This window comes from Corvus kubaryi, unplaced genomic scaffold (assembly GCF_017639235.1).
Source record: "Corvus kubaryi isolate FWS band 111438036 unplaced genomic scaffold, C.kubaryi_AGA036_p1.0 37394, whole genome shotgun sequence".
Lineage (NCBI taxonomy): Eukaryota > Metazoa > Chordata > Aves > Passeriformes > Corvidae > Corvus > Corvus kubaryi.
The window spans coordinates 2,649,380-2,793,558 of NW_024581133.1; the positions used below are offsets into that span (position 1 = coordinate 2,649,380).

The following is a 144,179-nucleotide window of genomic DNA, read 5'->3' on the forward strand; positions in this document are numbered from 1 at the left end:
AAGAGATTTTTGAGTGAAAGAGCAACTTCCAAGAGGCTTTAGGAATTCAGCTTGCTTCCATTTTTTCATTAAATTATGAAACACTCCAAGGCCTTTCTATTCTCTGAGGCTATTTGAGGCTTAGAAAAAGGAAGGAGCTAAGATTCTGGTTCTAATTATTACAGTAATTTTGAATGAACAACTATCAGGTAATGAGGACCTGGTAATACTTTAATACATTCCCCGATTTTGAAGATGGAAGCAGAAAAGGACTGGTGCAGTAGCTGGAACTCACATCTTTCTCAGATCTACTTTTCTTAGTGCAAATACCTAAAATTACTTATTGTTTCTTTCCTGAAAGTGTCAGCATATAATACCAGATTTTCCACACTTCTATATTTCTTTCATAGTAATGGAAAGTCTGCTTTTTTTCTCCCTGTCTGCTTGAATGCCAAAAGATAGTTTATAGTTCTTAATCCTTCATTAATAATTATTGCCACTAATACAGCAATCTGATTGCTTTTAGAAGATCACCATCAGATGAAGAATTTATTACAGATATGCCGTCTTAGAAAGCATCCAAGTTGAACATAAATTTAATTATACTTGATTATATTATTTTGAGGGTCTGACACTTTAGTTCATACACAATTATTTTTTGGATACAGACTCAACATCTGAGCAAAGATACAATGTACTTCTGTAGGTATACACACACACACACATATATATATATACACACTGGTTCCCATGCCTGAATCTAGTATGAAGTGTCAAAATATGGATTGTACTTGTCTTCAGTGCCAAAGTAAAGGAAAAGCATTGTAATGACGTTAATCAGCAAAGATTTACATCCTTGCAAATAACAGTATCTCTGGCAGTGACAATTAGCAGCTTCATTAGTGCAGTCATGCAGTTACTGCTGCTTCTAAGTGGAGGGGAAAGTTAGAACTGCAGTACTCCCTAGGATGAACAATAAACCACAGATCTCATCTTGCTTTTGATCACCTGAAATGCAGGAAGCTGGTTTTGATTAATAGAAATTACTGTCTTGAATGAGGGTTATGAATAGAATATCATTTCAGCTTTACTTCTTATCTCTAGTACTGCCCACTAAACTCTACCATCAATTTATAGATTAGAACATCCAAATTCCCAAAACCTTTTTGTCTAAAATTGCAGCAAAATCAGAGAAAGAAAGAACAGAAGAAAGAATTGTTAACTTCTTTCTTTTAAAATAAATGATGATTGGGAAAGCATGATGCTATCCCAGTCTCTGAATACACTGGATACTGTTGCCCAGAGGCACCAGAAATCCATCTCCATTTAAAAAGCAGCCTCATTGCCACACACACAGATGTATTCTCAGAATAGCAAGAAGCTGGAACAGGTGCAGGGGGACAGGGAATTGCATGTCTACACTGGCATGTGGCAGAGGATCGGGCCAGAGTCCAGCTCTTTGACATCAGGCACTCTCCTACAATTGGAAACTTTATCTCCAAATAGTTAATTTACACATTTATCTGTTTGCAATTAAAAATAGTAATTAAAAAAAAAAGGACCAAGTTAAACTCCTAAACTGACTCATTTCTTCAAGAAGATGCCAGAAAAATTTAATCTATCAAGGAATACAACTGAATCCATATCAGCCCTAATTCCTTTGTCACTCTAGTGAATGGAGTAGAACAACCATAAAAAATGAAATAGGAAAGCTGCATCAAACAGCCTTTCAAGGGTGAGGAAATGCAAAAGTAACATTTTAACTTAGGTTACAAAAGATTTCCCTTATTATGAAATATGGGCTAAACATACAACGAATTCCGAATGAACATGAATTTCCTTGGACTGAGTGTGAAAACAATACATTGATTTTAGAAAGTCGTTCTGTGAAAGTGTTTAATTTTAAAACAAATCTGGCCCATTCCAAGAGTAGTAAATCAAAAGAGATTGATTTCTAACAGCTGTTACTGTTTGAAAAGTTAATATCTAGGAATTTTGTATTTGTTTAAAAAGGCATCTGTTTCTAGAACGTGTAAAGTTTTGATAAAGCAGAGATAATTTATCTGCTTTCATTTTGTACGATAAAGCTGCTCTTAATATTCTTATCTTATAATATTGGATGTTAAATAGAGTGACTTTATCATGCCATCGGTTTTTAAACAAAATCATTGAAGTCAGGTGGGTTTTCTGTTTCAGAATACAGGAATTATGTGATCCACTGTCATCTTACTTGTAGTGAGAATGTGGAAGAAAACCAATGAAATAGAAAAGGCTGTATTATTATGCCACTTATTTGTAAATAGATTGCCCATTGAGGAAATGAGAAATTTTGCTATACAAACTATACCTAGACTTATATTTCACTCTATCTACTTGGAGAAAGTGAGTTCACACCAAATACTTCTTTTAGTATTTCTTCTACTTACAATGCAACTTATTTAGCAAAATTCCAAATTGGCACCACGCACACAGAACAAACAATTTCAGGAAGCCAAACACTTCTCGAGCCAAAGGAAAAATTGAAGTGTCTTCCAAAACTAAGACAGTAGCATCTTTCAAAATAAAAGGTGAAGCTAACAATTTTTATGGAGGAGAAAGGGAGCGGAAGTATTCTGAAAAAATCTGGCAAAAAGAACATCTGCTCTGACATTGAAGTCAAGGAGAAAATTATGAAAAAATATATGCTTGAGCTGCCACAAGCTGAGCAATATATTGGGGATGAGGCAGGACATAAAAGTAGTTCTCAAAAGTCACAGAGGTTCCACAACTTCATAATTTTCTGAGCCTTTATCCCATTCTAGGAATGTGGTTTTTTTAAAAATATATATACATGTACATAGGAAACTGAACAAATATGTTCTTTTGTAAATAGTACCAAAAAAAAAAAAGGAAAAACATGATGACAAGAGGGGAAAACCAGAAAGCAAAATGCACACTCAAGATACAGCCCAAGCAGTGGATGTCATTCTGAAAGCTCCTGCAGCGAGGCCACCTGCACTTAACTCCAAGATCTATGGCTACATCACCTCATAGCCATGGAAAATGTACATCTCCCTTTTGCACCTCACTTTTCCCAGCTATGGTATCAAGTTACAAGAACTTTCTCTGCTATTTCTTCAGAATGCCTGCTGCTTGCATATGCCTCTTGGTATGCAGTCAGTAAACTCTTTTCTGAATAAAACCATCAAATTTCAGAAATCACTCATTTACATATAGGAAGTTTTGTTTCCTTTTCATTATTTACACAGTTATCCCCCAAGTATCCTGAAAGCATCTATGTAGAACTTAAATTGTGATACATTTGAGAAATATATTAGAGGAGGCACTTAAAGTTAGACCACAAGAAATTAAACCAAGGATCTGGAAAGACAAATTTGGTTTGTAGTCAGGGTATAATTTCAACATCACAAACAATGCACAACATCTATGACTTGAAGAGCAACACAGATTGGAAACTTTTTTCAGTATCCACAGCTTGAAATTGGCTACTAGGGAAATCCAAATGTGTTATGGGACAGTACAGTGATTCTCCACCCCCTCCTTCAGTAGAAACAAAAAAGTTTTTTGACTCATGAAAGTCCTTTCAAAATGAAACATTCTAAAGATGAGAAAGTTTTTTAAAATGCAGATTAAATTCTGAAATTATATAGTGTCAAAACAGGAAAAAAGTAAAACAAATAATAAAATCCAGTTCACGAAAGCAACCAGGAATGTAGCATCTGTTAAATGAGACAAAAGAATATCACTTGATTATCTTCTGGAAATTCTCTATTGTAAATGGATAGCTGAAAATATAACATTTCATCCGTTTAACCAACTTCATGTTTCCAAGATGCTAGAATAAAATGATTGGAGAGATTCCCTCTGCCAGCATAAGGCTGTGATACTATATATACCCTGCACTTATTCCTGGTTTATTTAAAAATGCAAACCAAAAACTCAGTGATGAGAGATATTGAAGCTCCCCTGCTTTAGTGTGTAGTCATTGGATATCCCTGACCTGATATTCTGACCTTGAGCACAGATTATTTACAGAAGTTCAGACACAGTTTCAAAAGCTTATCTCCTCTGAAATTATTTTAGAACTGTGAGAAAAATGGCTGGTTTTATTCCACAGAATAAAACTGTTGAAGTGTTAAGATATTAATCAGTTGTCTTTAGACAGGAAAGTAAGCAGATAAATTAAGAGCAGAGTTTCTTAGAGAACTAAAGAAACTTGCTGAGGTTAACTTGTATACCTTCTCCATACTCTTACCAAGAATACAGACCTTGAGGAGGATTCCACTAATGGTGACTGGAGTTATTCTCCAAAATGTAACCATTCTTATCTAAAAACTGATTTTGTAAAAGTTTTTTGGGTTTTTTGGGGGGCTTTAGCTCTTCCTAACACCAGGTTAGAGAAGAAAGAAGGTCACAAATATCAACTATCACTTGTAAGTTTAGTCTCTAAAATAATTAATGTATAACTCTGTCATCCTGTCAAGAATGCCACTCCTTACTTGATCATACCAGTATTAAGTTTGACCTCCCAATTTAAGGTATGCTACAATCTACTTCATTGAGAAACGTCGCTGAAGAGTCAAGGGAGAAGCAGGTGTATATCAAAGAGACAGCTCCAATAAATATTTTGATTGCTGAATGAAAGTTTTAGATAGAATGCTCTGTTATCAGAGTTTTCTCAAAAAATAGGAGTATGTTCTCCCCACCCCTCAAAGTTATTTTTAAAGGACAGCCTCTTCAGTTTATTCTGCTATCGTGTGGAACTCTAGTCTGGAGATGGCATCAGAATGACACACTTTAAAGGAAGTGGCAATGCAATTACAAATGTGACTGAGAGGTCCACACTTCAACAAAGACCTTGTCAGCAAAAGTATTGGGGGCGGCTGCTTTGCTGGACCATTCATGCGGGAATTGCAGAGATATAAAGTTTTACTTTTACATAATTGCTAAATATGCATTAGGTAGAGAAACAGTAGAAGTCTCTCCTCTTTGTTGCTGGCTTAAACCAAGACAAGGGATATATTTAGAAACAAGTCCTACCATTTGAAGGCTGTTTGGCAACCTATCTCAGTTTATCTGCTAGCATGCAGCTTTGTAATAAAATAACCACTGTCACTTTCTGGCAGTCTTACCATGTATGCTGAGTATTGAGTCAACTAACAAAGTGAAGAAAAACAAGAGCAACACCTCCAACTCTGTCACCTCTAGAAGCAAAACTGTGTCAAATAAAAGGCAGAAGTAGTTTACATCTAAACCAGCACAGGGGCTGTTTTACCCAACCTCTTTGTCAAGTGATTGTTTCAGTTTGCACAACTGTCAGTTTTGCACTTTCTGTAAGTACTGAAATGCTCAGACACTTCAGGAATTGCTGACAGTTCGAGGGGCTCACCTACGTGGATGTCAGATATTCTCTGTTACGAGAACCCAGGGTGAGTTTAATCTACAAAGAGATCACTTGGCCGACATCATTAACACACTTCTACAAACAGTGGATAAAACAGTTTTAAATTACCAGAAGTTGCATCATTACGGATTATTATTTTAGCATTGTTAGCCTTCTATAATATGATGTTGCTCCCACTGGAATACTGATTAAAATAGAAACCAGATGTGCTTTTCATGACCAGATTGAAAAAGATAAACAACCAGAAAATCAATTCAAATAAAAAGGATGCCCTGGGGGTGTTTCTCGAAACCGAAGAGGGAGAGTGTATGTATCTTTTAGAAGGGTGGGGTAGGAACTGAAAAACACTCAAACCCGGAAATCTCCTCTTTCACAAAAAAAATCCCTAAGAAACATGAAGCAACCTAGTTCTTTAGACACCTATTTTGATTATACTCCAATGCACCATTATCTTAAAACTGGGTGTACCGGCCAACACTAAAACACAGGAAAATCTCTACTTTCAGTTTTGCTCATAAACCCACAAGAAAGAAAGCTCACAGGAAAAAGACTAATTTACATTTAGAACTCGGTGTTTTACAGGAATACCACTTTGGTTTACTGGACTGTAAGATAATTTTTTTGGAACCTTCATACCAATCTTCAACTCCAGAGAGGCACTAAATGGAAATCTTTGTGCCGGTCCTGACGGGAGCTCTTTTTCTGCTAAATGCAGGCCAGTATCTGCAATCTTGAAGATTAAGTATGGCTTAATGGCACTGTTTTGCAGAGTAGACCATCTGTTTCTTTACATGGAACAGAAAAGAACAAAATTTCTAGTCACAAAGAACAGGGATCACAAACCACAAAGGAAAATACAGGACCACATCCTCAACAGCTTCTACTGCAGATATGAGTGTGGTCCTAATGAAGCCATATTTTTTTCCCTTGCACTTTTACATCTATGCCAGGAACCAGAGACCAGTGAAGAGGTTGCAAGTCTCCTTGGGCAAGCATGGAGAAGAAGGGATTTCTTAATTAGGTGGATAAAATACTTTCAAAAATAGATTAGAAAAAAAAAAGTTGCTCTCGTATATATACCCTATTTTCAAAAGGGCTATAAGACAGACTGGGTTAGCCCTGTTCAGCACCAACTCTAATGAGCACTGTCCCAGTTGTGCCAGGTCATTTTGCTGCAGATGAGTGTCACTGACAATGGGAAAAGCACAAGCCACACAATCAGGCCTGCAAAACTTGAAATAGCACACCATATAAAAGCAGAAGAGATGAGTTATTTCTAAGTTATCTCTTCTAGCTATCACCAACTTATTTTTTGGATGAACAAAGCTTTGTCACCATGTGGTACAGTAATCATTCCATCCCTAGAAGTCCTTCACTGCAGGTTACCAAAGCCAAAACACACACTTAGAAATGAAAGATTTCATGCACTACAGCCTAATACATATTTGATTTGCCAAATGATGTTATTTCTCTCAGATATGTGTTGAAAAAGCATCAGAGTGAAGAAGAGGGGATTTCTATGAGAAATTCCTTGATCTCTTCCTTTATCTCCTTAAAGTGACTTCCAAGGTTCCCCTATTTCCTAGCTCCCATTTCTTCTGAGATACAAGACAGAACAGAAGAAAGTAATGAGGTCCTAATGTATGCAGTATCTCTCTACTTCTTCCTAAGAGTTCACCAAATTTTTTCCATTATTTCTTCTCTTCCACAGTTTATAATGCTCCTAATTTTCCTCTTGCCATAGCTAGTTCTCCATTCTCTTCCACATGCCAGCACCTTCTTGTACATTAACAGCCCCTTGGGATGCTTCAGGAAACCCATCCCTGCCTTCATGTAGCAGTTTATGGAGCTTGTGTACTCAGACAAATACCCACCTGAGAAGCAGCACTTGTGGATGTTGAGGGACTGGTATTGGAACAAAATTCCCATTTTTGAGACATCCCCTGCTACATTTGAGATGCTGGTGCCAACTGTGTAAATCAGCAATTACAGCTGACAATTACTCCAGTATCAGAAGAAAATTCAGATCATAAAGTCAAGCATTCTGAATTTTGGAAACACCAGAATTAACACTTTTCATGAATCCTTACTTCAACTTGTGAGTGTACACATCTGATCTTCCTTTGCATTATCCCTTTTTTTTTTCCCCACATCTGTACAACTCGAGACTCCTATAAAAGATACCTTCTTTTTGCTTTTGAAGTAATGGCTATCAAAATCATGTTGGCATTGGGGATTATTGATAAACCTCACAATCCTCACAGAAGAGTCAGAATTGTAACACACCCCTTAATTTCAGGACACTTTGAGAGCCCTCTCTTTTCCTCCACAGGCTTCTCATCAAGAAAAGATATAAAAAGTGTTAGTCACCATTAGGAATAATGAGGAAGGGCACAGCAGACTAATTTGAGGAAAAAAACCTAATCTGTAATTTAAGACTATAGAACACATGTTCAACTTGATAAACCATTCACCAGAGACTTTTTAGAGACCAAGAATTCATACCAGGCACTGCCAACTTATTGTTCATGTCTAACAATGCTATGAAACAAACAAACAAAGGCATGATCTTCAGAGAGGAATTTTATTGAAATGTGGTTAACTAGCAAAAATCTGCCTGTCAAAATTCTTTAAAAAATAGCTTTTCAGTAACTTCCCTTTAATATTTTTACCTTCTTATTCTGGGGCTTTCTGTCAACTGGATAAAAACCCACAAAAACTTGTTCAGTTGATTGCTGTGTCAAGGGACTACCACACTTTGTACCTCAGCATGGTGGAGTTTAGCACAGTGACTTCAGCACTGGAGCCAATACACATACTCTGTGTGAAAAAGGTTTTCACAAAGTCCTGTCAGTAAAATTTTTCTACTCCAGAAAAGGCCTCTGTTGCAATAACCCACTGTCAAGCACGGCAGAGACAACAGAGATGCAAGAGGTACACAAACTAGACAGATGCTACAGATGCACTCAACCCAATATCCTAAAAGGCTGATAAAGGGAATTTACCACTACACTAGACAAATTCCTATCAGGGAATCAAGTTTTCCCTCCTCTTTTATAGGGGACAAAGGAATACACAGATCCTTTAGTCTCAGCTCTTTACCCCCCTCTTTCTCTCTATCACCCAAATATTCTGCATTCCAGCTTCACAGAAGAGTAACCTTTAGGTTTGTGGAGAATACTTTAGTAGTAATGGACAGTCTTTGTCAAAGGTATGAAAAACTAGCAACTGGAATTACTGTTAAAAGGGTAGAAATTATTTCAGCAACGTGATAGTTATGACAAGCAAAGTAAGGCAGGAGTAAGGAGGCAGATCAGAACAACATCAAGTCTGGTAACAATCTGCTCAATGCCTGACCCTCATCGGTTGCTCACAAAATTCAATCCATGCTGATGCCACAAGGCAGGCAAATAACCATCTAACAGAGCAACAGCTGCACTGGGAGACATTTCAGCTCTTGGAAGCACAGCTATTGCCAGATAGAAGGGATCACTCCTGCAATCTACAGAACTATACGTACAGAGGAGCAGGATGGTTCATATTGCAAATAAACAGCACTATCTGGTAACCTTCAGTCTAGGCATCTTTAAATTACAGCCAGTTTGAAATCAATAGCACCCATTCTTCCCTAACTCTCTTGAGGGAACTGTGAAAAAAAATGCAGTTTTAACACAGCCTCAATTTGCCCTTTGAATGCAAAGGTATTTTGACACTTTCTTTTCTCCCTTTTATAATTAGAAAAACTGGCTCACCAGTCCATGCCCACACCAGATGCCTCATTGATATGCTAAACTGCACTCAGATCTCCAGCACTTTACATCCTTCTTTCACACCCTTACTAGATTATGAAATGACTGTTCTGGCCTGAATTTACATAGGATTTAGTAGGATATCATGGACTTCATTATCAGTAAGTGAGGGAATGGAAAAAGTGAGGAAATGTGGTGGAGTGCACTCCGTAAGCCAATTACTAACACAGATTCCCTAGGAACTACACCCTTTTATTAGATTCCCTCAGTTTAGCAAATGCTTATCTACCATTCAAATGGCAAACAGCTGGAAAACCTTACATTTTTGTGACTAAGTGGTGTCCCTGTCACTGACAGATGGGTAATAAATAATGCAATCATTAGAGAGAATTGCTCTTACTCTGAGTCAACTGGTGAGTTTTGAACTCTACAAGGAGCACAGCATACAGGGGAATAGGGCAGTTACCCCCTACGTTATTTTGCTTTTAGAACATGTGTAACAATAGCCCATATAATTAGCTAAAAGTTGGGAAAGGTCTTACTCCAGCTGTTTCCCAAAATAAAATAATAAATATACAGTAGTAATCCAGTAGCATTTCTGCCATACACAGTCACAGGTTTTGTTATTTTGCATTTGTTCGCATTGGTTGTACCAACCTGCTTTATTGCCTGCTTTGCACAGAAAAGAGAAAGCCACTGAAAAAATGTCTAGTTAAATCTCAAGCCTTAATACACTCGTAAATAATACAGAACCATAAAGAAGGAATTTACATTAAACCTTGGGTGAAACCCTGGAGTTGCTGAAGTATATAGAGATGCCAAGAGCTTACTTTGATAAACACTGGTTTGCTTGAGTGAGTGTGTACTATGATAGAGACTCTAAGTTTTATCATTACTGCTCTTTCCCCGATTTTCCACCCTGACTGAACACATGAGATGGATAGCTAGAATCTGTGCCTGTTGAGTATTTTATTTTACAGCATTAACAATGTTTCAGTGTATGGTGTGTATATATGTGAGCCCAGGTTTTTAGAATTCAATCACAGGAGCATTTTGACACCTAAAGTATGCAACAGGGGTAGTACATATTGGATGTATCACACTTATTTAACTGGAGAAACAGCTGTAGAAGGTGGCTCTAAGCACACAGATTCCACAAATCCAGGTCTTAAAGCTGGCTCTTATTCAACCATCTGTGTACATAAAAAGATGCTACAAGTTTTTTATTTTGTAAAAAGAATATATTAAAAGTTAAGCAGAGGAAATCACTGCATGGTCAAGTATTTTGGTACGATAAAAAATTGGCTACAAGTGTATGGATCACTTCAGAAAGAGACACCTCTGAACATCATACCTGGTAAAAATTGAAATTAACCAAATGGCTCTCACTCATAAAAAATAGAATACTGGTATGAGAAAATACTATCTCCACCAAGAATGTACTATTAGAATTCTGCATCAACATCTGAGGTTATGATAAACACAGCCTGAGTGTCCTGATGTCATCACAAATAGAATCCCCTGGAGCTGAGGATTACTGAGCTGTGAATAACCAGGAGATCTAGCATAACCATATACCATGAAAATTCCATTCAGAAAGAAAGAATAAAAAAAGAATGGCAGCCAGATGAATTTATCTCCTTCAAAAGTCAGTATCATGATACTCCATTGTTTGAGTGAAAAAAGCCTGGATGGATTTACCTTTAAGCTTACTATTGATGGAGCTAAGGTATTCCCAGCCTTCGTTTTACCTAAAATAAGCTACATAAAACACCTTTGGTGTAATTAATTAAAGGAAAAGTAATTAGTTATGTAGTAGTCAAACTATTTGATACTTTGAAGGGTTTTATTTTTCCAAGTATCTACTGCATCCCATTCAAATTTTCCTGTAGATTTAAATCATCTCAATATGATCTGGATGAATAGGAGGAAACAACAAAAAAAAAAGAATTATGTTGAAGAGATCTGTCTTGAAAAATTGCTAGGAAAAAATTACTGTTGTCTTTTCAATATGATTTTAATAACCCATACCAGTTACCAAAACCAAAAAGACATTCTTATAGTCAGGGAGACAAAGGATTCATAGTTATAGTTTTTAATCTTAGCCTTACAACCTGAAAAGATAAATCCAAACTTCAGTGCAATAATCCTTGCCTCTTGTTTTTACTGCCTCATTATATGAGTTTATTTTCCATGCACATTGCAGTTTTTCTCAAATACTGCAACATTGACCAAGATCTGCTCAAACTGTAGCACTTTTCTTGTACCTTTTGCATGTAATAAAAGACAGCCTTGATCTGATCCTGATTTCTGAGATCTGGAAACTATGGATTTAACCACAAGAAGATTTAGCACCTTCACATCTATGGTATTTTTTCCCTAGGACCTTCCAATCCCATTTTAGCTATTGCTGCAGGGCATTAAAACCCAACATCTTGGGTTTAAAGCCTGATACAGATATTTTTATCCTCCTACTGTCTCAAACTCTGGAACTCCTGGAAGATATTCCAAAGCAAATTTGAAATGGTTTAAGAAACAAGGAGGAAGAGAATGGTAAGTTTCTTAGCAGGGATCTGTTTCCCTATGGGCAAACTGGACAAAATGGAGGTTTTTTAAAAGTTGCATTTATGACCCAATGCCAAAACTGGGCAGCAAATTTGCAGCAGGCCAGCCTGGAGATAAGGAAAGCATGGGTCCTATTGGTCATGTTTTCATCTAAAAGGACAAAAAGTCATTTCCTATGTAAGGAAAAAGGGAATAAACTTAATTAAGCTCTTTTTGAACTGGAGACCCACACACAATCTTTACAATCAGAAGCAAAGTGCTTGCAATTCATTTCCAGTTTCCCTTTCAGCATGTGCGCTGTAACAATGCTGTGGAAAACTGTCCTATCAACAGGAAGGAGGAACCAATGCATGCATTAAGTATTAAAGGATGGCTTACAGCATGTGCATTTTGCACATTTCCATGTGGTCCTGAAACCTTAACACATCACCAAAGAAACAGAAAACCACAAGCATTTTAGGTGGAAAATTTCAATGTATTATTAAAGATTTGCTTGGGATTGTAATGCAAAGACCTGGGCATGCACTTTGGTAAACAGATAGACACCAAGTGTCAGTCAAGCTAAATCTTCTCTAAACCTAAACCAGTTCAATTTGAGAGAGATATTAGTTGATTTAAAGAGACTGATTTAAACAGACACATTTTGGGCCATTCAGAGGCTTGGAGATACACGCAGAGAAGCCTGATGTGCACATGCACAGCGAGATGGCATCCTTCCATTAAAAAATACAGAATTGCTCTTGTTGTATAGCAAGACATAAAAATGGAAATTAAGGAAAACTGCAGCTAAAGCACGGTGGAAAGATATTATTCTGTAATTACAAAATATGACGATATGGATGTTAGCAGCAATAATTAAAGAGTAACTGCACTGTTCACTAATTAAAATTAGAGCTAGTGACTTACTAAAGCCACTTTTCATTTATTCTTAACTACGAAAGTTTACAGAGATCTGAATTGAGGCACCACTTAAAAAAACTCACTTACAACAAGTGATTTATTTTTTCAGAGCCAAGAGAAATACATGCCTGGACCATGAATAACTCCAGCTTTCTGGAACTGAAACCTCAGGTATGTATTTTTTCTCCTGTTACTAACAGTCAGAAACAATAAGCTTGCAAGGAAAAAGAAAAATTAAAACCTGTATGGATCTGAAAGTGAAGGTTGTTATTGCCCATAAAAGACCCAGAATGTTTACAAAAACATTTCTACTTGCATCCTATTTTGCTGAGTAAAACACAGATTACCTTTTATCCTTGATTGCTTGCTTTATAATACACAACAGATAAGCCCTTTGAATACCACAAATTTTTTTCATTGCTATCATTCTGGATTCAGACTGTGGAATGGGTCAGAGAACATGCTGATAATAAATCCAGCAAATGTACTGCAAAACCCACAGCTGGGATAAGTCGCTTCAGTCCCCGCTTCTTGTCAGAATGGTGGCCATGGATTGACAAGACAGAAGTCAAACTGGAAATAGCTGTAATCACAGTTTACAAGAGTTAACTAATGAAAGCCATTTCTTTGTGTATCAGCTGCAGGTATCCAGCCTTTGAAAGCCCTCAGCAGCACATCTTTCACATCAGGAAGGTGCATATACTGAGTCTCTTGCTAAAGTAGAAAAATTAGGCTGAGCTACAGAACACAGGAAACAGCCCAATATGCTGAAATAGAGGTAACATACAAGAAAAATTGATCAACTTTGGACTACATGTGAAAATGGTTAAAAAAAAGAATGGAAAGCGAGTGACAAATGGGGTTAATCCATGTGAGTGCTGACAAGGAAGCTGCTGATGTTAAGGAAGGAATTACTCATTCTGTTTGTGTATAGGAAAGGCTGAGTAGTACAAGTTTGCCTGGTGCACCTTAGTGCTCATTTTGGATCAGTCCAGTGAAACACCCTGGTTTACTTATGTCCCCCTCACCACAAGGTGGCACATACGTACTCCCTGGGATTTTTAACTGCCTCTACAGTTCACTTACTTTTTAATAAGTAACTGTTATCCCATCATAGAGGGAGGAAAGGAGTGGGGATGGGATAAAAGCATGGAATCAGAAACTGCATTATATTATCAAGTATAAAATATTAAACATAAGTAAACTATTCTCAGTAAGTGGATTGATTCCAAACTTTCCTTGCTGCTATTACTTACTAAAGGGACTGAGGTGTACTCACATCAACAGTGTGGCAGTTAAACACGATAAGCAGCTACTGAAAACTTTGCTTCAGTATGTTTTACAAATACATTCACCAGAAACTCAACAGAATTTAGAGTGAAATGGAACATGGACAGGCTGGTGCCAGAGAGGGAAATAGGTACACAAAAGCAGAAAACCAGGTGTATCCACTCTTTTTTTTTGATTCTCTAGATTTTAAGCCTGTTGCTTGGGTGCAGTATTAGGGATTTTCTTACATTGCTGCCAGTTTTCATTCTCCTTTTGTGAGTTTCCAGAACTAACTACACATGCTAAGGAAGGCTGTTCCCTAGTAGCAATATTTCCTTCAAGCTGATAAAGGTTGTGCTTGCATGTCAAACTTTGAAACATCCAAATATATGTTCTCATTTTCACCTAGTGGCTGATGAAATAAAATCTCAGTGCAGCAGTCCCTCTTTTCATATCCATGATAGAAAAATACACCTCATGATCGCTAATGGCTACAGCACACCCTTCTCCACGGTATGTAACAGACCCACATTTCCTTCAGAAAGGCACTAAACAGACTGTGAATCCACCAAAGTGCAGAAGAGATTTGAAAGCAAACTGAGATAAGCATGTGAGTACAAAACAGAGGAGGAGGAATTTTTTAAGGACAGAAAAATACTGACCTAAACCAGAGCACAGAAACACTAACTAGCATGTGAAGCAATTCTATCCATGCAGCACAAAATATACGTTTTTAGAAAGAAGATTCTTGGAGATTTAAAGCATAAACTATGTACATAGCTCCCTCTGATGACCACTGGACACGATACAATGCAAGTCTCCTTTTACTTTTGTTCGTGCATTCAACTGACAGCTGACTGGTTAAATTCTAATTGCTTCCAAGTGAGGTCAGCAAAGGTATTTATCAAAAAGGACTGAACAACAGGCTCAACACACACATGCACGCGCACGCATAAGCACATACACACCATCTCTCCAGCGGGTTGATTTATGGAAACAATTATAATTCTGGTGGAGTCTTTCTGAGCTGAGAAAGTTTGTAGCTACAGTAGAGTGTCTCATGTTGCAAAAAGGAGACAACAGAAATGGAGTACTTGGATATCCAGCTCTTATCAACAGGAACAAGTAAGTTATCTGTCCTTTACAAGATCATTCCACAGTTTCTAATAGCTAATAACTTATCTTTATCTCTAAATGTTAGATGCTAAAAAAAGAATTTAGAAAACTACTTCTACTAATAATCTGAAAAGGATAGGAATAAAAATCCAGGGCTAAAGCCATGAGGTCTGTTTTGAAACCTGAACGAGAGAAAAGTTGCATGATAGATTATGCTAATAGTAAATATACAGTTATGAAGTAATCAGGAGAATTTTATCATGTGTGAAAATGCAGTTGAAATGAATCAATAGGAGATTTTTGGAAGGACTTAAAACTGAAGACAGAACTGTGTTTACAATCAGTGTAAATGCCTGTTTATGTAAAAGTTTGTATGAGAGATCTATCAATATGCACTAGCATGTTTTAAGAAATGAGTTCAGCATGTCATATATTTACTTGTAGTACTTTTCAGTAGCACAATGTATCCTTGCACGTTTGTAACAATTGAGCATAACGACTTACACATGCACCTTTTCTCACAGATCTTTTACTTTCAGTGCAAGCAGCAAATTCAAGTAGTAAAGAAGGTCACGACAACAAAGGTTTTTATAACTTGTGTCTTTAAAGGATATTCTGACTGAAGAGATATTTAAGAAGCTCTTCTATTTCGCCATTAACTATTAAGGAATAACGATCAGAATTCTAGAAGAGGGAGCAATCTCATTTAAATGAATCTGTAACTCGTAAAGACAGAAGGCAGGTCGGTGACCTAAGAGCAACAGTCTACTTGAGATTTAATTTTCATTATGTTGTTCATGAACACCCAGAACACTGCACTATAATGCACAAATGGATACTGACATGGATCCTGCCAATTTTGCTCTACAGATCATACTTTTACATTATCTTTCTAATGGGCACTATATCTTTAGCTTGCAATGACATGACTCCAGAGCAAATGGCTACAAATGTGAACTGTTCCAGCCCTGAGCGACATACCAGAAGCTATGATTATATGGAAGGGGGGGATGTAAGAGTGAGAAGACTTTTCTGTCGAACTCAGTGGTATATGAGGATTGATAAGCGAGGCAAAGTGAAAGGGACAAGAGAAGCAAACAACAATTACAGTAAGTAATATTTTTGCTTTTCCTAAGTTTTTAGAAATTTGCACATCATTGTTTCCTATTCATTGATTTACCATAACTTCAAAAGTGTTTTGTATCGTGTACTGGCCATTGTGTAAAACAAGTTTTCCAATTAATTGTATAGCAGGACATTTGCTATTGATTTTGAAATGCGTCATTTTAAATACTACATTGTAGATCTGCTAATGTATTAGTTACAGCTGGGAACTATTAGCAAACAGAGAGCCTATTTTAACAAGTGAACTAAGGTTGTAAGTACGAAAATGTATAACCACCAACTCTGCTCATAAAATACTCCTGAAACATTAAACCACATTTATGTTGTGCACAAACTACCTAAAAGTTTGGTGTGTGTGAGTTAACAATTGAAACACAGCAATACTAGAAAGTTCAATGGAAAGAATTATGTAAACTCTCTTGCAAAATCTTTTAGATAGTTTGCCAAGCCAGGAACAAAATCTATTATAGTTTCTGCAGTTCATTATTACAATGATCATGATGCTGAAAAAATATTCTCCCCCTTTCTTCCACAACCATGACTCATCTAGAGAGAATGGACATACAATATTTTATGAAGCTGTACCAAATACAAATTCTGAACTGGAAAAAGAATTGTTGTACTAATATGTATTTTCCACACCAATACCTATATAATCTTTGATTTATACTTGAAAGGATCAATTTTTACAGTCACTAATTTTTGCCACTTTGTCTTTTGTGTTGTTACAAATGTATTGTTTATTTAGAGAAACATGACATCTGCTTGAAAAGACATTACTAACATGCAACAGGAAAATACATAGGATTATATTGCATATTTCAAAACAAAATTATAAGGAAAAGGGGCCAGAGACATGCTGGTCTAGTATTTAGAGACAAATAAAAGGACAAATATATTTCCAAGAATGCTGTTAAAAATAGTTTTAATTTGTTGTATATAATAGTGTGCTTTTATAACAGCAGCAGCCAAAGAAATCCATAAATCAAACTTCAAGAAGTGTTAGCGTGGTTCAGCCTTCAGCTGAGTGCTTGTTTTCTATCAGAAGTGCACTTTCGCGTGCTACGCGCCGGCCTCGTGGGCTTCATAATTTATTTCTTTACTTCATGACTACATTAAGTGCTTGGCAACTTGTGTGGCTAAATCTGCATTGACTAATGGTACTGTTTCTTTTAAAATTTGTTTCCATATGTCTCCTTTCTCCCTACACTATTACATAGTGAATAACTATATTCCTCTGAAAGACAACACATGGCCAGCAGCCAACTAAATTATTTGGTCCATATTCAAGAAGACTCCCTTTGAGTTTCAGGAGGGCATTGCTACAATAGAGATCCATAGGGCTAGTTTTGAAGTGAAATGTTGTTCCCACAAAAATCACTGGAAAAAATGTTACTGACTGTTGAAACTGATCCTTCTAAATTAATGCAGATAAGTGAATATTCACAGTACCCAATTTTTTTCTGTTATTATTTACAAACACATTATGAAAGCATCTAGAGCTGACTAATTATACACAGCTGCTATTTTAGTTCCATGATGCTCAAGAAAAACGTTGTTAGAAATTTAGCATTATTTCAAATTCAAGCAGAGGTTCTCAGTTCTCTGAAGGATCCCATTCTGCTTAAACACGTTAATGACACCTTTAAAGATGCTGTAGTGAGCCCATTAGAGAACACCAGATCCTCTTGTGCCAGTGATTTTTGTAGTCTCTTGCAGTTTTCTGAACACTTCATGATAATTTAGTGGTAGTAAGTAACTACCACAAATTAAAGATAGGCAAACTTGAGCCACTAAACCCTTATGTTTATATTGCAGTGGGAGGAAAAAAAAAAAAAGAATCCTTTTTCTAATAAATGCAATGAATATGAGGAGAAAAACCAAATGAAATTGTAATGGTTATCTGGTAACTGATGTGCACTGTGATGAACTGTCTTGAAATTTGGCTGAGGTATGTAGGAAGTTCCCACCATTTTAAGTCTAATGATCTAATTTATCTACTGTATCTTAGGGAATAACATCCAAATCCTTTTGTTGGACAAGTAGAATAGGCAAATATAGACAAAGAGGATGAGAAAAATGTGAACATTGAAAACCTGGATTTTCTGAGAAACTAAAAAAATTAGTATTATTATAGAAACACTTTTTGTCATAACCTTTGTTCAACAAAAGATGTGAACAGCCTTTCTGAAGATGTACTTATGGCTCTCTACTAAAATCCATAACTATAAAGAAAATAATATTATATGAGGGGGCAAAAAGCAAACAAACAGGAAAAATAATCCCCACCTGGACTAGTACACTTTCCCTAAGCAAAAATTTTAACAATAGAAGACTAAACAGGCTATTTTTATCCAGGGTCCTTGAAAAGCATAGTTTTAATAACACACCCATGAAAAGGATGTGGTTTTGTCTGTGTTCAAATGTTCTTGTTCCACAATTTCCAGTCCTGAAAGTCAGTAAAAGGTAAATCACACCTGTTTCTTAGGATGGAATGCCAGAACTGCTGCAGTCTAACCAATCAGTGGACATGAAAAGTGTTGCTCCAAGAGGTTTCTTCTCATTTTAACCTAATTTTCCACTTACATAATAAATAAAAGGAATTCTTTTCCCTTTTGAATGTGCTAACTTGTGCTACTAAAATAAGAAAAAATGTCATATTTTTACTATCATATCTCAGCTTCATAAAGGAAGCTGCCCTGTAAGTTTTGTAGGTCAAATGAACTACTTCTTTTCAGCCCGTGGGGTGTGAAACATGAATATTGTGAAGAACAATCTTCACATTGAGAAATGTCTTTAGAAGGATAACTTCATCACACCTTTGGCAAGTGCCAAAATTCACAGAGGCTCTCCTATCAGTTGGGATTATAAGAATGCCAAGATGATGAGGAATTAGGGTCTTTGTATTTCAGACTTCTCCAACTACAGAATAAAAAAATATATATACACCCACACACAATGAAAGTAACAGCACAAATAGTGAAAGTGTTACAATTCCTACGGTTTTAAGTTAACAGCCACTGTACTAAATGTGTGTGGATTCAAATTTCATGACATAACTGAATGCTGAAGCAAATCCTCACTCACCAATTGTAAATAATCTGTATTTATCATTCACTTGCTTCAAAACACATTAGAATTCAACTGCTTTGTTAAAGAAATCCATGTGTGCTGTCTCAGTGCAAGCAAATTGCCAAATCCTGTTTACAACAGTGCTGACCTTGTTAGGTACCCAAAGAATATGGTTCTGTGCACACTTCAGAAAGCAGCAGAGCCTTCTGGTGGACATAAAGGTGATAATTCAAGAGTGAACTAATCAAATCAGAGGACAGTGATCTCCACTAAGCAGGGGAAATCACTTTGCACCTGACAGCTTCGCTTTCAACCTGAAAACTAAATGGCAGAGTGAGAACTGAGAGTCACCCACTGAAAAACTAAAGCTTAGGTCACCCAGAAAAATCTGTCATTATTCATAACAAAATTTCTCTTTGACAGAAACTTACTATAACTTGCTGAAGTCTAACCCTTTTTAACAAAAAATAAATTTTGCATCTTGCTCAAGGAAAAGAATCCAAGTGGGCACACAAAACACACTTTTTGAATTCATGATTGTAAAATGTGAGATTGATGGAACAAATCTTGGAGACAAGGCAATTTGCTAACTCTCTACCTTTGATAGAAAAGTAAACCTCTCCTTAACGGTGTTCACTCCTTCCTTCATTTCAGATTGTGTTTCAGATTTTCCTTAATTTTGTTCAGAAAAAAAGGCAGCAAAAACCAGAGTTTGTTTTGACTCTATCCAAGAGGATTTATAACTATGACTGGATGATGCTTTAGGACTTTCCATGCTCTGTTGCCTTTGGAATCTCATTTTAAAGACTTCAAAGGGTCTCTTAGTTACTAGAAAAGCCTTCCCGGAACCTGAATCCTAAGATGTCTGATCCTATCATATTCCATGTGTGCTCTAAACCCAGAAAATGCCTATTTCCTCTTCTTTTCAGTGGATAAAGCCAACCAAAAAAAAAAAGTAGAGAAAGTAGTCTAGTGAGATCTTGACATAAAATGGCTGAAATCTTGATTACAATTTTATCTTGGAAAACTACTTCCATTTTGACCAAAATCCAACAAGTCATAGTTTTCAGCAATATAAAAGAACTCCAACTCAGTTTTGCTCAAATGTAAACCCTAACTGACCACAAAAAACCACTTTATATGCATCTTAGTGGTTAAATACTCCAACTTGCTTAGAAATCAGACTTCCATTAGCATTTTATATATGCTTCTTAGCATGAAAAAAATGCATGTATGCTGTGTTTCTGTATCAATTTTATTTCTGTTGCTTAAATACATATTACATAGAGAACCAAGAAGATTCAGCTTCTGAAAATCAGGTATTTCAAGGCAGGTATTGATGGACTAGATTCAGTTACGGGTTATGTGCATTCCAAACTAACAGAAAGTCTATCCCTGCAACTGCATTCATGATTTTTCAAGAGTTGTTGGTTCAACCAACACTTTGGTGTCAAGAGAAGACAAACCTTCACTAACATTAAAGTGCTTTTGTGTCACATTAGTACTCTGCTAGTTTTTTCAATTATAACAGCAAGAGGTTTAATTCAAATGGAAATACATGCATATCCTTCTCAAAACCTAGCCCACAGCACCAAGGACGACTTTCTCTGCCACAGTGATTAATCAGACCTAAATATACCAGACTCCCCTGCTGCCTCTCCAGTTCCCTGTCTGGCACTGGGGGTACATACCAGCCCTCAGGTTTCAACCAGCAGAGAGATCTATGCCTATCCCTCAGCCTGCACCTTATCACAAATCCCAGGTTTTCACCCTCACCTGCTGCTGATGATGGGTTTTAGCAAAGATGCAGATAACAGAAGCAGCTGAGTTGTACCTGTCTTACAGCTTCTATTGACTTTTTTGGTAAGTGTAGCCTTTGGGGAGGTGAGGAGAAGAAAGCAGGGCGCGAAGCCTTGAACTGTTGCAGCAAGATTCTTCAGGTCTCACGTATCAACATCCAGATCAGTGCTCAGCTGACATAGTATGACAGGGGTGCCACAAAACACAGATAAAGCTGTTTACAACTTCTGAATTTACCTCCTGAATCTTCATCACCTTGTCTATTCTTAGGCATTTACCAGCTGAAAAATATGTGTAAAGCCAGACGGTAGCAGTTGACACTCACTTTCTTCTCACTCTCATGAACAAAAATGATTGCATAAGCTCTGTGGGGGAAAACTCAAACCCCTGGGCTCAGGCCCAGGCAGCAGCTCCACAAGTTAACATACACCAACAGGGCTATGCCTGCCTGGGGGAGCTTCAAAACCGACCTAACATCAGTCTGAGAAGTGAAAAACATCTGAGTCTATAGATATTGTCCCCACTGATTCCTTCGACCTTGATACAGCCTTGTAGTTCAGCTGTGACTTGGCAGTTTTTCCTGAATCTCCCAATACTGAGATTTATCAGAAATGAGAAATAGCACATTTTTATGGAACAATCAAACAAATGTAGCAGCCAACTGCAGAAGCAGTTACAGGATACATTTAAAAAGATAAATTGCAGCCCCTTCTCCCCCACAGCTTTCCCCCCCATATTGTTTACAATTTCTGAACCTTCAAAAAATTCAGTATTGTATCATTGAGTATGTTATTGCTCCATCCTGAAGAAAATGTGCTGAAGTGGCCCTGACCTGAGACTCAAGAGACTTGAGGCTAATCCAAACTTCTAAGCAATTTGCTTACAGACTTTGGGAAAATTCTTCAAACTCTCTGTGCCTCTAAGAATTATTCACTTCTCTGTAAAGAGCTTTAAAAAGTATTAGTGAAAAAACTTCCAAACCCCAAAAGAATTGTGTGTTAATATTATAAATATTAAATAATTTGATAATAGAACATTGATTGACTAATAGAAAATTAACTAGAATACCTCAAGTCAGTAGCTAGACAGAAAAATACAGAGCTATGATGAATCTTAAAGAAGAAATTTCCATACAGGCAAATAGAATTTGGTAGAAAATTTGATTCCTTATAATCTTATTTGATTATGTCTTGCAAAACAAACCCTAAATCCAGATATTCCCCTTCACAGCTTCCAACTTTCTGTATTGTTTGAGTATGTGAAAGTGATAGTTTCAGATTTCTAGGATCCTGGAATACAGAACGGAGTCGGCTTTCCTCTCCACCTTCCTTAAAGCTTAGGGCCAAGACATCCTAAACCATATAATTATACTGTTCCACACTACAGGATCCATCAACTAGTAGTATATTTTGGAACACTTTTCTCATCAAAACAGAGTAAGTTTAGGCAAACGTAGGCTGTTACTCTTCATGGGTGGCACACTGCTTTCGTTGCATAATTGACTGTCTGTGACTATATTTGGCAACTGTATTTCAATTGTCTTGTTTGACCTTTGACATTATTTTTAACTCTGGATATGAAAGAAAGATCAAGTCAGCCTTCTGGTGTATGCAATTTAGAAACATTATTAATAAAAAGGTAATAGTGAAAATTTTTACGGCAGTAATATAATAGAGGTTAACAATCATAGCACTGAATTGTCACACTTTAAAACTTTCATAACACATGACATCATTTATACAAATGGAAAAAATTCTTTGTAACAATTGGTGTTGAAAAGTTAGAAGTGAATATTCAAGATGTGGCTCACAACTTCATAAAAACATACCAAAAAAGCAATAAAAATACCAATGCAATCAATAGGCTCTTTTGACTATTATTTAGCTTTTAAAACAAAGTACAAAACCAGGATGAAGTTATTAAAAGGTCTAGATACTCTGTTCAAAACCCTGAAATCCTCCTTCTGCATCCAGTCTTTCAAAATTAAGCCCGGTCAGGATACTGATAGATTAACTCAAATGAAAAGAGCAAACGTGACCGTTCCATGGCATTAATAACAACAGTAACTTCAACAGGGATCAACACACCCCACTCATCTCCATTGCTTCAATAATGACACTTTTTGAATACCCCCATAACCAGAGGGATTTTTTAATGAAAGTGTTTCCTAGCATTAGTACTTCCATTTTTGGTAAACTGGCTTGCTTCCTTTTAAACGTGTCAACAGACACTGGGAGGTGCTATAGACTATAAAAAGAAGGTGATCAGACTTTTCCTTGGCCATTTTGATACCTTGGAATTTCAGTATTTGTCTAACTAGATGGTAATGTATTTCAAAGCAGAAAAAATAGCCTCAACTGTTAAAAAGACACACGTTTTCCTTAATAACTTGTGCTAATTTTATATGTTTTATTATGACCTTTAAATGCCACATGGGATTTGGTATTTCAATCAAAAGTAAATGTTTACAGCAAAAAAAAAACAAAAAAGAGAGAACTTTATGATTGTTAAACACAGAAACTCTTTTAGGTGAACATACATATTTACCTAGAGCTGAAAAATATTAGAGGGAAAGAAATAACCACAATCAACATCAAATTTGGAAAAGGTTGTACGTGAATCCATGCTGCAGCCCCTGAGCTGCTCAGGTGAACTGGTGCTGTTGTTCAGGGGCTGTTTGTGTGCACAGCTGCAATGCAGTGGCACATCTGGAGTTTTATGTGCCAGGTGTGTGGAAACACTCTGCAAGAGCTTGGTGGCTTCTCATATAACACATGCACAACATCACATGGTGATGATAGGTTTGCCCTTTGAGTGGTCTACACAAACTCTAAGGGTGGCAATGTTCAGGCTCTCTAGCTAGCCACTAAGCAGATGGATTTGGGAGAAAATGCCAATCTAGTCAAGGGAAGAAGGCAGCAAACAGTGGAGTGACTCCAGTGTTTGTGAAAACAAGAGTTGTACTCCCTGACAGAAACTCTGAAGTAAACCAGAAAGGATAACTGAATCCTGGAGAATGCAGTCAGTACTAACACAATGGGAAACTGCAACTTTCACCAGCTTTCAAAAGCAACTTTAACTCCACCATGCTAATTTATTTCCTTTGGAATAGCCCAGGCAGCTTGGGGACTGCACATAATGTGCAAGATGATACACAGAAATCCAAGCAGTTTTGGAGTGCTTATTGGTGAAATTTTACAAGGATTTAGGGAATTAGATATGTAAATCCAGCACATAGTGATTCAAATAATGAGACTTGCTTGATAGAGCTGCCTAACAACAAGAGAGATTTATGCTGTGGGAAAGGCCAGCACAAGATTTCCCTCAGCAGCAGCCCTTTATGTTTGCTTGTGGGAAAACTGCACCTGAGAAGCCCTGAATTCCCACTGAATTCACATCTCAACTGAATTCCACACCCCACACTAGTGCCTGCATTAGTTCAGCACCATCTTAGCAATACCACACTAGAACACAGCACAAAAAGAAATCTCTACCACGTACTAAGCACGTCTCTGACCACATCTGAACCGCAAGAGTGACAGAACTCACACGGCACTCTGCCTGCAAACACTGCTACTAATTGAAAGGGAAATTGTATACAACTACAAGTATTTTGAAACTGACTGGTGACAAAAAGCCATTCTTCCAATTCAAGTATGCTCTATACTTCTAACCAAACTTTTTACATTTTTTACTCACCCTGGAGATTCTGGTCAGTATTTGCAACAAAGTCTGAACACCAAAACCAAATAAAAAGGGACACGATTTCCAGGGCAAGCAAGTTCTTCAGAGCACCCTAAAACACTGTGTATCAATCAGAATAAAAAGAAACAAACTTCTTTATGCCCAAATTATGATTCCAAAAAGACAATTCATCCACTAAGGAAAAAAACACTACCTACCACACCAGATAAGGGACCACATAAGAACTGTGGAGAAAGCCCCACCAGGAAACAGATGGAGAGCCTCTTCCCTGTAAGGAATCCTCCTCTCCTAACTGCTGGCCAGCTACAAGAGCCTGGCTCTGCCCTCCTTCCTCTCATCAGTATGTAATCAAGTACACAGGTGTTTTGAGTCTCTTGCTCTGTTTTGCATCCTGCCACTCCATCAGTACCCCACTGTGTTTCATTCCCTCTAAGCATCTGCTTCAGCAGCCAGGAAGGGAGTTTTCTTATCAATGCTGTAAAAGACAGTCTGGCATGTTCTCCTACCTTACTAACAGTGCAACAGCCACATAGTTGGGTGAATTTGTATTGGACTTTGTAGTTGATATTTATTAGTTCAAAGGAAATCAAATGTCACATCAATTTTGAGAGTAGCCTTAAGAGAGTCTGCTCAAATTATAAAGGAAATGGCAAAGAGTCCTAGGCCACTTATACTTATCCCTTTAAATGTCTTTTAAGTTGAGCAATGAAAATAATACAGCTATTAATAAAACCAATCTTTTAGATTATTATACACCAATTTCAATCAGAATGTTTATATGAGAAAACTGGTGCTCAGCCTCCTTTACCAAAACAAAATTACTTAGCATGCCTTCATTTCTGATTGCACCCTTATGTGGCTTGGGAAATTCTGTCTATATTACTGAAGAGACTGTCACGCAACTAAATTAAAGAAAAAAAAATTACCACATCTTTCTAGGAAACTATTACCACATATTTCACAGAAATCATGCTCTGTTGATTTTTTAGCTAAGTAATCCAGTGTTTTGAATTTGAATTCCTCTAATTTAATCATATTCTTCTAGGACACATTCTGATGAAAACTTCTGAAATGGCAGTTTCATCCAGAGGGAACACAGGAAGCAAAGCCAGTCTATACCAAAACCATAAAACTATCATTAGACAAAAAGCAGAATTTTCAAGTTATTCGTAACACATAAGGCAAACCCCTCTAATTTTGGTCGATGATGAACAGCCTAACTCTGATCTAGGCAGGTTATTCAAGAGAAACTGATGAGTTACAATGGCTCTAACATTTAAGCAGAAAATGATCTAGTGATAAAAGAGATATTTATCATAACTACCATGAGAAATTATTGGAGAATTATTCAGAACTGTTCAATATTTGAAATGGAATACACTATGTTTGTCAAAACAAGATTTTTTCTCTTAGATAACAAAATATTCCATAAACACAAGTAGGTATCTGTACACTGTCCTTTTCACATAGGAACCCAGAGCCAGTTCTCTGAAAGAGCTGACAAGCACTCAAGGGACACTTCAAGCTACCTTAAAAAAGGGCAATACTTAGGCCTAACCCCACAGGACATATACGGTGCTTAAATTTCTACATCACTTCAGGTGGTATCTACAAAAATGTGCAAGTAGCCACTGCTATGCAACTGTGTGAGACAAAAATAACAGAACCCACGTTTCCTTACTTAGTCCTAATCACTTGTAAGTGATAATCTTGTATACATAAGACATTTTTCTCCTGCTAGAGCTCCATTAAAATTATGAGTGCCCTTACGAAAATCTTTTTCCCTTTCCTGCTCTTCACATTGCTGTTCACTTTTTTCTGTCTGTGCTATAACTTTGTTTAGGGTATCCTTATTCATATATGATAAAATTGAATAAATATGAGTTTTGTGCAAATTATTTCCCCAACAGACTACCCAGATTCAAAAATCAGAACGTAGGTGATCAGCCCTTTTCAGGTGATGTAGGAAAATGAAGAGTATTTCTGTCTGTATACAGCACTGTAAATATTGAAGATTTTGGATCACAATTTATTGCCTTCTTGTTCACACTTCAGCAATTCAGTTACGGGTGTTTTCAGCTGAATTGAGCTTAGCAAGGAGAATTTTTTGTTACAGAGCTCGTTTCCCGAGTCTACTCTCCAACACCAGACCCGTCACAGTGGGATGGTTCCTTCCTTTGTTTTCCTCTTAAGAGCTATCTGGCAGCTGCACCCCAAACTAGCCTCTGTTAGTGGGTTCCTAAAAAATTATATATACACCATCTCTTGTAATCACATGTGCTGCAATCTACATCACAGGTGGTATTGTACAAAAAAGTCTGATTTGAGCCCTGTCAGACCGTGCCATATTTGTTCCATTAACATAGATTTCTACATGAAAAAAACAATTCCCTCTCTGTGTGAATGGTATTTGATTGGAATACATTCTCAACAAAAGAAAGATGTAATTAACATGAGAAAGTAATTGTCAAGAAGTACAGCATTGGCTCTTTCCAACAAAAAGTCAAAATACGGCTCTTCTATTCATACTGACTTAGGGATGAACTATGGACAACTATCACTGATAGTCTACATAGTGGCTGTTGAAAGTAAAAAATATTGCACAGCTGTGGAGGAGTTAAGTTACTGACTCGTGGAAAAGCTATCTAACCCTGTGATTCATTAGGAAAAGTTTGCTCAAGAGTTGAAAGACCCATATTAGGAAAGAGACAAATACATGCCATTTGTAAAAGTCTGGCTCTACTGAAATCAGTAAAAGTTTTGTTACTGATGCCTATCCATGGCTCAGGAGTTATTTAAAAATATGGCAAATAATAACTATTGCTTCTGCAAATCCATGTGCTTTTACTTTAAGATACCATTTCATAACATTGGTAATAAATACTAGGCATAAAGAAAAAATGAAATTCCTGCTCCACTATTAATCTCTTCCTGACTTTCAAGTCAGAATGACTTATCTATTTTACCAATATCTATGTAGGAGTAATGCTGCTATCTCTATTTATTCTACTCAAGATATGGTCTGAAAAGCGCAATACATCAGAATATACCCAATTTAGGATATTCAGCTTGAAAAATAGTTACCTATCACTTTTCAAATATATGTGCAAATTTATATTTTTATATGAAAGATATAACTGGAAGTTTATTCCAGGTTTTTCTGACCTTTATTAAAACCACAGATTCATATTTCTATACTGGCTTAAAACTGATAGCATTATTTATAGTTCATATGTATTCAATAGTAGAAATATAATCTCGTTTTGTAAGATTTTTTCCTACCATAGAACATTTGTATTTACATATGAATCAAGAATACATTGATAGTCATGGGGGAATTAAGGTGACACAAAGAGAGCAAGTTAAGAACAGCAGAATTACTTTGTTTCATTTTCTGTGGTAAAAAGCAACCATCATCTCAGTAAACTTTGGTAATGTTTCCCCAGCTCTTTCCTGCAATAGAGCTGAAGTCACAGATATTTTATGCAAAGAAATAAAAAGTTTCTTCACCACTTTAAGTGCTTGGAATAGCCATAATTGTTTCAGTCAGCGCAAAAAGCATAGCAAATCCTTTACTAAGAACAGGTTTTCTTTATACATTTGAGAATATACCACTACAAGCACAGCCAAGCCCTGTGCTCTTTTAACTGTACACTCTTCAAGGCAGTTCAAAAATTTCCTGCTAAGTTTAATGTTATGCAGTCACTATTCTTTTATGTTACAAACACTGGGAGATAATAATACCATAAGGAGTAGAAATGATCATAAATACAAGGCAGACTCAAAAAAGGCTGTCGAACTGAGTCTGCCAATCACAGAATTATGCAAGCTTAATGCAAATCCTCCACAAAATAAAAATGTAAGAGCTGCAAACCCTTTATTTGCACATGCAGCTTCTGCTACCCAGTCCAGAGTCTTATATTAAAACCCCACTAGCCATTACCTGAGTCATCTAACTTTATAAACCTATGGATGAAATCTCTACCATTTTATTCCACTTCCTTAAAATAAACATTTTATTCTTCCCTGCTTGAACAAAGCCCTTGTTTAAGCCCATTAGCTGAAATGCATGTTTCCAAATATCTACAACTTATAGACCAGCTGTTTTCCAGATTTTAAGGGGTCCATATATTCTGCTACAGGTTGCTTATGTACTACTTCTATGGAGCTCATCAAAATTTCATGACACCAATACATATAAAAGCAAACTGTAGCAGAAAAAATGGAAAAGTGGAACATTCTCAAAGGCCCTGACTGAAGCTGTTCTCTAAGGCTTGAGTGGTATGAAACCTGCCATTTGTTTCAAGATCAAGAGAAAAGTATGTCTTTACACTTATGCCAATGCACTGCGCTGTCATCTATCAAGCAGGTTGTTTGATTATTGTCAGAGATGGAAATTTGGAATTCTACCAATATAACAATATGGATGCCAGAATGGATCTGAATTTAAGTTATGAAATCCTTTAACAGACTGGTCACAGACACCTTTATTACAAACAGTCACCATACAGTGATAGAGCAGTACCCGTGTGCTTCGAGAGCTGAGAAAATGAAGCACTGCAGTTTACAGGCACAGGAGAGCTCACATCCTTCCTTAGGCAGTTCAGGGCCACAAGAAACTTTCCTTAGTTAAAAGGAAAGGTAAAGGTAAGGCAAAAGTAAAGTGAAAGGTGAAGATAAAGAAAGTGAAGTGGTTTCTATCATATTTTACATTCTTTCCTATGGTTAATTGAGAAAATACTTTATGTGGGGTTCTTGGTGATAATGCAAAAGAACAGTGGGTAAGAACGCTAAGCAACTAACTTCATAGCTGCCCTTTCTTATGCTCCCTCTATATATCTTTAGCTGATATAAACTGATAATTTAATTGAAATAAATATAACTGCACTGATTCATACTTGGGGATATAAAAAATAGAACAAAAGCAATGGGAAGCTAGATCGTGTGCAACCAATAATATCATAAAATGTGTTAAAGTTAATTAAAACATTTAAAGAAATGTCATATAATTTGGATAATCCTATGCTCTATTAACTGTTTAGTACTGATTACTTATTCCATTGCCTTTTTTACATTAGCTGTGACTGATAACTTCTGTTCATAATATAACATCAAACTATTCTGTCACAACACACTGGAACATGAGTTCTAGAGCTCTGATTTCTACTTTTAGGGTACAAGTAACTGTCACTGAAAAGCAAGGCCCCCTACTCTTATGTAATCCAGAAAAAGCAAAGCATAGAAAGGCTGTGGACTCTAGAGAATATTTACCTTACTCTAGTTGAAACAGTTTTCTCACTGACTTCCTGATATTATGCACATGGAGAAAAATAAGAGTGTGCACAGATACTTTTATCACCAGACTCAAGATGGTTAACACCTGATTTCCTCTACATCTTGGCACTCAAAACTGAAAAGAAGTCCCAATTTTCCAACTGATCTATTCAGCTGAATTTTAAAAGGCAGATTAAAAATCACACAAATGAATACAGAATAAAAGAGAAATGTGGCTGCAGCTCCTACAGTCTATTTGCTCTGGTAATAGCAACTGGTCCTGTAGCAGAGCAACAATTTTCTGCACTGGTGCTGATGCTGCTGTTTTTCTCAGTTTTGATAAAGAACTGTAAAGTGAGATAACAGCTAAAGATAACTGGATGACAGTGACACATTTATAAATACCTGGTCACATAAACAAAGAGAGAGGTTTCAAAGTGCTGCCTGTGTGTGATGGCAAGTATTCTACTGATTTCCCTAAAGTCAGGCTTCCAGTCAGGCTTAAATTTTAGACTGATAACAACAGTGTGTAATTAGAAGGAAATTAATTACTTTAGGAAAATTGTGACAAGGAATTACTTAAGCTATTCGAAAAAACAACAGTGGTAGGATAATTGACACACATTTTGATCCACATACTGAGCAAGACAGGAGAAACATCTGCTACAAAAATTCTAATTTATTTATCAGAATTGAATTAGATTATTAGATTGGTTTTGATTTTGAGGGGGTTTTAATTTTCTCCTATTAGTTTTTAACTTAGTCTTTAGTCTTATACAGATTTTGAAAGTTCAACTAAATCTAAATTATTTGCCAGCAGCAAACCAGAACAATTTGAGAGACCATACATATAAATATATGTCCAGCAGTGTTTTGAAGGCAGGAGTGAGCCAGCTGGTTTCTATCAATTCCCACTCTGCGATGCAGCGAGGGGTTAGTAAGATTTTCTTAGCAGCTTCTTGCATTTTGTACCTTGGAAGGAATTACGTAGTGCCTGCTTGTGTTCTTCTAGACACATAATTGATATATTTAGATGTCCGAGTTCAGCACAAAATAGCAGATCTGATCTGGAAATGGAACTAAAATCTACTCAGTTGGGTAGTGCTTGCCCTACATTTTACATAACTACTGAGAGTGGGAAAAGACGTCTCTCTTCAACAGGGATTGCAGTGTTTATGGCTGAGATGATCTCTTAACTATGTGAAACAAAATTTCAAACCATTTAAAATTATTTGCTTCTTTGCCATAGGCCCCATAGGATACTGTCAAGCTCTGGAATACTGCAGCCACCTTCTTTCTTATGCAACCACTTTCTGAATTTTACTTCTTTTAAATAAATTTGGTTATTAGCTACTTCTGAGACCATTTTCACTGTTAAAAATGTGTTTCACTATATATTTAAACTGGTAACACATTGCAGAATGTCATTATGATCAATCTACAGGCATTTAATATTTGCTTTTAGTAATTTGTCCCAAAAAATGTATAATTTTAAGTTATCCTGAAAGAACGCAGGAAGACTCAGTTTGTCCCCAGAATATGGCTCTACTCTTTCTCCTGTCAAACCTGTTTCAGGAACCAGAAAACCTGCCACAGAAACAGCTGGAGACAGTACAATACACAGAACAAACCAGCAATGCCTTGAGCTCAGGGAATATTTCACAGAAAAAAAGAGCAGATTCTATGCTGGATTTATTTTTGCCCCCTTTAGGTGAATTAGTCCAGCACCCATTGCCACGTTACATTTAGGCTGATGTTGTGACCACCTGCAGCCAATTCATACAGGTGATATACAGGAAATGCACCTGGAATTAGTGTTCCTCAGAACACAGTTCAGAGAATGAATCCCTTGTACATGGAAAAGGCATGTGAACATGGACTCCTTTTTTTCTCAGAAGAAAAAGTTTTCCGTAGAAATGATATGACTAATTTTATGTCAACTGTGATCACAAACTCAGGAAAGGGGGAAGGAAAACACCAGCTCTTTACTAGATGAAAACACAAAATAGCAGAGTAACAAAAATTTAAAAAAAGACAAAGTAATCTATTTAAAGACTTTTGCATTATGGAAGAATTTGAAAAACAGGAGGCTGTGGTCTTATGTGGAATTTTCCAAGTTCAGATAATCAAAATAGCTGCAAACACTGAAACTGAATTTGGGAAGTTTTGCACCTCTAGTTGGATAGATTTTATTTTGCTGTGAAAAGGTTAATAAGCAACATTTTACATTTACTTTGGTATTTTGAGGCTACATTCTTAAAGTCTGAGAAGCTTGAAAAGACCATTTATTCTAGTAAAATTGGCCAAAATATTTAAATACTAGAAACATCCTTCGTCTGAGCTGTGGGGAAAGCACTTGTACAAGTTCAGCTCTAAACTATTAAATCATTAATTTTATTACTGCTTGGAAACAATTACATTTTGTAAACAGTCATTCCACTCTTTTTTTCCATTTTTCATATCAGTAAATTATTAATGCTGTAATAAGAGAGCACTTCTTCAGACTGAGGATTAAGACTTGGATTTTACATGACAGTATTAATTCTAAAAAATAATATTCTTCATTATAACCATATGTTTAGCTTCAAGGCAATTTTTATTGGAGGGAAATGTAGTTTCCTGCAAAAATGAGAAATGACTACATGCTGTCTAAGAGGCTGATCAAGAAAATATTTATATAAAGCACAGTGGAGATCAGTGAAGTAAAGGCTTCTAATAAGTTTAATGAGACATTCCCAAGAGAATGACTGCCTGGGGCAGCATGTTATTCAGTTGTTACTACACACTGCTATTCACCAGTCACACCTCTAAATACAAAAGCTCCATAATTTTGCAATCTACTTTAGTGAAAAATGTCACACCCTTTGATTCTGAAGATCAAATCAAGAGAAATACTGGAAATACAGTGGTCTGAATTACTAGTGTTCAGAAGAGACATGCACAGAAGGTGCCAATTGAGAGTCAGAACATTCTAGACCAATTCTTACTACGCCACCATTTTCAATGAAGAATGAAGCATTTGATTTATAAAACTATCTCCTAACTCACCAAAATTAACAGATAGTTAATACAAAACTGAGGCCAAACAGGTTGTAAAATAAGGAAAAATAGTTGAAAATTTTAAGGTACTTCTCTTTAGCAATTATTAATTGCAATACGGTCATAGCAATTCTCACTACAGTAATTAGGGAGGTAAATACTGAGTGTTGTAAACTGATGAGCACTGCATTACATTTATTCACTTTGAAAAATAACTAAAGAAAAGGTATTATGGCTTTTAATATTTCCCACTGCAGAACAAATGTGTTAAGTTCAAAGTAAAAAGGAACGTGTATTTCCAAACATCAGTCTGGAAGTTCAAACCAGACTCTTCACACTATAGTATCAGCCATACAGGGTTGGAAGGGCAGATTATACATTTGATGATGCATGAGAAACTGTATAAATACTTTGAACAATGCAGACTTAAGAGTGGAACTTGGCTTACCCCTTCCTTTTCTGTCATAAAGGTAAACATCCACAAGTCCAAGTACACATTCAAAGGGCAGATCTTGTAAGTAAAATAACAGCATTTCTAAACAATCATTTTAGTTTCCTGTCATATCTTCCCTCTTATGTTTGGTTCTCATCTTGCCTTTTTTTATACTTTTTTCACAGAGTTTTCAAGTTAGCAGTTTCTTTTATAAACCTTGACATGGCTCAGATCCCATAACTAATTTATCTGTCAGCTGTTATCACCAAGACAATGGTTTATCATAAAGTTGTTCCATCTAGCAGTGCATGTATCAATCAGTTTGTATGACTGGAAAACTGGAGAAATTTATGGATAAGGTAATGCCAAATAAAGAAAATTTAAAATGAACAATAAATGAAAATCCAATGGAATACAAAAAATACTTTAATGGATTTCTGTTTAGCACTTAGTTGATTTTCTTTTTAATACAGTATGCCTACTGGTTTTGTGCCCAATGAATTGCAAAAGGGTAATTAGACATCAGCTACTTATGCTTAATCAAACATTCTGTACATGGACTAAATCTTACAAGCAAATTCTGCTGCTTGAGGATGTTGAACAATGTGCTGCATCAAGTCCTCAAGGAATACCTCTCTATCGTTAATCACGTTTCTTCAGACAACTACAATTTTTCCTGCTTGGAAATTACACACGGGACAAACCCACGAGTTCTGAGTGCTTTGAATATTTCTCCACGATATCCAGATGTCTGGCACCTCACTGAAGCAGTAGCTTCAACTGTTCTCCTGAAAATCCTTGACAGATCCATTATTTCAGTGCAGATCATTTTTACAGCCATATTAATATTTAAAGTGCTTCAGAGAGTCTACACATGCACAGCAAATGCACAAAGCCCCTAATTAAGAACTTTTTTAGCCTTCTATGCTGTAAATAACAACATATATGTGTTTATGCCATAAGAGTATCACAAGGAGATGATAAAAGAAGAAAGTGGTAGTGAATGTAGGTACCAACTTGTTTTTTGTTAACTTAATTAATTGTTCATTAAAATCATATCCACAGACAGAAAATTCCTGGGGTGGAGAAATTTCATCTCTGCTTTGAAAGCCACCATAACATATACTTGTACATTTATTTCTACTTACAAAGATTCTGAACAGGAGTTCTATGAGGTACCATCTAGGAAACTCCTTCATTCTCTTGCTAAGGAAAGTACTTAATACAAATGCAAAGTTTACTTTCTATCAGTTTTAATTTAATAATAGGGAAAGATAAAAATTAAGTCATATTACAAAATATCTTAAAATCAGTACCTTTATGTGCAGTAAATTTTTTTACCATTAGTTTTCACATTTGAGAAAGAATGAGAACACAAATTTTTTTACCTACAAATGAACTTCAAGATGCATCCGTTTAAAAATACTAAGACTCAAAATAACTTAAACCAAACAAATACTTTAAAATATAGACACTATATTTAAAAAAAGAGATAGAAAAATATTTCCTGAAACGTATTATTTTCAAAACTATCCAATAAAAGTATTCATTTCACTGATAAGACTCTTCTGGATAAACATGAGAGAGTAATACACCAGCTAATGAACGTATTTACTGTGCTGGCTCACCAAATGCACACACGTACCAATAACACCATTAAAGTTTTCGAACACTGACCATTGTGATTTGTATTTTCTTGCTTTAAGAGGCACAAACATTAACTTATTAAGTCCCAGAACAAAAGAACAAATTACATTACATATCATTAAACAGTGTCTTGTAAACAAAGACAAGATCATTTTTCTTGGCCTTGAATCATTTGCAAAGGTCATTTGAATTCATAAATATGTGCTCCAAACTCAATCAATGAGAAACACAAGTTAGTGAAATTAGAAGTTACATTTTTTTTAACTTATTTTCCATCCAAGTCTTTTCTGCCCCCTCTGTCCCTATTTAAGGTTTCACATACTTTATCTTAAGACAATTCTGCCTAGGAAAGGGTGTTTCACACATTCCCTACAAGTGCTTAACTGTCAGTGCCAGCCTCCCTACCCTAAAAATCAGCAGCAGACTGTTTTTCAACTACACTGCACAGAGAGTCACAAGAAATAAAGTGCTGTACATATGTGCTCTCCCAACATATGTACCTCGCAGAACAGAAAAGTACTGGGATGAAATTGCTGTCACCTTTCTGAAAAATGTAATGGATGTCAAAACATCTCTTTGAATGGATGTCTACAGAAACTGTGACTAACAAAGTGAGGAGCAGTGACCAGAAACTTTATGTGATAGACATTGAGGGGATACCTGCAACATATGAAATGTCTGGAAGCAGAGCCAGCTGATGAGGGACTGAACACAATGTGTACTTCACAGAATCTTCCTGAACAATCCTGGCACACTGGGGCAGTTCCCTAGCATGTGATAAGAGATCTCTCTCTGTGGTTGTGCTGCCCCTCCTCTTCCAGAAGCCCCTTGACAGGTTCTATTTGCCTGCAGGATCTGCAGGCATGAGCAGCACTTACTGGTTTCCTTACAGCTCTCAGCAGCAAGAGCTGCAATTGCTCCTTCAGCCTCTTAGCTGACAAATGATTAAAGAGAAATGCCCTGATTTTGCTAAATCACAAGGCTCTTGCTACTTTGTTATAGACAAGATACTGTTATCAAAAAGAAACTGCCTATTGAGCTATGCCTGCACAGTGATGGAAATTAATACAGTCTGGAAATGGATTGTGCGGCAATAAAAGCAAAGATTTGTTTTAACAAATACAACATCAGTGTGCTGTAAAAGCAAAAAGAAGTCTAACAAATAAAAGGAAGATGAAAATGTTGATTTGAAAATACTAATCAAATCAGAAAAAACACTTAATATCAGGTGATCAAAATCATCAAATACCACTTGTCAGGAGACAATGGTACATGACATCTCACATGACAATGCTCAATTTTATAACAATGATATAACTAAATGCCCGTTTTTCTACATTAATTTCCAGCCTGAAGTACTGTCCTGTTGTTCAGGCTACGGTTATGGAATAAGTCTAGACATAAAAGTGTCTGCTTGTAAAGTACTGAGCAACTGTCATTATAGACCAGAATGCCAGGAAACTCACCTCATTTATGACATAAATTTTCTCCAAAACCTGACACATATTTCACCCACTAAAACTGTTGTGTCAGCCTAAGGGCTTGGTTTGTTTCTTTTCTACTTACTTTCTTTTTTTTTTCCTACTGGTATCAACTATATCTGTTATTTAATTTGCACCAAGTGGTTACAAAGACTGCTGCCACCATCCATGGGCAGCCTCTCTGAAGACAAACTATAGCCCATCTCTGCTGAGTGTCTTTTACTTACACCAGACGGAATTTCAGCTCTGTAGGAAACTTCTTTCACTACAGGAATTTCAAGCTACATTTGATACACTGACCATAGAGCCATATAAAATTGTTTGGAATTTCATGCTGATTTTATAGAAAGTACAGTTGTTTTCAATTTTGGATGCCCATCTCTAGGTTGTTTTTTTTTTCTTTTCCTGGCTTTAATCTGATTTCTTTCCCAGTTACTTTGTGGTATATCTTAGTCTTCTCTTAAACCTCTTCTGAACTTTTCTGGGGATGCTTTAGATAAAGCAACTGAAGAACATGGTTTACAATTTAATTTTTAAATCAGGGATATTTAAGACCTTGTTGAGGCTTGGCCTTCTGAATTTCTCCTTATCAACATCTTATTAATTTATGCACGTCTTTAAAGTAATTTTGGTTATTGGAGTATGAAAAGAGTATTTCAGTGAAACAGTCAATGTATAAGAATTTTCTCTTTCCCATCCTAGCCTGCTGATTTTTTTTCTTTTCACGAATAGATATTGAAAGGATTAAACCCCTTACTTCAAATGGAAGCACATAAGAACAGACCTGCTCATTTAAGACAAGGAAAGACATTGATATCTCAACTGTGAATAAAGTAGAAAAACAAGTACCCCAAACCAAAATAAAGTAACTCCAACAAGTTAGTATGAACGTCAAATCTACTTCAGGAAAAAAGAAAAAACTAAAAAATAATGTAAAAATTGTAACAATAATAATATTGCTTTGGACAAAACCTTTTGGCATTTCCTTTTTTAAAGTAGTAGGATTTCTTACTACTGTAACTTCATCCAACATCAGCTTGCTCAAGGAACTCTCAATTTCTATTAGCATGACTTGTTTAAAAAAATAATTTTGAATCTTTCATTTTTTTAAATTCTGTATAAATAGAAAACTCAAACATATTTTTTTTAAAAAAACCCTCTCCTTAAGTTAATGGCCAGCACAGGCAAAAGAACAAATGGATATAAGCTGTCACTGAAGAAATGCAGATTGCAAAGTACTACAAAGTCTCTAGCCATTAAAATAAATCAAACTCTGGAACAGCCTTCGGCAGAAACACTGGGGGCAAAGAAATAACAACTCCAATTTAGTATTGGCAAAGTTTATGAAAAGAGAATTATCTGATGCAATTCCCAGGCTAGCAGAGCACTGGACTTGATGACCCAGAGATCCCTTCCACTGTTGTGTTCTTTGTTTGGCTAAATGCAGATGTTCATCTGGTTTTTAGCCTCACTGTGGTTTTTCTAAAGTGAAATTTAAATGAAAGTTAATATAATTTTTGCAAGTTTCGGTTACAAATTGCCCTTTGTAAGAACTATTTCTAGGCCTGCAGCAGAGTGGAACTTGTCAAAGAATTCTAACAGCTTTACTGAAAAGCTGGCTTAGCATTATAGGGGAGCACAGAAGTACAAATGCTCCGAGATGAATGCCCAGCAGTGCACACATCATGAGAAGAGGTAACTGATCTGCTAAAGAAAATAGGAAGAAAACAATATCCATGTATGCTAGAACTGATACATCAGTAATATCAAGGAGAAAAGCAAAACAGAACATGAAAGAAAGCAAGGGACAAGAGGATATAAAAAACTATAGGGAAGGAGAAATATAGGTATTTAATGTCTTTCTTAAAAAAAAGAACTAATGAAAAACTATTACCATGCAGCTGTGAAAAGTCAATGTCAGCTTGAAAGGGAAAAAAATGAAATGTTTTGTTAGAGAGGAAATTCAGGTGACAATCTAACACATGCCTCTCTCCCACCTCCCTCACTTGTCTCCCCCGTGCTCAGCTCTTGCAATTTGCCTCGAGTAGGCTGCCTCTGAAAGACCCCATTTTGGAGAAGGAGTCACAGTGCAGTTGCTGTGGCATAGAGTTCTAACAATGACTCAATATGGAAAGAAACAGCTCAAACTCAGATGTATAACTCTAAACTATTGCTTAAGACAACATTAATAATATTTAAGCTTGAAAACAACCCAGTGCTCCTTAATAAATTGCATAATCTCCCTGCCTTCACTTTTTTTTTAATATTAGCAAAAGAATATTTTTTATGTTGCAGGTAACTTAAATTTATCACAGAAAGTATTGCTGATATGTACCAGTGAGATGAAAATAAAGCAGTTTATAGAAAACAATGCTAAATGTTTTCTGGTTTTGAATAAATAAGTTCTCAGGACAGCCTTTAATGATTTTCAAGTACACGTATCTTTACAGCTCTGATCAGTCATAAAAGCACACAAAGGTCAAGCAAATACTTTATCTTATTTAAGACACTGTCATCTGTTTTCTATCACTTGCAAGTTCTAAGGTTTACACTCTTTCAAGGAGATGATACTGCTACACAAGACTTCAAAATAAAGGCTTTACACAGTTTCTGTGAACCTTGATGGCTAACTACATATTCCAAATGAAACCCTGATCCTGATAAATTCTAAGCTACATTGATTCTCTGAAAACAGAGAAATTACTTATACTGACATCACAACTTCAGTATATACTTAAAAATGACCCCCAGACACTTTTAAAGTGGCTGTATGCAGACACAATCACACAGGGGTTTTTTAAAGTCTAGCCCTTTCTTCACAGGAATACACACAATTTTTCTGTTTTCCAAGAATGATTGCTGCAGGTTTTCAATAAACATGGAAAGATTACAGAATATTAGTTCAGCTAAACCTTCTAGGTTGACTGGAGAACAACCAACCATTTTACAGCCCTTACTGTGTACCTTTGCAGGTATTCTAGAAATCCGAACGGTGGCAGTTGGAATAGTGGCAATCAAAGGAGTGGAAAGTGAATACTTTCTGGCAATGAACAAGTCAGGACGACTCTATGGAAAGGTATGGATGCAAACTTCTCTCATGGGTACATCCCTACAATCTTAAAGATACATATTTTGAGATGTAGCATCTGTATGGTTTTTTTATAAAACACATTCCTAACTAAGTAAAATGTATTCTGCACTTACCCCATGCATCCCATATCAGACTTTTATGTCCATTTAATAAATGTAATGATTAGGTCTTATATATTTCTTCAAAATGTGGAATACTAAGGGGGAATAGACAAAGCTAAAATACTCAATACTCAGATTTCAGAAGTCAAATTTATTTATTAAAATATTCATAATATGCAGGGTCTGTAATGCATATTCTTCTCCCATCCTTCCTAATCTAAGTATTTAAAAAGACACTTGTACTCACCCAACCTTATTTTATTATTTACTCTCAACAGAAAGTATGCAACGAGGACTGCAACTTCATAGAACTGATTGAAGAAAACCATTACAATACATATGCTTCTGCAAAATGGACACACAAAGGAAAGGAGATGTTTGTTACACTAAACCACAAAGGGGTTCCCATGAAAGGTAAAAAAACAAAGAAAGAACACAGAGCATCCCACTTTCTTCCTCTGGCAATATCCTAATTACAAATGATCTATAAAGAACTAGTTCCAGCAGGAAGATTAATTTTAAGAAGACTGTTTGACAAGATATCAAGAGAGGCTGGAATACTACTGAGAAACTGAACAAGCTGGACTTGCGCATTTATGTTTATTTTTAAGAGACTACATGAAAAAGATTTGAAAATATACACAAAACCAGATTTACTAACTAAAAGTTGTAAAAAATTCTAAAGAGTTGTACAATCATTATCTTAGTCATAACTGGGTAGTTTCTTAAATTAATTTACCCTGAAGAATAAGTCATTACTTGATTATCTGATAATATTTTATTTAAAAAACTATCTGCTTCTTAAATATGGCTGCTATAATAATAATAAGCAGATGATAATGTTGTGTAAAATATGTCAGACTTTAAGGCTGCTGGAATGAGTTGTCAGATTATCAAGTCAATAGAAAATGTGGAGGCTGAGCAGTATTTTAAATACTTCCCCCAAGAAACTGATATCCTATACATAAACTATATGATCAAAAAAATATAATCTTGTAAATGTTTATTGTTGTATTCAGATAAGAGAGTTAGTTTGGAAAAATTAAGTTTACTCTAACACAAAATGTTCCTATCTATTAATGAAACAAATACCTAATGCTGCTCTAAAAGATGTTTCAAATAGTGTATGTAAAATAAAAATAGGAATAAATAATGTACTTCATCTCACTTTTCACAAATTAACATTTTATATAACGATGAAGCAAAAATTCAGACATATTAAGGTTTTTTATGTAACATATCCTATCTTTTGTATAATTCCTGTTAGGGCATACAGCTTTCAATATTGTTTTTCCATTCTTATACATGCTTTTTTCTGTTGTTACAGCATTAAACTTTATTTTAAGTTGTATTTGAACTTTACTGTTTTAAGTTATTTAAATGTTATTTATAAAAAAAAGATACTTATTAAGCTGCATCTGTTTCATATGCTTTTAATTCTAAAGGAATAACAAAATGGTCTGGCTGAGATGCATGAATTTTTTTCTGTGACCAGACACAAAGCCTAGTACACAACCCTCCTGCCAACATACATTGGATGGCAGACAAAAATGACAGCCTGCAGCAAATCACACAATGGACATCTCAAAAGAAACAATGCAAAAATTTTAAAAATCTATGCCACATACTCTTGATAATTGCATTACTGGCATGCTCAGAGTTATGCCAGGTAAAAGAAGGTTATAGTTCCAGCAGGCACTGGAAATAATCCTCAGATGGCAGAACCTCCCCTCACAGATACAGAAATACCTGCAAGCCTGTGGGACTGGTTTGAAACTACAGCTAAAATCAGTGTGACCTGCTGAAGAAAAGACATCTTACTTTTCTAGCTACTGAAGTGTTCAACTAAGCCCTACCTGACTTAAGCATTATATCATTTCATTCTGTTCAGTTTCCCTACACATTTTCTTGGTATTGTGATAACTGCACTCAGATAAAGATCACCAAAAACTAGCTAAAGCAGCTGACATGTGATTGGGATAGAGTCAAGTTAATTAAAAATGGTCTAAAATGCTCTACATTGAATAACAAGTTTCTAGAATCAACCATTTCTTCCTACATGAAACACTTTCATTTTAAGAGCACTCAGAGAAGACGGCAACAATTTTCTTTGACAAATATTTCTTTTTTTAAAAAAACTTGCTTAACAAAAGGTGCCATTTGTAAATCAATTACGATATTAGTCAAAAATCAAAGAAGATATAAACAGATGCATGCAGAAAAGTTTGTCAGTACAGCTCTATCAGTAAACCTTCACTGTGCTTTTGCTAGTTTATTTATTTTTCACTGAACACAACAGACTGTACTATAAAATAAGCTTTTTTGCTGGTACCTCTCTGCACTGCTTTCTGTGAATATATAAACAGTGAAACAAAGTTCACACTTGTGATCAACATTAACATACTAGCACAAGTTCCTGTATCTAAACTAGGTTAGTTGAAGCTTTGAAATGAAAACGAAAATGACAAAACCTCATTAAGATTGTGCTTAAAAGCTTTACTAAAGTTTTAATTTAAATGTATGTATGCACGTTAATATATAAACATAAATGTAAAAAAATCTTAAAACCAGATGCAGACAGGCTCTTTTAAACAATCTTTAGATTATGTAATTCAAGAATATAGAAATACAGTCAAACAAATCTTGAACCCAAATTGTAATTAGCCCTTACAGCCAAATGCTTTATATAATGAATCAGTGTTACCACCATTTTCAGGTAAGCCAAGGCTGCTTTATGTTTTACAGCTGTCATAACTGAAATGTGTTCTGTGAGGGAATTGTTCCCAGAAAGACACCTGACTGCAAATGCTGCAATTCGTCAGTACCACACTCATACGTCCTTACAACTGAGCAATTTTCAGTGTATCTTTATCTTAGAAAATCTCTTCTGAAATACTGACTCAAAAAAAATCAATTTAGTGCTAAAACCAGGGAAGAAAAATCAGCAAATTTATAGTGATTATCTACAGCAGCAAACTATTAAAAGACAAGGACAATAAGAAGAATCTATTCGATTTTAACAGGAATTCAAATAGATGTCAGAAGTCTTCACAAAAGCCTCTTACATCAATTACATCACAGTCCAACACAATCCTAACACCAACGTACAATACACCATGTAGGAGGAAAACATGTTTACACATAGAGAAACAGACACACCTGCCTGGAAATGGCTCATTACTAACCTTAATAATACTAAAGGTTCAAGACAGGCCAAGCAACGGGGGTTATAAAAGCCAGCCTCAAGTGTGATTTCTTTGCTTTTCCTTCAGAGGCATTGGCTTTCACGTAGCTTTTCTCATTGTTTCCCACCGACACTACACAGCGTGTCCGGACTGGGGCTCAGAAGGGAAATACAAGCTCCTGTGGGCAAAGCAGCCACCTGCAGCAGCCAGTCACATTTCACAGACACTGCTCCATTACACAGGATCTGTAATTAGAAAGGTTTTACTTATTTACTTCTGTGTTACTGCTGATAAACACTCTGGGAGACACAAATGAGCAGATCTCATCTGAGAAACCTCAGAGAAGACTGCAGAACCTCCATTCTGGGAGGTTTTTAAGATCTGACCAGGCAAAGCCCTGTACAGCCAGTGTGGGGCCTGCTTTGAGCAGGAGATTGGACAAGAGACCTGCAGTACTCTTCCAACCTAAATGAGTCTAGGATTCCATAAGAAAGTTTTTTCTTGAAACAATCCCTTCAAACAACTACACAAAACTAGTTTTCCATGTTAGAGGGATACTTACACATTTGTCTCATAACTTGTGAGTCCTTAAAGGTATGGAAAATGGTGTAAATACATTCCATAACAGAATAAAAAGGACAATTGGACAATATCCATGACCTTTAAAATACATTATATGGTACAATACGGTCTCACTTTTAGTTCTGTTGCAAGTACTTTAAAACATGGCTCTGCATAGCATCTGTAATAATCACATTACTAAATGATTAATCAATTAATTATTAAAATACACTTGTCTGTGTTTTAAATTACTTTTTGACAAAATATGTATATTCTCTTTGAATAAGCTGAAGCAAAATGTAAGTTGACATTAAATCAATAAAGTAATGAGAACATCAGTATTTCATTGCACTCAACAACCAGTATCTGAGCAGTCTAAATACTTCATAAGCCTATGAATGCTAGCTCCTCACTACAAATTTTTCAAATACCATAATGATTTCATAACATTTAACATGTAGTAAAAGGAAGTGACAGGTTAGATGATTTTCCCCAAATTAGGAAAACAGTCATCATCAGAGATGAGATCCATACTTAGAAATAGTATTTGTTTAACTAACATTTAATAACAAAAAAAAAAAAGGAAGTACAATTTTTTACATCACTAGATGAGTTTTAGAAGGTAACAGTTATTTAAATCACCTGTTTACTTAACACAGCAGAGGTGGTGAATTTACTAGCAGAAAAAGAAGCTGAATTCTCTATGCTGATAATTTTGAAGATTAGGACGGTATTTAAAGAAGAAACTAGATTGGAAAAATATTTGAAGAGTTGCACAAGGTTTTTACATGACATTTATAATAACTTTAAAAATATTCCCACAGCAAAATTTCTAAAAACCCTTTTTAACACCATACATTGAAATTCATACAACCACAGAATTTAACTATAAATATTTGGGGGGTGCGGGGCTTAATATATTATTAAAACTACCAAGTGTTAAGTCTTGAGCTCTGTATATAACTTCACAATACCTGTCTGAGGAAAGCTAGCTTGTAAATCTCAACCATTCCAGACACTGAAATTCCATAACTGCTTACATTCCAGGCCTAAAAAAGGAGATTATCTTCAATTCTGTCTGGAAGACCAATCCTAGCTTACCAAGATTGGTTGTTTCGTTAGGAAATCTCTTTTATTTAGAGGCCTGGCACACAAAAAGATTGACCCAATACAGAAGGAAAAACAAAATTACTCACTTCAGATGAAACCACTTTCTCATGAAAATAATTATTTTACTTCAGAGCTAACCAGAAAAGCAGAGGAATTAGAATGAAGATGCATACATTTGTCACATGAGGGTTAGTGTCACATAAGTTAGCCTGGCTCACGTCTCTTTGCACCCCTCTCTTCAGGAATTTATATACATTGCTACGTTTCCCCCTAAGCCTTCTCATCTCCAGGCTAAACAGTCCCAGCTGTCCATCTTTGCTCATGGGAAACCTAATCACCCTTGTGGCACTTCACTGGACTCTCTCTCCAGTATGTCCATGTCTCCCCATGCTAAGGAGCCCAGAACTGAACACAGTACTCCAGGTGTGGAGTTCTACTCACCAGTGCTGAGTAGAACAGAAGATCACTTCCCTTTTCTTCCAGCTAATCCAGTAATATCTTTATTACCCCAGACATGTTTTTTATAATGTTATATAATCAGGATTCAGGACCAATTCCCTTTAGAATTACAACTGGCTGTCCAAACATAAACACAGTTCACTATTACCTTGGACAGCACCAGTTTTGATGGACAAGAATCCAGTCCTCAGCTAGTGACTGCTGAGTTTTCCGGGTTCATGTACTGGCCTTTGAAACCTCACTCTGCAACAGATTTCTTATATAACTTCCAGCAAGCCACTTTCAACGTCCTATTTGATAAGGCTAACAAGTCTGAGTCTGATACACACTGCTACAACATCAAACATGCACAAATGACCTGACTAATGGAATTACCTGACTAATTACACCAGGGCAGCAGAGGAGCTGTAGCTGTTTGTACTCATGCTCACAGTGACTTCTGTTGCTACACAGGACACCCCTGTGCCACAGGCAGATCAGTATCTCTGCTCAGTATCTCAGGGTGAGCCTGTTTATGTCTGCTTGAGTTGCTCTGATGTTACTGCACAGTACAGGAGAATGGGATGAGATTGTTAGAGGAAAGGGAACGTTTGAAAGCTACGGACACTCAATTGCTGTGTAAGATACATTAATAGGACAGCTAACTGGCCTATGCACCCTGTTCCTATTGATTTCACCAAAACCCAGGCACGAAAATGGATCTGGACAAGTAACTAACTTCTCAGTGGTCATGAAAGAGAAAAAGTGATTATTAAACAAAACTGTGAGCACCCTGAAAGCCTAAAGCAATAAGGTGGGAGGGGTAAGATAGTAAGGGTTCTCCCTTTTATGTTACTGTCACAGGAAAAAACAAGTCATTATATCTTGGCAAAAAACATGAAGACAACTGCTGCAGTGACTTCAAAATTGTTGTCATTAAAACAAGCTCCCTGAAGTCAGAAGTGTTAATCAACAGCTGAGGTGATTTATTGAACCTGCTTCACAAATAATCACTTTCTACTTGCCTTCATATTCTTGTTTTTATATACTAGTAAAGTACCAAGATCTAAAAAGAAATATGATTCTACTGGAATGAAACCACTGGATTTTATAAAAATCAGACAAATGTTTCCACTGGGTTTAGATTTTTGGGTTTAAAAAAACCCCCAAATGTTCCTGTGTTCAAAAACACAGATACATTTCTGTTTCTAAACACTGTACTGCAAACTGAGCAACACACAAAAAATGGATTTTGTAAACAAGAATTTCCTTTCAAGATTGTAACTTGATGAGAGTAACACAGACTTTCAATTTTAAAGAAACCACATTAATTGTACTTATAAAGAAACACCAAAGTGAAAAAGGAAAATTATTCAGGGAAGCTAACAGGCAATACATAATGACAATAAGATAGTTCGCTTTATTAAATCACAGTTATGCATAATCTATACAAAGCTCCTATAAAGCTACACCCATTTGTAGAGATGAAATCCTTCAGCTAGGTCTCAAGAGGAACTCTCTTCTTTGCTTAGACAGCCTCACACAGTTCTTTTACATCCACATTACAAGAGAAAGCTTTGTGGAAATCATGGCACATGACAGAACACTTCCCATCCTCTGACGTGTGTGCAGTACCTCATTAACTGAGGATTTCCTGAGTACAGCATGTTCCAAACCTTCTCTCCTCAACATTACCAGACACAAGAGACAACCCTCCATCTTTTCCTAAGCATTTAACCCAATTGTAGAAAAAACAGACATTGATCAGAGTGGTATCATTGAAAACAGTAGGGGCTGGGGACTGGGAACACAACCTTACAAGTCTTTGCTCAGATATTTTCCTCTGAATTATTTTGCAAAATTCAGAAAAAGCACATGAGCCCATGAAAACAAAACAAATGAGGGGGAAAAAGACAAGGATAGGAAAAGTTATGGTTATGGTTATGGTTGGTGGAGACTGACAAAAAGATTAAGAGATGCATAAAATTGTGGCTGTAGATGCTTGAAGGAAAACAGTAATTTCAGGAAGGGGGAAGAGAGAAGAAGTTGGCTACCCTGAAGGAACAAAATGATGGATAACATTCAGAAAGGGAGCAAGTTAGAAGCAACATCAGCACAAGAAGCTTGAAAAAAAGAAGTTAAAATAGTGGCCATTAGAAAGCACAGAAGGTTCATGAAAGAATAAAAATCAGTGTTGGCTCCATCGGGACAGTGAAGACAAGGGGGTAAAAGTTAGATGCTACAATGCAAGACATAATGAAAATGGGATCCAGATACCAGAGAAAGGAGTAGAAAAAAGAGTAGCTGTCATTAGTATAAAAAAAACTAACAAATCAAACCAAGATGGAGTACTAGCAGCTTCTTTAAATACTCTGTAATATTGTTTACAGCTTAATCAAATGGACGTATCAATATATTGCCAGGATACATGTTTAGAGTTGATCAAAATTCACACCTAATTTTGAATTGCTTTAACATTTTGATTTTGTGCAAAACGAACTGAAAATATTGATAGTATTTAATGTTGACAATTACGATTTTGCACTGTACCATAAGATTTATTCCAAAATCTATGGTCACATGCTTTATGTGTTTAAAATATTTACAAGACTGACTGGCTGCTGCAGAACTGGCAGATGCACCAGCGTGTATGTTAGCAGTAGCATCTTTACTGGTCTGATTTACTGTGGCAGCCTTAAAGCTTTTGAGATTCAATTTCTTCCACACACATTTTCTTGATTTTAGACCTAAAATTAAAAAATTTAATTTAGAAAAATATTTATGTGAATTTTGAAAATCACCCTATGAATACCCACAAATGAAATTAAAAGTGCTTTATTTCTTGTCTCCAATGTGCAAATTTTTATGCCACTGTCAACTTCAGGCACGGGATCCAAGCCTGTTAACTGAAATAATTACATTCATATTCTTAAAGTCAACCAGAACAGTTTTTGCTATTTCCCTTCTGCTTCTGCTTGGGTTTGCACATGGGTGAACATCCTTATTTTGTGGTTGTTCCAATTCTGGTAATTTAATATATTTGCATATGTTTTGTTGAGGTTGTGAATTATTCTCGCATCAATACTTAATTTACTTTATTCCGTGGTTTTCAGTCATCATTCCACTAGAATTCTGCACAGCTCCCACATTGCAAGTCTCATGCAGACACAGAATCTGTGCCATAGCAGTGGTCTCCTAGAGTCCTGGGATTTTTTCTGGTCTGACTAAATTTCAGTTACATCCATCCATTATCTATTTATAGTGGTTGCACATTACAGAGAATGCTGTGGGCTTATCCAGCTCTTCCAAGTTAAAGGCCCTTTAGGAGTTTGGAGCATGTATAACTTTGATGTGAGTAAACCTTCTCTAAATTAAATTTTTCAGGGTGATCTTTTTCTACATACAATTTTCTCTGTCTGTAACTAAAAAGAAAATTCTGCCCAACAAACAGTGACTGACACAGAGAAACGTTTTGAGAAAATATTTATTTTACATCTACTTCAAAAACATATTTCTATTGCATTTGTCAATCAGTTTCAACATACAAGATAATGAAATCCACATTGTCATGAAATCTAAATAAATGAGCACTGAAGATAGAAATCTGCTCTAAATCTAAGTTTTGGAATGGATATCGAATGACATATGCAATCTAAAAATCATAAACTTTTACTGTCGAAACATGCAGATATTTAATGGTAATATAATACTACTTCCAATAGAAATTTCTAGTACAGTCTGAATTGTGTGAGAATATTTATAAAAAGTGGCTCTTTTTTACAGGCAGATACATTCAATGCCACCTACAAACAGTTGCTTTTGCCATTAATGAAAACTTCCATATTTCCAATTCAAGTCAAAATTATAAAACCATCTAGAACCTTGGCCCTTCACAGAGCCTTGAATTCTGACTCTACCCCAAACTGACTTTCCCAAGGAGAAAGCTACTCTGACCTAGCAGTGCACCAACCCACCCAGGAACAGGCATCACTGCCTGAAGCAGATCACAAAGGCAGGACAGACACAGCTCGAAATCAGCTCTGTTTTTTTCAACTGTTATTTAAAATCCTGAATTCACAAGAAAAGACTGCAACTTCTCATTTGTCTTCTCCAAAGTATTTAATGCCATAGCTAATTCTCACTGAAGTGATTAAAAAACCTAGAACTTACACTTTTTATGGTTAAGTCAGTCATCATATTTACACAGTATTTGGAATTTCCATTATCCAATATATCTGAATTCATGTAATCTTAGAAAAATTGAAGGACTTAGACTGGTAGAGGTATTTCTTAGACTTAGAGGTATTTCTTTGACTTCGGAGCCAAACCATATCCATAAGACAGGATGCTGTGGACTTTTTACATGCAAAGTAAAAAAACTCACCTCTGCATTTCTACCATTTGACTCCTCAGCAATGCATCTGGGAACCTGAAAAATTTATAAATACTTATTTCATAATTAATTCTATTTCTCACAATGAAATAAAAAATATTTTCAGCTAAGACAATTCAGGCTATGAACTGTGAGTATACTTCAGGTAAGGAGCGAAGGTCTAAAACTGATACTTTGGGTGACTATAAGGTACTCTTGGAGACATAAAGAAACCAAAGTACTTTTTCAAGCTGGGTTTTTTTTACCCCCTGAAAACATACAGAAATAGGTGCAATTCCACTTCTGTATCCAAGGAAAAAAAAAAAGAAAATTGATCTTTCTTGTCTTATCCATAAAAAGAATTAAAAATATTTAATACTCCTTTGCTTTCCACATCTCACTTGTCTGAATCAGAGCTTCCTCTGCGGTAATTTGCTCAGTAACAATGTCTTAGAAAAATTAGCCAGATTTAGCTAGAACTAGAAGCTGGATTGATGATTTTATGGAGACTAAAAGCTCAAATCAGGCATACATATATATATATCTATATCTATATATATATGGATCTACATCTAAATGTGTCTCCACACAAAACTTAACACACTGTACAGTCCCCCTGCACCACTGGAAGGACTGGAAGGCTTAAACGTTATCATTTCGGGCTCATCTTTCCTTTATTAACACCACCACCTGCAGAGAACATGCTTGCATAGACTTTTGCCTGCACTTTGTTTAGGCCTAAACAAAATGTTCCTAAAACCCAGGCAGAACTGGGACTTTAGTTTATTAGGCTTTTTTAAATTATAAACTTGACACCTCACACTCACAGACTGAGAGAAAGCTGTAAACACTTATCTGGACCAATGCCTGTGGGGTGCTCTGTACAAGGGCAGGAAGATGTTCCTCTAGATATGCTGGGCCACATTGGCATGAAAACACTTTTCCAGCACGTTTCTGTGCTTCAGTGACATGTGTTTATTCCCTTCTCCAAGTCTGAGAGTGGACTGATGCTCACACAGATATTTACATATAACACTAAAGGAATCATCTTTTTGTAACTTACCCACCAAAGAGTAAAGTTCATCAAGAGAGATACAACTCAGCCATTCCTTCTGCAGTCAGTACATTGTAAAAGCAGCTATTTCTGAAAATTATACAAATGCAAAGATTAAATTGAGTAATCTGTGAACTTTATTTTGCATAAAGAATTGCAATACAAGTATAAATGCATTTTACATCTAAGAATCTCTAATTCTGGCAGCACTGCAATGCAGACTGTGATTTCCTCCTCTCTCATATACTGCATTCAGGGATGATTACATCATCTCAAAGAGCCAGAAAAACAGAAATAGACCAGGGAGGCCCATTACAGCAGACATAGAGTAATTAAAAAGACTATAACTTTTTAGTTAGAGAAGGAGATAACTCAAGAAAAAAGGGTCATTATGTTTCTAAAGAGACAAATAAAATCATGTGCAATTTAAGTTCTCGGAAAGGCCAGTAATGCCTTCCATCTGTTGAGAACAGCCTTGGAAGCACAGGAGGAAACTCTGTTCCTTGATCTAGCAAAGAATTTAAACCAGCAACTTAAATATTTGAGCAAATTGTTGAAACCAAGGGTAGTTGTTTGAACTTAATCATCAAATTGATCACTTTGCTGAAATAACTTAGTAAGCATTAAAACAGAGTAATCAGTGTGTTTTTAAGCACTCTGGTATTGCTGAAGGACAGTGACTTGTTCTTTTTAATAGCAGGGCAGCAAGAAAAATGATTTCTTTAAAAAAGTAATTCAGTGAAATGCTATTGACTGTAATGACACTATTAATACACATGTTCTTTCTGTGATGCTGTGATTTCAGGGTAAAATGGTTAAGTAAAACCAATTAGAAAATATAAACAAATCAATATTTTGTTTTGATATTATCCTAAATTAAAGTGTTTGCATTTTTATGTCAGGTTCCTCCTCTTAGATATATACCTTTCAAAGAAAAAAATTAAAATTTATAATGAAATGTTCCACATATTTTCAAAGATTTTTTTTGTTTCTTTGTTCCAGTGGGAGAAAAAGTTCTGGTTCAAAGCTCAAAGAGCAAATTTTCTGGTTTAAAGGATTTGAGTGAATCAATACTTCCAAATAATGCAAGCAGGTCAAATGGAATGTCCTGCTCCTTCCAAGAAGAATGTCATTCTCACAAATCTCTGGTAACCACATTATACTAAATTCTTCAACAAAACATAATGGCATATATAGTCAAAGATTTCTCTAGCAGTCTTACTAGTGTAAGGAAAGAGAGAAAGCTAAAATCAGAACTGATTATTCCCCCTTTCATCCTCATCAGAACCTTTTGCCTCAGTGTTCAGGAGTTTCTCTTATGTTAGAAATGCCATGGCCTGATCAAGTCTTTTAAACAAAGCTTGATTCAGTGTCATCACTCAAGCACGGTTCCAACCACAGAAAGTTGCTGTACAGCAGGCAGACACTTTCCTCCGTGGTGTAGCTTTGAGGAGAAAAAGAAAGTTAACAGCAGAGAGGCTGCTCTCTTAAAGGTTTGCCATTTCTACAAAGCTCTTTTGCAGTGCCCGAGGGTCTTGCAAATACAATCTATGCTCAAACTCAACTCTCAATATTTTCATTCATCGGGTTTTGCTCAGGACCTGACTCCTACGTGTTCACTTCTCCACACACATGGGTAGTTAAAATAATAGCCAATTGGACTCACCAAATCTCAAGACCCTAATAATCCTTCAAAAATAAAAGGAGGCTTTTGCATTTTCTGCTGACAGACATTAAGAATTGCTCTCATCCAAATGTCTTTTAAAAACTCCTAAGATAACATATATTACCAAATATTTAAACTTTAGACAACTAAAACTGACAGTGAAAGCCATCACTAGAGCAGAGAGCATATTCACTGTAGTTTCTTGCAATACACAAAATACTACTTCATATCCTTAGATGTTAAGAAACACGCTAAATATGTGAAAGAAATGTAAAGGCACTTAATCATGAAGACTGAACTTCCATTTCCTTCTCACTATCTCCACAGTACTATACTATTATTGTTCATGACCTTCTAAAATGCACACTGAAGAAAAAGTGACAAATCTGCCCCTATTCTCGTGTATTTGGTATTTTGTATACAAGTTGGAAGCTATGTGAGGGTTGCAGATTAGCCAACGTTTTTACTGAAATCGATCAACTGGAATATGCTGTGTTCAGTATAATTACAAATTCTAACTTTAGAGTTACAACTGGGCAGAAACCAAATGTGAGAAATGCTGGTTTGAAAAAAATGAATTTGTCTTTTTAGTATATTCTGAAATAAAGAACCCCAAATGAAAGTTATATGACAAACATTCCTAAAAATGTCATCTGTGGCTTTTTTAGTTTACAGTTTTAGTGTAAATAATTGTATAGAATATAAGTATACAAAGAAGTAATTCACATTTCAGAGCCTTATTTTAAGTAAAGAGGAAGCTTGGTTTTTCCCAAAAAAGTTCTGCATTAAGCATCCGAAAAAATAATTCAAATAAAATAAGATATGGTAAACTTAGCAAAACCTACTGTAATTAAGTTTGGCAAGAAAGAATTTTAGAAACCATTATAAAAGTCTTTTTTTTTGCCCAATAAACATTTTTTACATAATTAACGACTGCACATCACAACATATTATCACAGCATAAAGTGATGAAAAAATATGGATGGTGAAACGTTGCTATTTTTTCCTACTACTGCAATGTGTTACATGTTGCCAGCATGAAGAACTGATCAAAACAAAACAAGTAACAACAATGCTGGTAGGAATTCTCTGCCACTGAATGTAATACCACTGAAGTCAGTGAGGGTTTTAGGGTGTAACTGAGATCGAAGTTTGGCATAAGAACTGCCTATAATGTCAACTTTCCCCCCAAATATATCAACTAATATATCACTTTATTTCACTGAGCAGAAATATTCCCTACACCAAAATTACTCTTTTAGTTTAGCCACTTCCACCTAAAAATGCAGTTACTAAAGATTGAGCATTGGGTAAATGTTGGAGCAGCATCCTCAACCCGGCCAAGGAATGCCACAGAAGAGATCCCATGTCCCCTTTGAGGAGAGATGCAAAACAAGCAGAGAGGCATACAGCAGCACAATTCTTCCAGCCCTCGCTGTCAATAAATATGCTCTAAAGATACTACTGGGTGCGGGAAAAATAGGGGGGGGGGCGGGGGGATCTGTCTTTCCCGGAGTTCTCACGGGAGTCAAACAAAGCCGCAGCCTCACACCCCAGTGGTTTCCAGGCGGTACCGCCTCACGGAGGGGGCAGCGCTGGGCACGGGACACAGGGCAGGAAACAGCTGCCGCGGGCCCAGCTGGGAGCGGCGGGATTCTCCCCCCCTGCCCAGGTAGCTGGAAGTGGTTTCTGGCCAGGTTCTTGTGACACAAAACCCGGAACAGCCCATCCGGGCCGTGAGGCGCCCACACACACACAAACCCTCAGGCAGAGGCGGCCGGCGCGAAACCGCGCTCAGCCTCGAGCTGCTTCCGCTCCCCGCGGCGGCCGAGCCCGGCACTTTCGTTCCGGGGCCTGCGAGGGCCGCGCGGGAGCAGCGCCGGGCGGCGGGTGAGGAGCGGGTGGTGCGGGGGGGCTGCAGCCGGGTGAGGAGCGGGTGAGGAGCTCCCGCCCCACCGCGGCGGTGGCGGCAGGAGAGCGGAGGCAGCGCGGCGAGGCAGCGCCGAGGGGCCGCGCTCTGCGCGGGGCGGGCTCGGGCGGACCGCGGTAGGAAGCGGCTTTGCGCCCTCAGGGCCCTCGGTGCCGCTGCGGCGGCGGGACGGGGGCCGTTCAGACACGCCCGAGCGGCAGAACCGCGCTGTGGTTCCGCTGGCAGATGCAGCGGCGGAGGCTGTGCCCGCCGAGCGCCCTGCGCCACCTCCGCCCGCAGAAGAGAGCGCTGCGCTCCGGAGCCGGCCTGCGCTCACCTCGCTGGGCTGACAGCAGCGAGCAGCGGCAGGAGGGAGCCTAGGGCACCCCGTGAGCTTCATACATCCCCCCGAGATGTCCCGGCCGACGTTCTGAGTTGTCCCAGAATTGCAGCTGGAGTGTGGAGGGTACCCTCCACCGGCAGTGATTTACCGGGGGTTGTAGATGAGGTGCAGAAGGAGTTATTAGTTAGTCTTAAAAATATGTGTCTGAAGTGACATATGGGTCTCAGAATTTGCGTGAACTGTAGTCTGTTATTTTCTGAGTGTACTGTACTGTATATGTACTTCTGCAGCCGGGCACAGCTATTATTTTGAGGTCACAGCGTATCCCTTGTCAGTATCAATAACAAAAGTGCTTCAGGGTGTCACCGCTGAGCGCCACAGAGTGTAAGACATTACACTGAAAAGAATCAGCTTGCAGGCTGGGAATGCATGTCCAATTCCAGGGCCTCTCGCCCTCTGCTTCTTGAGGAAACTTGATAATAGCACAGGTTACTCTGAGATGTAAAGTATATTTGCTTTATCTCAGAGGAACTTGAAAGCAAATTGCACTAGAAAATTCGTATGCATATTAGATTTTGTGTTTATTTGAGTGGACTTCCCTGACCTTTCAAAAGTTAGGCCCTGGCAGAGGGGGACGTATCATGGCAGGCATGAGTATTTAATTTTACCAGAAAATAACCATTTTTTCTGGGACTGATTTTAATTTTCTGTTGGAAAGTTAGCTGAGTTTTTTGAATTCTATTACACTTGATTTTATTTAAACACTTAATTTTGGATTACACTTCAGGACTTATTGTTTGTTTGTTTTTGTTAAACATGACTTTGCTGCATCATTTCATAAGTGTGATCCTTGACGTGAAAAAGTAAACCTAAATTAGCTGAAAGTAAATACTGAGAATAACTTCTTTCATTGCAAGTGATGCAGCACAAAGTGCAAAAGGCAGTTTATAACTACTGCAGGCTGCGCAGGCTCCTGACTGGGGGCTGCTTTGACGATGAGAGAGCACCCCAAGTGATCAGTCAGAAGGGATTGTGACAGCACAGCAGCACTAATTCTGTCTGCCCTGGGGTGGGCACACGGTCATGTTTCTAACGCATTGCTCACAGACCATGGTGAAAATTCTGTGCCAGCTGCAGAGGGTGAGACGACAGCTGTCCTGAAGAAAGTCTGAAAAAAATACATCAATGTGCTAAATAAACAGAAACTTGCAGAAGTCTAGACTGGGTCACCGCTTACTCCCTGGTACATGGGGCACCAAAGCCCTCTTCTAGCTGTTATTTTTCAGCTCTGTTCTTCTTCTGGGAAATTTCTTCTATTTCACAATGTTCTATCTAAGAGGGATTTCATTCAGGTTATTTGGTTGGCCCACACACGAGTTTCAGGATGGAGATCTAAATTTGTATAATTAATTTTTCTCTTATGGATTTCTATCCTGTAGGCATAGAATTCTTTGTCAGTAGTCTTGCTAAAGTCTGATGGGATTGCTCATCCAGGTAAACACTGCTTACCAGTGTTTTCATAAACTTCTAGGCACGGATCTCAACAGCAGAGAAATAATAGACTTCTGCAGGAGTTGAGTGGGATAATGAACGTGCATCTGTATGCATTGAGAATGCAGATCTCAGGTTCTTACCAACTGTTTATCTCATGCTCTCCTGAAATCGCTTGAATCAGATGATTTTATTATTCTTTCTGTTCTTGGAAATACCTTTTTTGATGAGATTTTTTTGTTAAATGGGATAATACAGAATAATTTCCAGTAGATTAGTTCATAGTAATTGGACTTTTACTTAACAAGATATTGTCTGTTTCAGCTAACCATGTCTTTAAATTCATCTATACTTCTAAATGAAGACAATGCTCAAGGACCAAAAAGAAATACTGAGTGTTTGGAAAGCCTAGAACTGCAGACTCCATCATCATTGCAAGATAACCCATTTCAACAATTACAGTTAGCATCCCAGGAAGTATTGGAAAAGGCAAAAAAGAGCGGGAGATCAAAATGCCCCCGATGCAGTAGTTCAAGGATGTTTTATTGTTATACGTGCTTTGTTCCTGTTGAAACTGTCCCTACCAAAGAAATTCCAACTGTGAAGGTTAATATTTCTTACAGATTTTTGATAATTTACTGTGGACAGAGAATCGTCTGTCTGCAGCCATTTCTTTTCTGACTCACTATTTACAGCGATTCATCTTGAACATAGCTATAAGTATGAATAAAGTTAGATTAAATTACTGGTCTAACTTGAGGAATTACATTTACAAACACTGAAAATGTTCCAGTCCTCACATAAACATTTCTGTATCTTCTAGATGAGAATATAGGCTGAAGTCACGCAGCTTCTCATGCAACTGCCTTTTCACTTAGCTGTTGAAAGTTTCTGTATGGTGCTCTTGCACATTCTTCAGTTTCTAATAACTCTGGCCAAAACACATTATATTGTGAACAAAAAATTTGTCCATAACCGAGGGTGAATTTACATAAAATGAGCTAAAAGACATTCCTATATGTCATGGTTGTATAATTCTGATAACTACTGTTAAAATATAAATAGTGTAATGCCTTTCAGCTAAAATACTTGGGGAAACTATCAGAGAGGACTGAGACATTTTGCAAAATCAGTTAGGATCTAAGATGCATTTTGAAGACACTGGAGTTTGAAAGCATAAAAAGTAGTTTAGAAGTACTTTGGAAATTTTACCTAGTAAATTTAGGTGTATTTTCATTGAAACAACCATTTTCACAATTGGGTGAACACCTAATAGAGATAAGTATTCATATTTAGAACCATTATATTGCTCAAATTAAGACCACATCTAAGTTACCTTATTGATTCTATTTCTGGATATTTTACCACACTACTGCTGGCAGCATTCCAAAGTGCATTCATTGCTTACTTAGGTATTTACATAAATTGAATATAGAAGGTGCTTCTTCTAACTTCTCTCTACTTTAGTTCTAAACCTATCAAAAATTATCAGATGCTTTAATTACACACCCATAGGAGTTTCTCCAAAATTTTGAGTAAGTTTTTGTACAAATGTCTGTATATATGATGATAAATACTGCTTTTCTCTTTTTTTACTCTAGTTACCTTTGAAGATTGACATTATTAAACACCCAAATGAAACTGACGGCAAAAGCACTGCTGTGCATGCTAAGCTCCTGGCACCTGACGATGTGACCATTTACAAATATCCTTGCATCCCAGAATATGAGGAAAAGAGACATGAAGTAAGAGATTCTCCAGAGATAGCCAGGCTTTATGCTGGGGAGGTGCAGCTTCCTCCTGCAGTGGTACTGCACTGCTGGGAGGAAAGCACTGTTCCTTTAGTGCAGTCCATCCTGTGCTCTCTCAAAGCTTAGGTCTGCAGACACAGTGCTCTGGACTGTAACCTTTTCTCCAAAGCTGAGAAAGCCTGCAGCACACTTTAACCACCTTGAATTTCCTATGTTCACATAATGGAGAGTTGGATTCACTGCGTACCTGAAGAAGTATTTTGCCTATAAATGAAAGCATTCACCTTGCAGCAAGTTAAACAGCAGTTGAGTGTTGTGCTCATATTCAGCAGCTGCAGTATTTAAACCTCCTTAAAACTTTTAACATTCGCCATGACAGAGGAAAACAAACAAAATACAACTCTTGTCTGTCATAGCATAGAGCACAAAAATAGTAAGCTATGAACTTGGATATGTATGTTCATTTAAATGGCATGCTATTCTTTTTGGCCTTCCTGCCCCATATACTGCAATGACAAGTGACATTTGAACTTCCTTGGGGCTGACACCATTGTTTTGGCTGGGAAATCTTTTTATACATAAGTGTTAGAGTTGTTAGTGGAGGCATGGAAGTAACATTAATTAAAAATCTCTATTAAGGACCTCGATTCATTATTTTAACATGTTTTTTAACATGGATTAAACATTATATTAGATAATGGAATATTTTTAAGATATACTATTTCATCTTGTCCTGACTTAAATGTTTACAGACAGGGATAGAAAATTTCTGTTAATATAATAATTCCTGTTGTGTTATTAGATTTTGTTGACACTCAAATTCTTTGTTTTCTTCATTCAGATAGCACTTATATTTCCTGGGCCCAATTCAGTTTCAGTAAAAGATATTGCTTTCCATCTGCAAAAGTACACTAAGAAAGGTGTCTGTGCTACTGATGACGACTGTTTCAGAGAGCCACTTCTTAAACAAGCAAAAATAGAACCTGAAGAAGGAAAAAAGCCACATCAATGCATCTCAAGCAGCAGGAGTGAAGGCACTAGACTGAAGAAAATAGTATTTATTGACAGTACCTGGAATCAAACTAACAAGATAATAACTGATGAACGACTTCAAGGTAAAAAAATACAAGTTGATATTGAGATGTTATTGCTACAGAAGTGATTAAGGGACACATATCTGTAACAGACCTGAGCATGATGTAAGCTTATATGTACCCCTATATCTGAGTGTACATGAAGGATTCAGGAGCCTGTTCCAGTTCTGTAGAATACTTCCTGAGCCACAGACTCCATTACTTTTCATGTCATACAATTTGTTTTGCAAAAAGATAATACCAATATTAAGAGAGCATTTACATTTATTTGCATCACTTCTCTATTGGAGCAGATTTCCTCAATGTCAGAGAATGGGAGCTGTCATGTTAGACAGTAGAACAGTAGTTTGAATGGCCTCTGAAGGAAGCCAGGAAGATTTCCACTGCAGGTGGCTGGCTGCTTTTTCAGAGACCCGCGGGACCATTTGTGCAGACGTTGGTGGCAGACAGGCCCCAAGAAGGTAAATGAGGGATTTAGGAGCTTCAGCACAGGTTTGTCATGGCTTGGGTTCTGTTTCTTGTGCAGTTGGTACATGGATATTTCCATGATCTCACTACTCCAGACAAAAAGGGAATGGCTGCTTGCCCTCCACACCCTTCCAACTCTGAAAGCAGAAACTGGGAATTCCACAAAAATTTTTTGTCTTAGGTTCTTTACAAGAAGTTTACATTTAAGCATTCTAATTAAACCCACAAAAGACAAAACAATTTAGCAATAGCATTCCATTTCTTTTGAGATGAATAGGAGTTTGAAAATACTTTCATTAGTGCAAGAAGTCCACTTAGCTGGGTGGCACATTGTCAAGTTTATATGCTATAAATATATATATATATACACACTACTACTGCTTCACACTGGATCCTACAAGGAATTTCACAGACTTTCTTACATTGAAGCTGAATGTTGCCTTGCTGTTTAGTCAGTTTATTAAAGAATCCCACATGTTAGTATGATACATTGGCTAATTAAAATCCTGTTATAAGTATTTAGTGTAACACAAAACATACTCTATCAACTACACTGAAGTATTACTGTGAAGATTAGAGTACCTGCATGTTGCAAGTTCAATATAAAGTATTTGAAACTTATTTTAAGAGGAGGAATTCAAGTAAAGTAACCGGCAGCCAGGGGAACTGAAGATTTCCATGGAAGCCTATGCATATATTAATGAAAAAGTCTTAATTGGTGTTACTTTGGAGCTCTTAAATGGTTTCCAGTTTCCCTATGACAATGCTGATTTGGTGGAGTGCTCTCTCCTTTCTAGAAAATCTCAGTTCCAGTTGTTTTCCAATCCTCTGAGTCCCTGAGCACCTTTCAGGATTGCTGTAAGGTTTCATAGTGTCATGCAAATCAGTTTCTAGTATGGGGAGAATTTTACCCATCCACACATTGGGTGTAGCAGTGTGCACAGCCCATGCAAGCATTGCTTTCCTTAGTACTTGACATAAAGAACATAAATTGCATTAATACCCCTTTTAGAGATTGCAGTTTTCACTTCCAAGATGAATGGGGCAGAGTTTCCTTAGGCATAAACTGATGAAATTTTTATGTTGTACATAGATGAGAAATAGAGAACTGTGTTCATTTTTCAGTTCAATTGCAAATGAAGTCATCATCCAACAAAATATTCGTCATATGCTAAAGTTCAAAAAGGAGTGTTCATAATTCCAAATAAAAAGTAATTGCCATACTTATTAAGTTACAAGAAATACTGGATGAAAACATTAATGAAGCCAAGAAAATGTAAAGAAAAGCCTCGTGTTTTGTAAGCCTATATTTATATAGACAGTAAATCTAGCAAATTGTACTGCAAGAGAAAGCAAATGAGTACATGAATCTTAAAATAGGCTAAGAGAACTTGGACAAAAAACTACTTCTATATATTGGAAAAGTGCATAATATATCTTTAGAAAACAAAACTAAATCACTTAAAGACAGGAAATACATGAGAGTTGGTAATGTCTAGGATTGATTACTTCATTAAAAGTGATCCCTAGATCAGAAAGCAAACAGTTGAATCTAATGTTAATGCTGACTTTCTCACATGAGTGATGGAGCTTATTTGCAATATCACCATGGTTGTTAAAGAAACAGATTACTTTGGTATATTTTCCTGTAAGTTTGAACTGCTTTGTATTAGCCAAATGTTTTATTAGCTTATACATTAGCATTGTAAGGTTTCATATAAACGGTGCACATTCGTAAGCAAACATTGCCTTTGGCTGTGTACAGATACAGTACAGATGAAACATGCTCAGTAAACTCTAACCCTTAACCCCCTCTGGTTTTTTGGGATTTTTTAATGAAAAACTCCTAAAATCTTTTGTTTGAAAGTAACTGATCCTGCATTTATGGTAAGCTCAGTAGTGTCCATGGTCTTGCCTTCAGTGAACTTTTGTTTGTATTCAAACCACAACTACATGGGAGTTTATGCTGGAGGAATCATCCCTGAGATTTACTTCACTGCTTTTAGGGTGGAAGCACTGCTGGATTTGATGGAAGCTTTCACTTTGGTTAGGGCTAAGAATTCAAGTGTTGAAAACTCTTGAGGGCAGCAAGCTTAATACAGTTTCCTACTACTATTTTAAGTTTCATATGTGTGGGATTATTAGAGGTAATAATCGGACTGCTATTTTGAGGTTTTGTTTCTGAAATGCCAATTATAACATTTAAATTCAGGGACAGACGCTCCTGTTGTTCAGTGTTTTTTTTTAAATGCTGTAATAGAGATTTCTTCTACAGTGCAGGCTATCATACATTCCTAACTGCAAAGCAAACAACTAAGTCCCTCTTGCAATTACACTGAAAAGAATTAAACACAGTTTGTAGGTTAGAAGTATAGAATTACAAGTGCTGGGCTATAGCCCAGTTTGTACTTCTGAATTTGGACCTTACTGAAACTTCTCTGTCCATAACTTCCAAGCAATTCTTAGACCATATTGGCTTTTGTACTATTACCTGTACTAAATCATCCCATGAGACAGATGATTTGTGACAGAAAAAGATGACTTTACAGTCTGGTTCTGATTTTGTTGACAGGTGTGTACCCTGTTCTTCACGATCCAACTGTCCATCCTGTTTACAAAGTGATAACATGTTTAAAATTCATCTGAATAATAGAATAGTTACAGAGACCATAAGTAGATTAAAGATTTTCTTGTGCCATACAGACACCAAATTCTCTCTTTCATCTTAAGTGGGAATGCTTTTAGTATCTAATAAAGTTAATTACAAGATGCTGTCATACTTACTCCTGAGTAATTTCAGTGAGATTTCAGTTACTCAACAAATATAAATGAAAAGTTCCTGGCTCTTGCAAATAGTCCTCACATCAGCAACACTAACAGTCTGAGGGATTCTGTTTTACACATGAAAAGTATTAACTTTGCAAAAGATTAAATAATAATTTTATGAACATTGATGAGTCTTGGTAGGTGTGGGTTTCACTCTTGCCATGGGAAGCAGCTCTGCAATTTACTGAGGGCTGTGTGACTGTTTGAATGAAAGGATAACCTGTAATTAATTGCAAATATGAAGATTATAACCTAGGACTTACAGCAGTTCATCAAATTCCAAAGTGGTCCACAAAGGAGGATAAAATTATTACCTTGCTTTTACAGATGAAAAATGGAGGTACAGGAAGAAAAATTATTTGCATGCAGACACTGAGCAGGCTAGCAGCAAAGTCAGAAAACAAAACTAAAGTCTTGTTTGACTTTTCTGGCCACCAAACCACATTGTCTAATCTATGTCATCTTTTTTCCTTGACAGGATTACTGCAAATTGAGTTGAAAACAAGGAAAACTTGCTTTTGGCGTCATCAGAAGGGAAAGCCAGATACATACCTTTCCACAATAGAAGCAATTTATTATTTCCTTGTGGACTATCATCAGGAGATTTTGAAAGAGAGCTACAATGGACAATATGATAATCTGCTTTTTTTCTTTTCCTTTATGCATACATTGATTAAAGATGCCAAGTGTTGTGCAGGAAAAGAGTAAGGTGTCTGTCTACTGGTGCATGACATGTCTTTTTTGTAATAATAAACTGCACAAACATGACTGGGGTTTTTTTTTGGAAATAGATTGTACTCTAAATAATGGCAACAGTGTTGCCAAAAGTGAGCTGCAGATCTTGTCCCGCATGCTTGAGGTTGTAGAACTGCTCAGATGAGCAGTCTGATTAGAGTTACTTATTTGCAAACAGTTACATTTTGCTAAATGTTGCTGTACTTTCACCTACAGGGCTGATGTGCTCACTGTGATGAGCACATTTCCTGAGATGGGACTGGAGGACTTGACCCCTCTTGCCATAAGAAGTGATCTCGTTTAACTGTAAGAAGGAATTAGCATGCAGCTTTGTATTGTTGCTAATACTTATGTCAGATGTTTTCCTGGTGGTTTACACAGCAATACTGATTCCACCTTCATGGCATCAGAGGCTTACTGAAATTGGCAGATGGTGTTCAGTTGTGGGGACAAGTGGCAGCAATACAAAATGAAAGAGCACATTAATTGAATATGAATTACATACTTGCAAGATGAATGCTGGAAAATTCTTCTAGTAATAAAAAAGTGGTCTCTTTAAACACTGTTATACAGTGTATGATTTCTGTAGTACCATTCATGTACATTCACGTTATATTGGGGTTATTCTCAGCTTACTGGGTAATCTTGGACTTCTTCAAACAATTTAGTTAAGTGTTTATTACTATTATATAATATCATTATTTGGGGGAGCACTAACCTAACAAATGTCACTAGGCACCAAAAAAAAAAAAGATGATGGTTCTGACCACAACATTTCTGACAAGGCTTCCTTAAATTAGGCAGTGTGAATCTGCTCTGTTTTTCCTTTTGCACTAATGGGGCAGATTGGAACAGAGTAAGTAAGACTCTGTCTGTGCTGATGAGAGTTTTGTCAGAGGTGTAGTGCTGCTGGCAGAGTCATCACGTGTGAATGTAGTTTTGCCAAGCTATACCAGCACAGCCAGTGCTGGCAGAGGTAACAGACCTGAGCTACAACTTCACAAGCAGAGTTATATGAATACATTTTATATCATGAAAAAATGTTTCATTAGAGGTACAATACAAGATGCATAAATATTTCTGAATATTCTCAGAAATGTGTTACTTAAGACAAAATATATCTTGTTAAAGTGACAGACTGAAAAATTACAATAATTTTTAAACAAAACATCCAATTTTTGTTATCACTTGTTGCAGACTTTCTAGGAGGGCACTCACACACTCTGGTGACCATATAAATAGTGTCTTGGAAAATACTTCAAGAAAATCTTTTTACACTTACATAGCAATCCATACCAGCTGGTTTGTACTGCATTTTTAATGCTTTAGGATACTGAAATCTTAATATTGCTTCAAACACAAGATACAAATACACTCTCTTACATTGTACTTCAGATTTGGATCCTTATGTGCACAAGTGCATATAAAAATGCACTTCAGTGGGCAACAAAAACATATTTCCCCATTAGCAGAATTAAATGCTGATTATGTTACATGAGTGAACATGAAATGTGCACGAAACTATAACAGCACCACAGCAAACACAGGCTTGAAGTCAGAATGAGAAAGATAATTATTATATCTACCTATATACTGAGTTCATGTGCCAGGCAATGAGAAAAATCAGCAGTCATGTCTCAGTGCTATTGAAACAACACTGCCTACTCATTTGGTTCTTACTGCTATTGAGAGGTTATTTTGACTTTTTAAAATGATTAATGTTATTTCCTTTGGTATGAATTTTGGTAGTCTTTTGACATTTCCATCTGTTCCTGCATTTCTTAAACAAAGATTGTTGTAATGTTTTTTTTTTTTTAATCACACAAGTATAATAGCTTGAGAAGGAAACTTTCACCCACTTTAAACAAACAAAAATAAAATGAACCCACTGACCTAATGTTTTACAAGAACCAGAGAGAAAAATCTGGGGGGAGAGGGGGAGTTACTTCCAAGACACATTTCCCTGAAAACATGTTTTTTATTTAAGAAGCAGAGGTCAGATAAAAGCTTGTATAAGCTGTTCTTTGTTACTTTTGGAAAATAGTTTCATAAGGTGAAAAATTGTTTCCAAATTTAAGTTTTGTGTACCTCACTTTATTTGAGCAACGGGAATTAAGATTCTATTCCAGAAGAAAATTAGTTTTAACTCTCAGATTAAATTAATGTACAGAAAGGATTTTAAATCTGGCACATTGTGTACAGGAATTTGGTTCAGATTCTTTTTCTTCCAGTGCAACCTCAGTGAAATGCAAGAGTCATTTGCTATACCAAGGGACAGAGGCACACCTAATATCTGTAATTCGTTATGGTTTGCTGGTATTCCTCTGATAACCTTTTGTGGGGGCAGGAAGGAGGTTATTGTCACTTCTGCTGCAAATCTGTCCTGTCTGAGCTGCAGATGTAGTTGCCCATTCTCTCATATGTATAAACATATTTACATCTTCTATTTAATTTTGATGTTGGTATAAGAAGCCAAACCAAGTCATCCATCTCACCCTGAAAGCACCTCAGTACCACTGATACATTTTCCCAGCTTTGAGACTAAAGAAAAATTTTGTTCCACTAAATGAAAGCGATCAAGTGGTTAATCCTTTCAAGTGCAATTAGCAGCACTGACCTCCCTGTTCTTTAAAATGAGGGTCATGGGGAGGTAAAGGCCAGTTCTGGGCCTTTTCTTTCATATCAGAGTACCCCTTCACTATCTCTTCTCTTTCCAAAAACATCAGAGACCAAGAGGGAAAAACAGGCTTCTGCTTCCATTAGCAGTAACTTAAACAGCCATAAGTTAAAGGGGGAGGAAAAGGAAGAGCATCTCTATCTCCTCTCACAACAGAAGACATCTGGCCTCCTGTGGGGAGGCCCCAGATAACAAAGAACCTGTCAGTGCAAACCTCTGCGATGTGTGCAGAGAACCATTTTACCTGCAGTCTGGCTCATTCATTTCCTGCCACTGAAGCCATCTGCTTTTGCTTATTGTGGGTATTTTTGTTCTTTGTTTGGCCAGGAGCATGAAGTGGCTTCACTTTAGCATGCCTGTAAGTTTGGTCAGAGGGAGTATTTAATCCTTTTCTCAAAATGAATAAGAGAGGGAGCTGCTGCAAAAAACAATTCCTTTCCTGGAAGGTAGCAGAAATGTCATCCAAGCCGAGGTTGAATAAAGGGTCATGTCAGTGCATGGAGAAAAGATACATTGAGATTGAAAAGAGGTGCCAACTTGGAATCTACAGCACAACCTCCCAAAGCACTTGTAATCTTACCTGATTTAAATCCTTTGCTACTGCTTCTTGCCATTTTGAGTCCATCTGGTTTTCCACATCTTCAGGCCCAACTGCAGAGCAATATAAGGATCTGTTCTTACCTTTCCCTTGCACTGTGTTCCAGTACTTTGCCTGAATGCTTTAAAAGTCAGTCTACATAAATGATGGTTATAGCACACTTGTATAAAATGTAATGTGATACAAAAGTCCATGCTACCTATCCCTACCTTTGAAAGTGCCAAAAGAAGAAGGAGGGAGGGAAACTTCCTATTAATTTCCCATCATTTGCTATAATGCAGTTAATACACTCCCACATACCATTAACTTGTGTCTCACAGTATTCTGGGGCACAGAAGTTAGTGGTGATTGCAGCACAATTACAACAGGAAAGCTTTCCCACTAAGATCAAAATATGTGGCAGTTAAACCCCTGATCTATTGATACCAGAATATGAGGTCACCTACTAAGGTACTGAAGGATTCAACATAGTTCCTAAACTGCTATTCCTTGTCTTGAGGGACACCATTTAGTATAATTCCAATGCTGTCATTAAGACTATTAACTGGTGAAAATTAGTAATACCAACATTTAAAGGAAGTGTTTATATGAAAAATCCACCCCATTCTTCCTGTTCACTTGTTGGGAGACATAACACATAGCTGTCGTTTTATGGATTCTGAAGAGAAATGAGATGCTGTCAAATTTTGAAAGTAGTGTATCACATTAAAGTAAAACCACTCAGTGGTGTGATTTCTTCACCCCATCTGCCAGAAATAAATTCAAATATTTCTGAAGTTCCAGAGCAAGAGGTGGGAACTCGTTCCCTAATGCAAAACAGACAGCAGACTGTATTTTCACCTCATGGAAAGTGGAAATTTTTGTCTAACTTTAGCAATGCTGGTGCAGTTGCCACATGATTTTACTGCTGACTTCTCAGACCACTGGTGTTGCAATAGGATGTTTAGAAATATACCACAGAAGAGAATGTGCTACACCAACATACCCCAGACTGAGTCCTGCTCTACCTCTGATCCTGTGCACTGTGCTTCCTTTACCTGTAAAGTTAATTTCTGCCTCTGAATAAAAGTGCTTATAATATAAAGCCGGGCCCATAAGCCAGTTGAACTGGCATGAAATCTAAAAGCTTTAGTATAATTTATGAAATTATTTGCTTTGGAGATGGATATTAATGAACTGAAGAGAATCATATTCTTTTAAATTTTAAAAAGCATCCTTTTTTCTTTTCTACAGAAGAACAATACTTTGGGTTCTAGCAAAATTCTGTATTTCAAGAACATCATAATATTTCTTTCAAAAATTATTTTTGAGGTTTCAGTTTCTCGACTGAATTGTTTGCCAAATGCAGCATGAATTTCAGCTGACCTGAAACTGCATTTACTAGTGATGAGTCTGTGCAGCTGAAACATGCAGTATAGTTTTTCTGTTCACAGGTTTCCTTTGGTCAGAATCAATGCTACAGTCTCTTTCTTTTTTTTTTTTTTCCTCCATATTTACAGGAGACAAGGAAGCAACTTGATACAGCTTCAATTGTCAGAAACATCATGTCAGGCACCTCAGTCTACTTGAAGCAGTTGGATCACGTTACTTCCTCTTTTAACCTCACACGTGTCTGAGTGTGGTTACAATATTGGCATTGATCTGCATACCTGTGTTGGTTAAGAATACAAAAGTGCTTGTATTCTATTCTATCATGACTGTGTTGGCCAAAAAATAGAACATAGAAACCTTTACATCACCAAAAGCTTCCTCTTTTCCTTGAATATGGCTTACTTTATCAGGGAAACTGGTTTAAAATCAATGCCTGAAGCAGCTGCCAGGAAATTTGCCAACAAAATTATAGTGCCAGAGTCTCAAATGCAGAATGCTCTCTAAGGTAGGCATGGCTGAGCTGATTTTGCTCATTTTAAAAGGAGAATTCATTGAAAAAAGAATGGAGTAAGAAACAAACAAAAAAAAGTTCTTGAATTTTTTGAAGTCCATGAAAACTAACAAAGTAGATTAAAGCAGTCAAGGTAACATGAAATGCTTCAGCTGTTCCAACATATGGATGGTCTGATGGCAATGGCAGGATTTGTTTTTCTGGGCCTCTGCAAAGTTCTGCCCACTCTATATGGGCAGTGGTCATTTTCAGCTAAACATATGCCTAAGCATTTATCTTTGAGGCATTGATTTAGAAAAGACATTTCTTGTTTATATTTCTATATGTTGGCACTTTTCTTGTGAGAAGTTAATATACCATAACTAACACTATACTAAACCCTGTCACTGTCTTTTTAGCACCTTGTTTTGTTTTCCAGAGTTCCAGTGTTGGCATGCTACTGATAACAGAATTGGGATCTTCCTATGCTGCTGAGTTTACTGTGTCATTTGCACCACTGACCAGAGCCAAGTCTGTATCTCAGACAAAAAGGAAATATATTACAAAATGTGTTATTAGGAGAAGCCACTGCTTCAAGTTATCAAGACAACACCAAAGCACATTAATCAAGCATACAATAAATGATGACAGTTTGTTGTTTCATCTGAATGAAAAAATTAAATCCATCTGTTCCGTGTTCAAACCTAGAATCCAATCTTGGCAGTTCCATGTGCTAATGAAAACTATTAAAAAAATTTTATGCATTCTCTATGCAAGATATCATAAAAATAAATACTCCTTAGACTTGAGAGGCAGTGTTATGCAAGGCCCTGCTGAGGTCACTAAATAGAGCACATGTATGGAATCTGAGGATGACGTGCATTATGTTAGACCACATAAAGTATTTCCACACTGCTCGCTCACAGGCCAAACCTCCAATCTCTGTTCTGTTCAGATCCTCAGTTCCATGGCTCTGCATGCAAGAAGTGCTCCATTTACACCCTACCCATTGTAGCACCAGGAATTAGCATTTTAGTAATTCAAGAGATTCCACCACTTAAGATAGTGGCACACAGCTCTAGAAATTGCTTTTAATTCCTAAAACCTCTGGCCATGGTGGTCATGAATGGTATATTTCTAGAGTAACTCTATTGATAAAAATACAGGGTTTGTTTAGAGTTTTAGCACCAGCAGTATCAAGTAGATTTCCCTTATCCTCCTCATGCTTACTGAATCCTGCAAGGAGCTCTTAACAGGTTTGTGAAATACAACATCTGCATAAGCAGCATTAATCCCTGTGCCCAGTGTACTCACCCACGTGCCTAACAATTTATTTTTTAAGTTGTTCACAGTTTTTCCAGTAAAGTCAGGCTTAATGGTCTGTACATCTGTTCAGTCTCCTGGAGTCTGTATTAAAATCAGCACCACGTTAAAGCTTCCATTTCTCTTGACCTTTCTAACCACAGGGCTGGCTATGCCTTCCAGGAGCCTGGCAACCAGAGAAGGATTTTTGTCTGTACCATTTTCTATCTTCTGCAACAGCCCTCCAAGTGACTGAGGTGCATGAGCCAAAGGAATTTAGTGTACTGTTACATGGAGAACAACATCCAGGTCTAGGGCAACCACAGGTCTACTTTGAGCATAGAAGGGAATAAAAGCAGTCTAATACAGAAATGTCTGATTTCCCTGCTGTTTCCAAGTTCCTAAAATGCATGCAAATGTAATGTCAAACGTACAGCATCAGATACATCAATGCAAGCAGATTATCCTCACTGAAAGCAATGAAGCTACACCTGTCTCAGATGTTTATGAAACACAGATACATACCTTGTTTTTCCAATCTGAGTTTATAGGATAAATAATGAGTCAAATATTTTAATGCTGTCAGCTGAAAACGTTTGACAGTCTTCTAGAAGCAGTAAATTCAAGATCCCATGGTACTAAGCTTGTAAATCTTCCTTTATGAGCTATCACCTGCATAGTTGCTTAGAACAAAATCATCTAGTTTGACTCCCATCCATTAAAGCTGGGTCCAGAAATGCAAAGCAGCTCTAAGCCAGATAAAGCAGTGAAGAAGTCTTCTGTGAAGGAAATATGGTCAGTGCAAGGTGATACAAAGATCTGAAAAGGTGCTGTTGAAATTACCAGATCGCCACCTGTCAGTGACCAACAGAGTCTCTAGTTAAAGAGTTGGCAGCCTCAGAAGGAATTGAAAGGCAGAGGCAGGACAGAGCCATCTTTGCCTTCCTTCCTAGTGCTACAGCTCATATGCATCTCCAGAGAAATTGTCACAGCTGTTATAGCCTTCCTTACTTATTCAGTGTGGAATATATAAGAGAAGACTCGCCATCCTTGCAAACTTAGGACTTATACCAAAAAAAATCCAAAAGACACCATTAAGTGAGTGAAAATTAAAACCACAGATCATTAACACTAAACACTGATTTTTTTAATGCCTATGTTTTTAACAATGCAGCATTCTACTTGGAATTTGCTATTTCATTACAAGTAAAGCCTCTGACCCTTTAAAAAATAATTTCTTTAATCTTCAGGGTAAGAGTATATCAACATCTTGACTAAAAACAAATTTCTAGGACTTTGAGTGTTTTCTGTTGGATTTTTTTAATGTGACTGTACCAAATGAATTGCACTTAACATTACTTTCTACAGCAGCCTGCTTTGCTGGGGGAGGCAGTTTGGCAATTCTCCTCCTTTTTCCATATCCCTCTCCTCTCAGAGGCCCCTCATCATGATGACCCATTCATTTGGCTACGGGCTGCATGCAGCTGCCTCTGAAAGAAGCCAACTGTATTCTTGGGTCAGCTGGAGAAGTCAGCTTGATTACAGCTGTAGGGATGTACAGCACTTCCAATGCCTGTAACTTAGGGCACAGAAGACCCAGGCTTCCCCTCAGGTTTCAGCAGAGGGGCAGAACATACCAGCTACCTGCATAGCAAGTGCTCAATTGCTTCAGGCAATCCAGTGCACAAAAACTATTCTATTTAAGAATTTTCTGCTATGTATTTGGAACCACTGTCTTCTGTTCACATGCCTTCATAGGCATTTGCAATTTTTTGTAATGAAAGAGGAATGATTAGCTGGCACATTTCAGCTTAGTGGCTTATACTGTGCTGTAGATGGGATGTGTGAAAACTGAATGTTTCCTGATTTCCATTAATATTTTCCATGTATATTTATCCTACAGAAATTAAACTGTCCTGAAATATCATGACACAAACTTTTTTGTTATTGTTGCAAATGAAAATGAATGTTGGCCAAAGCTTGCCATTCTTAGAGAAATCTCAGACTGAATAACTGATTACCCTGCATAAATCTTGGCAGTGCTGGGCTACCCATTTTTAGGAAAAGCAAGTTTGGGTTTGTTTTGTTTTGTTTTTTTTATGAGAATTAACACAATGAGGGAGGCCCAGTGAAGTAACTTCAGTGACTTCATCTCACATTTCTTTGCTATAAACCAGTACTATTCAAAGGGTAAAAAACCAAAACCATTTAGGTTTTGGCCAATTCTTTGTGTTTCCACTATCCCCCATCCTGCACTGAAGGCCTTCATTATTTTTTAAGATGAGGAAGACTCCCAGAAGACTTCACAGATACCAAGTGATTCATTATTCATCAAGGTCTAATCATAAAGGACAGGACTGACTTACACTGGAGGTGGAATATTCATCAATTACAAAACCTCAAAATTTCAGGGTATGACAAATTGTGTAAACCTGATGAAATTAGTCTCAGGGCCTTGATTAACCCTTTTGCCTTATGCTGTATCATTACAGAAGAATGAGCATTACCAAGTGTATGCTCTGAAGCTGACTAATGGTTGTAAAGGTCTGTATTTATGGGCAAAACCAAGAAAGGAATGACTGCCAACATCAGATGAGATACAGATGGCATATAAGGAGAGAAGAGGTATTTGACAGTTTTAGTATTTGGATTACAAGTGTGAATTGGATAGATTCAAAGGAAGCAGAAACAAGATTTTGACACGATTAATGTAAAGTGAACAGTGAAATATTCAGTGTAACTCAAGACATGAAGTAGCTTGGAAAGCCTACTGTTGCGGAATTTGAACAGCAAATATCTGAATTCTCACCCAGGGTAATGCCAGAATCAGACTCCTTTATCACATCAATAGCTTGGTCTAATCCAGCTTCACTGCAAGATCCAACAGATTCCACAGGTTTCCTTCCTGCTGCAGATGCTGTGCCATATCCACCCAAAAGTGACATTGGCAAAGATCAGGCCTAAATGTGAATATATTAAATGAGCATATTGGTCAAAACAACAGTTCCCAAGTCCATTGCAAGAATCCCAAAATAAATAGCTCATTTGTTCATTTGCTGTAAGTTCCCATGTAGTTTGTTTGGGAAGTCAGAGTGCATTATTCTTCAGCTCATTAAAGTTTACTTTAACAAGCTGTGAAGCTGATACAGAAATGGTTCAACAGTTCAATATTTCAATATTGCATTGCCTTTCCTTTTTTTCTTTTTTTTTTTGAAAGCTTCAGGATCCCACTTGGCATAAAAATTACATTTCAAACAGATTTTCAGATACACTTTGGAGAAAACTTTGTTTTTCAGACATTTTTAAACAATTTCTCTTCTCCTCAAACTACCTTAACATTTTTCACTAGCAAAACAAAGATGTTCTTTGTTTAAATAACATTTCCCATCTTGCATGTTATGAAACAGCACATTTCGCATTTCCTCAAAGCCAATTGCAGGGTGAGATCTTTCAGTGAAGGCCATTCAGTGTTTTATAAAATATTAACTTACATGGCTGGTTTCACGAGTAAATCACATTGCTGTTATTGGTTTTTCTAGTTGTTTTTAAAGTTCACTTGCCAGATTTAGTGTACTAGGAGCTGTTTACATACAGCAGGGCTAGAACTTGGGCAAAAACTCTGCAAGTTCTCTTAGGGCATAAGATCACCACTTCAATCAGAAGGAATCAACTGTCCCAAGGCCACTGGTTTGTACTCCATGCCAATATGTGAGTGCCAGTCATGACCCAGTGAGTGGCCAGCCAGAACTGAACTGATGGCACATTCACACTGTTCCATGAAGTGCCACATGGAAGTGCTTGAGCTATGGGTAAAGGAGCTACTAAAAAGCAGGGTAAAAATGAGGAAGAGCTCTCCTAGCACATATATATTGCTTGCAATCCTTCAGTTGGCTGGATATCTCTATAGTGTTACACATCATGCAGCCCAGACATACTTTGATTTCTTTGCTGTCACTGGCATTTTAGGAGTTTGTTTGCCAAATTTTAATTCTAGAAAACCCACCAGACATCTATATCCAGTTGTCGTAACTTTTCATTTTTTATACTACCAATACGAGCAAAATTCTGTCAGGGAGCCAGTCCAGTCATCCAATCTCCTGCAACATCTTATTTGTAAAAGTTTCCAAAGTAAATGTCTTTGTCTTTTTTCACAGAACGAACTTAGTGGAATTTCCTTACCACACACACAATGCATGACAGCATAGCTCCATCCAGAGGAACCAATCAAGACACCCACAGTTGTCAAGACGTGTGTCAAGAAAACCTTCTACACATGAGGCTCAGCCAGAGAACTGTTTGGTATTTGACTAACAGGCATAGCTGCTCCACCTACAGCTGTAATCCCTGCAATCTAGCATGCACCACATAAGGGAAATAAATTTGAATTAATATTTCAAGAAATTATATCATTCCTAAAATATTTACTAAGTGAAATAAAAGAAAATAAAAGTTCATTTAATCACACAGTTAGCAGAAGATGGTTACCTATGACCACTATTGGGTTTGGTCATGTAAGCAAGCATGCCTTTAGAATTTTTGCTAGAAGATTATACAAGCATAATAAGAGCTGAAGTCATTTGTTACTTTGCAGGACAAGACCCTTACTCTTACTTCTTTCCAAAACCAGTCCATAGTTACAGCAATGGCTAGGATTACATATACAGTTGACTAGATAAACATCCACAGCTTATTTTACAGCCCTGCTGCTGGCTGGAAAGTTTTGGATCTCTGCAGTGTGGTTTGTGGGATCCTACAAGGTCTTGCAGACTTGTTAAGGAATTTCTATAGGGCTAGATAAACATTCTGCAGAGTGCTTTGTTGTTTCCTCATAGTTTATGCCAATTTTTTCCATTAACATGCAAGACTGCCTTGTGGAGAGTGTTCAGCAAGTGCTGGATGTGCGTGCAAAAGACTTACATTTGCAATGAAACAGTTCAAGGATTGCTCTCTTGAGACTTTTACCATAATTGAGGAGAATCCTGTAACACCAAGACTGCATACTAATCCAGAGGTGCAGCTTGGACCCAATGCAAAACCTGATCATACAAGCCATGCATGCTGTCAGCAAGCCAGCCAGTGGTGCCCAGGTAAGGAACGGTGCTGAGTCCAGCACACCTGGAAGTGAGCATGGCTGCTCTAATGCTGTATTGCCTTTAGCACTGAAATACCTTTAATGCTAAAGCGCTAGAAATTAAGACAGGGTACAGTACAGAATAGAAATACAAAAGATACTGGTCTTCTTTACTCCTTCCTTAGCTGAAGGAAAGATCCACCAATTTCAGATAGAAGACAAAAAGTCAGGAATTTTTTTGGAAGGAATTCTTAGAAATGGATGTGCTCCAGCTCCTTTTCCTGCCATAGTCTGTACCTCCTTCTATATCAACCTTGTTAATTATGAGAAAACTAAATCAGTTTGATATGATAGCTTTGTAATACCAAATAGGACAGCAATTACACAGAACATGAAGTTGCATTAGCTGTGTAACTTCACAGTACGAAATAATTGCTACTTAGGGACCTAAAAGATCTCTTACTACAATTCCTCTAGCCAACAGTTGTTCACGTGAGTCTCTTAGGAGTAAAGCTCTATAGAATCTAAGTCAGATTCTCATTTAAACAAAAACTTTTTAGTAAATCCACAAAAAAAAAAAAAAAAAAAAAAAAAAAATCCTTGAGACAACATCAGCATGTCTCCTAATCAACACAAAAGCCAAAGTCACCGATCTCCTTTTCCTCATGTTCCAGTCCTACCAAATTTGTTCAGCTAAATTGTGCAATGTAAGACTGCTTCCCTCCCCTTGCAAAAGGCCTAAGGTAATTATGCCCCAGCTCCTCCTAGGATGCAATTGGATTTTGAGGAAAACAGAAGGGCCTCTTGTGAACTGCATTCCAAATTTCATATGACAGACTACAGTAAAGAGTACCTAGCTATTGTACAAAAGCCACTAAAGAAGCATTAAAAGCTACACCCCAATACAGTGCCCAGATACGCCACAATTTTGAGAACGTTGGCACAAGGGTGAACATCAAGGTGTGGATATTCAATTCCATACTTGGCAATTCATGTAAGAGTTGCTGCTGCCAAACCAACCAGACTGTGAAATGCAGCTACAGGCTGAGGAAGGTCAGAGATTTCAGTTCATTTTGCAATGGTAAGACCTGCAAAATTAAATTATTTAGATCCAAAATGAAATATTACATTGTGTTTCATACTCAAAGCATAAACAGACCATTGAGCAAGAAAGGACTGTTTACTTATGTTGTTTTCCTTTTCATACAATGAATTAGAAATATAATAGTTATAGGAAATTTTAACCTAATTTAAGTCTTTTCCAAAAATACATTGCTAGAACATTTTGGGATGACAACTTGTAAGAAACAGAGCCAGAACAGCTCCTTTGAAGCCACTGTTTCTCATGTATGGGAGAGAGTTGTGTGAATGTATCTGCCAGAGTTTCCAAACACATTTTGCCTACAGAGAATCAAGGCAGGCAAAACAGCTCTGGATGCATTAGAAGAGTGCCACAATCTAAGTGACAAACTGGCAGAGTAGAAGAGCCTTCCCCTCTTCTCTTTTACCAAGTTTCAGGCCCAACTTTTGAGAACTTCTATTGGCCTCCACAGTATTGGATACAAAATCCTCCTTAACAAACCAGCATTAAAACTAAATTAAAATTTTCAATTATTTTTTTCCCGTAAATTTATTGTAATTTAGATCAACTGAGGCAGTTGGCAAATTCATAACAAGAAAATTGTTTTGTGTAAGAAAACAAATGGCAAGTTCCAAAAACATCTAACTAGATCAGTGCTTTTTGAAACACCAATTTTTAATTTCAGAACAATATTTGATTTGAACAAAACAAACTTTTTATCAGCAATTAAGATCTTTCACCCCTTAGATAGAAGTGTGACCTTTAAGAATTCATGTTTTCATACTATATATTTTCCTATCCTCTCAAAGAATAGTAAATTAATCAATAACAAGGATGGTGTGGGTTAAGCACATTTACCTTGCAAGAAGTGCACATGCCCATTGTGGCACCCAGAGCCATGCCCAGAACCTCTGCTGAAGATTTCAGTGCTTCTACTGCTCCTTCCTCCTAAAGCTTTGACACCTCAAAATACACCAGGGGTATTTCCAAATCAAGAAGTGTTCTGAGTAGACAGCCCTGCCATCCCTCCTGCACAGTGCACAACTCCCAACTGAGCTGAAACACATTAGGCAAAAAACCCCCCAAACGAACTAAAAATCAAAGAAAAAAAAGAATCATGTAGTATTGACATACTTCAAACTATTTTACAATTGCCAGAAGGACTGAGAACAAATAGTTTATCTTTAAAGATGAAAGATTTCTTCTTTGTTTGTTACTGTGAGTGAATATCCGTTTCTGATTATTAGACTTCTGCACATTCCTCTCTTATTTTCTGGTTTCTGTACTTTTTCTGACACCAATTCAGCAAGCAACTATGAAACTAATTAGCATCCCAGCAATTCAGCTCCAGGATCCATTGACATATATTTGAGTACATGTTTTCAATTATCATCAACACTGATGCATTGTTTGCTAATATTAGTTTAAAATGCCTCAGTTACTGCCTTAGTCTTTATTGTTTTCAGGCTTATTTCTTAGTACTCTGCCCTTATAGAAAAATACTTAGCACATTAGTTCAAGTTGAAAGATGAAAAAAACCTTTGCTAGATTAGTGCTGCCCTGTACTGTGCACATTTAAAAGTATTTTGGCCATTATATTCTTCGGGGGCAAAATTTTTATATTTTATCAAGGTAAATATGAAGTTCTGATTCTCCCACATTTTGATTTTCAATCTTTTGATATAAAAAAATGCTCTGAAATTCCTACATTACCTCATATAGTAAACACGCAGTCATCCATTTGATATTTGAAGAGCACATGGTGACTTAATTTTAAAAAATAAACTTTTAACCTACATCACTGAATGAGTTGAAAGTATGATCCAAAACAATATAGTCAGAAAAATTCATGATGCTCATATCATAACAGATATAACCATTCAACAACATTCTTGGAACATTTGCCAAGGCCAAAGACCACGTGCTGGCTGGCATCTGCGAGAAATATTTATGGGCTTTTCAGGAGTCTAAGCCCAAAGGCTTCAAGCTGACAGTAGGGAAACTGCCACATAAGGATACAAACAATCCTGAGATGGAGCAAGTTTTAGATATTTTATCCTGAGGAAATCTGGGATTAAACAGAATAGCTTTATGACTGTATCACTGCGGCTTTTACTACGACCTCTGGAAAGGATGCAATGTAAGAAGCAACACAAATTTCCCAGAACACCTCTCAAGTACTCATTTGTAAGACAACTGAAAAAAGTTAGCTTCAGTGATTTTACACCTTATGTAATCTTCTGACAAGTTCCAGGACATCCATCAGAATTTTTCCCCAGAGATGGTACGGTTTGAAAAACTGTAAAGAATTAATGAAATCCAACACCTCATTTCTTTCCAGAGTAAGTGCTGAACAATTTTCTAGGATGTTGGAAGCCTTAAGGGCAGGTAAAAAAAAAATTCAGGTCTAATTACTATCAGATTGTTGTCTTCCCAAAATACTTCCTTTCTCTGCCTGTAGTAAAGATGAATGCCAGTTATGTTCTACCTCTAGTAAGAAATACCTCTTTTTAATCAGTTTTGAACAACACATGCATCTGGATGTGGATTAAAAATAGCAAAGAAATGCATCTGAGGGGGGATTTAAAAATAGCAAATAAAGGTAAATATGGTCTCTCCTGATAAACTCTAAACTAGCTAGAGATTGGTACCTCAGCAAATGAATTAAATTCTTCAATGAATATTGCTGCTTTTGTAACTGACTGAACATTACAGGACTGGAAATGTAGAGCTCTTTTCTCTTGAATGAAACATAGCACAGTCAAAGGAACATGCTCAAATAAGGACAGTAGAAAACAAAAAGGCTATAAAATTGTTTCCCTGGCCCTAGGGATAACAGATTCCATGATCTAATAAAGAAGGTTGAGAAATATTTGCCCATATAAGTGAAGGCTTTCCTACAGGGCTGTTTTTCAAGAGGGCCTGATTCTGCACATACCCCTTGTTCTTCACTGCTTGTAGCACTAACATTTCACACAGGATCCAGCTCTTAACTTGCTCATATTACTCATTTTTCTCGCCAAGACCACCCTTCTAGCTCTGGGTTACTTAACTATTGAACAAATTCTACCTTTGCTTTTCTTTGAGAGCTACAGAACTTCATACTAGACTATGTTATCTCATTTATTTGCTTTTCCCAGTCTTGTGTTTTGAAAGCTACCCCTAATCTTTTTAATGTGTCAATAGCCTTTCATCTTTCAATAAACACAACCCATCCTGCTGTTGTAAGCTCTATCTATTCCACAGGTTTCCCAGCTCTTTCTTTTCTGTGATTGCAGACTTTGTCTCTACGTGCAGTTTTGGGGAATATTTTAGAGAAATGCTAGAATGAAGTATCTTATCTTTTATCACTGAAAACATTAAATTGTGATTCAAGGTCTATTTTTTCACCACAAATTACAACTCAGAAACCAGCTAGATAGCTTATAAAATCTGCTACATCTGCTCCAATAGCAGACAGATAACTGTGGAGTGCTAATCAGCATGACAAACCCATCCCCAGACATAAGATTTAACCTAGTAGCTTTATCAACTGATGAAACACTCTCCTTTTTTGGGAGATATATTCCTTTTTGGACTAATCAGGCAGAAAAGAGCTGGTCCTATGCAGAAGAAAAAGCAAAGGATACAGGCAGACATACCTGAGGTTGCATGAAAATTTCACATCACTTCTCACTATTCCATTAATTCTGTTAAACCCTTTCTTTTGTCATTTTATCACTCACAAAATTATATATACACCTACTGTAGAGACAATAGGTATAAACATGAAGCTGGTGCTTATGTTGGCATTCCTATATAATGATTATACAATCCTTTGGTTGCCAGTAAAATCTTTGTGCGTGAATATGCATCATGAATTTAAAGTAAATATGAAGAAAACATCATTTAGTGCCAGAAGTAAAAGTTTTGGGGCAGGAACTCAAATTGTAATCTCATTTGTAATTCACTTTGGAGAAGTTATTAACCTTGTTTTGATATCCTATATGTCCCTTCTAATGAAATTGAACTCGAATCTGTCATAGTGAAGTATATGAGAGAAGGCAGCAGCAGACAATACACTTGGGAATAATAAATACAATTTCTGGTATGAGAGGCAAATGAAGGCCAGGTGTGACTCCCTGGGTAGTGTGATAACCACTATTCCAAGCAAGAATAAATCTGATCACTATTTGATTGAAAAAAGGATTGGGAGAAACAAGCATCAGCCCTAAAATACCTGCCAAACCTATAAAGAAAAAAACTATGCAATCAGAAGAATGAAAAAGCACTTTTCTTTACTAATCATAAAATAAAAACAGGCATAGAACCCAAACCCTTCTTCCACAGAAGTTGTCACAGACACCCATGATAGCAGAAGGCATTTCCTGCTCATGCTTTTGCATGCATAACTTGTATACATTGTTTTTGCCAGAAAACTAATTTTGGAATAATAGACTCTTGGCCAACATGAGAACGAAGTGTGTACCCCAGCATTCAGCAGATGCACATGGGACTGCCAAACTAAATTTATGAAATAAAAAATATTCCACTTGGGCAAATATGGAGAAATGGTTCACCAAAAAAATTCCAAAATCAAATATGTCAAATTCCCCAGAGGCTTTTCACAACCTTTACTGCATTAGTAGAAATACAGACCACAGTGTAGCATCTGAACATTGTTAAAAGATGCAGACCACACAAAGAGCTCAACAATACTTCCTTGGGAGGAAATATTAGTGCTTCCAGTACTAGTCTCTTTGACCATATGTGTTAGTGGTTTAAGGAAATGTTTTTCCCTCTTTAGGAAAAGACTAGATCATTTCATTAATCCAAGATAATACGATATTCTACTCGGAGACATATTTTGTCATCACTCGCACAAGGTTTTGTTAAATATACCCAAGTAAGCTCTGAGCAAATCAATGTACAGAATTAAATTCTATGATCAAGGCAAAGCCCAAAATAGCAAGATATTCTAATCTCACTCTTAGAAATGACAGGAGTTTAATTTTCAGTTGTACTGTCATTTTAGAAAGTTTTTGTTAAAAACTATAAAACTCACATACAAAATTGCCCACTGTTAATTAAGGAGAATCTTCAAACAAGGTTGATACTTTGGACAAAACATAAGTCCATGACCTTGGAAGAAGACAGGAAGGGAGGACTTTCAGCTGCTGTACAAAGTTTGGTTAAGGAATGAGCGAAAGAGATTTCCTTCTCTGCTTTCCCTCTTTAAAATCAACTTCCCATACTGCCAGAAGCTGCTTTCCTTGAACTAATAGATGTTTCTACTTTTACTCATTCAACTTGAACAGGAGTCTTGAAGGTAGTGAACCCTTGAAAAGCTGTGCCATACGTATCCTTTTCTGTTATCATTTGCATTATTAGTTCATTGCATCATTATTTTTAATGTAAAGTGCTTAACGATCTTATGAGAAAAATACTCTTGAACACAATCAAAACCTTGCTATATGATTCATTTTTCCATTCCATACATATATTTCGACACAGATAATGACATCTGGAGTTATGCAGTACACACAGGCCCTGATCCAACAGCTTTTGAGAACAGCCTATGCTCATTTCAATTGGCCCTGGATTGGGTCCCTAACCTGTACTATACTGGCTCTTTATTTCATACACAATTAATATCAGAGGAAATTTACCAGTAACAAAAGGCATATGGTGATTCACCAAGGACCCTGAAAAGTGAATTTTTAGCCTTTCATTTAATTGGAAAGCAACAGGACATGTTAGCAAACCTGATTTACCACTGTCTGTGACTTTTCAATGTTAGTCCATACTACCTTTCAGGAGCTCACTTTATTTTTACATAATTATTCCTAGCATAGCTCATCATTAAAATGCCAACTGGTAACAAGAAATATAGATAAAATCTCTTGTGCCTCTTATATAGATTCCAATTGTAGTCATAATTCTCCTAGATTATAAGGATATGACTCTCCCTGATCTTGTGCTAATCTTTAATACAAAAGGGTGCTCTCCCTGGGAAAGGTTATTAAAATAATGCTTTACACCTTCCTGAAAGGTGTAGAAAAAACCCAATCATTATGAGAGATTCCTATTGTATCTTACCTTTCTTTATATTAGGGGCTGACTGCTTCAGCAAAGTTCTGTCACAATGACTTGTTTGTCCTTCTGAAATTAGTGGAATTACCCACATGAGTAAATAGAATGGGATTTGGCCTTCACCTTACACTGACTGCTATAACCCTTGGTCTGCAAAATAACACCGACCACTAAATGCAGTCAGTTGTACAAAACAACTTTGTGTTCCTACTAAACCAATTTTGGCCTGATATATTTCAGATGTAATACACTTACCACTGAAGGGGGAAGAACAACGATCAAACAAAAAATTACAAAAAACCCCACAAAGCAAACACACAAAAAAGCACAGAAAACAAACATTAAAAAAGATAATCTACCTAAATCATAGACTGTGTTCTTTAAAAGCTTAACATGGATATGCTTCTCTTTACAAACACATCCTTAGCTGAAAAGTAATTCCAGTCTGCCAATATGTAAATGTTTCGCATGACTGTACTTTTGTTTAATGCTACCTGCAGGCAAATATGGATTCCTGTCATTCTTCAATTCACCACGTCTACAGAAATTAATTTTTCTTCTTAACTACGTCCAAAATACACTTGACTGAAAAAGAACCAGTTTATCTCAAGAAACATCTTGCATACAGAAAATTGCAGTCAGCACACAAGCAATATCAGTTTTCACAGATCTTAAGGCCATCTCCTAATTTAACTGTATATTTAGTTCCTTTTCTCCTCCAAAATAAGGGGCTGAAGAATATAGGAAGGCATGAGAGCTGCTGCTATTACAATGGAGACTACAAGGGTATACCTTAATGATGTAATATCAGGGTTGAAATATGTTTGATACTCTCAGGCTAAACCCCTGCTTCTTTCAAAAGAAAACCACTATATCTGTATAAGAAGCAATGCTCAGCTCTCCTGACCTTGGGGCAAAGATGGAGTAAGGGTCACCAGACCATTTGGCCTTTGAAGTACTTGCACTACTTGAAGCCCTTTTGTGTATCACACAGAGCTCACTTATTCCTACTTATCAGCTCCTTTATTCAATACATGCTCATTTGAGTCCATGAACTCTAGCACTTGAAGTTCTATTGCTAAGGCAGAGCTCAGTAGCTCAGGAGATGGGCTGATTCTCCAAACACATCCTTTAAAAACATGAGTTTAAAGGATAGCAGTAATTTCGGAGTATCAACATTTTTATAAGTCTTTTTGCCCCATATTTTACTGCTTCAAACAAGCAAGAAATTCCCTTCCCAACATTATCATGTAGGCATTGAATGATAACATTTCCGCAGAATGATTAAAACTCCTTAACAAAATCACTGCTTAAAAAACCAAATTTTATATGTTTTTTATCAAAAATGTTTGAGTGTTGAAATTCACCTTTATGGCCCAAATTCCTCTAATGACATGATCAACAGTCCCACAACCTAAATCGTCCTTTTGTTCAAAGTGAAAATATTCTTTCTCAGGAGAAACAGCTTTAATAATTTCAAGATGTTGTTGGAAAAAGGCTACTGGCTTGAGTAGCCGTTCTACTTGGCAAGTCCTTGTAACCAGTGCTCACCACACCCTGATGAGAAAGCAAAATAAATAGTTGTCAAAGCTTTCATGTATTGGAAACTTTTCACATGTTCACCACAGATCTGATGCCTGCTTTATACATGCTAGTAAATCAAATTTGCATATTACTACAGACATGAGTTACTAAAGCTTTCTTTTACAAGTTAAGGTTTCTGTGTAAAACTAATAGCTTACTCTGATGCATGACCAAAGAAAGTCAGCAATTTTGTCAGGAAGCCAGAGATTAAATGAGCTGGGAGGCCAGTCAGGGAACTGGTTACAAAACCATATGGTGCTTATTTTTGAGAATAAGAAATCAAGTACTTCTTCAAATGCAAAAACACCTCATGATTGTCTGATAAGAATCACATTGCACAATGTGTTTCACAGATTAATTGCACTCCAGTCAATCCCAAGGAAAAAGATAGTAATACCTTCAAAACTTAAATTCCTTCTAAGTACATCTAGATTAATACCATGTCTCTAGCATCCCTTCATATTATTTTGAAATCAGAACATCAAAAAAACCCAAACAAATCCTAATGCCATGTTCTGAAAACAATTTACATTGAATTCTGACCTTGAACACTGTACCCTAAGTTTTTGTTTCTTTCTTTCATTGCACCATTCCAGGATAGACATCTGGACATTAAGCTTGCCAGTTTATCTCATTTGAAGTCACAATGTTGGCTTCCATACACATCCTGGAGCAAATCACAACATAATAGTGAGGTATGGCAGCCCCAGAAGTCATCAATACAAGGTAAAATCGAAATACTGTGGTTGGATGCTTCACCTGGCTCTCCAGAACAGGCCACTGCGTCTACCCACTACGTGGGGGACAGTGGCAGCAAGCATTCTGCTTCATAACCCACTGCCCAGGTTGGTTCCTGATGAGACTTATTCCTTCTTGGGTAAATTCCCAAATACTGAAATGATAGCATCTTAAACTGCTTCAACTAATGGGTCTTTACAAACATAATTGCACCTTGATATCATCTTACCATTATATACTGCACGACCTTTCTTTTCCACATCACACTGGAACTTAGTCCTCATCTAAAAATTATATGAAATTAATGCTAACCCCATAAAATCTACCATTCATATTTAAAAGTGTTCTATACTGCTACTTTAAAATTGTGAAATTAGGAAAATCTCTGAATTTGTTTTTCTTTTCCTATATCTGGAATTGAACACTCAAAATTCTTGTAAATGAAGGAATTAGTTTAAAAGCATTTATGGATATCATTGTTAAAAAGGTTGTTACACCATCCTTATAAAAGTCACAGCGCATAAAGCACTCAAAGACAGAATTATCTCTGAATAATACTCCAATTTGTGGTTTCATTACTTATGAATGACTTTGCTTTATTACCCCACAACACTTTTGTAAGTACTCCATGACAGACTTGCTCTGACTTCAAGGAAAGACAATCTTTATATTACTATAATGTTGACTACTTTTTCATTTGTTAGAGCAACAGTGATGTTATTTGTATTTTCCCTGCACGTTATTTCTAAATGCTGGTGTATAATCTACACCTGACAATTGTCAAATTCTGCAAGATGAGGCATTTCTACTTTACTCCCAGCCTCAGCTCCATATAATTACTGATCATTCTTTCATTGACTTCATCATACTCCTAGTGCTTATAATTGAAGATTTTTTCCCCAATTTCATGTTTAAGAAAGCAAACCAAACAAGTTTAATAACTCTTACTAGAAATGGTAACTCTTACTAGAGGGGGCAGATAGGGAGGTATGTCATACACATAGGTGCCTTCAGAAGTAAATATAATGTATTAATTACTTGGAGTCTGAATTGAAAATTACTGGGAAATCATTAGCAAAGAGAAGCAAATACTCTAAATCACTGATTAAAAACAGGTAATACCGAATCATGAAGCCACTACTCCCTAACAGCTTTTAGTAAATACCTAGATATATGCATCTTTCACTAAGCATTTCATGCTAGTAGGGACATATGTTTGAGCCCTCCCACGTTCCAAGCAGAATTGTACCTGGAATAAGACCTGAACTAAGTCCCACTTTTTTACACCGTTTGGCAAATCACACGAGGTACATGAGGGCCTAATCTGTTCATGTGTGAGCAGTGCCTGTGCCATCCAGTTCCAGCTGGCTCCAAAACCCACACAAACAGCCTCTCACACTCCAAAAGCTGCCAGCCCAGCCCAGGGCACCCCTGCTCACACATGTGAGCCACTAAGGCAAGAGATGGGAAGAGACACAGAGAGACACACGGGGAATGCTGAGGAGACAGGCACCTGGTGAGACACTCCTGGAAGCAGGCATTGCTTACCAAAGGGAGTTCTATATCTGAGGAACAGTAGCCCAGGGATGACCCACACTGGTGTAGGGACAGCCAGAAGGGGTGGGGGTAAAACAGTTGTACACAAGCCCACATTCAAAGGGACTGGGATGGACTGGGTATAATATGCAGGGGAAAAAAAAAACCAAACTGAGGAAAGTTGAAGCTAGGAAGGAAGGAGGAACATGATATTTGTCTTAAGTTGGACCTGGGAAGTAAGGAGGCAGCGTATTTTAAATTATGTTCTCTTTTTCTGAATAGTCAAATCAATAATTTGAAGTTTGTGTTAATTAGAAATGAATTAACTAAAAATTCTGGTAGTCCCATGACAGAAAGAAACCTTTTAGATTGTTTTTGAATGACAATGTTTTGTTCCAGTGCAAAGCAAAGTAGAACTTTGACCAGAATGTTTTATAAAGTGTTAAGCAGTGTTCTAGATTCTAAGCCATATTTTCTTACTCCACCTGGTATCAAAACCCCTGACAGCAATTCCCATTGCTTTGGCAGCTACTGCTGCAGTCAGCCCAGCAACGCCACCACCAATTATCAGCCTCCAGAGAGATCAAACAGAGAGTAAAGTGCATTCTATGTTCACTTATTCCATCACATGCTGTGTCTGCAATATGCCTTATCTTCAAAAGCACTTGAACTTTAAAGAGCATCAGAGACAAAAAATTGTTAAGTACTTCAGAGAAATAAAAAAAAAAAAAAATCTTAACAATACAACATTGTTAAACAGCTGGTTTGGTCTAGAAGAGCAGGTGGTCATCTGTACAAAAGGTACCACATGTAGAAAATAAGAGAAAAATGTTAGAAAAAATAAGTTAAAACATGACTAGAGGCACTTTTTCTGTTCCATGGGACATAGACCTTAACTCAAACTTTGATAACAAAGGATGCTGACATTATTTGTCCACTTATGCAAATGCTTTCCTTTACTGTAGCTCTTGTCAGCTATCAATTCTGACAGGTATGCTGCAGCAGGTATCAGAGGCCAGGGCTCAGTCTCAGAATGGAGAAATAGACTGCCAGAAGATCCTTTAAAAAACAGTGACCATCCTTCTGAAGCAAGATGCGACAATGCATTTTTTACACTGAAAATAACTGATCAAGCATTTGGCAAAAAAAAAGAAAAATGACTGAACTAAGGCTGAACTAAGATGTACATAATACATTCACTGCAAATTTCAACTGCCCTTGGCTGCACTGTACTAAGGCAGGTGAGAGCAAACAGAAGTCCTTGATGTTGGTGTCTTGTCCAAGCAGAAGCAGGTCTAGTACAATATCTTTTTTGGAACCATCCTGGGAATAATCTAGTCCTGAGCCCTTGGGGAAGTTTTAAAAGATTCTGATCAAGTAAATTCTGTAACCAGAATGCTCAGATGCAGTTAAATTGACTTTTATAGGATGGCTTAAATATCTAAAGACAGTACCCAAATAAAATCTGAAGGAATCAAATGCTATTAGATATCTCTTAGAAAGATCATGTTGGAGAGCTGAACTGCCTTCTTACATTAGTAGTTCATCTTCACAGTACAAAATTTTATTCTTTAAATGCAACTGAACTTTCACAAGAGAAACTTGTTCTGCTGTCACTATCTGACCAGTAAAATCCCTGCCAAAGTGATTAGATGCCAGCACTACTGATTTGTACTTGTATAACAAGTAAACAAATATCATTGTAGATAAGTTGTGACACCATCAGATAAAATAACATTCATGGATGACACTCCCTAGGGAGAGGATATCCGGACACAACTTACAGAAGCAGAGCCAAATCCATAAACCAAATCAATTAGATAATTAATGTAAGTCTCTTAACGATAGCATAATGGACATCTTAAAGTAATGAATTTTCAAACAATACATTCAAAAGTAATTAAAATTTATACCAGTGGCTTGAAACTTAAATGTGTGTTGGAGGACAAATTCTGGAAAAAATGTATATCAAAAGTAGTCACTCATAGCATAAGGTATGAAGCATAAGCTTCTTGCAGCTGCAGCATTTGAATTATTTATTTTTTTAACCCTGTGGATCAGCTGACAAGCCTATACTTGACTCTCAGCCCACTTGCACATAACAGGGACAGTGTAGAGGGCTGCTCATAGCTATACCAGGAATTTACAGCACAGATCTGCTTGGTAAAGTAGGGCATTGATGAGCATATACTTCATGTGAACTGGAAAACAGGTCCAACACTTCAGCTCCCTTCAAAAGGAAATATGTTTGAAACAGAGACTGCCTGCATTGTTAAATTGTACAAGAATGCTTAAGTAGCATGCATCTCCTCCACTAAGTTAATACTCAAAAATATTTTCAGTTGATTGATCCTCATTCCAAGAAGTGGAGGTAGCCCCAAAAACATTTACTAGAATGATGCTTTGTGTGAACATTGTGTAGCTACATGGACCCTGCTAGAATATACCTTTGTTACAGGCTTTTTTGTTACCAACATCTAGTACTTGCAGGATGTTTTCTTGGCAGGTTTTGTTGGGATTTTTTACTCACTGGGGAATTAAGAAAAGAATTATTGATTCCTTCAAGAGAGTTATGTAGGTATGTAATAATTTGAAAAAGAGCTGCAGTTGTTTTATGCTTATTCTTTCAATAAAAGACTTTCAAACCAGATGAGTATGGGTTTCTCAGTCCATCATAGCATTTGGCCTAAAGGCCAAGCAACTTCAAGATTTCACTTAACAAAATGGAACAATTTGAAAATCCAGTTATCATCTCTATACTGTTCTTACTTTGAACCTTTTCCTCCTTCATTCAAAGCTTAAAAATCAAACTAAACTGGGCATGGGAATAAAATCCTCTTTATCCTAAAGGAGTAACAGATACAAAAACAATTTAATATCAATGATGTAAATGCTGAAGCAAGGTGCATCCAGAGCAACTCTCCTGATTCCTTGGTTACAGACAGCAGAGAAGGTAGTCCACTGTCAGTACTGCAGAAGATAGGCAGTCATTCTGGGAATCCCTATACAACTCTAGAAAATTAATATTTTGTAGCTAAAGATAAGTAATAATTTCTCCTTACTGAGCTTAATAACAAAATCTTTACTGGCTTTACTGAAGTGAAATTTCATGCAGTGGAAGGAAATGAAAGGCTGACAAAAACAAGAATCGTTAATACCCAAGTTGAGCCAGAGCAAGACAGCCATTGTACACACATGCTTTCTGTACTAGAGAAAAAACTGTTTTTCTTCTGTGGTGTGGGTGGGTACCATCTGATTCAGTGTCATAGCTATATAACTGAGGTAATAATTTATTTTGTTACACTGGCAAATAAAAGGATAAATGTTAAAACCAAATATTTTAAGAGAAGTTGGTATTCAAAAAAAAGAAAAAAAATCAACACTCTTTAAGGCCCTGTGTTAGAACATTGGAGGGAAATCAGAGAGTTTGACACTAGGTTAATTAGATTTAAATAGTTTCAGGGAGACAGAGAGAATGTGCAACAGGAAAATACTATTCATCTCTCTAGCCAGACTGCTTAAATTTACCAGAGCTGTCATCAAGACCTTTTAGAGACTAGTTGCATGATTTTGTTTATGGGTTCTGTAAAGAGAAACAATATTGACTGCTGACATTTATCATGGCTTATAATTTTTCTTCCCCATAACTTCACTGTGGTTGACTACATGAAAAGTGATTTGTTTCACTTCATCTCCTTTGCAAGAAAAAAGAATACCCATTGTAATAAGGTAAGAAGATGCAACTGAAAGCCCCACTTTAGATCATGAGGCTCTTTCGATTGCCAACACCACAAAACCTCCCTCCAGGATGGAAAAATAACAGTAGATTGTTTCCTATGATTTACTGAAATTGAGGAGTGCCAAACCAGGGAGGATTCATAACAAAGACACCTCCTTCCACCCACTTGCAAGCAGGTGGGTCACAGAAAACTGCTTTGCAACATTGTGCTGATCTGGCCAGGGTCAGAGTCAGCACTTAGACAAAGGGGTCACTGCCACCACGTGCCTAGAGCTGGCTCCATCTGAACCCGAGGGAGGTTTCTCTCTGGGATGATGTGAGAAATCTTGATATCAGAAAACCAAAAACATTAGACCAGACATAACTTACTCTTTAAAGCTCATCAAAATTTAAGGAAAGTTTTTCATGGAAGTATAAATGTTGTACAATTTAACACTAAAAGTTAAGGTCACTGTTTATGGATTCTCAAGCTACTTATAGTATCCAAGTCTTGGAGTTTTTCCATAAATAAAAATCCCAGGAAACAGTTGTTCTTTTACATACATGATGTTTACTGCTTAGGAGAGTGGCCCAGGGATGGGTCCAAACACCCTCCTTGCTAAGAAAGGGCACTTAAATTTTTCCTTTATACAGAGAGTAGAAGAGAAATGCATAAAATTACTTTGCTACAGCCTGTTATGCATGATGTGGAACACAGAGAACTACATTCACTCCTACCTCCACAGTGGAATGCTGTATCAGAAACACTGATATGAAAACCTCTTTTCAGATGATTTATGGATACAACAGTGGCAAGGCAGCAAGTGGCAGGGAAAATGCCTTGTTCAATGAAGCAGTTATGTGTTTGATACCTTTACCAAATTGATTCTGCTTCAGATGAACTGGTTCAAATTTAAAACCATTTCAATATGCAGCCTATGTACATAAATAATTGGTTCAGTATTCAAACTAGTTGTTTGTGTTTGGCAGTTTTTTTAATGAATTCCTTATAGAAATCTAACTGGCTTTGAAATCAGTTCCAAATCTGAATTGTTTCAAAATGTGTCTTATATTGAATGACAACTGGTCTTTAACTGTTGTTTGGCCACTAATGCAATGTGATACTACATGGGGAGCCAGAATTCAGAACCAGCAGGGAGAATTTTACACCTTTAGACATCAGAGGCTGCAGTTTAGGAAAGGTAACAAATTCTCTTACCCAATTCATACTGTCCCTGGGGCAAGGCCTCAAAATAAACACAGTAGCTTCAAGACAGTATTACGGGTTACACTCCAGGCTGCAGACAGTCCTGTTTGCATGTTGTGATCTGTTCACGCTTCCTATTGCAAACAATCTTAGATTATAGTCCTACTTGTGTGAGAGATTGTCATGGAAAAAGAATAAAAAGTGGTATGTTAAAGCTAGGCCAAATATAAGACACATTTATCATGCTGTCAATGGAATTTTTTACCATGTGTCTCAATGAATTTACTAAAATCAGGGGGTTTTTATACCTGTAATAGCCATAGGTCTTAAGCCATGTATAATGTCTTTCACAAAAAGAAAGACTGTTGTTCAAGCAGCAGGAAAAACCCCCAAACACGTGACACATATGCCCTAAAATAAAAAAAGCTCAACTTTTTGGGAAAGCAGTGAAAACCATTTCTCTGTATCTGCTTGTGTAAAGGTGAAGCTAGAAAATGGGGGAGTATCCCTAAAGCTCAAATTGCTATAGTTTCTAAACTGATGATCATATTTAGTTGACACAAATTAGTCTTCAGAATAAATATGGTTACATTATTCACAAATTACAAACATCTTTAATTATATATCGTTTTCAAACATTAATTGATACCCTGGCTTTTCTGCATTGTTCAGCAGAGAACTTTGGTTGTTTTTTCAACCTTATATTTGTTCCACTTTCAATTTTAGTTGATGTTTTACCAAGGACTAGACACCAGGAGGAGAGTGCAACCCATTTCTCACCATGACATCTCTTTGCTAAATCCCACACTATAGGTGTTCACTATTAAATTCTTACAGTGAACACATCTAAACCAGAAGATTATAACTAAATACAAAGACTGTTTTCCTTTCCAGATCATACCAATTTAGTTTTTATTTCACTTCAAAATTTCAACATCCAATGGATATCAGCAGACACAGTTTCTCTGAAGTTTGAAAATTCCATCCATATATCCAATCCAGTAAAGTTTCATGCACATATATTATTCTTAAAGAAGTATAATCACTGGTTGACCTTAGTGGGATGGTTAGCGTGAGAGAAGGTGGCAGGATTGGGCCCCAAGTTTTCATAAATAATACAACATCTCCAGATGAACATTCCACTGTTAGTTTTTATAGTGCCTTCCACAGCCAGCCCACATGGTCTCTCACACACATTCATAGATGCCAGAACAATAACAAATTAAAGTTTGGTTTATAAAAGGGCCTTGGCTCAGATGCTGCTTATACAAGTTTGCATGCTGTTTACCCTGAAAAAGGTGTGGAACTGACCACAATGAGGTGACAACCTCAATTCCACTCACACATGAGGTGAGAAAACCAATAACAAAACTGCAGGATTAAGAAAAGACACTTTGTCTCTCCTGGCTTGCATATGAATAAAGTGTGTTTTGTTTAAAAATAAAAAAATGAAGCCACTTTGTGGAGCAGGGGAAGGAACATCTCTCTTCCTCCTTAGTACATAAATGCATGCAAACATTTTATATATGTATATAAGGAATATATAGAAATAGATATATGTCCAATTGTACACACATACCCATACTACACATGATGATCCACAGAAGGATGAAGTCCTAGATTATTGTTGCCCTACCTTACCATCCCTTGCATTCAGTGAAGATTTTCATTCACTTCAGGGAAACTGTATTTCTAAGCATTACACTCTGCCTGTGCTGAGCACTGGTTCAAGGACATTATTAAACCAAAACCCTGCCTGTGCTTCCAAAACAGGGTTTGAGTGATTGAAGGGTTACACTCCACTTCCCTGAAGTATTCAGATTTACCTCCATGGCTTGGTACTCCAGAATACCCTTAAAATCCAATGTAGTCTGTTAAAATAGTAGGCACAGAGAATAAGGGAAATACCGTGGACGCTGACTCAGTTTCATCTATTTCTGTCCAATTCAACATGAATGTTCTCACAAACATCAAGTGGACCCATCTAGGCCCAAATTAGAACACTTCAAAAAAGGGAAACAAATGTTTCACCACACCCATGTAATTTCAAAGGTTGTCTGTAATATTTTTTTTTAATATTATATACAACCAAATGCCTGAATGCAAACATCTCTGTAAAACTTGGTTGTCCCAATAATTAACTGGGGATACCCCAAGCTACACTAATTACTAACAGAGATACAAAAACTGAAGTATGTTTGCTTAAACATACACAGTCAGTTCAATGCCAGAAAACATTCTACAAGAGATTACACAGACCAAGCAGATACATGTGGCAGGGACATTTCTATTAGAAACACTCTAAACAAAGCCATCTAGTCCAGAGTACATTTTGCTTAAAAGATATACACATGGCATTAGAGCAAAGCTGGGAACAACTATAAGAACTTTAATTGACTGAAAAAATAACTGCCAGTATTTATAATTCTACAAAGAGAAGTGTCATAACGAGTTCACTGGAAAAAAAAAAATCTCAGCTCTATCCTGCACATGTGCACATGATATTTTCAGGCCAGTAGGGCAGCAAAAACTGGAAGAAAAAAAAAATTAAGTAAAAAGGAAAACCTTTATTTGTGAAGTACCACAGAAAATTTGAAGGTTTTTGCTACAATTCTGAAAAGATACATAATGAACTTCATTAAAGAAAGAAAAAATGCTTCAGATACACTCCCCAGATTAATAGCTCTTCCCTATCTTTGGGGAGAAAGGCAGTAATTCTTCACTATCAGCAATTACTATACACAACACAGTTGCAGTATCTCAGCTGCTTGGTTAATGAGTAGAAGGTAAAGTAAAGTAAAACCTCCCTCTAATCCCTCCCCATTTGCTGTAGGAAGGAAAGAAATAAACACAGAATACCTCTGATGCAAGGTCTAAGTAACCCAAAGGAGAAGCAAAAATAGATTCTGGAAATGCTTAACCTATATCCTGTTCTATCCCATATGGCTAATGGAATTATACAAGTCTAAGAAACAAAAGATTTAACCCATAGTAATTTTTGTATTCTACATTCTTCTAAGGTCAAACAGAAAGACACTGCTCTCATTTTATTTATTAATCCAAAAGAACATTCTAATATTTTGCAAACTGGTTGCACAATTTAGAAAGAATTGGTTTTCAGCACTAGCCTTCAATCTGTAGTCAATTCTATACGTCATCTATATCAACTTCCATTCTTTGATGTTATGACAGCACTACAGACCAGCATCTGGTCTCTGAATATAGATTCCAGTTTTATATTGGAAATGGTATTTTCATTTAGATACCAAATTTGAAAAGGCTTAATCCTCAGATCTCTTGCACAACCTATCACTGCTTCAGTGTCATGCAAGTCACAAACACTATTGCCCAAAAGTGAAATACTATTCTAGGAGTTTGTGCAGTATAGCCCACATTGATAAAAAACACTCTAAACCTACTACTTCTGTTAATACAATTCTTTCCTTAGTCATTTTTGGGGGAAAGAAAAGGTCATTTTTTTATTGTCTCTATATATGCAAAAGCAGTAAAAGTTCTGGCAGGCCTAGAATCAACAGGATCCAAATCTCCATAAGATTTTTTTGAAAATTGGCAGACTTTAGCTTGAGAGCAAGTCTGTGAAACACACATTTTCAGACTCATACTTCTCCCCACTAGTAAACTTGTCATTGTAACACCTTTATTCTCAGCCTAAACCTGTGTACATTTCTAACGTCACTAATGTAGCTGTCCCCAAAAGAAAAAAGCAAAAAAAAAAATTATTCTTCAGCACCATGAACCAACAACCTAAAACCCAAACATCTCATTCTAAGCCCAAAGACAGGCTGTAATCAAGCCAGCATGGGATCTGAAAGCTGAACATTACTGCTTTCTCTTATACACTCTTTGTTTCCTTTACCAAGCTAGAGATTATTTCAAATCTTTGCTAATGAAACACAGCATTGTCTAAATCTGGAGCTTCATAAGCTCCCATGAGTATCTTCCACTTGCAAACTTACCTGTTTTAGGCCTGACCCTCCTTAGAACACATTTACCAGATGGTCCAAGTTACACTGGATATTATTAGATCCAATACTATACAATACAATAGACTGTCTGTAGTCTATCTAATAGATCCTAGACATCAAGTAAAAGAGCTGATAAAAAAATAACACTTAAATTTTGAACGCTTGCCTACGATTGTTGACATTAGCATAGGGTAAATTTAAGTCCTCCATTTGCAGAGCAGAAAGAATAATTACAGGAAACTTTACTACAGCATTTGAAGAATTCAGATACACGCTTCTTCATTCTGTGGTTTTAACTAGAATGGGAAATAGATTAACTGATTACATTTTTTAGCTGACATAAGCAAAACCACAGGAATACTTCTGAATTTCATGGTCTTGGAAGGTTCTAGTAAAGTAAATAGTTTTGAATAATCATGCTTCATGTCTTAAAACAAATTTAAGTCATTAAGAATATGAACCAGTAAACACTAGTGTACATGTACAAGGTTAGTTACAATCCTGCTCCTTCCTGCAGGTCAGTAAACTCATTAGTTACAGGTAAGTCCTCAACACAGAAGTGTTGTGTGCTTCCATTAAGAAAGGACAGATAACTAAATTACTGAAAATCATTTGCACAGTTTTTTTGTTTTAAAATCTCCTTTAGCTGTCTCATGTGTAGTAGGCATCCCATATAATTCAGCCTATTGCTGAACTTGGACATTTGGTTTTAGTAGATTTTCCTTTCTACATCTACATTCATCCTCCTAGTAATAACAGCACTAGTTTTATTGTTTCATTCCACACAGATCATAGACTATGCATTCAATCTAATCATTTATAGTGCTTCCTTTCTGACAAAGTATCTGCTGGATACTTAAACATTTAAAGTCCCCTTGCAACTAGTATTTGGTGCATCCAAGTCTAACCTTCTCCAGAAAATTAAGATTTTCCACAGCTCTTCCCAGTCTCAATATAGTTGGCAGCAATTTAAACTACATCCTTATGTCTTCTTACATTCTAAAGGAAATCTAAGAGCTTAGTTCAGGACAAAAAAATATTTGTAAAATACACACATAGCCCACTCCAGGTCCAAGTTCACTGGATAAAGCAACACATTTTGGAATAAGAGATAAGACCTTTTTAAAAACAGCAGCTATTGCGTGTTAGCCACTTGTTGTGTTACTTGTCCATAGCTGTTCACAGCATACACTAACAGTTTTCCAGGAATTCAGGAAAAAATAGGCCTTCATTGAGAAGTTAATAGCAAAAAACCAGCAAAGCACAAAAAGGTTTGTGAGGGAAGGTGGGCCCAAGGCATTTTTAAAGCGTATTTCCTTTCTGGCTGAACAGTGGCATCCAACAATTTACCAAGATAATTTTCAGGGGTTTGCCATTGCTCTCAGGAGAGAGGCAAATATATTTGAGACACATAATGAGGCACAGAACATTTGTAACTAGTTTGCATACAGGTGGAGTGTACAGCAAGAAAAGGCACCATCTATTCAAGCACAACAATCTATGAAGTCTATTCTAAACATGGAAGCATTACCAGTACAAAATGCTTTTGCACTCTGCATTAGAGAAGGGTTAACATCTCTTGCTGTTGGTTGGGTTTTTTTACATTTCTTTGCAGGGGTGTCACTATTTACATAGCAAGGGATTTAAAAGCCTCATTTAGGAGCAGAAATTAATGTGATAGACTATGAAAAAGGTTTAGACTTACAGGTGCTCACACAATTAGCTTCCTAGTGACTACCTCATAATCAGACAGCAGTGTATACCTGTCAGTGGCAGCAAGCCTTGCTGCAGGCTATTGTTTGTTTGTGTATTTACTCTGCCTTTCAGAAGTCTACTACGGATTACAGTGAAAAATGCTGCTAATCTAGTTTAACTATGCCTATAAAAGTCTGAATTAAAAAGTGGCACACACATGTGTGCACAAAATACACACACTTAACACCACAGTTTTGTAGAGGCCTAGCTCATTTGATTATAACAATAGGAACTGCACTTGAGCAATATTCTTCACATGATTCATTACACTTCTGCCTCAAAGGCTTCCTGCCATAGGAAATCTTTTAGTTTTTCCATTTAATTCTTCAACATTCTCTAAGCACTTCAAATGAAATAAAGTGTTCAAATATGCCTTTATGGCAAACAATTTCCATATTCTATTGATTTGTTTTCTCTTTTTTTTATTGAAATCTTCAAAGAATGTCCCTAAGGAAGTAATAGCGTATTAATTATTGTTTGGTTTATTCTTACAAGAACAGTAATTTAGATTATTTTATTATGTTCCAGACAATGATTGCCTAACCAGATAATGTAAGCAAAGTAAAGTAAACTGGAAACTGAGTTTAATTACAAAAACAATTGCTTGGATTGCATTTGTGGTTGAGAAATACCAATTAATTCAGTTCACAGTGCAGGGATGATTATCAGAATATCACAGTGATAAACAAATAATGCAGAAAAAAAGCTTTCATCAAGGAATAAATAATGCAATTGAAGAAAGTTGTAAATAGGTGCTGTAATGTCTCTGCAGAGACTCCTAATCTTGGTCTTCTTTGCCACAATAAGACCAGACAAAAATACTATGGTGGCCAAATGGGTGTTTTAACTTATACCAGACATATTACTCACCAGGAAGTAGTATAAGATTTGGTAAAGACAGACATGCACACTCTTGTCCTGTTCTTATTAACACCACAGTGATAAAACAGTGTCAGAGTCATTATTTCAGCCCAACATACCTGAAGATGAACTTCTGGAACCACATACACAAATCTTAAAGGCAGCATGCATCACTCTTGGTGTACAAAGTAGGCACTTCAGAGCTCAGACCCTGTGTTCACAGAAGTAGATGCAGATAAATCAGTTTTATGCCATTTGGAAAAATGCATTCCAGTAGCCATAAGTTTTTCAGCATCATAAAGCAAATTTTTTAGATTACAGGTAGATTTGAAAAGAGATTGGGGAGAGGGAGGGTGTTTACTTTAAAAATTTTCAGTACAGTACATTTAACATTCTTGAAAGATGCTGAAAGACTCAACATGAAACAAAAAGGAAAGCAAGAAGATGGGACTGACAAAGGCTGAGAAGGAACATCCTCTAAAATTTTTTTCTATTTTCAACTGCATGAATGACCACACATTTCAATTCATTCCACTGACAGCTTAATTACATAAACAAGTCTACTGGACCTGATGAGATGCATCCCAAGGTCCTGAAAGAATTGGCTGGTGTAGTTATAAAGAGTTTCTCCATCATATTTGGAAAGTTAAGGCAGTCAGGCAAAGTCCCAGTAACTGAAAAAGTGGGAATATCTCACCCATTTTTAAAGAGGATAATAAGGAGGATCATGGGAGCTACCAGCCAGTCAGCCTCATCTCAGTGCCCAGTCACATCAAGGAACAATCCTCCTGCAAGTTATGCTGCCACTCACATCAGAGTCTGCAGTGAACGGACAAAGGACAACCATTTTAAAGTGAATAGGGATAGATTTAGATTAGCTCTAAGGAAGAAATTCTTTGGTGAGACATCGAAACAGGTTGCCCAGAGAAGCTGTGGATGCCCCATCCCTAGAAGTGCTCAAGGTCAGGCTGAGTAACCTGACCTAGCAAAAGATGTCCCTGCCCATGGCAAGGGGTTGGACTAGAAGATCTTTAAAGATTAATTTCAATTCAAATAATTTTATGATTCATTAGCTAAAAAACAAAGCTCTGTGGATCAACAACATTTGTCAAAGTATATGTATATACTTGTGTTCATCAGGGAGGTTCATGACCTCATTTTGTCCTCATTAGGAGTTCAAATACATTAAGCATCCAATCCAACTGGGCTTTGAGTAAACAAACAATTCCTTATAAATTCTTACAAATAGCACACTTAGTGCATTCATCTTATATTTGCCACAAAACACTGACTCTACTGTGACATCAAGTTCTTACAATTCTGCCTGACATCTGCATTTCTCTGGAGTTTTGAAGGATTTATTTACTCTGAAGTGTCATCTTTCTGTTCCTTCAGGTAGTTTCCTTAACCACCACCAGTATATTAACTGATTGTGGAAAAAATTGAGCACAAATTTCCTACACTCTCTATAAGTTCCCCTTTTGTGTCAGTTTCATAATTTATTTCATGTGTTCCAATGCATGCCAAAACATCTGAATGAGCTTCAGGGCTGACAGCCTACAAATATCATAAGAGTAGTCTCCGTCAAAAATACAATTAGTAGTTTTCTGTAACTTTGGACTGAGCTCCCTCATTCTAAAAGCCTTCAACTCATTCTCTGAATACATAGTTCTACTGTATTTTTAAATCAGCTTACATAACCTCTTTTTTTTTCCAGAAAAAAATGATGTGTTACCAGTCAAGTTCCCTTGTAACTGGTCTAGTGAATCAAGCAGCAGCTTTTATTTAAACCCTACCCACATTTTTCTTCTCAAGACATGCACAAATAGCCTGTGTTCTTTCAGCACACTTGTGAATGTGCTTTGTGACATAGCCAAACACTACCATATTTTTCTTCAAATAACTTCATTTTCCTTCAAATGAAGTTAAAAAGAAAAGGCTTTTGCGGGCTCATTATAAAACCTGTAAGACTGACTTCTTCCTTCAGTGTAAAGCATTCAAATTTTAGACAATACATAAGACAATCTAGGCAAAAATAACTTCAGCCAGTATCATGACCAAGACCTGGTTTGGTCCTTACACTTGAAGAATCATTGGTACACCACTCTTGTGAGTTACATGGATGTTACAGACTAGCAAAGAACATCAATGATTCTGCACTGCTGTTACTATTTGCTTTTAACATCAGTGCTATCCTTGCCCTTTCACACCTAGCTCCTGGTCTTCTATTGCTGGATAGGAGTGTCCTGTCAAATTGTCTTACTACCACATTAGTACTGCTGCTGAGGTTCTTGGACCTGTTTGTAAGTCTGCATCGTAAGTAAGGAGGCAAATTATCTCCCCATTTTATTAATATTAAATCATTTACTTACATTAAAGGGGGAAAATAATTACTTTCCCACAATGCACATGTTTCTCATGTTCTAGGTGCCTGGCCTGAGCCATGGATGAGTAGGATTCATTTTAACTAATTCTCAACATCTTTTAGATGCAGACCCTGAACTATGTTCAAGTACTTTCAGAAAGGAGAGAAATATTTTCATGAGGTGTCTCAGCTGTCACATCTCAGGCTTTTTTTAGGAAGAGAATTATCTTCTAGAGGGACACAGTCAGGGTCAACATTTTTCTGCAAAAAAAGTAACTGCACACTGAAAAATTATAGGAGAAAAACCAGTATTGTATGAGCATCGTTCATTTGAAAGAAGAGCAAATGGACAAACACAAGACTGTTACAATAATGTTCTGACAGTAAATATGCCATACCAAACTTTTGGAAATGTTAATATTTAATGCACCCTTGCTTCTCCCCTCCAAAAAGAATGCATAATCTCTGAGCACATCAATAGTATTGTGAAAGCAACTTGCTTAAAGAAAAATATCTCTTCATAAGGACTATCCAAAACACATGAATAGAATGATTCCGAGGGGAAATTCTTAAGCATCTACTTTTATAGAAGATTACTCAGCCACTTAAAAATGAAATCTACTGAAATTCATAGCAAAAAAAATGGAACTCATGAACTATGAGGTAAAAGACAGATATGTTTTGGGCTTGGGGTTTTTAAAAAATAATTCTTATATTGAGCAAGATTTGTTCTCAAATTTTCCCAAGACAAATGAATAATACCTTCTTACAACATCACCACATCCTGTATATTACCGTAAAATCTAACTTTTGAGTTGTCATTGATGTATTTAATGAAAATTAGGTATAGAAAATTAATTTCTGTTTATTCCACAAAGAATTCAGCCTTTTACAATGGTCTAAGTCTACAGATTCTAGGTACAATGACTACAGATTTCATAGCTAGTGGTAAAGTTACTGTCACCTTTCTGATGGTATTGGAATGAAACTACCCTAAAACAAAAAAAACCCCACTTGCTATCTTTTTCATTACAAATTCAATAGAAATTTTTAACAGAAAGCAAAATGACAAAATAGGGGATGGGTTAATTATCTTCCAATGCATAATTCTATTCAGAGTGCAAAGGACATAGATCACATAGTTATTTTTAAAGTAATTTACCTTGTTGTAAACACCTTTTGGCTAAAGGCATTATCTTGACACCCAAAAGTTGTTTGAGATACAGCAAGATTACAGGATTATGAACTATAAAACATCAAGAACCTCTACTTCCTCTGCATGTTGCTATAAGTAACATTTTTTTTTTCTCCATTCTCAATTTATTTGCACTACTTCATTTTTAAATGTAAATATTTTACTCTCTGGAAGTAGTGATCAACATGACAGTTCATCTTTATTTCATGTTAGCAGGGACCTCAGATCTTATCCAGGGTTACACTGATACATCACACAGCTGTGTATGCGCACCACTCCAATTTAAATGTACTTTCACTGACATGGTCAGCTAACTTGCTTATAAATCATCATTACTACAGGTGTTTCTTGCCCCAAGATATGTAAGAATCAAACATCTCATATGAAACAGCTTTTCCAACAAAAATCACACAAGATTGAAACCGAATGTTAACCAATAACATCAGTAAGTAAATAAAACTGTTTTCATCAAGTCTTAGGACTTGAAAGCACTCAAGACAATCTAGACCACTTTCTGGCCCAAGATAGTATTAAGTCTATGTATGAAATTGCTGGAAATGTCAAGAACTATGGACACTACAATATCTTAGGAAATGTATTCCATTTCCCTCTATCTTAATTTACCAAGTATCTAGTTTAATTTATCTGCATTTATTCATCATATTCACAAGAGACACGCATCTGTTTTGGTTTTGCAACAGCCTTTTACACATCAAAAATGATATAAAAGTTTCAGTAAAGAAAGCCCAGTTTCACTTGACCTTCTTGTAAGTCCTACTTCCTAAGCACTTGTCATTCTTACCCTTCACCTTGGTGAATAATTCTCTTCATCCGGCCCACACCTTCCCTTAAATGTGACAACCAAGCCTGGTCATCCTAAAGTATGACACCATAAGGTCACTCCCTTCCCTATAACTCTGCAGCACTGCCAAGTCAAGTCACATTAATCTTAGTGTAACATCAAGATCTTTTTCTACAGAACTGTTTCTTACCCAGTTGTTGCTATCATGGTATTTGGGCAGCAGATATCTCCTAAATTCTATGTGCAAATTCAGTGAGTGAGTCTTTATTCCATCATCCAGATCACTAACAAAAATATTAAGTAGCACCTGACCCAGGACTGACTCCTGCCAATCCTCACTCAGTACTTAACTTTCTAGTTAAAGAAGCATTAACATCTACCTCCAAATACTCCTACAAAACAGACCAGTACCCACCTGACAGTAGATGCATCAAGACCAAGTTTTACCAGCCTGCTTATAGGAACATCAGAGTTGAGATACATGTCAAACTGCTTCTCCTCTAGTCACAGAGGAGAAGGGCTAATGCCCTAGCAGACAGAAATTAAACCAGCTTGGTATAATTTCCCCATGAAAAATTTGTTCTGTTAATCACCTTGATTTTGGGGTTTTTTTACAAATATTTCTTTTTATGGGAACTGAGCTAAAGTTCATTTATCTATAACATTGTACTTGCTTTCTCTCTCTTCCCAAAGACAGGCACTGATTTTTTTCCCTTCCATTGTTTTGTGTCATAACTAGCCTTCCAAAAAATTCCAATGGATACTCCAGAATATTCCAGTAACTGGCAGTAATAAAACCTCACTACAGATACTTTAGGTGTGTTACTTTGCTGACAAATGGATTGCTTGCATGTCTCTTGTATATGGCAACATAGAATAAGAAAACAGTCTCAATGAGCCAGATTAGATGTCAGAAAAAGTACTCAGCATATAAAGCAGATAATGATCAATCCTTGCTACTGCAATCTATTGCAAATAGTTCTTAATCAGTTCATGTTAATGTGCCATTAAGATAAGATAGTTCTACTAAAAAAAAGAAAAAAAAGAAGAAGCCACTGGTAAAGCAATAGAGTGTTCAAGTCATTGGTTTTCTTCTTCACCTAATCTGACAGCTGTTTTGATCACTTTCAAAACTTTTCTGTTGTAAAAATAAAGAGCTCACTGACATTTGAGGTTTAGCTTTACTCATACATTTTCTTCCTGCAGCCCGAGACATTGACGGGACATTAATCCTGAGCAGCTGCTTTATACAACAAAAGGAATTTGTTATGGAGAGTTATTTCAGAAGTGCAAGTAGCCAGTTAATAACCAAATGTATAATTTCAGAAAAACTTTACCAAATGCTTGAATTCTTTCCTTATATAGTCACATTAATTTTGATGGAAATTTTAATCTGCAGAAAGGGCCAAATGATCTGACTTCATTTCTTACGTGTGAAGATACTTTACAAAATAAACAGCTGAAACATAGAAAAAAAATGGTTTTTTTCCCGTCAGACTCAACATTTCAGATTTCTGTCACTACTAGAACAACTCACTATCTCTATTGTTCCGTTAAGTAAATTATCAATACACTAGTGGTGTTCTGCATGGTCCTCAATAGCCCTGAGGACAAATGTGACTTACTGACATACATATTCCTTCCAGATGTTAGGTTTCCCATAGCACTCTTGATAAGAAAAAGCATAAGCAGATCTTACTCAGCTGGATATTACCAGTCTATGTCTTTAAATATGAGCAAAGAGAAAAAACTCCTTAATTATGTCTTCTTTACAGTCAACTGTGTTTAACATTAGCAGATAAGATGGTTTTCACCCTCTACATCTCATACATGCCAAAAATGTTTCCAGTAATGTCTGTATTGTATCCACTCATCACAGAACAGGCGAAATCGGGGCAATAAAGCTATATCGTCATCAAAAACCTTTGAGAAAAATTGTTCATAACTGAATTAAGTGTCAAAGGAAGAAGATCCTAACACAAGCAGCAGTTTCTTCTCCTGCACAGACCTTCAGAACAATGTGAAGCTACAATCACCACCTAGCAATACAAGTTAAAAAATGCTCAGTGTATCCAGTGACCCCATTTAAGCAGTCATGCATGGGGACTCTCCCTCACTGCATTTCATATTGCAGAGTCTTGTCTACAGCAATTATCTCGAAGTCTCCAAAATGAGCCCTAGCCCAAGCTAGCTATGTGATGTGAAAGTAAGAAATCTAGGCTGTCTCTAAAAAAAAGCATGAGATATCAAGACAGCTCTTTAGTAGAATTACAGAATTACTTACTGGATGTCTTCTATAGTAGATGTAGTTTAGATAGGGGCAGTCATTTTGTCATGGCTTATCTACACACCCCTTACAACCACACAGACAATCCCTGGGATTTAGCATTAAAGCACAACATATGGTTCTCTTTTCCTTCTAAGTACAAGGCAGAAGTGTATAACACATGAAAACAGTATGTCTCAACAACCTGAGCAAATGAAGGAGATCATTAAGTGTAGTAACTGCAGTCAGATACATTTATGTTTTCAAAAGAGAAAGAAACAATCATTATTTTATTTAACTTCCAAAACATTTGTACTCAAATATTTAGATTGCCTACCTCATTCTTCTGACTTCCAGTAACTTCTGGGTATCTAAAGAGTACAAGTAACTGTTTTGCTCATTTATAAACTTAAAAACCAGAAACAAACCTGAGTAGAGAAGTCACAGACGACAAAGCAGAAACACAGCAGTGTGAAAGCAAAATTTTTGTGGAAGAAAACATAAGAACTTGCAAGTTTTCAAAGAGGAATGCCTGCCAGGAACCTGCAAGAGCCCCTGGAGGTATCTGAACTGGGCTGTCAGTCACTGGCCAAGGCTGCTTCCAAGTCCTTCCTAGCCACTGATGCCAACTTCTATTAGTGCACCTGCAGGCCAAGAGAGGAACTTACTTCTACTGAACAGCTGAAAACCAGATATCAGGGTATTAAGCTACTGCACAGACAGTTTCAGACAGATATAATTACTGTCAATGGAAAACATTATCTTAGAGGACAGGAAATTTGAAAGTAGCACCAGAAGTGTTCACCGAAGTTCACATCAATGCTTGCCTTCATGACTCAGTTTGTATAGTTCCTCTCATCCCACAAGGGATGGTTAAGAAGTAACCTATGCAAAATAATTTATTTCTATGATTATTTTTTATCTAAGCCAGTTTCTCTTCTTTTCCTTACACATCCTGTTTAAATCTCCTTGCATTGTTTCTTCATCCCACCAAAATAGATAAGAAAATACAACCTAACTTTTACTAACAATTCTAACCCTTTCCAGACCTAGATGGCCATAGCAAAACATAAAATAAAACTGTTACAGAACAATCACTTTCTCGAATATTTTGTGGAGGCCTGTTTTGCTATTTCTCTTGCTTCAACAATATGCTGCTGGAATTCGAGGTTCTGAAGAATTTATAGGTCAAAGCTAGTAGGAGCAAGACAAATAATATAAGCAAACAACTCAGGCCATTTTTCATCATGAAGTCATCTTATATAATTTTAAGAATACCCATCAGTTAATTAGAAAGTTACATTTTACTGTATAGTCTCATGTAGCTATCGTTCTATAAAAAGGATCTTCTATACCTGACAGTAAGATAAACAGAGCAGTTATAAATATTAACTAAGTGTAAATCATTTCTATGCTTAATAGTGTCTGATATTGTAATCCCACCACACTGTGTTTGTAATACTAACATCAGTCAGCTGGGAAATTTTACAGGCTATAAAACATAGTGACTAATACAATAGTCCTCTGCTTTCTTGAAGCATTAATTCTGAGCTGCTTGCATGCAACTAAGTGAGCCCCAATACAGATATCTTGTACTGCATTCTGAGGCTCATGTTGCCCCTTAATAGTAGAAGTTCCATCAGGTCCAGCATTTGACAGCTCAGCTCACAGTGGGTAAAATAACTATATCTTTGTGCAACAAGATTGGATTATTTTTCTATTCCTAAGACACAGACATGAGTGAAATAAAGCCATGAAAGAAATTTCAGCTAATAGCAAAAGATCCACCATTTTTGACCCAAAAAATCTTCTTAAAGAAAGAGAAAAGTTAAGCTTTTAGGATCACAGTTGAAAGGACTCAATGCAGTATGCAGTAAATGCCTTGAAAGAAAAGGATGTCTAGGATAGCAGGCAGAGAATAAGAACTCTGCTCATACTCTGTTACTATATGGGCTGTATCCTACACTGAAACAATGGGTGGTGAATAAAATAGACAATAGTAACAGCTGTCAGCCCCCCATTTGAGAAACACAGCAAAATGTTCAAGTCCTTCAGTCATAGTCCATTATTTATGTTTAATGCAAACATTTGGAACAGTAACTTTACATTTTAGGAAAATAATAACCATTTGGAGGATTTTGTGGGAGCTATAATTGACCATGTTTTTAAAATGTGACCAAAATTATAGAATTAAAAAAACCCTCAAAAGCAAGTAAACAAAAAATCCACACATCTTTCTGAGATGCAGAGACTGGAGTAAGATGCACAAGGAACTTGGAATGGCTGTCTGTCCTCTTCCCTTGTTCTTTCCTAAGCATCTGCTCTTGGTCATTGCTAAAGATAGGACCTTGGACTAGACATTGGTTTGACTCAGTTTAAGTTCACCCCACACAAACTAATTTATTTCTTTGTCATAGCTCCTTTCAAGTGCCAAATATAAAGGTTGATCTGAGTAGGTCTAATTTTTTCCATAAAAGGAAAAGTAATTCTTCAAAAAGTAATAGGCCTGCTATAAATACAAATTCATTAATAAACCATAATTTGTATTGACGTTTTAAATTCTAAATTTGCCCTTACTTTTGATCATGCTGATGGCATTAGCTCTATCTCCTATTGCCAAAGCAACTGCCTTCCTGTTTCCTAATCAGCTGTGAGACTCATGCATTTTTTAAAGGACTGACTCAACAGCCAGGCGCACTTTTACACAGTCAAGTTCAAAGAATTTTCTCCAGATCAGTCTCAATAGCAAGAGCATGAAAACTTTTGGTAGGTCAGTTGGTTTTATAACTATTATAAAACAACATGATGTTGATCACTCCTGGAATTTGATCAGTAGGGTATCTTTTTTTGTAAAAAACTCAAATTTTAAGCAACAGAATCCTATTCAGCATTATACATTGTCCTCTTTCGTGTACAGACACATATATAGCATATATAACTTCAAAACAAACAAGATTATAAACCACATTTTCTTGCAAAACGGATTTCACTTTTACCTACTAAATGCTAAAAAGAAAACAACTCCCTTAGCTTGGCTACTAGAGAAAAACATTCAGTTTTCCAGCTGACTGTGAGGATTAAAGAGTAAACAAAGACTTACTAAATTGAACTATCAACTCAATAGGCATTTAGTAGAGGAATGTGTTTCTCTGACTCAGTACTTGGAAGAATGTCCCATTGTAACTTTTGAAGTTATCATTACATAACCTCCAGCAATCCTCTTCAGGATTAGTATCTAATGCTACAGCTAAACACAGAGAATGTGGCCAGGAACACAAATTCTGTAGCCCCTGCATATAGATCACATGATTTAATTTATCATAAAAATGATTACATTAAAATGTAAAAAGCAAATTTTCTAAAAGCAAAAATTAGGAAGACTGGAAATTTTGGAATGCTGTAAATCCCAGGATATGGCAGTGAAACATGAAGAAAAATGCTCAGAAAGGAAGAAAGCACACATTGCAGTCAAGAGTCAGAACAGGCCAAGAGTAGAACTGTTATCTTGTACCTTCAAATGCAGCTGCATCCTCATGAATGAAGCCTGAAGCCCTATCAAATTATTAAAAAAAAAAAAAAACCAACAACTTGATTTTTTGTTAAAGAGTTCAAACCCCAAGTACATAAAAGGAACACAAACTTATGAGAGGAATCAGATTTTCTAATCAAACCAAATTGCTTTGGCATTCTCATAAAATGCTGGTGTTTAGAAAACCCACTGGACGTAACACTGACATTAATTTGACATAATGATTTTAAGCTCAAGACCTGTTCTTAAGAAAAAGGAGGAAAAAGGTTGTACTGCATCTGTCTAAAACTCCAGTTAATTGGCGTTGGTCCTGTGTGGCTACTCCCACACAAGCACTGAATAGCAGCAATGGCATATTTTAATAAGGAATGGAGAGAATTATGTGAAACACTTTTGACTACAAGATCCACTTTAGTAAAATTTATTTTAAAAATCTGTACAGAATACTATTTTTATTTCTTTTCCAAAAAATTTTAAAATCACAATTTTTAAGATTGAAGCAGTTTCGGGGGAAAAACCCCCAAACATCTTTCCTGAAACAGAACACATACAATTGCAGCGGGAATGGAAGTAAAAGATAGGATAAACCTACTTACCAGACCATTAACTAATAAGGGATTAATTAAATACCATTGACAGACTTGTCACAAAATGTGCCCTGGTTTGACTTTTGCACTTTTTCCACAGAGTGGCTGAGAATCAAAATTCTTAATTTTGTCCAAATGGGTATTTCTTCTCTTCTTGAAAGGAAGCAAAAGAAGGTAAGGATGGAACATGGCCACTTGACAATAACTACGAGGTGTCACCAGAAAGTCTGTCAGCAGATTATTCTTGCTTTTGACTTTTCTTTTTTTTTTTTTACAATTTTAGTATTAGAATTTTTTTACCTGGAATGTCTTTGGTTTTGCTTCCTAAATGTTTTATACAAGCTTAAATTTGTGTCTGAGATAACACCATTGACTGTTAACCTCATGGTCAGGGTGTTTATTGTATGAATATCCTGTAATGCTCTCTAAGTAGAAAAGGAATACAGAAAATTAGAAGTTGAAATAAGGACAGTAAAACAAGCACTGTCACATGAGCTTATTTGATAACCTTTTGCATCTACTGGACTCATTTTTCTCTCTCAACACCAAGGAAACACTGCTAGGTTGTTCTAGGAAAATGAAAATAACCATACTGACACCACTGGAAATTGAAGGGTTATTTAGAAGCTCTTCTTGGATGGAACCCTATTACAGATGAGACATGCACAGGGAGAGACTTTAATAAGTATTTTGTAAATGTCTTATTCCTATGGCATAACAGTAGTTTGCAAGTGTTGTGGCACAACACCTTAGCTGACCTACTCCGTAGGCAATAAGGTAGATTATGGCTGTGGGGCACACCTGAGTGCACTCATATACCTCAACAAGGGAGATCATCAAATTAAACCGGTATCCTTTTTCCCCATTTTTTGCACTTTCAGTAACTGTAGTACTGAAGTAATTAACAGGTGTTACCAATACCTATTATATTTTTTCACTGTTTTTTAATTCTAGAAATTACTCAGCTTACTTTCTTAAATCTTAATATAGATTTAAAGGAAACTAGTCTCAGCATATCCAGCTTCTAAAACGGCCACAGCACAACGCTGATGCTATCTTTATAGATGATTTCTCGATGCTTTGTTCCAAAAATTACGTTTCAAACGGTTGTTCAGGCAACAATTCAAAGAATATGCTTGCACAAAAGCAGGCAGCAGCAGGCAGCAGCAGCAAGGCTGCGGTAGCGGCAGCACGAGGAGCAGGGTGAGCGCTCCCTCTGCTCGGAGCGGGCTCCCGCAGCGCTCGGGCTCCCGCAGCGCTCGGGCTCCCGCAGCGCTCGGGCTCCCGCAGCGCTCGGGCTCCCGCAGCGCAGCGCGGGCGCGGCCCAGCCCCGGCGCCGCCGCTCCCGCGGGCCCCCTGCGGGCCGAGCCGGGCACTGCAGAGCGCGCTCCGCTCACCGCGCACGGCGGCGGGGACGGGGCCAGCCCGGCGGCGCAGGGAAGAGGCGGACGCGCCTCCAGACACAGCGGGCACCACAGGAGGAAACCGCATGAAAAAATGGTCACGTATTTCCTCTCTTGAATAAGAGTTGATAACACCGTGGTACCGGTTAAGTAATCTCACACCCTAGGAAGATGTGCATTCACTAATAACAAGTTTGAGGTGGATCTTTCAGCATGTAGAACCAATCTTTATGGTAACTCTAACAGTGGAATGTATTTTCAAGAGAAAAAGAATAATTTTATATTGGTCTTACCTAATTCTGGATGTATGTTCTCTCAGGTCCTAATCCTCCAATGTATCTTGATTATTCCATAAATTCTGGTATAAGTAAGATATTACAATGAAAAGAAGAACATGAAATATCAAATAGTAATTAAATATCAAAAATTAATGGACTACAAAGAAAGTTCTGTAACTGTAAGAATGAAGCATTAAGGAAAAACTCTGTTTGGGAAAAAGATTTGAAGAAGTGTGAGGGAGAAAAGCAGAAGGAAGGGAGAGGGAAAGAGAGAAAAAGGAGAGACACTGACTGAAGTCACAGGTGCAACCTGACAGAAAGAGGTTAAAGGAACACAACTTGCCAGCCATCACCATCTAATTCAGCGTGTGTGTGCTGCACAGCACACTGGGGTTTCAGCCATACCAATGGCTTATTCCCTTACCCCACACAGCAGCTGCACCCTGGCCACACACACAAACGTAACCTTGCAGAGTAAGAATGAAAAAACCAAGGTTTTATCATCTAAGGAGATGTTAAAAAAAATATATATATATATCAGATGCTTATGATTCCAACTTTGTTTTCATATAAAACATGTTGGCCTTCTGGAAAAGATTAAAAGAAGGCCAAGAAAGCTCTACTACAGATAGGAAAACAATAGTTATGTTTGTAACCCATATTAAATATATGTTATGATGGTTTTGTTATGTCAGACATATTTTAAAAATCATGGAATGGTTTGTATTAGGCATGGACATTTACAGAGAACATGAATTCTTAAAGCAAGAAAGGAAAACTAGGTAAAATTCTTATTTGACTTCACATTAGGGTAGACCCCTAAAACAAGCAGAGAGCATACTTTTTAAAATAACATGAAACTGGATTATTTGTATTCACATTCATAGATTTTCACAGATTTCAAGCTAGGAATTCTGAGATATGGATTACCTGTATGATGTAAATATTCTAAGTGTTTTAAATATTAGCATAAAACCTCAGAACCCATATTATTTCAGTAGATTTAACTCTCTAATCAGAATTTGGATTTGTCTAACTTCACCACAAAACATTCTCGTTCTGAATCAAGAAGTCCTCCTGCATTTATGTATATCTTTACATTCAGAAGAATATTCAAACCATGTAATTTTTTTAAACCTCTATTTTAAGTTGAATATGTTGACTGGGTAATGAGTTTTTGAATCAGTATCCCCAATAGAAGCATTTACACCAAAATATTTGGATGCCAAAGAGGTTGGTATGAATGAACCTTGCTGGATGAAGCTGTTCAAATACACTGCAATCTGTCCCTTTACAACAAAGCTTTATCTGATCATCAGGGTTTCTAAATGAAAAAGACAACAAGAATTTAAAACAAAACCCCCCTGGTTTTTAGCCATTGTTGTTGGGGAGGTTGCGTTGGGGGTTTTTAAAGGTTGTTTGATCTCCCAGGTCTAATTGCATTTTTATTGTACATACCAATTTAATAACAGCTATTACACAGAAATAGGCCACGTGTATTTTTTAACTCCACTGACTTAGGGGCAAACTGACAAGACTTCCTAGCCCAGTTTTAACTGATTACATCAGGTGCCAAATTTGACTCTTGGGAGTACCTCCTAGGCTCCTTGCATTGGTTGGCTCAGAGAAGACAGCCCTACGCACCACAAAAAGAACTCAAATGCACAGACAAAGACTAATAAACAGAAAATTTTAATGAAGATTACAAATAGCAAAGAACAACTCTCATTCTTAAGAACTCAGGTTCCAGATTGACCTGATGATGATTTATCCCCTAGAGAAACATCACAGTTCATCTTTCACAATAACTAAACCTACTCTTGAGATCAAATGGACAGCGATGAGTGAAATGATGCTACCAGTCCTTTGAGACATCTCTCTATCAAGCATTTCCCTAAAACCTTTTCAGAGTGAAATATTCTCATTTTCAAGAAACTAGAAGAAAATTTTTTTTTAAATTTCCCATTTCTAGTGTTTTGCTTGTGATTGAGCTCCTAATTCTGCTGTGTTATAAAGTCAGGCTGGATTTTCAGAGCCTTTATAGTAGAAAACTTATTTCTCTAAATGTTTTGGCAAAAATAGATATGATCCCCTAGATAAATGCTGTGTACTGCAGACACAAAAGTAAGGCTCAAAACAAGTACAGTGCATGAAACAGCTTGTGTTTATTTAAAGAGTGTATCGGAATGCCAGTGATTCTTTTCAGCTGTCCCATTACTTTTTCCCTTCTCAACTTTTGTTTAATTTTTTCCATGGTCCTAATTAGTCAACGCTCAAATTTGGAAAAACCAGCAAACGTATAGTCCTGTGCAGCAGATGGCAAGATATTCTAAAGACATGCCACTAACAGTAACTTGGACATCTTCTGATGCAAGACAAAAGCAAACACTTGTAGCAGCCAACTGGAATCAATTCTTTACAGTGACAGAGATGGCTTCCTACAGCTTGCAGGAACAGAAAACTGAGTGTGAAATCACTGGCCACCCACATATATAGAGGTGATATAAATTAAGTATCTCAAGCTTGGTCACTGGTTCCAAATTACCAAAACATTTGTCCTTAATTCACATAACCTAAATTTTAAGAATGTAAGGCAATATAAGATGTCAAAAGTCAACTGTACTGGCTAACACCACTTAACTGGTTGCTAAAGTTTGTAGCTCAATTCTATGTGCAATAATTGCCTGTTACACAATCTGAAGCCCATTTGGTTTCCCATACCCCTCAATGTATGTGTTTCCTTTTGATAGATATAAATTCTTTCATGTTAAAAATCACTGGCAGATTTTGTTTTCACTTTTCACATTTTCCACAGTCAAAAATCCTCTATCATGAACTACACATTTTGTGTTATAGGTACACCACTGCTTACTTATTTTCCTCATTACTACTGTCCTTGTTTTAAAGCTGATACTTAAATTATTAAATACACAACTCACATAACTGTTTAATAAATATGAGTAAGAACTTTTAGCAGGATGGATTGATATTTTTAAGTCTATATAGTCCATTTGATTGATGCAGTCTGTGTATACCACACTTATCACACTCAAATCTGAATATAAGCTTTAGAGTTTTAGTTTCAGGCTCTATGCAACACCATTCAGTTTTAGACATCTGCATTGTCTGGCTAAATCACATTTTAAAGATAGGGGAGTTACAGGCTTTCTCTTCACAACCAATGAAATTCCTTTGGATAATTACATTCAGAGATGGTGTTTAATCTGTATACACTGAACAGCTTTTTGGAAGAGTCTTGATATTTTAACCAGAAAAATAATCTATGGAGACAAAGTGAAGTCTGAAAAACATGAACATACTACTTTGACTATCATTCCCCTATTTGCCTGTGCTAAGTAAACCTGTTAATATATGACTAGTTCTCTCACATATTTACATTTACACTGGCTAATTACTGTAAAGACAAAGCCCAAAGCCTGTAAAGGTTTCACTGAGCAATGGCTGGACAAGACGGAGCAGCTGACTCCTCAGTAAGGCTAATTTCAGTAGTCACACTAAAAAAAAAAAAAGAACCCTAGGTAAATGCTATTTAATATACAGATTACACCAGCATTATGTGAAAACAAGTAATTGAAGCTCTCAACTCTGAAAGACTGTACAGTACTGTGGAATAAATGCAATGGGGTCTGTTCACAGCTATACTGGGCTGTCTGCAAGCTAGAACTCATGGATTTCATCCCTGTTCCTCTGAAGTGTTACACAACTAACTTACCTTTTTTCACTCTGTATTATTCACTTGTAAAATTGTTTTGCTGATTTATAGTCCAAAAGATATTGCACATAAGCAAAGTCTTTCACCATAGGAAAGCAAAGAACTAACTATGAACTTTTGCAGGTTAGGGAACATGACATGAACACAAAGTATAACTCATCCAATCTCATCCATGTCACTTAAAAGAGCACAAAACACCCCAGTGACTGGTGATAACAGGCAGGGATGATGACACAATAGTGGGATTTACAAGTAATATCTTGCTAAATTCCCACTTGAGTTTGTTTCCACAATGGTTTCCTTTTTAAAAATAAGGATTTGAGCCTGAAGTTTTCTATGTCAGTTCTTCATTTTGTGAACTGTTTTAAATGAAGGAAAACATAAATACACTTCCAGCCACGTACGGTATCAGGAGAATTAAGTACTAAAACGTGGATATTTCACTAAACAGATCACAGAATCACAGAAAGTGCTCAGTTGGAAGGACCCCACAAGGATCACCAAGTCCAACTCCTGGCCCTGCACAGCACCATCCCCAAGAGTCACACCACGTACCCAAGAGTATTGTCCAAACACTTCTTGAACTCTGTCAGGCTTGGTACTGTTTATTTTTCTCCTTTTCCATTTCATAAATTGTCAAAATGACCACATGGTATTGGATGTTTCCTTGTAAAGGACTCCTAAACCTTTTGCTAGTATAGAATTTAGTATTAACAGTCATGAAAATATGTAAACTTGCCCTAAGTTACATAAAACAGACCACAACAACAGTCAAAAATCAGACTTCTAGGCAAGACTGTATTAAATGCAAAATGGCATATATTGTACTTTCATACAGAAATAATACCCAAGTATGTGCAGCTTCTGATATTTTTAGATTTCCTTTACATGGTAAATTTTAATGCCTATAAAACTTTAATAAGGGACTAAAGAAATTAACTCCAGTTCAGTATAAATATTTGTTCCAGTGTTAAAAGTATCTGCACAAGTTTAACAATTATAAGTTTAAGTAAGTTATAACTTAAAAGTTATTTCAGAAAAACGACACTTTTTTGTTTTCTAGATCAACAAGTGAGACTTATTCAAGATAGCAATCTCATATTTTCATTGTTATTAAAAGGTTGCAAACATACCATTACAAAAACCCCTTTGTACTGGCCAGCACAGTCTCTTAGATCTTTGTGTTCATGTCATGTTCCCTAACCCACAAAAGTTCATAGTTAATTCTTTGCTTTCCTATGGTGAAAGACTTCGCTTATGTGCAATGTCTTTTGGGCTATAAATCAGCAAAACAATTTTACAAGTGAATAATACAGAGTTTATTATTAGTTTAGATGAGTAAATCCTAAAAATAAAGCTTACAGGTTTGGGGACTAATAATTTAATATTCTTCCCACAAAACTTGTTTGTGAAGCCATTCATGAGTTTATAAATAAGTGTCATGAAATGTAGAAACAGAACCTTAAGGAACCCTTTTCTATATTCCAAGAAAGGATGTAATATTCCCTAAAATCCATCCTACTTAGTATCAAACAGCTTTGACTAAAACACCAGGAAGAAACTTTTCATTCAAGCTACAAGCATCCCCAAAACAACAAATGCAGCTAGAAAGTCCATATTTGCTACCATATATTCATAATAATGTAAAAACTTTAACTCATCTAGATTAATCAAATTAAGTCCTTGTATTTATAATAAGCATGTAATAGATTACTGTAATCCTTCAAATGAAATTTATAACTCACTTATGCCACACTGTTTTGTCACTACATCCTCCTTGGCTGCTTATTGAAAACTGTACCAATCCTTTATCAAAATACACAAGTGAATGGAAATAAACAGATTAAGCAGCATGCCACAATTTTATAACATTTAAAGGTATCTAGCTGCTCAGACACGTTACCTAACTCCAAACAGACTGTTTTAAGCCTAAACAGATTCCATTTATTCCTCCTCTCCTAAAGGAAGAAGGGTACCAAACACATTTCTGAAGACTTACAGTATCTTCTCCCCTTGGTACAACTTCTGTCAGAGAAAGAAAGACTTAACTTCTGTTTTAGATAGATCACACACCTTTTTTACCTGCATCAGGCATTAAGTTGCTTACACCAACAGCACAACCCTTCTGCCCACATTAAATGGGGGAAGAGCTGGGGGGCGAACTAAACTGGGAAGTCCCAGTTTAGTCTGTGGAAGAGGATCTCCAGACCCTCCCTTACACAACTTAGTATCTTAAAAGAGGAAAATCTATATTCTACAAGCAAAAAGGAGGAGTGAACTCCTGATTAAAACGAGTAAAACTTCTAAAGAGAGCTGGGCAGAACTCTACAATATGTAAATACAAGATGCAAATAAGTTCCTACTTCCAAGCTCTGTAGAAATTGTCTGCAAGAAAATCAACCCTCTATCATATTCCCTAATGGGTACCTTGACTTTCCTCACTCTTCAGAGCAAGAAATTTGGTTTTCTAGCCAGGAACTCCACATCAGGAGCTTTCTGATACTTTCAGACCCCTACACATCAACTACCTCAATCTTTCCATCCATGTTCACAATGGTCTTTCTACCACAAGAGGGACCACAAGAGAGTCAATCCTAAAGTCAAGAGCTTACTCTAGTGGCATCCTCCTCTACCTAGCCAAAAAACACACTTGCCACTTCCCGCTCCTTTCCTTAGGAATTTCCAGGATAATTTCTCATGTGCCAGCAACTAATAAGAAGCAGTATTTTAAGAGAGTGACAGACCTTAGGAAAATGACACTTCTGAGTGAATCTTATAATGAACTGTTGTACTAGGATCCCAATCTTTGTCTCTTTAAAATGTATTTCACAATTTAAAGAAATTTCAGTGTAGCCAAAGTGCAAATGAACAGGAAATTTAACAGGAATACTAGAAAGGGACTCAAAGGAAATTACCAGCCAACAAAAACTATCACTAAAGTCTACCTTTTGCATTTCCCAGTTATAAGCAGACATGTTCTTGAGAATGATTGCAGGAGGGCCTAGCAAATAACTTCCATGGTCAGAGTAGTTGTACAAAGGCTATAAACAGAACTAGGAACATATTACAGGTAAAATTGAACAATAGGAGTTGTATTATACCCTTTTCTGGCCAAAGATAATGAAATTTCAAGTTTATTAAGCTATTAAAAGTTTAGAAGACATCAATATCCCACAAAGCAGTGCATTACAGAACATTGTAAGTGAGTCTGAATATTAAAACAACCATTCTCTACTCAAGTATTTCAACCTTGTTTTTCATTACAACTAAGTACAGGAGGTAGAACACTGTACCAGCATGGCTAGGTGGGGTTTAATATGCTGTGGGTTAACTGAGGATATATGCTCATGGCATATTTGTACATATAATGTATAAATTCATATCAGCATGAGTTTGTGTAACAAACCAGCATGAGAACACAATTCTTTCAAACAAAATATAATCTTCTGACCAAGAGTTTTGACCCTACATGAAAGAAAAACCATTTTTTGAAGATATATAAAATATTTATTGCGGAAAACAAGCAATATTTGCCTTTATACTATTGAAGGGTGTGGTATAACTGTATTCCAGTCTAATGTATACAGTGATAACTTTAAATTAGTACTGTATAGCCTGGAAAACACTATGCCACTTTTGTGGAAAAAAGCCACAATGTGTAAGTTTGCCCAGTGACAAAAGTGATGACTACTACTCTGACCTAAGCAACTGGTTCTCTTTAAAGTCAAAAACATTCCAAATCTGAGTAATAAATGCTACTTGTATTAAATATTGTTATAGTAAAAGGTCACCAAGCATTCCAGAAAGTTTCAAGAAGACATAATAAATATGAGACTATCACTTAGATTTTTGATACATACCAAAAGTTTAAACTCCACTACAAATTAAATACTTCTTGTTTGTGTTGTTTCTCTACAAAATATTAGGAGATAATATGAGTGAGAAAAGAAGACAAAGGATTAACGAAAATACTGCTTTAACATTTGAAATTATAATAACAAAATCCTATGTGTTGACAGAGCAGTAAGTCATATTCCAAAATGCACTTGTACTGCTTTTGGGGGACTCCTCAGAATGGTGAAAGCTGAACAGTTTGTTTCCTATTTCTTGTCAGAGCCAGACAGTTAAAGCTCAAGATTGTTTTGAGTCAGGGAAATGTTGCTTCAGATCATTAATGGAAAACAAATGGGGAGATTAAGGGAGAAAACAATGGAAAGTAATAAAATGTGTAAAAACTCCTCATTTTTATTATCCCCCAGTGTTGATGTTGAAAAACATACCTTCTTCAGGTGAACCTAGTTGAGAGTATTGCTCAAAAGCTTATTATGTTTTTAAAACATTATTTTGTAAATATTTTGTGTCAAACTACCAAAAACATACAATACCCTAGGATCTAAGTTCTTAAGAATTATTGCTTGAGAAGACTGGCTAAGCTTCACAATAAGAAAAAATAAAAGGGGCTTTTAATATTTTGAATCATTTATCCCTTCACTCAGAGTTATAAAATGAAAACAACACAGAAGGAAAACCAAAAGGAAAGCAAAGAAAAATAAGGTGAAATTTTTGACAGTAAACAAATACTTGCCTAGAGTAAAGATGAGGTCAAAAACTGGCATCATTGATACCAATTTACCAAGACACCCTGATGTTGTGACAAATATGACTGCTGTTTGTGAGCAGACCTGCAGTCTCTCTAACCTGTTTATTGTAGATCTGCAGAAAACAGCAAGTTCTCTATACATCCAAGTAACACTTTAAAGACTTTATATTTGATCTAGATCATATTGGTGTTGGATCCATTTTTTTTTTTTTGCAACAAGCACTACAGTATATATATTGATATTTAGTGATGCCACACTTTCCTCCTTTTTCTTTCTGTAATCTATATAAAAGAAAATATTCTCAATTACTAACGTTTTAAGTTACAGATAATTATATAAACTTACAGTTGTACAAAAATCTAGTGCTAAACTACAAAATGGGTGCTTAAAATCTTCTACTGACATCAACACTGTGCTCATTTATTAACAAGCCTTCTTTAAAAGAAGGTATGAAATTTCATGTTCTTTTATTGGTGACATAAGTGTTTAACTTCTTCCACAAGATTCTTCAGTGATTCATACAGACTAAAACAGTCTTTGACAAACCACTGCCTGCATGAGTACGGAGCAAAAATAGTGGTTGACAGAGAAAGGAAATTAAAACAAGCAAAGCAATGTGAAAGATGTAGATAAATGAAATGAAAGCAGAAATGAGACAACAGTCTTTTTCACTTCCTTCAAAAATATTTCCTGTTGCCAGCATTTGCAATGATCTTCTTATTGGTATTCACTCTAATGGAGGAAAGATCTGTTCATTGCTAAATAATACTTTAAGAACTGAAATAAAGTGGAAGCCTATTGACATTTTTACCTAAAGGCACAGTGAGTATAACAATGCAGCTTTGAGGGGCTCTTTAATGTCAAATAGAGGAGCATGTCACGTATCTTGTTTCCTGGAATCATTAAGTTAGTAGCATGCTTCCCTCTAACAATAATAGAGCAGCTACTGGAGTCAATTTCAGAACAAAAATACTTAAGGCAGACAGTTTTCCCTTTACTTTTAGCTTAAATTCTAATTTACTTGTTTTATAGACTTGAAAAAACCCACAGTTTAGGTATTTATGTAACTGTGAAATACACTGTGCACTATCAATGCACTAGGTCATTTGGCTTAGACATGCACAATAGTTCCCTTTAATACTGATCCAAGTACATGTTGTTCTGGAAACAGTTCAATAGCAGCATTTTCATCTAGAGCCAGAATGCATTCATTTTCCATTTCCATTGTCTTCTGCACTTTATCTTAAGTGGGGAAATGTATATTAGTTGCAGCATATTTAACTTAATTTTATTTAGTTTTACAGGTGTGCTAATGCATTTGGATACTCTTTAAAGAAACAGCTGTAGGAAATGTAATTATCTTCAGTATTATTTCTCCTGCTAATTTCTAGAACAAAGCCCAGTCAAGACAGAAGTTTCAAGATGGAAGTTTTAATCTTTACTAGCAATCTAAATGGGATCTCAGATCCACAGTCTTTAGTTTTATATCCCAAACAAATGCTATCTATCATAGCTCACTCTGATCTAAATGACACTGCCTAGACAATCTACTGTTCATCTATTAAGTATGAAATCAACAATTAAAGAGTACTAATCCCAGCAAGTCCTTGGCTACCAAATTGTGCTCAATACCGAAATTAAGCACAATCCCATTGCAGTCCTGTATGGAAATACTGAATTGCAGACCGCCTTCCTTGGAAGAAATAAGTCACCACGAAACCTGACACACAGCATTCAAAAAGAACCAATAAGCACAATTAAAACCCCCAGCTTATTGCTAGCAACAGGTATCTATGAGATGCTGTAAAACAGAGCCAGGTAACTCAATCATGCTTCCCTATTTGGTACTGAAATTATTTTCTTACAGATGGAAAAGGAGAGAGCTCTTAAGAAGTGCAACAGTGCCTGGTTTCACAAGAATCTGATTTGTAAACAGGAACACATCACTGTGATTTAGAAAGCCTTGCACTTAAGTTTCTAAAGAATCTAGCTTGATGAGGATTAAAAAAAAATTAATGTACTAGCAAACCAGTCTGGCTCTTCTTCAAATAAACACAATGCTAAACCTTTTTACTGGGACTTGCTACCTGGGAAAGAGCTTTCTCCATCAGGGCCTTTTAAACTAACAACAGTGGAAGGAATCAATACAAAGCCTTTACATGCACAGGTTCAGTTTAACAGCTGTAAGAGGCAAATGTTCATGCTCACTCAAAAAGCAAGAAAACTCCTCTCATGGTGTGGAAATTATGCCCTTTGAGCCCACAAGTTTCAAAATGTAAAACTCACTTCCATAAAACAAACATCTTTATCTGAGAATTGTTTTGGGTGGCTCCAACACAAAAGAGTCCATGTCTGAAGTTTACTATGAAAAACATTTCATTACATCTTATTTGCCCTTTTTAAAATAAATTTCCACAGGAGAGTCTGGCTGGAAAGCACTGCATCACTGAAACATCTACATTGACTGAGAACAGAGTTAGACACAGCAGCTTAATTAAGCAGAAAATCAGTATTCCTACATGTGAAATATCAACTATTTTGAGGTTTTTCGCACAGGAAATTAATATGCTCCCAAATAAGACATTCATAGCTCAACACAAGCCATCCATTCCTTTTCATGAGAGGCAGAACAATACAGTGCCAAGCAGAGATCCTAATTAACTGCTTCTGTACTGATCCACATTTAGAAGCAGTAAAGGTTAATTACTGGAATGGCCTGCACAGGCTGCTTGGCCTACCCACAGTGCTGCACACCTCATCCCAGCATCTGAAGTTTCACTTTCCTTATCTGGTATGATTTTCAAAGCTTCAAAAGCTTCTTTACACCTCCTACCCCCAGAAACTCTTTCTAAGCAAGTTGGTTTTCAGTAAGCATTTTTTTAGGCCATGTTCCTTTAAATCATTAAGAAATATTTTATATATTCTGAACATCTACAGATAGAGAAATCATAAACAAGCCTTTAGAAATTTACCTAAACACTGAGACCTCTGATTATTAAAGCCTTTTATTCATAGTAAAACTACCAGTTATCCATTGGTTAGTTTGGCAAACTTATTGACAACCTTTTGCAACACAATATTTTGACTGCTTTGTACTTTGGATCCTGGGGCTCTAACTATATCCAAAAGACTTTTTGTCATTCTGCTCCACTCCTAAATGGAAATGGACTCAACTGACTAAAGCACCACCTCATCCACAGGACTTACAGAATATATTCAAATAAGTTAAAGTTCTATAAAACCTGATGCATTCCAATAGTTTTATAGCTTTTTAACTAGCTGTATACCTGTTAAATATATGCAGCAGACCAGTTCTTAAATCTTTGATCTGTTTATAGCCCAAATGACACTACTGTTTATTCCAGCCAAACTTCTACTCAAAAGTAACAATAAGCAAAATACAGCTTCATGAATGCTCATAAAATTATAATGTTCCAGCATGTAAAAGAAAATTAAAAGTATGCAGAAATGTCTTTCATTCCTTTTCTGGTAAAAATTATAAAAAGGCTTCATGCACTTTAAATCAGTCTATTTTAATTTATGTTACAAATACAATTCCTCCTATTGCTCGGAGCAAACCTACTTTGGTACAGCAAGAGAGAAGGATTCAAATTTACAAGACAAAGCATCCCTTTCATATAATAAAACAGCTTTCTCCTATGTTTCCAAGACAGGCTATATTTTCTGTGGTTTATTATTAATTCCCCAAAGATATCTGGGGCTCATCAAGCTCCTACAAACCATTGAAATAGGTCCTCCATTCCAAAAGAAACAGGAAAAGCAGTAGGAGACAGTACCAGTGATATTCTGCCCATGATAAAGCTGCTATTTTCATTCCTCCTAGAGCACAACCAGACAGTCTAAAGCTGTCAGGGAGCTGGAGTGAAAACATAACAGTTGATGTGAAAATGAAAAATAAGTGTTGATGTCGCGTGAGCTAAGAATTTGGATCAAAGCTCACCCAAAAGCATCAGCAAAGTTGTCTGTATCTCATCAAGATTCCAATGAGCAAATCCTCAGCTGGAGATCTGCCCCCTACACTTTATCCTGTGTACCAAGCACATTTGGACAAGGATTCTGTCTCTCCCCAAATTGCTGTCTTCCCTACAGTCACAGATGAGAAAAAAGGCAATGAACTAACCCATGCAAACCCAACCAAACTTAGGCCAAGTTCAATGCCTCACTATAGAAAGAAAACAGCACTGGTGCTGTCAGGCATCCCAGTCCTACTAATACAAGAGCAAGGAATGCAATGGTTTTGCAGCATGGGAATGCTTAAAGGCAGCTGAACAACTTGGACCTTTTAGTACGAAATAGGACAAGTCAGAAAGGCATTGGCATCTGGTATTAGTACAAGAAAATCTATTCTGGGCACACTGATTCCCAAAGAGTCCAGCACCCTAGAGGTCTGCAACCAGTCATGTTTGAGACATGAAAAAATCTACAGCAATTACAAAACAGCAGGGATAGAAAATAATTCCATTTTAAACACAAAGTTTTGCCAGTTCAGTATCCAATTACAGACTGAATCCTCTCACCTTTCCTCATTTCCCTTTGATGCCAGATGCCCTCTAACAGGCATGGTACAAAGTTTCTGTCTTTGAGGCGTCAAGAGGACAGTACTTCAGCTTTCCCTTTTTGAGCATACTTTAGGAGTCAGAAGAGTGAGCTATAGATTTTGAACATTCGTGTTTTAAGACAAAACTCTAAAATAAAATTATGAATAGCCTATCAGAAGAGCTATGGGAGATGCTTACAGGAATGTCCTCAAAGCTGTCAATATTACCTTCTGGAGAAAAGCTTTTAACCCATATACAAAGTGATCAAGAGTGGCAATTTTCAGTTATGCTGTGCTTGTAAAAAAAACCTATCTATTCAAGAACAAGAAGTAAATTTAATGCTAGAAAATGTATTCACAAATTGCAACATATTCAAACTCTTTTCAATATTACGGTTCTTAAACAATTGAGAGAAAGCCATGACAAAAAAGTCTTAAAGGTATTTAAATTCTTTTTGGTATTTTAATTCCCTTTTTTTTATATAAAACCAAACATTTGAAGAAGCCAATATGAAGAGCCCTTCATTCAACATATGCCCTCAGCATGAGGATTCTTAGGCAAATCCAAAGGAAGCTTTGCCCAGTTACTTGAGTGAATCCTTTCCCCATGTTGAGCATATTAGGGTGAAGCGAACCAGGCATCATCTCAGGTCACTCTCCAAAGAAAATTTTGCAAACAAAAAATCTGAGGAAGATTCTGAAAGACTCTCAAGTGGAGCACACATAGTACAAGATTTTTTAGGATTCCTGTAACTAGCAAGTTTAATTTTTGTCTTTTAAGTGGTTGTACACGTGGACTGTGACGGATAGCCAAGAAATAAATCCCATGTAGCCAAAATGATTTTAGGTGGTATCGAGTCCTCCATGTCAGTAGAAACTGCTGAACCACTTTTCCAAATACAAAACTGTTTCTGTGCATCTCTTACATTCTGATGCCTTATAAAAATGTGCATGACCTCCAGCAGGCTCTTCTTCAGATGCAAAGAATGCATAGTATTTGGTATTGCTAGTGATGCAGATTTACTTGATTGCTTTCTGATTTCAGAGGAGCTCAGAGTCTTAGGACAGATTTTGATGCAATCATTGAATGAAACAGTATGGTACATACAATACTGCAGCAGAAGGACTGTTCCATGTGAAACATGTCCAAGTGAACTGAACAAAGGATCATCTTGGTCCTCCAAAAAAAAGTATTTTGTTCTGACACTGTTTTTGAGTCACTGTAAAATTAAAATTTCTAAGATACTTGATAAAAACTAAAGATGACCTAAAACCAGTAATATTGAAAATCAGAAATCTTAAATACATTCCCATTCTAGAAAGAAAAAAAACATCGTAATTTTGGACTTTAATTGTGCAAATTGAAGTGCCACTTTTATAAGTCCATGATCAGTCACCTTCTTGGCATTCCATAAAACCCTGTAAGACATCAGCAATTCTGCTTTGGTTCTACCTTTCGGAACCCCAGAGACTCCTTCACCAGTAAGGCACTAAAAACACATTGCCATGTATAAACTAGTTCAAACGCCATGGAAGCACACAGAGGGCCAGGATGACACAGAAAGAAAAATGTCTAGGCATTGTAACAGCTAAACATCAGCTTTCAAACACACAGATCTCCTCACTAGAGGAGAAAGATTCACCAGAAAGGGAGCCAGTCTCAGATTATCGCACATCTGTCATAATCCTGAGACAGATACCAAAGTGATGGGAAGACTTAAAATTAATAAAATGAGAAACCATCATTATCTTTGCACTGAGTAAGAGGAGAGTTATAAAGAAAAAATTCTGTCTTGACTGGGTAGATGCACTTACACCACAAATGCATGTGGACAGATGTTCAAATACATTCATACATAAAATTGCTTTTGAAGATTGAGAACTACCCACATCATTTACTCTATAAGGACAGTGGATCTCAGCTCTGTATTATTCCATTTTCAAACTGTTTAATAAGAGAATCTGTTGCTAATGAAAAAAATGAATGGGTTGCTTCCTGTCAAATCCGTTAGACAAGATGTTTGAGGAACACTCACAAAGAACGAAAAGTACAGGAACAGAAACTGTCTGTAATATTCATCCCAGTAAGGATCCTATTTCTTCCCATTTCATTTGCATGATGCAAAAAATAGAACTGCAATTATGACAGCATGCAAAATTCAAAAGTGATTGGACTGCTCTTTATTACTGCTCAGTGTGTGACATGCATGTGTCAATAATACCAGCACCATAATTTTAATATGGTATGCTGGGCAAAATGCTTGAAGAGAAGATTTGAACAAGAACCACCAGCATCTGTTTATAAGCAAAAATTTAGCAAATAAAGTAGAGCTGAAGTCAGGAATTTTCATCTCACTTATCTGGTTATGACTAACTGCATTGATGGATGCTTCAGTGCATGTGGTGTACAAGTGGTGAAAGATTAAGGGCAAGACATCAGAGAGACAAGAACAATTGCTGCACATCGAGCAGTCCATCTGCTTTGGCCATACAACACTTACTATCAAGTGACTAAGAGGCCAAATTTTAGCCTGCTTCTGAAACTGGGCCATCTAAAAAACAGTTTCAAATTCTACTCATTAATACACATTGAAGACTTTGGTGAATTCTCTGTGGATACAGTGCTTCACATCAAGCACTGCAAGACAAAAACTGGAATTTGGCTTATGTTTAAACTCAGGCTTCTTAAATATCATTTAAGATGGGGTGTGTTGTTTTATTTTTATATCTGACTTAAGGAATAAAGACTTCAATGACTACAAATTTATTACTGTGGACTGTAATGCTGTGAGTGGTAACCTCCTCTATTTAAAAAAAGTTAATATATAAAAACCACAAAAATATGATTGGCTAAAACACATGTAAGCCACTAAAAATCAAGAACAGCTGAAAAAGGACTTCTCTCTCAAGAAGTTTGCTGTGCAGCTTTTAGAAGTTCCCCCTGTTTAAAGCACACTGAAATACCCAGGTTTAGCTAAAAATAAATTTGCAGATGCACATATAAAATGTTTTGTTAGATGAGGACCCTCACAAGAGCAGCAAGATGTGAATTATCTCGTTTCTATTTTACCATTACATGGCAGTTGCTAAGGTGGGCATTGTAGCACACACATCTATGTTTGTGACTCATTCTTGTAGGAATTCGTTACCTGCCTTATAAATTTATATTAAAGGAGAATTAATGTAAAGCCAAGCACTAACAGCTACATTGCTGCGTATATTGAAAAAAAAGTGGATGGTTTTATCTTTTGAAAGAGAGTAAGGTAGAAAAACACTGTAGCTCCACAGGACCAAATCAGTACACAATGAGAGCTGCCTTAAGAACTCTGTTCAAGAGTGGTACTGTCACAGAGACAGCTGAATAAACTAAAAGATCTTGGCTTTTAATCACCTAAAGCTAGTTCTCAGCACAATTATTTTCTAAACTTGTTCAAAATTAAAACTGAGAAAACACAACTTGAAATTTCAAATGTTTAACTCAACAGCATAAAATGCAAATGAACAGTTATTAGACTTGGTAAAATAAACTTGTAGTTAAAAATTAAGTCATTAGCTGCAATATTGTCACCAATGAACACTTCAGACTTTAGCTGTTCACCTGTTATCAATTTATGGCAAAATTGCAACACTAAACATGAAGGTAAGTGAGCACTATCATAAGAAAATATTTCAGGAATATGTAGCACTTTCATTAAAGACTCTGTCTTTCCACAAAATCCCATTCTATGAGATGAAAAGGGTTCATTCTGAGCATAAACCTAAGGACATTAACTATTCTAGAAAATTACTTAGTATTTTCCAGATCATCAAAAAGCATCTCTCATTTAATTAACCTACAACCAAGCCTTTGGAACACAACTTAAGTTTGCTACGAGAAACATACCAAACATCACATATTTTCCAAACTAGTTTACCACTATTATTTAAAAAAACCCTTGCCATTTCTCAGAAGCAAGTTTCCACTCATCATGCAGCACAGTTACAGGTTAAAGGGCTAAACCCTGTCATTATTCAGGCTATAAGCCTATTTTCTGAATAAATCTACTGCTCCTTCAAAGTTTGCAGAACCTTGTCCAGCATTCTTTGAACTCTTTGGCTACAGAAAGCTTTTTCCATTTCTAACATGCATATTGTCAATACTTTTTTTATTTCAAAATAAGAATTCTCAGCCCAACATCCAATAACCATTACATTTGTATTACTTTCTTTGAAGCTGGCACATACAAAATAACTTTTTTTCAGAAAAAAAAACTTGCTAAAACAAGTTTGTGCTCCCAAAGTAATTGCTGTCAATCTCTCTACATTTTCATTATACATTAACAAAATGGAAAGCAATCCAGCTTTTCAAATCAGTTGCCTTCCTTTAAAAAAAAAAAAAAAAATCAAAGAAAATGTCCTTCTCTAATTTATTGAGTTTCTTCCGATTAAACATCTCTCTCAAAACCAATGGCTCAAATTCCCCACAAATATCTCAAATATGATGTGTCAGAAAACTTGGTTTGGACATCATTTGTACCATGGCATTTGTTCACCGTTCTCAGGTGACATCATTTTAGTGGTGACTTCAAGCAAAGCCTCAAGCTGGAAGCTTGCCAGCTGCAGCATTTGTTTCAGAACACAGCATTCACAAGAATGCTCTGTGCTGTGACTGTCATTTGTGTGGTGCTTTGCAGCACTTCCACAGCATCTCCATAGATAGGCAGGGACAGAACCAACTCCAGTATTTCAATGCATGTGTTTTTCCTGCCTCCTGCACAAGAAACAGTACTGCTCTTTCCACCTATCCAGGGCACCCCATCATGTACCTGGAAAGTTCCTAAGAGAAGTCTCTACTGTAAATTCATTATTTGTGTTTTGCACTGAAAGAATCATGCTCGATCTATTAAACTCTATGACACTGAGCTACATAATGCAAGATAAAGACACTAAGAACTGATCCCACTGCAGCTGTAACAAAGGGAGCTTGTTTGAGTTTCCTGTCCATTTATGTGTTCTAAGCCAACATAATGTTATTTAGTAGGCACTGGTAGTGTAAAGCTCTGTTCATGTAGCCATGGGAGCCGAATTCCTAAAGCAAACAAGAAGCTTTTGAAAAGAAGTTGTGGCTTTGGAGGCTAGGTGGCTTCTCATGAAATTCATGTGCATTTACACTGCCGGTGTGTAGCAGCCCAGAGAACTAACTGTTTCTGGCTTTCATTGCATGCACTCCCCTCGGCTCTATCCCACCACAGCAAACCTGATGCTTTTACATATTTTGTCTAAGCTTAAAACTCATTTGTTTGTTCACACTACACCTTTGAGGCCCCAACTCCTAACCACCTGTCTTGCTGCCAAGAGCAGTTCCTTTGTCTCTTACCATGGGCACAATAGATTTGCCCCCACTAAAGAGAAAGCACAAATTCTCTACAGACAGGGAAGAATGGACAGAAGACTTTTTTCTTCCCTCTAATATCTTAAGTGTTTGATTTTTCTTACATCATGCTAGGTTTGTTATGTATTTTATTGGTTTTCAGAGGCATTCCACAGAAAACATGGGAAAAATCAATCTCAGTTGTTAAAAATCTCAAGCATTTTTTAAAATTGGAGCGAGTTAAAGCTATCTGTTTATATAAAGTCCAGAAAGCTCCATTATGATCACATAATGTAGACATGGCCAATTTGTGGTTCTTGAGCCACATGTAACCTTCAGGCAGTTCAAGTGAAGCTCTAATGGGGCTAAATCATGCAACAAACACATCTGCCCCGAGCTGCTGAATAATCCAAACCTACAGTTCTGGGGTATCATCCATGGTTATACTACTCATCTCTTTCATCAGACAGAAAAAGAACTGCAAAGCTCCAATATCATCAGATAAAAGCAGGCACATTCAAAGTATTTTCATAATGTTACTTCATAGCACTCCTAACTATCATCACCTGCAATATTTCCCCCTTTAAAGTATTTGTTTCCACTATTTATAATACCACCATAATTCCATCAGGTTACTTGAGGACAGAGACCACTCTCAGTTCTTGTCTCCATCTCAATACACTGCCTGACTACCAAACATGGTATTTTTCACTTCTGAAATTCCCCTTAAAAAAAAGGCAGTTTCTCCTTTACATTACTTCGACTTTTCCCTACTTCCCAAATCTTTTTTGGTGTTGACTTAGCACAAGTACCACCACATAGCAGAAAGACTCACTGTATATTCAGTCATCTATAAACTACCTTTGAATGCTCATTTATCCCTGAACACAGAAGATTTCCTTGTTTAAAGCACTGTGTTAAGCTACACAGATATGAAACACATCAAAATTTATTCATTAAAAAATATCAAAATATATTTTAGAAAAAAATGGGGTTATATCAACTATGAATTGGGGGGAAGCATTTCTTTGAGACGTACATCAATATGGCAATTAAAATATTTTAAGTAATAAAATTAGTTTTATGGGTATTTTATAATTATTCCTGAATAAGTCAGTAAGTATATATGGCTGTAGCTAAGAAACAAACAACTGCCACTGTAACTGATTTGAGTTTCATTTAAAATTTAGTATTGGAATGCTCCATATTATTTACATCTCTTCATGATACCAGATTCTTGCATAGGGAAATATATACATGCTTGGAAAAATTATACTTACACTTTATTTCAGATTAACTTTCTTTCTAAACTGTTGGAATTACAAGAAAGGCTTCCTGCTTTTCCCAGCAGATGTCACTGCACGGCAGCTGCAGAGAAGGCACATCTGTTGAAAGAATTGCCAAGTGCAGCATAAGCAGCACAGGTTCCTTTGCCCATACAAAAAGGCACTTTATGAACCATTTAAATTCAGTACAATTTTTTACAAGATAACTTTAGTTTAACTGCTACAACAGCTATAAATTCCAATTTTTAAATTTTCAGCTGTCTCATCCTTTCTATTTCCTTTTAGGACATACATTTGATTTATCTTACAATTCTACTATGCATGATCCTCTGTCATTTCAGACTACTGTTTGTTTGGGCTTTTTTAAGTGCCCTTTCAAGTATTCAAGGGGAATCTGAAGCTGAGAGACTATTTATCCACTCACTTTATCAAAGCTGGGATGCAATAAAAACATAGCCATATACCTGGGTGGGCAGTCATGCAATAGCTTTGTCCCAACAAGCTACTTACCCCCCTCCCATATTCAGAGTCATTCTAGCAGGCAGATGTCACATGATTAATTCAGCAGGTCCTCTTTACAAACAAGTGCATGAAAATACCTTAATCACTTCAATCTCCCTGTTTGCACTTTTCCAAGATCATTTTCTTTTGCAAAGGCAGTATTTCAGATAAAAATTAAACCAAAAGAAGAGAACACATTTACAGAAATTGAAAAGGAAAACTGTGATTGCTAGTGACTTCCCAAGCTGGAAGCATTCTAGCTTTCAAATCTCAGACAAGAACAGAGCCTTTAGCAAGGCAAATAAAATGCATTCTTCAAGTGAAAAATAATTTGATCAACAGAGATTGATTTGAGAACAAACGCATATAGTAATTTTTACACGGATTCTTCCACAGCAAAACTCCACAAGCTTCACACAAATATGCTTTGAACAGTAACATTCTGTTCCATGCAAAGTACAGTTTTTCCTAAATTGGCTGTCAGGGCTCCATCCAACTCCCACAATACTTAGTGGGATTTTTCAAATTAATTCCCCGGGAGATAAAAATAGCTCAATAGGGAATCAGTTAAGAAAAAAGTTGTCTACACGCAATGGAGCAAACAGAATTCTACAAATTTGGACTTGAACTCTCAACCTCTTGCTAGCACTGGTAAAGGTAATAAAGCCAATAGCTGGTTCCAATCTACAAGCAAGCTATTCCTGAGACTCTTGTTTCCATGAAACTTGCAGGAAACAACTCCAGCTTATGCAGCTTTGGGCTTCAATGAAGTGAATTCAGAGCTTTGAAGAGATACAGCCTGATCTCTAGTTTTCTTAAGTGAAAATGAAGCTCATAAAAATAGCACAACCTCTAACAGCTTTGAAAAAAAGGCTGAGAAAATAAAGTCAAACCAAGCTAAGGAACAAAGCACTGGGGGTAAAACAGATACTGCATGACTTGAGAAAAAGTGCTTCTACTGAGCTATTTAATTTCATTACAGATTGGAAAAACAGAATCTTTAGTTTTATTAAAGTCTTTGCTCAAGAACCAGATCTACTTAGAACATTCAGAGTGAAAGAATTAGTCTTGAGAAAGAATTCATCTTTAGATAGATTTAATCAGCAGTCACTTTCAGTCTTGTAGATCTGTGGGAGAGAACCATTACATGTGTCTCATGAGGTTAATTCCCTAGTCACAATTCACATGAGTTAACATGCTTTAAGGATACTTCCTGGACACTTACGCTAAAAATTACTAACAGGTTACTCAGCTATAAGTGATGATACCAACTTGCTTCAGCAGATGACTGTTCTGGACCCTAAAATGTGATTCATGGAAAAGCTAAGTTTCATTTCTAATTTATTTCAGAAGTTCTGATATTTTAGAATTGCCAAAAGGGGAAAAAAATTTAAAAGTTTCCTTCGAGATTTATTGAGATGTTGTATAGTTTCCTTCTTCAAAATGCAGGCCAACAAGAAATTCCAAATTAAGAACCAGTTTTATTCAAGATAGATAGCAAAGATGGTTTTATTGATGCATGGACAATTTCAATAGTTCTGCTTTTCAAGCTATGCCTTTGTGAAAAAGGCTAAATTTTAGCCAACTTCATTTTAGAAAGAAAAATATTCATACTCTGCTAACCATCAAATACAACAAAGACATTTGAAGTCATAATTCAATCTGCTGCGACTGGATACAGCTCCACCAGCCTCAACAGGTTAATTATTCCACTGATATTGCTTCAGAGACCTACATTCACCACAGTCACAAACAGCTGTTCACCATTAACAAGATTCAATTTGACAGGCGGCTTTATTATTTTTTAATTTTTCACTTTTATCTTTCACCAATTTTAATCATCATTTTCAATTACAATGAAATTATACTTGACAAGAACCTCCTTTGCAAAAAGATTCTGGAAAAACAACATTTCCTTCAGGCTACTGATGTTCATGGTGCTTTTCAAGCTGCCCCATCAGTTTGGGTGATGTAACAAACTATGCCTAAGGTCAAGTTGCTGGCTTGATAGGTTGAAACACAAATCAGTCTCTAGTTGTGTTTGCACAAGTAGTACATGTTTTTGCTGTCAATGATCCACGTAACACGAATTTGGAAGAGCATTCTTAAGCTTCTGACTTGATACTGCAATGGGACTATTCACTGCACAAGTTACAGAGATTTAAACCTTTGCAGAAAAAGGTATTTCTATTGCAAATACTTGTAGCCTTCCCCTTTGGCAGTTCTGCTAACTCGATGCCTACATGAATGCATAGGTTGACATTTTAAAACAACAATGTAGGTATCTCAATCCAATCATCTCTTACACACGTTTAGTCAGCCAGCTCCTAAAGGCAAGGTCGCAAAACAGACACCATCAGTAGAATGCTGCTTTGTTACTCGAGTGAAAAAAGCTACTTAAGATCAAAGTCTAATTATGACATCTGCATCACAGCACTAAGTTGATCTCATTATAAACAGGATGAGTTTGTAATTCTTCCACCAGGAAAAAATTAAAGGAAAAGAATACTTCCTTCTTAGGAAAAAGAAATCCTCACAGCAAATTTTCCAAGTAATACACTGCTACAGGTCTTACAAAAGAACAGGGCTGGCTCTTGGTAACACCTGAACACTGATGTAAATTCAAAAGCATTGCAAGCTTCATGTCTTACAGTCATCAATGCCTCCAAATTATTCATGCAGGCATAGCTCATTTGTTCTTGAAAATATGCCTCTCCAAACACACGGACATCATGTTATCCCCAATGCCTTCAATAGATTTCCTATATCCACTGATAATGTTGATTTACAAACCTAAACATTTACTTCCATTTCTTTGATAGCTGAGAAATTCAATTCAGCTTCCACACCACGAGCTAAGGGAACAGGGAATTTATTTGAAGCAACATAACCCAAGCACTGAGGACCCAGCATTCTTGACACCCTCTGAAAGAGAAGAAATGGGAAACGATACATTCAATATGGAGCAGCAGGAGCAATAACTGAATACTTTTCCATTCAGGCCCAGCCTAAAGAATTTTGTATCACACCTAGAAATCTGGAAATATGACTCAGTCATTATTTCTGTGGGAATCTTCAATCTCTTCTTGTTAGAAGAAAAAAAATAAACATCTTTCAGCTTCCACAGTCAGAAGCCAAGGAAGTCAGTCACTGAAAATTCTTGCTATGGTTTTCTTCCATTTTTCTTCATTACAGCATTTGGGTGACATTATTTAACCAGCAGCACCTGAAAGTCAGTATGTTACAAGAAAGACTTCATTCTGTGAACTATTTTGCATTGTAATATTTTCTGAGGTATGGAACTCTTCCGACAGTGTAGAAAGCATTCCTACTCCCTTTGTTCAGTCAGAACAGTCTCACATCAGAAAGATCAGGCCGGTGATGAATACTGTTCCAGTGCGGATTCTGTAACACGATGTATCAAACCAGGAGGCCTGTGGAAAGGAAATATCTACGGACAGATTCTCGGTAGATGCTCCAGAGATGTCTATTTCCCCAGCCACGGCCGGGGCTCTGCCGAGGAGCCCTCACAGTCCGGGCCGAGGGTCCGTGCCCACACAGGGAGCACAGAACAACCAACGGGAACGAGGCTGCCCAGGGGCAGGGAAACCCCGTGCCTGCCCTCAGGGCCCCGCTCCCAGGGCTCCACGGCGGGGGAGGAGACCCCGACAGAATACGAAATAAGCGCTGTACTTTTAAAGGCAATCCTTTGGATGGAAAGGTGCGCCTTTAGCTCTCTGCCGAAGCACCCGGCCGTAACGCCCTTTGTGCTGTTGTCTCCTGATTGTCCCTTTTCTGAAACTTTCCTTCAAATTCTACGAAGAGCGAAGCTCCTTTTTCACATATAACAACTCAAAAATATCTGTAGAATCATTTCACATTTCGCTAAGGAATGCATGCATCACTGTAAGGACACAGAAATTGCAGGGTTTTGTTCTAAGAATCCCTGCTTCTCCCTTCCTACTGTCTTTCCTACTTTAGACTGCCCTCATGGAACCTATTCCAGGATTTTCCTAACCTTTTTTTGCTGTCTTAGTCCCTGTCTACTTTGTTCCTCTCAAAGAGCACAGATGACTTCTATTAATACCACAGTGCATTTGATGCCTGAAAGACAATTTTTATAGCAGAAAAAACAAATACATTACACTCGGTTGAGAACACAACAGTTTAACAGAATTCAAGACTTACCGCTGCATGGGGTAGATCTCTATCAAATGACTGGTACTAAGTTGAAGTCAGATTTCACCAACTTAGCCAGCCTTTCTCAGATAATAGTAAGACCTCAGATGTCTCAGAAAACTGGAGGTGCTCATAGACCTCTCCACAATAGGTAACAGGTGAAGAATAGTTCCATCCCATTTAATCAAAATTACCATCTAGCTGCAACTGCTAGCTATGCCCCTTCCATAACAAAACTCCTTCCCAGTAAAGAAATATTATATTAAAGCTTTGTTTCTTGTACTTTCTCTCAACCTTTGTATAAAAGCATAAATAAAAGACTGAAGAATTGCTATGACAAATATTAACATGCTTTGCAAGGACTCTACACTAGGGAAATGACACAAGTTTCAGGGTATCTCCAAAAATAGTAATAATAACCTTTCATCATGAGTACTTTTTAGAATGTGCTTATTTCTGTATTTTTAAAACAAAATAAATATTCCACATTCCATTAGATAATTAAACTGTGACTAAAGGTATGCAAGCAGGACTCCACAACAATAAGTTACAGGAGATGACAGTATGTGGTAATTACTCAAAAATTCTAATAGGCCTACTGAGAACTTGGACAGCAGGCAAGTAAAATACAAAACCTTACAAGGAAACAGCTCCCAAACAAGAAAGTCCCCATCTGCAAAGAAAAGTTCCAACATACACATTGCTCCATGCTATCAACTGCTCTACTAGCTACATACCATTAACACAGCAGCAATGCTACAAAACAGACCTGGAGAACAGCAAGGAGCAGCAGCTCTGTAACAGACAAAAACCAGCAACCAAAGTTGATAAGAACGATAGCAAAGCACAGCCTAAGCCCAAGCAATGTAGGCCTAGGAACAATGCCCAAGCCCAGGCCGTCAGACAAACCTATGCTAACAAGACCAGGTCCATAAACAAATCAGGAACACCAGAGATGGCTCCAAAGGCACAAACCCACACCTCAAACCATCCTCAAACAAAAAGTCAAGCCTGAGCCTTAATAGAGCTTGGGCTCATGGGCAGAGGTGTGGGTGGGGAACCCAGGTAAATGCAGTCAGGGTAATAAAGGCCCATCGGTGCACTCTGAGTCCTGAAAGGGCTTGGGAACAAAAACAATGAAACAAAAGGAAGCAAAAACAAGAGCACCAAAGACTTTCTAACATAATTAAACACTGAGCTCCCTCCTAAAAGCTGATTGTTTCCCATGATAACACAAATGGATTAATTGCTAATCCATTTACCTAATTTTACAGTCTCCAAAGAGAAGAGATTTCAAATTTCACAAAAATACTTTGAATAAGGGCATTGAACCTAACTATAAAAAACAATTATTAGGAGCCAAAGCCAAGTGGAGTGAGCAAAACAAGTACCTGAAAAAAAATAACAGCCTGAGTGCAGGTGATGCTAGCCAGGGTAACACAGGTGCTTCGCATACATCCTATTCTCAATTAGTCTTAATTATCTGCTGATTTAGTATTTAGTCTTTGTGCTACCTCTATATGAAAAATATTTGTTTGTAAATTAAAGTCTTTTATTGACTCCTATCAATAAAAATTGTAAATTACCTGCTCTTGATGGAGTTTTTAAGTTAAGATTCAATGACATGTACATTCCTGCTCTAAAAATCAGTCTGGCTTATAGTCTAACATGAATACTCTGTGACTGTGTGAAGAAATGACAATAGTTGTTCTGAAGAAAGCAGTATGGCCTATCACAAATCCTGAAAAAGATAAAAAAGAAAATCTACCTATCTGCATTGGAGGAAAGGAGAGAAAAAAGTATAACACGTAGCTGTGGTGTGGAGGAAGGGAAGTGTAAAAAAAAATCATTAAACATTTTCCAAGTGAAGTTCTAGGTGGGAAAACAGATCTACAGAACACCTAGCTTCAGACCTAAAGCCTTTCCATTTTGCTCCTGCTCAAAAAGCAGGCATGACAAGGATTCCTAGAGTGCCTGGGTAGAATACTTAGACATTTCTGGGTACACTCCTGGAATGTTCCTACAAAGTAGAGAGAATTCCTAGAAATTCTTCTAAAAAGACTTTCTAGAAAGCATAGAGGGGATTCCTGGGTGCACCTGGAAAATTCCTAGAAAATATAGGGCAAACACCAGGCAAACTCCTAGGATACACTCAGAAAATCCCTAGAAAGCAGAAGAGAAAACAGAACATTTCTAAAAACCATTGGCAGAAATTCCTACAAAGCAAGGAAGGAAAACCTTCAGAAAGCACTATGAAAATTTCTATCAAGCCTAAGAAGAATTCTTGAAAATTCTTTAAAAGCACAAGGGAAATTCCTAGATGCTACACTGAGAATTCCTTGAAAGCATTTGGGAAAATTCCTAGAAAACACTGGGAAAAGCCCTAGAAAGCTGCAAGACCATTCTACATAAATCATACACTGATCTGTATAACTGCTATGTGGGATTTTCTAAGAGGGAAAATTTGAATACAAAACACGTCCCTAACATTCTGTATGCCTGAAACCAATTCTTGTAGGGATTTATTTGCATTCTATTAAGAAACAAGTACGTGATGCTTTAAGAATGCACCATTAAAAAGACAAAATGGAGAGCAGTGCAGAAATAGACAGTAAGAGTAAGCACGTGTGACACTTCCACTCTTACACACTCCTGATTTCTAACAATATCAGCTTGCAGAAGTTTCTGACACCAGCAGGAGTCTGGCTCTGCAGCAATCCCCCGTGAACTCTCTTCTCACACAGCCATCCTCAATCCTGAGAACTCTCATGAACACCGTCCTTTGAGAAGTACTCTCCAGTCTCCTCTTGTACCTACATACAGTTTTGCATCCACAGCATCCTTCCATGGAGTTCTACCTATCTACTACCCACCATGCCATGGATTGCCTCTTTTGCTTTGTTTTGAACAGAGGTCTGAGTAGCATCAGTTGTTCTGGCATTGGAAGAGACCTTTACAATGGGCATTTCCAATCCAAATGACAATTCTGCAAACCTCTTCCACAGCCACCTCAAAGTTTTTCTCCTGTCTCGAGGAGACATCATGTACTTTAGTAATTTCGTGAACTGAAGCCATTCCGTACCTTTGATAGTTCTTGCTGCCTTCTCTGAACCTATCCCAGTTCTAATACGTATTTTTGAGGACAGGAGAGCTGAAGTACACACAATATCTGAAGTACAGGGGTACCACCAAAACAACAGGACAGAGAAAGATTTTGCTCTGTTCTCTGTTCCTTTTTAAATTCACACTAACATTTAATTTGCTTTTTGAACATCGAGCACTGAGCTATTTCCATGGAATCATCTATCCTGATGCTCTAAAAGTGACCCTTCCCTTTGATTGCTCTCCCTTTGTTCCCCTTTGTTCTCATACCTGTATACTGAATTTAATCTGCCATTTTGCTGCTAAGCCCCTCACGTTTGTATGGTCCTTCTTTAATTCTCAACAATCTACTCTCATTCCTATACTGAACACCACACAAGGATCTCACTATTACACATCCAAAAGAAGATTTAGTGAACCACTGGATTATATATTATGCTGAAACTTACAACCAAGCATCTCTAAGCAGTAATCAAAAGGTGCTAAAGACAAATACTGACAAATTGAAAAATGTATCTTGTTAAACTATCTGCAGCTGTCCATTTTCCCCTCTTTGAAAAGCTTTCACCCCAAAGTTTCAAGAGAAAGGGAATGTGTAGTTGGGACTCCAGTCACTCCCAAAGAAATGTAGCCTCGAAGAATAAAATCCTTTCCTTGGCAACTTAAGACAAGTGAGTGTCCACTGGAAGGCTCCAGGTGCAGGCACACGTTTTTCCTGATGCATCTACTGTGGTGGCAATGACTTCCAGCAGAGATGCAGCATCTCTGGTATCTACCTAAGGTGCAGTCATTTCACCGTAGCTTTTGCCAGCAGGCAGAGATTTTCCACACAGTAAGGCACGAGCCAAACCCCATATGCCTTGCCCATCCAAAATTCCTAACAGTAATGGGAACTTCTTCCATGGAAAGATACAAGACTGGATGTTCACTGGAAAATTAAGTAAACACATTGAGGGTGGCCCTCCCAGAAAGACATGCAGACATGCAAAAACTCTTTCCACTCCTTTTCTAAGCATGTCTTTACTATTTATTTATGAAGTTTTGTTATAATAAAGCCTGGTGTTTGAAATGTGCAATATCTAGCCTAAGTGTAATACAGCATTTATACCTAGTCAAAGAACCCCCACAAATACTAAAATTCTGCCCTAAAGCATATACATGCCAGCTACTCACTTTGAACTATCCTTATTTGATCAATAAACAATCAGACCACATCTTCAAATCCATCTACCATGAAATAGGACTATGTTAAAAACACAGTTCATTTGTCAATTGAAAATAAAAATTTCCATTCCAATAATAGATAGGGTAAAACCTACTGAAAAAAATACAGCTTAATATCTTATTTACTTTGTATGCTGGGAATTATTGTAACAAGACACAATTATTTTATTTCATGAGTTATAATAATTGGGAATTTTGAACATTAGTCCATCAAAACCCAATACATATATTTAAAAAAAAACCCAACAAAATATTGTCCTTTCTTTTTAGAACCTTTAATAATTGTATGTTGTCCTTTAAAAAAAGTTAATCTGGCCCACTAAATACAACAAAAAAAAAAGAAAAAAAATTCTTCCCCAGAAATAGAGAGCAACAAGCCCAACAAGAAAAAGTAATGAAGCTGAAAATTATGTGAACATTCACTGTGCTGGTTTTTCAGTTTCATATTAGAAATGGACTGAAGACAATGCTGGACAATTTCTCCAAAAACTGATGACTACTCTCTCCAAATTATCAGATCTGAAAGGAGAAATACAGCCATTCTTGAAGATCAGCTGCCATCTAGTGAATGGTGAGAAAACTGTTTAAAACATTACTTTCTTTTTTTTTTTTTTTTTTGTCAATTTAAACTAGATTCTTGGTTGAGTATTTTTTGTCACTTTGTCACTGTAAATTTTGGGGTCTGTAAAATATTCAGGAGCATGGCTACTAAAAAGGATGCATTTGAAACCAGAGCCATGTCACTCAGCAAAATTTTCTATTAAAATATATAAATAATATATATGTGATCCAACAGTTTGTTCAAGAAAAGCCAATCGTGTGCACTTTCAATAGGACATATTGGTTTTTGGGGGGCTTCACTATACTAAGAACTGAACTATCAGTGGCTTAAAGTAAAATAATCAGTATTACAGCAATAAACTACAGCAAAAACTTCAAGAAGTTTCAGTTAAAATTGACTGAAATGTGCTCATCAAGCAACAATAGCAAAGTTTTTCTGTTGGACACCAACTTTTTTTACTTTATTACTTAAGATTAGATTTGCAGGTATTTTCCTTCTCATAAGAAATCAGATTTTCCAGATGATACAATAAGCCTGTTAGAAGGACCCACTATATATATGAAGATAAACCACAGAGCTCATTGCAAATATTCCATTTTCCATAGTTTTCTTTCCTAAACACAGCTTTCTGAAACCAAGCAGAGGCTCTACCACTTACAGTTTGAAACTCTGAAACACAAATCTGCCATTTTAAGCAGAGGATGTTTTTTGTTGAATCGAGTACGCACTTGAGGGCACTCGTGTTTATGAGAGCCTTTGACAGAAAGAAATAAAACAAGAGAATGTGTTTAGAAGACATTGGCTTGAAAATACATTCTCCTGCTTGGAATGAAAGCTCCTTCTCATCTTTTGTCTGTACATTCTCTGGACAGACATTAGTATGTCCTACACCAAATACCTGGTAAGTCTACATATTCCATAGAAGCATATTCCATAGAAGCATATTCCACAGAAACATTTGCATACATGTGTAGTACAAAACCGTGCTGTGAAAGGAAAGATTCAGTAGAGGAATAGAAAATAAACACTGAAATGAGAAAATCTGGTCATGAATTGAAAGGAAATGTATTACAGGCCCTTTTGCACGTAATTAGGCTTAAAGAGAAGGCTTGCTGGTTTTCACACTGTGCAGCCCTACGACATTCTTGTGAGTTCCTGTTCAGCATTTAGAATTATTAGGAGCTGGTTCTCTTAGCACTGCCTGCTTTTATTCATATGGCTTACTGAAATATTTTGTGTACAGCCTTGGCTCAGTAAGGAATGTGATTAACAGGACACCATCAAAAAGGTTTTCTTACACTGCCGCTTCTGAGGCCTTCAGAATACAAGGCAGGACAGATTGTAGTTGTGCTGTAAACCACTTTCTCTGGGTTTTCTGTGAATACAACTGTGTCTGGCTGCCATCATGCATTTGAGATCCCAATTCTTGTATGTCTGTGGCCTCAAAGTCTGTGTGTATTCAGAGTATGTGTGACTTTATTTAAAACAAAGCTACTTGCAAGAATAAAACTATGCACACGCTAAATTTTATCTTGTAGCCCACAATGCTGGCAGACATCCTGGAAGGTTTTTATTCATAGCACAATCGAAGAAGGTGGTGGACCAAAACTTTTCTTAAATGCTGACTAAGCATTTGTCAGAGCAACATACTACAACAGTTTTACCAACTGTCGAACGAATATTCTGTGTCTTAATTACTTGTACCAGCAGCTTCTCAAGTTAGTCGTGGGGCTCCACACATGGTTTTTTAACCAGCAACCACAGCTGACTCAATCCTGACCACTGGAGACAGAGGTACTACCCTGAGCCAAGGGAAGCACAGACAGGAACATGGGAATGGGGAAGCCCAACATTTGGGAACATGTTTAAGATGCACCAAGCAAGTAGGTGGCACTGAGGAGACAAAAAGAGGACAAAGAAATGAGGGTGGCAAACAAGCCCTGCCATGACCAGCTCTGTGGAGAACAAGCCAGATGGCAATTAAGTTTTTTACTCCGTGCATTTCGTCTGTGGGATGAGGATAGAAGAAATCTCCAGTACACAGCATTCACCTCACAGGCATTGCTTTGACAGCCCTTCAAAAGGGAAGGCGCAGGGTGGTGGCTGAGGCAGGGTGTGAGGGAGGTGGCGGACATCAAGTACTATGGGCAGTTCTGGGCCCCTCAGTTCAGGAAGGACATGGAGACTGGAGCAGGTCCAGAGAAGGGCAGCTTAGATGGTGAAGGGCCTGGAGCACAAGTCCTGTGAGGAGCAGCTGAGGGAGCTGCGGGTGTTCAGCCTGGAGAAAAGGAGGCTCAGGCCTTATCATTCTCCACAACTCCCTGAAAGGCGGCTGTAGCCAGGTGGGGCTTGGCCTCTTCTCCCAAACAAGTGACAGGAAGAGAGGACACAGCCTCAAGCTGCACCAGGGGAGGCTTAGGTTGAACATTAGGAAAAATTTATTCACAGGAAGGGTGATTAGACATTGGAATTACCTGCCCAAGAGTCACCGTTCCTGACGGTGCTTACGGACAGACTGGACGTCACCCTTAGTGCCACGGTCAGGCTGACACGGTGGCGCTGGGACACGGGCTGCACCCGATGATCTCAGAGCTCCATTCCTACCGAATGAACTCCGCGGCAGCTGAGGCGGCGCCCAGCGCGCGTGCTCCGCTGTGGCGCATGCGCGGGGCCGCCCGTCAGCGCGCGAGCGGCTCCGCCCCGGCCCGTCCAGCCCCGGCCCGGGGGTCGCGTCCCGCCCGCCGCGGGTCGGGAATGCCGGGCGGCCGCGGTGCGCCGGGCGGTGGCGGGGCGGCAGCTCTGCGGGACGGCGAGGCGCGGTGAGTAAGGAGCCGGACGGGCCCGCGCAGAGCGGGGGGGGGGGGGCTGCTGCCCTCTCTCGTGGAAGCAGCGATGGAGGCGGCAGCCTTAAAGCTGCTCCCGCTGGAGCCGGGAGATGAGGGCACCCAGCGGTGCCGGTTGGGACCTGCCGCACTCTCCTTCCTGGGAGCCAGGATCGGCGCCCCGCTGAGGATCTCCGTGCCCGGCGGGTGCTGTGTGTGCACGGCGTGGCCCCGGCACGACCTGGCGGACGGGTACCTGCAGGCCGACCTGACGTGCAGCAGCGCGGGGCTGACGGCGCGGGACCTGCGCGGCCTCTCGCTGAGCGTGGGCCGGCTGCAGCTGCTGCCGCACCGACAGCTGCGGAAAGCCACTGTGAGAGCGGTCCTCAAGAGCGCCGCGGTGAAAAAGTCGACTCCCAGAGCGGTGTTGCAGGAGACGATCAGAGAGCTGCTAAGAAACGTGTATGTTTCGCTGCATTGTGTTGTTACTGTTGCCCCAAGTCCCGAAAATCCCGTGGCGTATATTGAAATACTGTCTGCGGACCTTTTGGAGGAGGAAGCTGGATTGATAACTGCCCAAACAAGCATAAAAATTAAGGAGTTGATCACTTTAGAATGGTACAGACATCTGTCAGAAGACACTGCAAAAACTTCGATTGCAGGACTAGATGATGTGGGGAAGTCTTTGAAAGAAATGATTGATCTGCCTTTCCGCTTTCCAAAAACTTTGAAGAAGCTGGGTCTTTCTGTCCCTAATGGAGTGCTATTAATTGGTCCCCCAGGTGTAGGGAAAACTCTTATGGTAAAGGCAGTAGCAAAAGAGCTGGGTGCGTATCTGATTGGCATCAGTGGCCCAGCCCTCCATGGTTCAAGACCAGGAGAAGGTGAAGAGAATCTGCGAAGAGTCTTTGAAAAGGGCAGAGAGATGTCAAACGAGGGCCCAACCATTCTCTTTTTTGATGAGATTGATTCTTTATGCCCAAAGCGAGGAAGTTCCAACAGTGCTCCTGAAGATCGTATTGTTGCTCAGTTGCTGACACTGCTGGATGGTGTAGGGAGTGAGGGTAAGATGGTCATTGTGGCAGCAACAAACAGGCCTGATGCCTTAGAGCCTGCACTGAGAAGACCTGGCAGATTTGACCGAGAGGTAAATAAACCCTGTTCCTCATACACTGACATTTCTCTTTCCTTATTGTAGTCATGTTTCATTGTGGGATTCCACAGGTTTGAGATGGGTGTCTTGTTTCTGTCTTTACTTTGCTGCAACTTGGGTAAGTTTGGTTTGGGTTTTTTTTACTCAGGACACTGAGAGCTCCATATACTTGAAAATGGACGGGGGGAGTCTTTATGCTTGTTTGTCATAAAGACATTGAATTGACCTGATCTCGAGGGGGGTTGTTTGCTTACAGATGCTTAGCTTTACAGGATTGGATTTTTTCCATTTAAATCCTATATTGAAGATTTATACATCTCTCCTTAAAGGTTTATTGTGACAGGGAACTAGTAACCTCTTGTGTCAAATCTTCTATTCAGGCTTCAGTAACAGAGGTTGGGTCTACTCTGGAAAACTGCCATTAGCCTGGTAGTCCAAAGAAGAGAAACATATGCAGTTATACAGCACACAGTGCTTGTGCTTGTATTGTTTATTTTTCTGTCTAAACCCACTCCTAGGTCTCCAGCTTAATCAAGTTCTTTAATGCTTTCATAATTATAATTTTTGTTATTTTCCAGGATTTATAGATTGTTGAGATATATTTTTATAATGATGCTTTACCAGGTTTGCAATCATGTATGAATGTTTATCTGTTTTATTTTTCCCTATCATATTAATCTAATTTAGTGCTTGTGATGTAAGGGAATTATTATTTCAGTGTTATGGGACTTGATAAACACTGTCTGACAGTGTCTTATGAACAACTGTTTATGCAAACACTGTTCACTTGAAAAGTAAATGGTATTTTAAATACTTGTCCTTTGTATAGTGCTGGAAATAGGTTTCCTGTAAAACTCTTCGGTTGGGATATAAGTATATAGAAATTTTCAGTAGGCAATATAAAGCAGAGACAAAATTGCTTGCCTAGGTCTATAAAATAAATGAATATAGCAAATTATCTGTTTAAAACTTTTGTTTCTTCTGTTTGGTGTAGGTTATTATTGGGACCCCAACAGTTACACAGAGAAGATCCATCCTGCAGTTGCTTACATCTGATATGCCCATTTCTGCAGAGGTTGATTTGGCTAAGCTGGCAGAAATGACAACTGGGTATGTGGGAGCTGACCTTACAGCACTCTGCAGAGAAGCTGCTATGCAGGCTGTGTCCCACAGCTCTTTGGTATGGTTGCAAATCAGTCGAGAACAATGTCAGTAATACTCGTACTACCCTTTCCTCGTTTATACTCAGCTTTACTTGAAAAGCTCAACAAGTTGAAGGCTCACACCAAGCATATTCTAAATATAAATGTTACGTTTGCTAGTCCTTTCAGTTCTCACCTTAGTTCTGTTAATGCATCTGTGGTTTAATAGTAGCATTTACTGGCCTGTTTGAGATAAAATGTGTTACATTCTTCAGTGTGTGGTGAAAATGAATTTGGCAATTTTTGAATTTTTATTCAGAAGATTGTAGGATTTGATGTGTGTTAACCCCAGAAGCAGCTATTTGATTTAGCAGATCACTGTCTGATGCAGCTATAATTTAGGGAGTAGTAGTTTTCTCTGAAACATTAATTTCTGTTCTGCATTTTTGTGCCTGCAGTGTCTAAGCTCATTAGATCAGGAATTGGCTTCCTTCTTAGTTGTATTTAGCCTTACGTGAAATGTTTGCATATTAATGCAGCATTTAAGAATGGCATTAAAATATTGTTAATATGCTCTATCTGGGCTTTTTTCAGGATTCAGCTGAAACTGAAACCGTGATTAACATGGGAGATTTCCAAGAAGCTTTTAAAAAAATTCAACCATCCTCTTTTCGAAGTGCAGTTGGACTAACAGAGTGTAATCCTGTGACTTGGGAGCAAATTGGTGGTCTTGAAGATGTG

General features: G+C 37.1%; 3 protein-coding genes and 1 long non-coding RNA gene across 5 annotated transcripts in view; 3 read left to right on the forward strand and 1 right to left on the reverse strand.

Annotated features, from left to right (window-relative positions):
• The first annotated feature begins 14,763 nt into the window (after positions 1-14,763).
• Positions 14,764-41,101, forward strand: FGF7 (fibroblast growth factor 7). Of its 2 annotated transcripts, none has more exons than XM_042039491.1 (4): positions 14,764-14,991; positions 15,897-16,091; positions 39,531-39,634; positions 40,029-41,101. In XM_042039491.1, the coding sequence occupies exons 1-4, from the start codon at positions 14,952-14,954 to the stop codon at positions 40,221-40,223; spliced, it is 534 nt and encodes a 177-aa protein (XP_041895425.1). In that variant the 5' UTR covers positions 14,764-14,951; the 3' UTR covers positions 40,224-41,101. The 2 variants fall into 2 exon arrangements, with proteins under 2 accessions (XP_041895425.1, XP_041895424.1); XM_042039490.1 differs by having other exon boundaries at positions 14,765-14,991; positions 15,507-16,091.
• Positions 41,102-54,463: 13,362 nt separating this feature from the next.
• DTWD1 (DTW domain containing 1) lies at positions 54,464-63,321 on the forward strand. The gene is made up of 4 exons (XM_042039401.1): positions 54,464-56,485; positions 57,481-57,624; positions 58,472-58,745; positions 62,497-63,321. The coding sequence occupies exons 1-4, from the start codon at positions 56,210-56,212 to the stop codon at positions 62,724-62,726; spliced, it is 924 nt and encodes a 307-aa protein (XP_041895335.1). The 5' UTR covers positions 54,464-56,209; the 3' UTR covers positions 62,727-63,321.
• Positions 58,674-108,797, reverse strand: LOC121669862. The gene is made up of 7 exons (XR_006017916.1): positions 108,641-108,797; positions 97,498-97,619; positions 96,920-97,011; positions 72,001-72,151; positions 69,717-69,970; positions 66,011-66,081; positions 58,674-59,342 (listed from the first exon to the last, which is right to left on the reverse strand). It is a non-coding gene; the product is annotated as an uncharacterized LOC121669862 (long non-coding RNA).
• A 32,349-nt stretch (positions 108,798-141,146) lies between these two features.
• SPATA5L1 (spermatogenesis associated 5 like 1) overlaps positions 141,147-144,179 on the forward strand; it is a 7,152-nt gene continuing 4,119 nt past the window's right edge. Inside the window, exons 1-3 of the mRNA XM_042039347.1 lie at positions 141,147-142,290; positions 143,291-143,476; positions 144,033-144,179. The exon at positions 144,033-144,179 is cut by the window's right edge and continues 18 nt beyond it. Coding sequence (XP_041895281.1) covers positions 141,214-142,290; positions 143,291-143,476; positions 144,033-144,179 — 1,410 coding nt within the window. The 5' untranslated portion in view covers positions 141,147-141,213. The remainder of the gene's footprint in view (positions 142,291-143,290; positions 143,477-144,032) is intronic.

Excerpts from the sequence above, each read along its gene's own strand:
- FGF7 (XM_042039490.1), top strand. The coding sequence starts at position 15,806 with ATGCACAAATGGATACTGACATGGATCCTGCCAATTTTGCTCTACAGA. Across the intron at positions 16,092-39,530 it reads AGAAGCAAACAACAATTACA|GTATTCTAGAAATCCGAACG; the intron begins GTAAGTAATATT and ends GTACCTTTGCAG. Across the intron at positions 39,635-40,028 it reads CAGGACGACTCTATGGAAAG|AAAGTATGCAACGAGGACTG; the intron begins GTATGGATGCAA and ends TACTCTCAACAG.
- DTWD1 (XM_042039401.1), top strand. The coding sequence starts at position 56,210 with ATGTCTTTAAATTCATCTATACTTCTAAATGAAGACAATGCTCAAGGA. Across the intron at positions 57,625-58,471 it reads ATGAGGAAAAGAGACATGAA|ATAGCACTTATATTTCCTGG; the intron begins GTAAGAGATTCT and ends TTCTTCATTCAG. Across the intron at positions 58,746-62,496 it reads AACTGATGAACGACTTCAAG|GATTACTGCAAATTGAGTTG; the intron begins GTAAAAAAATAC and ends TTTCCTTGACAG.